The following is a 144,179-nucleotide window of genomic DNA, read 5'->3' as shown; positions in this document are numbered from 1 at the left end:
TCTCCTTACTTCTATGCTAATTTCGTGTAGCTCACTACATCTAATAAATTCTCTACTTCTGTTTTTTTACATCTCGGTGAATTCTTTCACTGCTCAAGTGTCACTGACCTGTCACCACTTTTCCAGCAAACAATGGATGAATTCACTTCTGAGCCAAACATGAATTTATTAATTCTATAATAACTAAGCTGTTTAAATATGGGTTTAGTATATCACATTTGCTGGAGAACTGTGTAACAGCTGATAAGTTTGTAGCCCAATTAAGCTCCCAAATGATGACTTTAGGATTTGCAGGTGATGAAAGAATGGCATTCTGTACACTTGTAAACCTCACCATATAGGTCTCATCACCTTAGTAGAGAAAAGTAATACATGGGGAACCAGGGTTCTAAATACTGTGGTAATAGTCTCCTATAATCCAGGAGCCTCATTTGTTTCCATAACAAAGTAAATGTGCAAGTAGAAAAAAAAACTAACTACCACTGTTAGCAGGATGCTATGGAAATAAAGGTCCTATTTATCAACACACACACACACACACACACACACACACACACACACACACACACACACCGAGTTCATTAAGGACACAGTATGAGTTTCAGTGGCTTATTGATACAGGAACTCTAGAAATTTGGACTCAATATGGGAGGGGACCAGTGTCTGAGAAGAAGCAGGCAAATCATTGTCATAAGAAAGGACAGCTGCCACAACCCTGGGAGAATAGGGAGAAATGGGTGTGACATCTGATCATCTACTTCCTGTGTTGTTAACACCTTTCATACCATCTTAGTGATAAATATAGAAGCATTCTAGATACAACCTGAAAAGAGGGTTACATGCAGCCTCTCAGTGACAGTTCAATGCCAAGTCTAAAGGCCTAACCCTGCAGCAAATAGGAGCTGCTGGGAAGTGTGGGCTTGATTGGCCTTTGGTGAAACTGCATCCCTGACTGCTATTTCCCTGCCACATCTTATTTTTCCTCCCTCCCCCTTTCCTTCCCTTCCCTTCCCTTCCCTTCCCTTCCCTTCCCTTCCCTGCCCTGCCCTGCCCTGCCCTGCCCTGCCCTGCCCTGCCCACCCTTTCCACAGATATTAGTATTAAAAAAAAAAAAAAAACCTTTGACTTATAACTTCACCCATGCTTCTTGGGAACCCAATACCATGAATCAATTAATGAATTCGTTAATGTCTGTATCTAAATGATACAGTATTCCTTTAAATGATAAACACTGTCGGTGCCAATTTCTAATTCAAAAATAGAATTGCCTTTGAGGGAAGATAGAGAGATATGTAACCTAATAATCGCCTCTAGCAGTGCAGTATTCTGGAAACAGCAGAGTGTAGTGCCTTCCCTAGAGGAAGAAGGAAACCTCTGGAGCAGCACCGTGGGTTCCTGGCCTGTGGTGTGTGGCAGCTGTTGAGGATTGGACCTCAGCTGGGAGCTCATTAGGCTGTCAGCTTCCCAGATGTGTGGAATCAGTTTGTTTATGCTTATAAGACCCTGAGATGGCTCTCCACTGATTAACATCAACAGTTCCCAATCCTAATGGCAGGGCAGAATCACCTACGGATTTGTAAAGAACCTATTCCAAGGAAACTCTTGGAATCCGCGGGAAATACTTCTGGGATGCTATAGTTTCAGGCAGATCCCATAGCCTTCTCCCATGGACAATGTGAATGAAGCCCTCACATCTCCCCTGGCAGGCCTGGGTCAACTGGAAACATCTATGAAATTTTCCGAATTCACACTTGTCTACATTTTCTTTGATTAGATTATTATTTATGCCCTTTCTTTTTTTCAAAATCAGGAAGTGGAAATATGAGGCCGTACACTGATAAATGTGTTTATTATCTGACCCTGGCCTCTGGGAATTGACTTGCTATCCCCTCTTGTACAGGGGCAAAGAATCAGGTGAAACTGACAAATGACCACAGAGTTCAGTTTCCAGGTACAAAATCAATACACATATTCACGTCTTTCCAAAGTCTCTTTCTGTTTGTTTACAACGATTTTCAATTTCCATGTATTTTTTGAGGTCAATCAATAAGGTTTGGGCTCAAGACAAATCATTCAACCCTTTGTTCATCCCCATTGCTTTAAGCAACAGAAACAAGCAAGAAATGGAAGTGTGTAAACAGCCTCATTGGTAACCAATTCCCAGGACAAACAAACACTCACAAAACAGAGGAAGAACAAGCCCACCACTCCCTTCTATGTCAAATGGGAGTTATTCCTGAGCTGAAATACTCTCAGTCAAATAATGCTACTTAATATTAAAGCTCGCATAATATTTCATAGCATTTTGAGTGCTTGGAATATGAGATCTTTGCTTTGCAAATTATGGGAAACTTTCTACTGACTAAAACAAATAGCACAATATGGGAAAATAACATGATACTTTAATATTTAAAACTCACTCACTTGAAGTATAAGTTAAGCATGTGTATTACATGCCCCAGATGAAGTTTATCTGCCTGGATATTTCTTGTAGGCTACAACCTGTGTCAGACTCAGAATGCAGTTCAATTGGTAGCTTGTTTTCTGAGCATGCATCAACATTCCATGGACTAGACAAGGCACATCTGCAATCTTAGCACTGTGGAGGTAGAGGCAGAGATCTGAAGCTCAAGGGCACCATCAGCAACTTTCAGGATAACCTGGATCATAGTATGAGACCTTGACTTATATATAAGCAAACAGGTGTCTAGGGAGATGGCTAAGTTTCCAAAGTGCTTGCTACCAGCTATGAGGACCTGGCATCATTCCTAGCACCCACATAAAACTCAGCCATGGCTATGTGCCCTTGTAATCCTTGACAGAGGCAAAAGGGTCCTTGGAGTTTTCTGACTTCCAAATCTAGGCAAATTAGTGAACTCCAGGTTTAGTGAGATCTTGTCTCCAAAATATCAGATAAAGAGAAATTGAGAAAGACATCTGCCATTAACTTGCGGCCTCCATACTCATGTACCCACGTGTCCATACACTATGCAAATAAAGCAAAGTGTTGTTAAATTTTAGAATGTGTAGCTTAATAGCCATTACTATAATCATTTGCTGAGGGACATAGAAACCGATACTACAGGAAGAGTACCATGCAGAAAAAGAAATAACCAACAGGGAACCTAAAGAAAATCCTTCAGAGATGTCATTGGATGGTGGCCCACTTAGCTACTACAGGTGGCTGAACACTCAGGTTCAAATGCTGCTAGCATTGAAGGGACAGATGTACAAGTGGATGACAAATTGCAGGGTTTTGCATGATGAAAGGAAGACCTATGTGAATGATGGCTTTACTTCTGTGCAGATTACTGTGTTTCTAAGGATCATGAAGCCTCAAGATGTCAACGTGATTTGTTTTGTGGTCACTGCTTATTTATATTCCTCTGTAGTAGGCCCCTAACTGGCTGAAGATTACTTGCATGCTTACCTTATTTGTAGAATTTCTATTTGCATCTATATTTCTTCAAACTTCATTTTTATGTATGTGTGTGCATTCACTTACACACATGAATGATAGGTTACAGGTTTCCTCGGGTGTCATATTTCTTCAAACTGTAGTTCCAAGGGTTGTGGAGACACCTGCTATGTGTCTTGAAAACCGAACTCCACTGACCTTGCCAAGCCAGTTCTCCATGCTTCAACTTTTAATCTGTTTACCTAGAGTCAAGTTTCCTTATGGTATTTTTATACATATTTTGGGTATATCTTCTTATATACCCTCCCATTCCCCATTTTCCTAGTGATTATTCCTGCTAAAACCATTTCATCTCAGGTATTCCATTGTGTGTGTGTGTGTGTGCATTTGTGTGTGTGTGTGTGTGTGTGCATTTGTGTGTGTGTTTATAGTTGAGGGTAGGTGTAATATGCTGCCCTCTCAGGACGCCAGGTAATCCTCTCTACCATTCTTCATCTAATCCTATTGAGACAGGGTCTCTCAGAAAATGCAGATCCTATTATATTTATTTATGTATTTGTTCACTTATTAATTTGCTGATTTAGGCTTTCTGGTCAGAAATATCTAGTATCTTTTCTCTCTCTACCAACCATCCTTTCTACTATACATGGGATTGTAAGTGTGTTTTTGCTACAGCTCCATACCCCAGCTTTTATGTGGGTGCTAGAAACTGAACTCTGATCCACACAGATTTTTGTTTCAGAATGTGTTCTAATCCATTCAGACATCTCTCCAGTGATCTATATTTCATTTTTATATTTTCTCTCATGCCTCCTCACTAGTTGTGATGATTTCTTATCATGGTTTCAGCTATCTAATAGCCCTCATAACTATAGACAAATATCAGACATTCTGCAAGCATGATTATATCCTCAGGACATTTCATTATGTTAGTTTTGTAACAGAATCTCACATCATAGCCCAGACTGTCCTGGATTTCACTAAGTAGCTCAGGCTGTCCTTGAACTCCTTACACCCAAGGCAATCTGTTGCAGGAGCTCCTTCTGCTCCTTCAGCCAATAGCGGCTGAGATACCAGCCCATTGAGGTGTGGTCTCTCTCCCTTTAAAAAAGCAGCCACTTCTCTCTCCTCTCTCTCTTGCTTCCTGCTCCACTTCTGGCGACTAGGCTCCCTTCCTGATTGCGCCGAGGGCTGTTGTCTGGGACAGTGATCTCGAAGTTTTTTTTCCCTTTAAATAAATAACCATTCTATTAATCATAATTCCAAACTGGTGTGGGATTGTTTGTGATTTATGCCTTCAGCAATCCACTTGCTTTAGTCTTTTAACTGTTAAAATTAAAAACATGACCCACCATACCAAGCTTGTTTTCTCATATTTTACATGTGCTAGACCTAAAGACATAAGGTATCTAAAAATTATTTTTAATGTTTCATCGATATTATAAAATAATTTGGACCTGTAATAATGTATTTACTATTTTAAATTCTGTCAGTAATGATGTTATTTTTTATTAAGTAGACATGTCTAAAGAATGTCAAGCTTGTTGTAAAGGTTAATGTGCCTTTTTAGAAGCACACACACATACACATACACACACATTGTTAGCTGATATGATTAAAGAATGGAAGCTTTAGTGTTCTAAGAAATAATGCTGTTATTTCACCATGCACACATATGGTGAAATGGGGTGGATATGGGAGGAATTAGAAAATAGTGGAAGGTATAATACAAGTCAAACACATTGTGTGAATTCGTGAAATATTTAAAATAATTAATAAAAACATTACCCTAAAAATAATATTTACATACTACTTATACAAGGAGAAAGAATCTTATAATGACTTTCTTAAAACTAAAGCTAAATATTTATTACTTTGCGGAATGAAGTTTCTCTCAGTGTTATTTTATAAAATATACTTCCTTAAGAAAATGAGTATGAAGGAAATTTATTTGAAGCTAAGTGATATGACTGACAGGATGTGAGACTTCAAGCTTGATAGGCACATTATTTAATTATTACAGCCTTTTAAGAACCTTGTCAAAGCTTCAGATACGGCTGCTTCCTGTGAATGTCACAAAATTTAAAATTTCTGGCAGCATGTTCTTTGTTCACAGGTGGTTAATGGTATTGTTTGTGGAGTCTTAAAGGCTTTTTCTTGCCCCAGAATCTCAAAATCTACTGGTAGAGACCAAATAGGCTATTGCCATAGCCTGTTCTCCAACAGCAGAAATTAGTGGAAATGGTGGTCTATATGGATCCTCTAATTAAAATACAGAGCCCTGAAAACCGGTTCCCCTGCTGTCTTACTCTGCTCCTCTCTACAATCCTCTTCCACTTCCACTGTGCCAACACACCCCGAATCACTGTAGGAGCTGGGAACATTGGCCTCCTGGTGCTCATCAAATTTCTCACATGCAGTTATCCTCAACCTAGTGATTGCCACAAAGATGTTTTCTGCTATATGCTTAATTAACTCAGTTGATAAGTCTTTGATGCATAGACAAATGAGCCTTTTCACTGAACATATTGTCAACAGCCTAGGAAAACATTTTGGTGCAGTAAGTGTCAGAGATAATTCCTTGTCATTTGTTAACTCATTTTGAAATATAAACATTAGAATCCAACCCTTTTCAATATGCTCTGAAGGCCATAATTCTTAGAGTGATATTAAAAGCAGAATTTTTTATTGTTTTCATAACTAGGAATTACCTTCTGGAAGGAAGACAAAAAATGTTGATATTCATCAAAATCTCTAAATCCCGTTTCTGTTTATAAACCATATTTTTAATCATGTACTATTTAAAATGGACAGCCCTGTCTGAGATTATGCTATTTCAAACACCATAATGAAAACTGATTAACTCTGTAAATAAACCTGCCATCATTCACATCATGGCTTTTTGGAGATATCTTGAATAATTGAAATGTGTCATGACTAATGATTACTTGTTTGGGATTCAGTCCCACATACAAAGAAGTTCTAAAAGGCATACACAAAGGGGCCAAAATGGCACTAAGGATTGCTGAAAACTGAGAAGTCTTCAAGTCTTCTGTGAACATGGAAAAGGTCTACATACCTGAATGTACTAAAAATGAAAGAAGTTTGTTCCTGATTGTATGTCTTTAAAATATTCTCTATGTTACCTATTTGAAAAAGGAATAAAGACTTTGACACACATGTATTCAGGAGCTCACATTTCTCCAGTGCAGTGGAGGCTTTTATAGCTCAGGGATTTTCAGAATTTCAGGGGCTTTGAACATGGACAAATGTGAAGTGCTTCAACAAATGTCATTGGATTATGTTTATCTTAAGTAACAAACTTAGCAAGTGTCAAAGTTGTAAGGAAATTGAGAGTTTAATTTCAAAACTGTCATCTAATTTTAATTGTAAAGTTTAAAGATTTTTAGCTTTTCATCAGTTATATAAATATTTCTGCAACAATAGGTTTAAGTGGAAAAACATTTCAACTTAATGCCTTCTTTATATAATTAAGCATGAAATGAAAAAAATAATGTCCCCAGCTCTGCTCATAGCAGCATTATTCATAATAGCCAGAACCTGGAAACAACCTAGATGCCCCTCAACCAAAAAATGGATAAAGAAAATGTGGTACTTTTACCCAATGGAGACTGCACAGAGGAAAAAGTAATAATACTTTGAAATCTGCAGGCAAATGGATGGGTCTAGGAAAAAAAAAAACATTTTGAGTGAGGTAACCCAGACCCAGAAAGACAAATATAATATCTACTAACTCAAAGTGGCTTTTAGAGATAAAGCAAAGATAAACTAGCCTACAGTCCATAACTCCAGAGAACCTAGGTAACAAAGAGGACCCTAAGAGAGACATACATGGATCTACATAGCAAGGAGAAAAAGACATGATCTGGTAAATTGGGAGCGTTAACATCATGGGAAATGGTAGAAGGGGAGAAAGGGAGGAAAAGAGGGGAGTGGAGAAAAACTTATAGCACAATAAAAACAATTAAAAATACCTTAGGAGGAAACTCAAATAAATACATATATCTTCTTAGACAACTCCAATAATCATGGTTTGGCTTATTTTTACATTTGTGTCTAACTTGTTAAGGTCTCATTGGCTTTTCTTTTAGAAAACAAAATATAAAACATGTTAAGTGTAATTGAGAAGTGCTATTAAGTGAGGAAAAGCCCACATCACATCTAAAGAAAGAGAAGAACTAAATATACCTTTAGCTGGAGCAATCACCAGGTACTTCAGTGCCCCCTCTTCTCTGAAGTCCTTGGTCTGGAACTTGAGGAGGGTGTCATGCCATACGATACAGCAGGAATCAGCTTTGTTGATCTCTTCCTATCACTCACTAACACTCTATTACAGGAGCTACTTAGATAATATCCAAAGAACTTGACCCAAATCCAAATTTTAATTGTATGTGTCTCTTCTGATGAGATAATTCTAAACAAATATTAAAAATATATTCAGGTGTTCCCAAAACAATTAAAGGCTGAGGTCAACTATTTACCGAGTATCTTTGAGTCAAGTCCTTCAGTAAATGGTTTGTATAAAATGTAAACCCTTCCCCAGGGTTACTGATGCTCACCACTTGTATCCTTCACTTATATTCTAGCTTTCTAGCACAGTTACACTTCATTTTCCAAAGGAAAAAATATTCTTTACAGTTCTCAAAAAAATGCATGAGTGACTACAGCCACGTATATTCATCTGTATCAGAATTGCAAGACTATAATTTTTGTCAGTATGAGATGGTATTTTGTTGTTTTTGTTGTTAAGACAGATGAGTGTCCACTTCTCATTCAATTATCTTTTTCCTCTATACTTATGGACTGGGTATGGGTTGGGAGGGAAAATGAAAGGTTGTTGTGAGCATCAATGTTTTTGGTTTGAGAAATGGAGCACTGATTGCTTTAGAAGAAAATGGAGAAGGTTTCAGGAACAGTAAATCTTGAGTTGTAAGATTGAAGGAGGTATATCTCTAAAATGTCAAGGATGCCTGTTACCTGTCCAAGCTGGAAGAATATATTGGTAGTTGGATGTGTACATAGAAGTCAACTGAAGAGTCTAAGTTAGAGACACAAACGTGAAGGACACCAGAATTCCGTGTCCCAAGACTGACTGAAATGAGACAGGAGTTCAAAGTGAATAGCAAAAGAGAAGTTAATAGCTCAAATACTTGTGATTTGTGGCTCATTAATATTTGAAGGGGTGGCTATGATTATCCCCAGCATAAGAGGAGCTCAAGGAGGATCAGCAAGAAACATAATAGAGAAAGTTGTTAAGTATAGTGACCTAGATACAAGATGGTGGAAGACTACCTTTGAAAAGAAATGCTTGATGAAGTCTTTATCAAATAATTATTAAAACTTTTAGGACTTAGTAAATTGAACGTCATAAAAACTTTGACAAAAAACTGTGGTAGAGAGGTAGGAAAGTGGAGTGATGAGCTGTTGAGTATATTTAAAGTGATAAACATGCCCAATTTTATGTAAACTTTCTTAGGCTAATAGGGCAGAGACAAAAGATCACGTAAAGCTAAAATGAGCCTTTTTTTTTCATGCCAGAGCTCATTGAAGATACACAAGCACACCAAGCCAAGGTCAACCAAGCCTGCCAGAATGTATCTAGCCCAAATTTTCAAGCTGCTGAACTGTGAAAAAAGATGAAATGGACAATAGTAACAAACCAATGCAATATGAGCACAGCCAAATTCAGAGTATCCTGATTTAGTTTACTAAATGTAAATGCAAGGTAAAAATGATTGGAATATAGCATTAAGAAAAAAGTAGTAAGTGGAAGAAAACAGATTTGAATTAAATTTAGTAGATGGATAGAGTCTTGTGTATGTATACATGGCATCATGTCATCAGAGCTAAGAAACCCTGGAAGTTCTCATTTAGTTTTATGCACCATGTGCTAACTGGAGAACAGGGATTTTAGGACATCTTGTTGTATAGGGAACACTTGCAGAGTCTGTATGAAGGCCTGAGACAGGCCTTATTTTAGGATGTTGCATGCACAGCATATTCTGCCTTTATTCCAGGAACTAGAAGCAAGATTGATGACAGCTGAGTTAGCCGAGGCTGTCTGGGAACATGTTGCTGTACACACACAGTCACATTTGCTTGCAGAAGTCCTCTGGAGAGACTAGCTTCAGAAATCTGTGGGATGTAGCCAAGAAGCTATGTTGAGTGTGTGTTATGTGGTTGAGTTAAAGGACACATTCATGATACTGCAATATTTTCCCATGTGTCTTTAAACTTCTGCCAGCTGTCATAGTGTAAGAATGGCATCGAATAATTGCCCAACACCGTGCAAATTTTCCTTGATTAGCAGTATTAGAAATGGTAGGTAGAGATTTATCATATTAAGAGAACACCCTTATGTGGCTGACACCAAAGGATCTGGTTTGGAAAAATGAAAGCAGGTAAAATTACAGGCACCAGAATAGCTGGAGTGTAATAGAATGAGTGCTGATTGTGGTCAGTGCACTTACTTCTTTGTAAATTCTAGGAGAAGAAAAAAAAAACCTGGATAGAGGTGGGCGGTCCTTGTGCTTCCCACAGGTCAGGGAACCCTGATTGCTCTTCGAGCAGATGAGGGAGGGTGACTTGATCGGGGGAGGGGGAGGGAAATGGGAGGCGGTTGCGGGGAGGAGGCAGAAATCCTTAATAAATAAATAAATAAATAAATAAATAGAAAAAAAAACAGCCAGGAGTATACTTGATAATGCTAATTATCTGGAGAAAGCGCTAAAGGCATATGAGAAGTTGTTGGCAACTGAGATCCAAGTAGAGAAGAATAAAACAGCTACACCTTGCTACAAATATGAGATAACTGCCTTCTCGGATTTTTTTTCATACCTTAATAAGCCTAAAACGTAACTGAAAAGACAGCGCGAATTTCAATACACGTTCATGTGTAGACCTTGTATGCTCTCTATTCTGTTGCCCTTTCTAGAATATTACAAATATGCACATATTATACACTGCATATAATTCTGGTGATCTTATCTTTTCAGGACAAAGGATAGTTGATTGACTGAAAATTTTCTCTTCTCAGAAAAAAAAAAAACCTTTTATCCTTGCTAAACTAAATAAAGTTAGCTATAAAGCAGCCTCCTTGAATAGCACTGCTTGAAACCGATCATTTTTTTAAAAGAAAGAAGAATTTAAATATTTATGAAGTCGAATTCTATTTACTGTTTTGAAACAGAAATTATTAAAATTTCATGAACTTTGTAGGGTTATTTTCCCTTTTTATAAATGGTAGGAAACGAATGAAGTTTATGTTATTAAAACAAAATGCATGGTAAACTAATTAAGAAAAATTAAATTATGTACAACATATAAAGGGAAAACAATACATAGCATTTTCTTGGGTTTAATTATGATATAAACTAGAATGAAGCTGAAAGTATGTGTAGCTTCTGAAAGTGGGTGCCTCGCATTCATTCAGATTTTGCTATGGAAGAAGCATTGATTTTATTCTTACATCTATATTTCACAAAGAGAGTATCAGAGGGAGAAAGCTTGCCTCACAGGCAAGGTTGAAAGTTCCGTTTCATTTTATTTCTTATCTTAATAGCAAACTGAAAAAATATATGCTTTGGGAAGATTGAACTTGCTCACTTTCACAGGAGTCTTCATCTCTTTCTAAAGGACAGTTATCAACTAAGCAAAAAAGAAGGAAATTAAGCATCTGCTTGGCTTATGATAGCATAAATCCATGACTATGTGGCTAGAAAACTCCAAGCACAAGAATTGAGTTTTTAAAATTTAAGAACGAGATTTTAAAGTGTTGCTGAGAACATAGTTTCTGAGTGGTAGGTTCTCTCTACATTCCTTTGCCCTCTCCCACCTCCCTATCTAGAATTTCCTGGAATCCCCAATCTTTGGATATAATCAGGCATTTTACGTAATCAATAAAATGTGCCAACTATAATTGGGTGTGGCTTGAGAGTTTGGTCATCAGTTTATAATGTTGCAATAAGCCTTGAACAAACTTTGTCAGTTCCTGGCCAAGGAACTTGGCACTCCCCTACAGCTTGCTGAAACCCCCACCCTACATGAAACTCCATCCTCTTCTCGCTTGCTGCCATTGCTTTTTCAATTGCCACTGTCACCTGTATTCTGATAACTTTAGGCAGGCAGTTTCTAAAGATAAAACAACTTTCTCTGGACAAACAGCTCTGGGAAGGAGAGACTGCAAATAGCCCATGAGGGTGAATTTAGCTTCCCATTCCCCAATCCCCATTTCTATCTCCTCCCCCTTCACAGCCTTTCCTTTCCACATGGGAAAATATCTGTTCCTTGCTGTTATAAACAGTCTCATCTGCTGAGTTCAGACTGACCTTTTTTCTGCCTTCTGTCTTTAAGCTGCCTCGAAAATCTAACTATATATATGCCTCATATAGACATATATGTATAGATTAGCTTATATGACTGTACATATATACTATTAAAAAAGAACACTTATTCTTACTATCAATTTAATTTCTTGTGAAATCTTTGGGAATCAAATTATTTACTCTTCCAATATGAGCCTGAATGATATGTCTCTTATTTTAAAAATCTACTGCATAAATTGACTTTAATATTTTTTCCAGGCTACTGTCCAGCCCACCACCCTGCTTTTCTTTTTCTCAGCCATCAGTTACTTTTCATGGACACAAACTCAAATCTCTTCAACTACGAAACCAATTCTCACCAAAGCAGGCCATTTATGTCCATTTCAAACTGTCTTTAGCCAACTGACTTAGAATCAATATTAGAGTTCTGATTTCAGGACAAGAGCAGTTTAAGGCTTAAAGAATACTCTTAAGTAGTTGCACTATTTCTTTATCTCTTCGGTCTCGTTCTTGGATTCTGATGTCCCAGACTTGAACACCATGTTGATGTACTGCACTTGCGGTGCTATAATCGTGACTGATTACCTGACCAGCGTTCTTTCTGGCTCATCCCCATATGCCATAATTCCACATTATGTTTTTATCCTTGGGTGCTAAGGAGCTGTCAATGGTGCTTGTTGATTAACCCCTCTGTTTATTGAAAAGAATCATCATAAGTCTCTGATGGGGAAAGTAATGTTTCATCATTTCATCTGTGATCATCTCCTGACCAACTTACTTCCCTCCACATCTCCCATTTATCAGCACTGTGCTTGTTATGCCTTGTTCAACTTCTATCACAGTAAGATTGAAACACTCCATCTTTAGAAAGGCAGCAATTCACTACAATTTTATATGTGAGACACTGTGTAGACAATACATTGTCTATAGAATTTATCCCTACCCCCACAAAAAATGGATTTCTGGTAATTCTCATTCAAATTTGAGCACTAAAATCAGGATACTGTAAAGTTTATGAGAATAATTTTATTTATAGACATTGATGCAGAGTTTATATAAACTGTTTATATAAACTGTTACCTTTATAAAGATTCTCATGATTTTTAGAATGCACAATAATTTCCTTATGAGGTTAACTAAGAAGAAAACCTTATTTTTTTTTTTTTTAGTCCTTCAAGATTAAGAGACCAAGGCTATAATCGAGCAGATTGGAAGTACAGTAGCAGGAACGAAATTCTAGCTATGTAGAATTTAGTAGCGGAGCAACTAGGGAAATGGAAATTGTTCAAACAATCACAATTATGGTCAAACATTTCAAGAAGTCAATCATTCTTTAAGCTGGATTGATGAACTAGCAACTGCTAAATTAATTTATTTCAGTAAATATCTTGACCTAAGAGACCTAGCCCCATATCAGGAATTATGTGTCAATCTTGAACTTGAGCTCATAGCAGCTGTGACTTCCCACACTAGACTGGTGCATGATCAAGTCAATTGACGTTCTAGCATGAAAAATTTATTTAAAAACTTGAAATCTCTTTCAATGATTAATATTTAAAGTTCCCACGAGTTATATGGAAGATTATATTCATCTCATCGTTTAGAGTGTTCATTTCTTATAATTATTTTCTTTTCTTCTTTGTTGCTTAGTCAATAAACACTGTTGAGGAAATATGTTTACTACTAACTCTAGCGTGAATTCTAATTGGTCTTAATAATAAAAACCTGGAGTCTGATATGATGGTAAATGCTGACCATTCAGGGAGAAAAGGATCCAGTCACTAGAGAGACTTTTTACCTCTACCAAATCCTCAGACCAAAGGGGAAAAGATCTGGTCTCCATTAATCCTCAGACTGAATGTAATGAGCTCCTGTGTCTCTTTATATTCCTTTCTCCCCCAGCCATATCCTTTCCTGTATCCACCTCTCTAGTTCTGGGGTTAAAGGTCTGTCACCACTTCCTGGCCTCTATGGCTAACTAGTGGCTAGCTCAGCACTCTGATCTTCAGGCAAGCTTTGTTAGATTACAAACAAAACTTTCTCTCGCTTATCTAGACACACACCAGATGTATAGAGTGGAGATCCATATTCCCAAGCAAAGATACTGTTATAGCTTCTCTGTACAGGTAATCTAGAGTCTGCTGAAATAGTACGTAATATCTATAAATCCTTCTTCATATATAACAATCATCTTAAGAATTGCATATATTCCAAAAACAATTATTTGCACTGCAACTTTTCATTAATTTTTCTTTTTAGATTTATTTTATTCACATGTTCAAGTGTCCTGTCTGAGTGTGTGCATGTGCACCTCATAGAGGGATGGAGTCTGTGAAGAGCAGAAGAGGAGACCAGATCCTCAGAAACCAGAGCTGGTTGTAAAGCACAATGAGAGGGCTGGAAATCTAACCCAGGTCCTCTGCCATGTTCATGATCAGTAGAGTTAACCTAGTAAAAATGCCCAACCTACCAAAAGCAATCTACAAATTCAATGTGATTCTCATCCAAATACCAACATAATTCTTTATAGAACTTGAAAGTTTAAGTGTCAATTTAATAAAAAGGAACAAATTTCTATGATAACTGAAACAATCCTCAACAACAGAGGAACTTCAGGAGGTCCCACCATACTCAATTTCAGGTTGAACTGCAGAGAAATCATAACAACAACTGCATAGAATTGTCATAAGAACGGACACATTGATCAATCCAATTGAGTCAAAGACCCAGGCATAAATCCACACACCAATAAACAATGGATAAAGAAAATGTGGTACATTTATACAATGGTGTATTACTCAGCTTTTAAATATATGATATAATGAACTTTGCAGGGAGATGGATGGAAGTAGAGGAAAAACCATACTGTTTGGGGTAACCCAGACCCAGAAGAACAAATGTGTTTTATATTATAAATAGACAAAGAGACATTAAGTAAATAATAAGCAAGCTGCAATCCATAGACCCAGAAAGGTTAGTTAAAAGGAAATGTTTGGGGGAGTGTTATATGAATCTCGCTGTGAGGGGAAAACAGAATAGCTTTTAAATGCATACTTGTACAGGTAGGGACAAAACATTAGAATAAAGTGGGGGGTGGGTGGGGTAGAAGAAGAGAATGTGGAGGAATAAATTGTAATGGAGGAACATTTCAAGGGGTGGTGTGCAAACTTAGTGCTATGTGAACTTCCTGGTGACTATGAAGGAAATCCTAATGAAGATTCCTAGTAACATGCAAATAAGTAAATGTGTAAAAATCAGAAATGATTTTAGAAAAGCGAGCAGTCCATTTGTAGTAACTACAAAAATTCATATGGCGTTGTGGTGGCAGCACATGCCTTTAATCCCAGCACTCAGAAAGCAGAGGCAGGAGTATCTATCTCTGTGAGTCTGACGTCAGCCTGGTCTACAAAGCAAGTTCTAGGACAACCAAAGATGTTACTAGGAGAAAGAAAAACAGAACAAACAGCAAACGAAGAAACAAACAAAACACATCCTGGAAGTAAGTTAAACCAAAGTGGAAGACCTTTAGGACAAGAACTGTAAAACATTAATGAAAGAAATTGAAGATGACTCCAATAATTTTGTGAGTTTGGATAATAACATCCTGGAAGAACTATGTCATTAAATTTACATAACACACAAAATGACCTACAGATTCAATGTGATCCCGCTGGAAACAACAATAACAACAACACAGCGTTCCCAGAACTGGAAAAACAGTTCTAATATTGAAAAAAAGTGGGGTTCAGTCAGTCCTGTGCAGTCTCCTGAGTTGTTGGTTTGTTGTAATAGGAGCGGCGGGGCTGCTTCCCCGGCACCCCAGCCGCCTGGCTAGCTTATGCCCTGAAATAACAACACACAAACTGTATTCTTTTCAACACTGCTTGGCCCATATCTATCTAGCCTCTTCTAGGATAATTCTCACATATTAATTTAGCCCATTTCTAATCTTCTGTGTAGTACAGCTAGGTGCGCTTACCGGGAAGATTCTAGCCTACGTCCATCCTGGGTCGGAGCTTCATCATGCGTCTGCCCAGGAGAGGGGAGGATGGTGTCTCTGCTCTAGAGAGCAGAGCTGTCGATTCTGAGCTCACTTCCTCTTCCTCCCAGCATTCTGTTCTGTTTACTCCTCCCACCTATGTTTTAACCTATGAGGCCAAGCAGTTTCTTTATTGCTTAACCAATGAAATCAACAGATTGATATATGACACTCCCACATCATTGGTTAGTCCTACCTCAACTTGATATGCCATATTTTGCTGACACCACAGGAGGCCTGCCCATTGCTAACAGAAACAGAGGAGGAGGAGCAAATGTGGCTGGGGTTGGGGAGGAGGTGAGACTGGGCGGAAATGGCAGGCAAGGAAGGAGGGAAACTGCCATTAGGATGTAAAATAAATAAAAAAATTAAATAATAAAAAAAGAAAGAAAAGGAGTGAGGTCACAGATGAGTTGATAGACTGCTCACCTAACAGGCAGGGAGCGCCTCATTAGCTTCTCAGAAACACATTAACCTGAACCAGGTGTTGTTGAACATGCCTGGAATCTCATTACTAGGAAGGCATTGGAGTATCAGAAGTTCAAAGACATTCTTGGCTGTATAGTAAGCCTGGGATACAAGACACTCTACTTCTGACAAACAACAAAGTAAAGCAAAATAAGTGGGAAAAAAAAACATGAATTATTGGCTGTTTGAGAAGGTAAGTATATTTAAACTAAACTAAGCATAGCAAATCAAGTACAAATAAATTTGAAAGTTAGTAAAGATATTACTCAAGGCTGTGACTTTTTCATTCAATAGGTGTATCTGGCCTAGATCTGCAAGCAAATTCTAACAAATGCCATGAGGTTATCTACCACATGAATGATGGAAATTTGACTCCATACTTTTAAGTACTGCATATTCTTAAGTGAACATGAGCTAGAACACAAAGAATCGTGTAAAATCTTAATAATTGAGCAAGTTATATGAAGCTTAAACTATCCAAATTCTTCAGCCTAACACCATTTTCATTAAATCTTTACCAAAAGGATCTGAAGCCCTTGGAAAACTTAACTCTAATTTAATACAAACTAATCCAGTTTCAGATTCTGGCACTGGGCCTTGATGTTGAAAGTGAATATTCAATTGAAGGTGACTTTCAATTCACCTTCTGAAGTTGGAAAAGAAAGAAAATGAGCTGGCTTTTCTCTAATGTTTGGTGATTTCTCTGTCTCCCTCTGAGACATCTAAAGGCAATCTTTATAAGTTTAAAAAAAATGATTCTAAGTAATCTTGAAAAATAGGATAATTTCAAGAAGGGAGCAGAAGGGAAAAGCTCCCATCTAAAGCTGCAAAAATCAATTTTGATGTATTTTTCAAGTGAGAGGAGAAAACGCTTTTCTCATCCTTTCATGCCCATCCTTTCCTGGTGTAGTTATCCCAGCCAAGCTCAGGGATGCATTTTTCTGCATAGCACCAGTAGACTGCCTGTGCATTCCTTCTCTGCAAGAGAACACAGATTATCATCTGCTCAGCCTCCCTGCTCTTCAGCGTTGCCTCTTTCCCCTAGACAGCTTCCCCATTTGCTCTCATCTAATATTTCATATTTTTACATCGATGCTATGCTCTTGCTGCAGTTCTGGCACATCTCACCCAGAAACATGTTACTGTGCTTGGTGAAACTAAACAGCATCAATTTGTTGCAGTTGTGAGTCCCAGGTTTGTCCTCTGCAAAATTGCTATTTCTGTACTCTGTGCTAGTAACTGCATGGCAGGAGGTGCTTTGGCACTCTTCATGTAACTGGTAAAGCATCGTTTCTCAAAATTTGCGTAAGTACAGTATAATATCTTAAACTTGAGAATAACTTCTGTGCTGTTAGAATAGAAAATTTTCATTTAAATATTTTCTTTTTTCTTCGATCATGCAGAACTCTCCCTTCTTGTACTTTTTTTTAGTTTTCATGCATGTCTGTTGAACACAGGGATAGCATTACTATTCCCTGTACTATGGTCTAGTGCCACATGTTTAAAATTTACTCCTTGCATTACACTAGACATATTACCGCTCTTTCGCTTTTTGCTCTGGTTGTTCTGGTCAGGTCAATGGAGCTCCTTCAGTTCCCTGTTACCTCCTCGAGCATCATCAGCTGTCTAAAAGCGTTTTTTTTACCTTCTAGAAACAAAAGATGGCTAAATCATCTTGTAGTGTTCCTTTTCTCAGCCTGGAATCAAAGTCTTCAAAGAACTTAATATGCTTTAACTAAAGATTTAACCATAGATGCCTATCCTCCTCCCAGTTCTTCCCCTTAAACCTTCCTTTCTTCCAAATCCCCATCCATTCCTCCTCCAGTTTTGTTTAGAAAAGGGCAGGTCTTCCATGAATATCAACAAAACATGGTATATCAAGAAACAGTAAGTCTAAACACTTCCCCATGTATTAAGGCTGAGCAAAGCAACACTCTGTTGGGGTGTAGGGTTCCCAAACCTAGTAAAAGGGTCAGAGACAGCCCCTGTTCCCACTGTTAGGAGTCCCACAAGAGGACCAAGCTACATGCAATGGTAAGATATATGCAGAACACCTAGGTCAATCCATTGAAAGCTCCCTGTTAGTAGGTTCAGTCTCTGTGAGCTCTTATAAGCCCAGGTTAGTTGATTCTGTTAGTTTTCTCGTGGTGTCCTTGACCCCTCTGATTTCTACAATGCTTCCTCTCTCTCTTTTCAGCAGTATTTCCCGAATCATCACCTAATTTGGTCTGTAACGATGACTCAGTCACTAAAGCTAGGCTCACAACCAAAAATATAAATTGTTTAAAACTTAATCTGTGTTTAAGAAATTAAAATGTTATTTCCTTTTGAAAAATATGGATGAAATAATTTGATAGTGAATCTATTATCACAGACGCTAAGGAATACTACTTTCCAAATCGCTGGAAAAGATAGTAACTTAACTAACTCATTTAAAAGCTAATCACAAATAGCTTTCAAATCTTTTAATATTATACTATATCATCTGCCCTTCTTCTAAGAATCATTACCCTTAATAATTGACACATATATGCCACAGTATGTTTGTGGATAGAGAAATGTTCATATAAAAATATGGCATATATAAAACTGTGACTTGAAAGAGCATGGTAAAACTAGGAAAACATGCTTCCACTTAAGTGAAGCTAAGCCCATGTGTGGACGAGTGTGTATAAAGTGTGCACACAGGAGCTTTCTAGCAAATGACATAGAGTGCATTTTCTCTATTCATTACAGGAGTAGAAACAGGATGGCTGAAAGAGAAAGATATGTCCTTTTTCCTCCGGCATATGTCCAATTTTAACATTAAAATTTTATTGCAAGAATATCTTAAACTATAATCATAATTTATAACACACAAATCATTTTATATCTACTACATTATTAGAAATACATTATAGAGAGTATTGGATGTTGTATGTATGGATTTACATGTAAATATACACATATGTGTGTGTGCGAGTGTTTGTGTTAGTCTATAAGCATACATCCACATGCTATATAGGCATATGTGTAAATATATTACAAAGATTAAAAGCAATTGTTTCAAAGGATACCTATTATATTTAGTGCTTATACAAACATATGTAATATATGCATATGTATATATATATACAGCTTGTAAAATAAAAAAATAACACATAAATACTAAAAAGGAAAAGAAAATCCAGCCATGCAAACCAATTTTCTATTAAATTTAATTTTATAATAAAATGTCTCAAAGGAGCTTTAACTTGACTATGTTTATTTTGATGGTAAAAATAGAATCAGATTTGGGGATAGACTATAAATGCTACAATTGTGCTATTTCATATTTATCTCACTAAATAAATTTATATTTTAAATAAGGTGATTCATACATTCATTCATCCATTATTCTTTTTCAGCTTTGTTGCAACATAAATTTTACATTCACTATTTTTCTTAAAGTTTTTTCACTTATAATGTTCATCCCTCTTAAAACATTTTTATTTTCAAAACTTGTATTCGTCATCATTCTTTCAGATCATTTTTCTTGCACTGGTGTAAAATTTTAAGGCATTTTTTTTCTTTAGGTCTTCCTTGTTCTCTTTCCTAAAGTTCTAAAGTCAGCAAGATGTTTGCATTTTCTAAAACTTTTATCATTTCTGATTTCCCAGTGAGTTTTTGCTACCACTGGATTTTATTGACAGTATTGTAGATTATTACACTGAAAATGTTCAAGAGTGCTATATTTTTTGAGTGTCCTCTAGAAATATATAAAAGAAAGCACAGCCAATACATAGTACAGATTTACTTATATGGAAATTGCATGAGAGATTTCAACTGACTAAGAGATTATTAAAGAAAGCTAAGATGAATTTTATAAAAATAAATGAAAAAAGTTTTATGAATATTTATTAGTAAACTTAAGAATGTCAACCCTAAGTTATAAATAATTTAGTACTACTGAGCCTGCTTTTTTCAGGAATATATATACATGCATGTGTGAGACCAAACATCCATACACGTAAAAATAATCATTTTTTAAGAGAATAGAGGCATAAATTTAAATATTTAGGGAAATATCATCGGGAAGAAACCGTGGTAAAGGAATCATAATGAGAGATCGATTGTTTTAAAGGCATCATGGTGCAAAACATGATCAGGCTATTGAGCTCCAGGTATCACGGCGAACACGTTGTGGTGAGGACATCATAATAAAGGCATTCTGGCCATGGTATTTAGGGTTAGGGCATCTGGTAAGTTAATTAGGGCCAAATGTCTTTGTGAGTAAATCATTGTGAGGAAACCATGTTTAGAGTCATGGTGAAGGCATCAATATTAGGAAATCATGATCAGAGAGCATTGTGGTTAAGGCATCATGGTCATGGCTGTGGCCTTGATTTTCATTCATGTAGGCAGGATTTAGGAGACAAGAAGAATAAATGACCTCTATTCAGGGGGTACACACAAGAAAAGATTAAAGCACACTATTTCCTTGGGGCACAGAATCTTTAAAGTGAACCTGTTTGACAAAACAGGACAAATGACTTGATGAGATCACACTGTGAATTAAATAATAGAAATCAGGGTCATCACTTTCCATTGGTTTTTGAGACATGTATTTTTCTATATATCTTCTTGAGGGACTACTGAAAACTGATTAAATGAGCCATGCTATTAACATATTATGTACCTAATTGAGCGAATTAATTTTTCAATGCTCAGTATGACGCCTTTAGTAAGTTGCACATAAATTATTCTTTGACTACTTCTAAATTAACCTAAATCATAGTTGTATGCTTTCTTTAAACTAAATTCTATTGTTATATGTCTACTGACAAAACATATCAGCTAATTAGAAAGTGTGTTTATAATGTATCTTGCCTGGTATGTGTGATATGCAATTTAGTGTGCTACTTGCAAAATAAAACATTCAAATTATGGATCAAGACATTAATGACTTTGGAGTAGAGATGAGCTTTCCTTAACTAGACAAGTGTACTATTGCCACAAGGGTAGGACTGTGCTCCCAGGAAGTGCCTTTAATATTCAGAACTAAACAAACCTGAACTTCTCAAATTCTAATTAGCTTTTGCTTCTTAATTTCCTCATCTTCAATGTGAGAATAAAACATATGGTTCTTTGTTTTCTTTGGGATACTGAAAACCAAAATATGTCTTTTCAACCTTTACTTAGATAATTCCTTTATCTGATTTCTGTGATATTAAACATTATTTTATGATAATATTGAAGTTCAATTTTATAAATAGTTGTTCATACTTGAAATCAGGATGTCCTCCATTCCACTTAGCTCTTATACTCTTTCTGCCTCCTCTTCCGTGGGGTTGCCTGAGCTCTGAGAGGAGGGATTTTATAGAGCCATCCCACTTAAAGTTGTGTATGAGAAGGATATTCTCTCTGCATAATGTCTGGCTGTGGATCTTTCTATGTGTTACCATCTACTGCAGGATTGTTGAGTAAGGTACTCACTTACTTATGACTATAGCAGACTATCATTAAGAGCCATTTTTATCACTATCACTAATTTTTTTGTTTAAGGCCAATCACTGGGTCATCTCTCTGGGTCTGCCTTTAGCTTTTCACAGAAAACTACATTTAATATAGCCATTATGTCTAGAATAATGATCACAGTCATGAATTACAACTATGACTGAATGAACTTTGCTTAGTTCTATGAGGATGGAGAAAGGAACTGAAAATTTTACTGTACTATGGAAAATGTTGATATTTATCTTTTCTAATACAGAAATGATTGACTTCTTTATTTCATATTGCAATAAAAGATATGGGGATTCATTACTGGTATATTACATTATTCAAGTAATCAAGCACCCAGCTAGGCTTATAATTTATAAGGAAACATTGATTAAAACCTAAGTGTCTTGACTTAAACTTGGACCTGGACTTAACTTGAATTATATAGATTTATTGAAGTCAAGATTGGTTTTCTTCTGTCAATAATAAAATAACAAAAGGCTGATTTGATACGTACCTTCAATAAAAAAATTCAATTAAAATAATGGCTTTAAAATTAATGCTGTAATAATTACAATTATTATAAATATTCTGTAGTGACTGAACTTTATAGCATTATAATCATATTATAAATGACTGATTATGAAATTAGAAATCATAGTTACAACTAATTTTCTTTTTGCCAATGTTACTAAGTCACTAACATTGTCATTAAACCCTTAACATGACTAATAAATGTAATGATATTCATAATGGAAAAATAGTGTGTACCCTTAACTATTCAGTGTTAAACTTTACAGATAGTTTTAAAATGTTTTAGAGTAAATACCATACAGAACACCCTAAATCCAGTTACTGCACATACAACTAATGGAGACACATCACTCCAATACTTTTTTTATTTTTTGATGTTATAATATGATTATATAATTTCTTCCACCCTTTTACCCCCTCCTCCAGCCCATGTTACCCTCCTTGTTTTTTTTTCAAATACTTCTACTTAGTGCAGGTGAGAAGTTACAGACCACAATCCAATGAGTTCAAATAAGATTCCTTTAAGCAAGTAATTGAGTTCAGGCTCTTTTTCCCCAAAGAAGGCTTATTTCCAAAACTCAAGGATATAGCATTTGTAAAGGCAAAAGCCATAGAAACCACAATGGCATCACTTCCAGTTACAGGTCAGAGGAAACTTGAAACATAGTTTTGGATAAACACATCAGTTGTCTTGGTTATTCATCTAGACTATGGTTGAGATCATGGAAAGTCCTGAACATGTCGCCAAGGCACACATGACGGTTCAGAAGGCTTTGGTGCCTTCTCACCAAACTCAGACTTAAACCTATACTTTTAGCTCTAAATCCTAATATGATCTGCCCCTCCCCAATCACTTTTAAACTTTTTCTCTTCCTTCCTTTCTTTCCCTTCCCCTCCCCTCCTTTCTCTTTCCTTCACCTTGCCTCCCTTCTGTTCCCCTCTATTCCCTTCCCTCCCATCCCATTACCCTTCACTTGCCTCCTCTCTCTTCCCCTCTTCTTCTCTGCTTCATTGAGAAACAAGCTGATCTCTCTTTTGTTCCATGATGATCCTTCTTGTTTCTTCTGGGAGGCTAGTAGCATTCTATCTTGTCAGAGTTTTGTTTACCTGGCTTTGTATTCATGTTTAGGTCCAACACAAACATTCCCTTTTCCAAAACTCAATGATAAGTCATTAACATGTTGTCTGTATTTGAGTTTATTTTGAATATATCCTTACCTGATTGTATAAGTTACTTTTATGCTGCTGTGATAAAATATCCTGATAAAAGAAACTTAGGGAAGAAAAATATTGATTTATTCATTGACTTTATCAGAGAGATGAGTTTCATCATGACAGGCAAGACGCCGTGGAGCAAGAGGGTAGCATCCATGCGAAGGAAGCAGAGGCCAATGAATGCACATTGCCTCACAGTTACGCTTCTCCACTTACTGTCCAGGATCTCAGACAGCAAATGGTACCACACACAGTGGGTAGTCTCCCCACTTCAGTTAGCTTAATTGAGATAATAACTCACAGGCATACTTACAGGGTCTAGGTGATTCTAGATTCAGATGTGTTGACAATGAGCACAAACCATAACACTGGGACTACATAATTCAATCACTTATCTAGCTGATCTTTTTAAACAAGGGTGTGGATTTTACAACTATCTATCCTATCTTGCCACCACTCTATTCACCACACCTACCAAGGATGAATTAAAGATTCGTGATTAAGAATGTGAAACAGTAAGTGGATAACTTTCAAGTTCTATAATGTTTCTTGCACTTGGGTTTTAAGGATCATACAACTAGACTCACTGCTTTGATTAGTAATCTATGTTGTGAGATTAAAGTTTTACTCACTTTTAATGCAGTTTTTACTAAGTTTATTTGATAGTTCAACAGCAACCAAATGAGATGCATGCATTTTTCCTAGGTTCCCAATGCAACTGTCCTTAAGACAGGCTGGTGTCGTCTGGGTAGCACATGTATATGAGTACATTCTTGGATACTCTATGGGATATATTACTTTTCTTCCATCTTGCTGCTTTTCTCTGAACTGTATTTTCCTCAAAGGATCATCACAACTCTTCCTGCTTGGGCTAAAGCTTTTGTCACTGTTGCTGCCAAGTCATTGGCTGGAACACCACAGGCGCAGGTTAGTCTGTGCCAAGTCACAGTGGTGCATGGCTAATGGATCTCTACCATGTCCTCTGTCACATAATGTGGGCCAAAGCACACAGCATTCCAGGAGAAGACAAAAATGATCTACCAACTACTAAGGCTGTTCATGTGCTACCTATTTCCAAAGCACAGCTTTTTTGGCTCTTACTCTTTTACAGAATTTTTTCATTGTTTAGTTTGGTTTTCATGTCATAATAGCATGAATTTTTAAATTGATTAACTCTTTTGGTTTTGTTCATTGATTTTCTCTTTGAGTCATTAATATTCCCCAAATCCTGTCTACTTTCTGCCCTTAATATATTGTTTGAGTATTTGACCAAATTTGTTTGCCAATTGTTTCTTTTCCAATCAACCTCACTCAGTTAGTCTCCAAGTGTTTCTACCCATCCTCTAACTCAGATATCCTTAGCTCCTTAGGCATAGGATATTTATGAATCACAGGATGAAGAGTATGTTATTTTCCGTTAGATAGATTTCATGATATATTGAAATGGATAATTTCTTTTTTTTTTTATTTTCGAGACAGGGTTTCTCCGTAGCTTTTAGTTCCTGTCCTGGAACTAGCTCTTGTAGACCAGGCTGGCCTCGAACTCAGAGATCCGCCTGCCTCTGCCTCCCGAGTGCTGGGATTAAAGGCAGGCGCCTCCACCGCCTGGCGATAATTTTTTTAAAGCAGAAAGTTTCAGTATTTTGACTTACTAAAATCCACTTACTACATGCTAGATAGAAAATTATCGATATTCATCACAGTAAGTCCCTGCCTTCAACAATTTTTGCAGATAAACATCCAATCAATAAACAAATGCTAAAATAATCAAGATATAGTTAACATAATAAAGAAACTACACAGAATATGTCAAAGTTTCCTTCTGCCAAAATTGGATCCTCTTTCTGAGAAGTTCTTTTGAAGAATGAACATACTCTGTTTTATAGATGTCAGAGGACAACTAGCAAGACTAAATTCTTTCCTTCTATGATGTGAATTCCAGGTTCAAACTCAGGCTCAGCTTTAGTGGCAAGTGCCTTTAACCCCTGAGCTATCTTACAAATAAACATATTGGGTATTATATAATTTCTTTTTGGCACCTGAAATTATAAAGATTTACCTTTTTTGTAGATGAATGGCACATATTTTTTTAGAGTGATCTTGTGAGAATTATAAGAACGAATCAGAGGGGAAAAGGCATCATTACTGATTACTATTGACTGACAGTAACATAAAAGAAGCAAGGAGAGGGGTCCTGACAGCTCTGACAAGATGATGAAATAGAATACACCGTTCACAAGACAAAACAGATTCCTTGCCATCAAAGATTTCAGTCTGTAGCGCTAATTGAAGTAACTGAAGTTCTTGTTATGTACTGCCATCATCATTCCAAGAATAGGCAAGGGGTTTACAAGGATATGAAAATAAAGGAGACTGTCAGCAATGTAAACATTCAGGAATCTATTGTCTCTGTGGTTTGAATAAGAATGGCCCACATAGACTCACAGTTTTGAATCTTGATCACCAGAGAGTGGCACTATTAGGGTGTGGCCTTATTGGAGGGAGTGTACCACTAGAGGGAAGCTTTAAGATTTCAAAAGCCAAATGTAGGCCCATTGACACTCTCTCCTCCTGCTGCATATGGATTCAGATACAGAACTCTCAGCTGCTCTCCAGGATTCTGTTTACCTGCTTGCCCCCATGCTTCCTCCATACTGATAATGGACTAAACCTCTGAAAATGTAAGCAAGCCCCAATTAAATGCTTCTGTTTATAAGAGTTGCTATGGTTATAGTGTCTCTTAGCAGTAATAGAATACTGATCAAAACAGTCTCCAAACAGAAGTTCTTGTTATACTCCAGTTCAAGTCATAGTCTACTTCAAATTCTATTTCTCAAAGTGTATTCATTGTTGCAGTCCTAATACTAATCCAGATTGCAAGTATAAGGAAATTACTTCAAATTAGAACTCAGTGACATTATCTGTGTGTGTCAATAAGGAAAGCAGACAGCCCTTTTCCTAATGCACCCTTTAAAATATAAAACAATAGTTTCCAAGGAAGAACTGAAGATAATTTTGTTTTTGTATGTTAGGCAAAAGCTTGGGACAGGTCATACTGTTTTAATGGAAGGTTGAAAAGATAAGCTATTCAAATCTAGTAGCCATACGTCAGGGATGCCGCTGAGCACTGAAGAACACAGAGCAGTATCTCAGAACTGAACTCCAGTGAGATGAAGGCATCCAACTCCAGAAGTCCACTCATAACAAAGAGCCAAGATCATTATCATTATGTTGACATCTCTCTTCCATGTCCTGATTTCTAGATAGTAGAAAACCACAAAAGGAAGTCATTTATGCCAGACTGACTACAGATAAACGACATTTTTGTATTCAGAATATTAGAAGACTGGTCAAGGCAAAATTATTTCTTTAAAACTACCTCCAAGTCTATTTTGCTCTTCAGTCTCAGTCTCAGAGTATCAGGTCTTTGTGTGACAATGAATATGACTTCAACAGATGCAGAGTTCATTAAAGGACAGGGGTACATTATTTTCCTTTCACAAACTCTGAAAATGGTCTTGACTCTTAATTCCATTGCTAAGTTTAAATGATAGAAAACCCAAGTATATTCTAATTTCTGAAGTCTTGACCTTGGCCTTTCCTTAAGTTATTCTCTGTGTGTTATGGTTCTATACTTATCTGCAAGTCAAACTCAGTGACCTCTCACTCTTGCATGATTAGAAGTGAAAGTGATAAAAGCTTATATGAATATTATTCCACTCAAATTCCACACTATAATTAAAATGTAATGAAACATTTATATTTTTTCAAATCGCTATAATATCTTACCTCAGGATAGCATTCTATGACATTTATATCCCAAGTGAGAATAAAAAGTCTTTTTTACTGGGAACCAAATAAATATGACAATATCAGAGTTTATAAATTTGTTAATTGTTGTATATAACTGAAGTAATGTAAAAATATTTGCCATAAAATGTGAATTACTATATAATTGATCTTTTAAGTTTAATTTCTTTTAAATAAGCCAAGTAAAAAATAATTTTCTTTTTTCTTTATCTCTTTTTCTTCTTTTTATAAAATTTCAACTTCATTGTATTATGCAAGATATTATATTAATGATCCTTATTCAGAAAGATAAAAATAGTGACAAGTTGAATGCCTTTAATCTGACCCTCATTGTTATTATTATTCCCCACTTAAAATAAATTATGTATAGGATAAATATTGGATACTTTTCTTCCAGTAAATAAAACATTGGTTTACATTATATACATACATATTGAACATTTGAACACTGGTATTTTGAAGATTCTGACAGATTTTTTTAGTATAGACTTATAGTAACTAAAATTTTTTTCAGGACATTCATGCTGTTTTGATGATTGAGACTGCCAGAGAATCTGAGAAACTATACAGATTTCATGAATTTTATATAGAGAGATATTCATTCAAGGATAATATAGTCCATGCTGATAAATACAACTATTGTGAGCTAGATAAAATGACTGGTTAGGAAAACTTGTGGTCTTCTACCCATTGTCAATGATGGTCTTGACAAACTTTCTGCCATATTAGTAGCAACTGTCCTCTAGTGACAAATAATATTTTTTTCTTCTCTTTAATTTTTCACTGGTAGCCTCTTTTGTGTTTAGATCTATGAAGAATTCATGACTGCTTATTAATATCTTCAAACTCTGCTGCTTTGTCTCAAAGTCACACCTATATTGTGTTCTTTGTTAGGTTAACTCTGATTTTGTTACCCAAAGTTAATAGTTATTTTTTTTACAAGTTAAATATTATTGATTTAGGGTCTATAAAAAACTGTACTGGGATGTTGCTCAGGAGAGCATCAAATCTGTAAATTGTGGTCCAAAGAGCAATCATGAAAGCAGACATGCTACTTGTAATCCTCAGGCTTGAAGTAGGGCCAATCAATTTCTTTTCTACTTAACAGCATTGCTCTCAGTATTAGTTATATTAGTTTTATATCCTTGAAGATTTCTGGCAGACATTTCATGACATTTATAAAATGGTACAATTTTACATCTTCCATACAATCTTATTACTTTTTTTCTTTTATTTTTCCCTGATTTCAGTCGTTAGACGTTTCATATTCATTAAATAGAATTTAATTCAAATATTATACGTGTGAGATTAATATTTAGTATTCCATCTGCTAATCATGATATTAGATATATTATTTTCATAAATGGTTTTTATACTATGGAGGCACTTCATTTATATTTTACTGGTAGGTGATATTATAAATTTGTGACAAAATTTAGCAAGTAATTTTATTTCTCTAGTAAATAGATGGTGTGATTGTTCAATATTCCTTGAATTATATTACAGTATTTACCTGTGATCAATTATTTATTGTGATTTTTAAATGCTTTGTATTTTAAATGCTTGTATTTCTACCATCACAAAAGCCATCTTCTTTTTTTGCTTACTTACTCTACTAAAGTACTTACAACTTTTTAATCTTTGTTGTTTTAAGCCTTATGTACCTATTTTCTGTACATTTTTAAGTGAATTCATACCTATTGTCACAGAAGGTATAATTTTGTATTTTTTTATATTTTTTTCTACTTCTTTGTCTGCTTACAACCCCTGGTTTGTTTTTCCTTTGGTATTTTGTTTTCCATACAGGATTTTCTTTAGCTGAGGATGGTTTTAAACTCATATTATTAAGGATGATCCTGAACTTCAGACGTTCTTGTTTCTACCTCCAAAATACCTAGAAGCATATCTTATTTAGGGACAATAGCACTAATTTTTGTCTCTACTCATAATCTGATTATGAAACCTAGATTGAGTGGGAAGTTATAAATTTAGCATTCAGGAAGCAGAAAATGAGGGGGCTTCTTCTTAAATTGAGCCTTGTTTATATAGTGAGTCCCAGGTCATCTAGGGTTTACTCATGTAAAGACTGAATAAAAACTGCACCCTTGAGCTCCCTGCACAGTATGAAGGCAGCTCAACAGGTTTGAGAGTCTCTTCCAGGCAGCTGAGCTGGTCACAGGGACTTCTGTAGGCACCTCTGTCTCCTGTCTTCTTTCCCACAACCATTTAGTCCTATAGCCTTGGGGAGGAGCCTTGCTAATCTTTAAGATACGGTTCTCCATGAGTTGTAAAATCTATTGTGTTTTCATTAGCCATCTTCCTCCATCCTGCCGACAATGTTTTAATTCAGGGAAAAGCATTACATCACCCCATTGCAATGATGCCATCAGATTAAGGTCATTACAATCTCAGTTTTATAAATGAAGATGTGAATAGTTATACAACTTCACCAATAATCTCATGAAAATTGGTAGTAAGCAGGAATTTAAGGCCCATTTTGAGCCTTAAGTATTTTAACATGTTATAATTCTGAGGTTTGACTCAACAACTTCTGATTATTCTTCATAAAACATTTGAAAATATTTTTATTATTAGGATTATGCTAGACTGACCTACCATCGCTCACTACTAATCCATACCAGTCTAGATAAATAATAATACTAGAAATAGCTAAAATAAAATGTTAGATATATTTCAGTTTTAAGAGACATTTCTCTGTATTTTTCTGGAAATATTGCTCAATAAAAATAGCATTTTATTTGTGTTAACTCAAATGCAAAGTCTGTGTGCCAGGTGTTGGCCCCTGTTAAATTGTTGGTGAAAACATGTTTCTGTCAGCTGCTGGAGGGAATTTCCAAGGTGGCACCTCTGGCTTGACAACTATTTTTAGCAGTGTAAATTGATGTGTAGAAGGAAAAAACAGCATGCAAAGGGAAGCAAACTTTTGAACAATATCCGACTTGAAATAACTGAGCAACTGGGCTTATTAAGAAGAAGAGTGAATCCGGTTTTATCCCAGGCTTTTTCAGCCCCAGGCCAGCTGGCCTTGGTGAGTTCCCAATAGAGCATCCCCATTGTCTCAGTGTGTGGGTGCACCCCTTGCTGTCCTGAGTTCCTTGCTCATGCTCTCTCTCCTTCTGCTCCTGATTTGGACCTTGAGAGCTCAAGAACAATGGCAATGGGTTTCTGATCCTACTGCACATACTGGCTTTGTGGGAGCCTAGGCAGTTTGGATGCTCAACTTACTAGACCTGGATGGAGGTGGGGGTTCCTTGGACTTCCCACAGGGCAGGGAACCCTGATTGCTCTTTGGGCTGATGGGGGGGGCTAATTGGGGGAGGGGAAGGGAAATGGGAGGCGGTGGGGGGGAAGAGACAGAAATCTTTAATAAATAAATAAATTTTAAAAAAAAGAAGAAGAAGAGTGAATTGATGCTATGAGTTAATTGCTACAATCTGCTTTGAAAATGCACATTATTTGGGCTTGGGCAGTGGTTGAGAGGTTGAGAGCAATTACAGACCCTGCAGGGGATTTAAGTGCAGATCTCAGCACCCATGTGAGATGGCTCACAACTTCTGGTAACTCCAACTCCATGGGATCCTGAAGCCGTCTTCAGGCCTCTGCACTCATATTTACATACTCATTAGACACACAAAGAGATATAATATATTATTGTAATCTTTAAAAATCCAAAAATCCACATTATTTTAAGAAAGAAATATTAAAAAAAGAAAAATGATGGTAAAAGCACCTCTGATATTAAGCACAAGGTTTCAAATATGCTTTGTTCTTTTGCTATGTTCGAGTTAAAGTTTGACGAGCAGCTCTGTGGTCTCTGAACTTATCCCTGTGTGATTTCCGTTTCTGTGTTTTTCTGAGTTGTATATTAACTTTGTTTGTTTTTCCTTCTAGCATAAATGTGTATCCACTGCCACGAAAAACATCTTCAGATGAATTAAAGAAATATTACTTTTTTTAAAAGAAATGTCTTTTGCATTGCTGTCATTGATGGCAACTGTTCTCACTGCAATTATCCCCCCCCTTTCTTTGATCAGAGATTCATAATGGCAGGGTGTATTTCAGGCACCAAGTGCTCTCAGAATATGACACTTAGGGTACTGTAACAATTCTAAGGTCTCCCTTGAAAGAACAAAAACAACCAAAATTAATGCTCTAAGAAGCCCGAGGCTATCTCAGCATTGTAGAAAGCTATGAATTTTTATTTATGCCTCTCTATGTCATTCATATACTAACTCAGAAGGGTTATTACAAACTTCTTAATAAAGAGCATGCTTCATGCAATGGGATTTTAATATTGTATTGGTAATAAAATATTTGGAACAAAGGCAGACTCTCAGACACAAAAAAACAATAAACTCATAGATTGAAATGTCATTTTTGTCTATTATTAGTGACATAGGTAATGAATTTGGAGATGTGGAGGTGAAATGCTCACAGCTTTTGTGCCCACAGAGAAGTGTGAACCCATGGTTTGATATACCTAAGTGACAAGAATAATACTTCCTGAAGGAGAGCTTGAGATAGTGTTTCTTCAGACACAATTCAAGTGCAAGAAAAGGAAAAAAAAAACAATTGTGGGTGAAGAGGGAAAGAAAATGAATGACTGGTTACAGCTGTGGTCAACTCTTCTGTTTCTGAAGCCATACTGCGTATCTTTCCATTTCAGAATCCCCACCTGAAGTCTGTAAAATGGGTCTGATATTAATGATTGCGCCATAGGATAATTGTGGGGTTAAAGAAGAGAGTTCACACAAAGCATTTAGAACATCACCGCAGTTATTTGTAAGCAGTTAGCAAACAAATTGCTGTTATTGAAAACTACATACAACTGCCATATGTTTACCCTTAAGATTTTCGTATGAACTCCCCAAATATGCAGAGGAATCATATCTATTCCCTTAATTCCCAACCAGTGCTTTCTCTCAGAAATTCTATCTTTCATTAGAGAAGGAAATTTTAACAGTAGGAATACAACTCCAGACAACTTCTGCCTGTTTCAGAAAATTGGGTTATAGGTCATAACTAATCAACTCCAGGAAATTCAATCTTACTTCTTAAATCGTAGTCTTCAACTTACAATAGCTAGAAAGGGTAGATATGAGAACAACGTAAAATTTCTATGTAGTCATATTAAATATCCCTGCTTGAATCTGCCTTATTGTGACTGAAGGCAACGTTCACTCTAAATGAAACGATGGAGGAGCCTTGGTTCCTTTAACCCAGCAATTGTGAGGCAAAGCCTGGTGGATCTCTGTAATTACACAGTGAGTTCCAGGCCAGGCAGAATTGCAAAGTGAATGAATGAATGAATGAATGAATGAATGAAACAGAGGGGCAATTTTGCTCTCAGTTCAGGATTTATGTTAAATTATTATTTCTTTCTGTTTACTTTTATTTTATGTGCATGAGTGTTTTTTAGCATGTCTTTGCAGCATTTGTAGGCTGTGCCGGAGGAGGCCATATGAGGGTGTCAGATCCCCTGAGACTAGATACCCAAGTGGTTTTGACACACAGGTTCTCGAACTCAAACTTGGGTCCTCTGAAAGAGCAGAAAGTGTTCTCATGCCTCTAGTGTTAAATTGTTGCAAGACAGAAATATGTATCACAAGATATATCAATGGACAGAAAGTATTTTCCCATAGGGAAAAAATCTCGTAAGTATTAAGTTAGATGGTGTATACCACAGTGATTGATTGGCATATCTTAAACATTCAAAGATAGATATTAAGACCTTATCACTCCTTGCTATGTAGGAATTTTTTTTTACTCTGGGCTTTTTATACTGTTTTATCTAGACTAATTTACCTATATAATTTTTTGCATTTGCTAATTCCTCTGTATGTCAACAAATGGTTGATAGCACTGGTGCATAAGCCCCAACATGGAAACTTTTGGTTCTTGCTGAAATTCTACTCATGTTTTCCGAAGAGTTTCTTTCAAGCTCTAGGATCATGTAGAAAACCATCACCGGGGCATTTCTATAAAGACAATCCACTCTAAATTCATCTTTAATATGTTTCTTATCTAATCAAAACATTGATATCACCCATGCTTTCTATCATTTCTTTAACAATATAAAAATTTTTAGAATTACACGTTGTATTGTTGCTTTTCTGTTGCTATGACAAAATACCATAACCAAAAAAAGTACGTTTTTTGTAGGAGGGAGAGTTTTTCTTGGACTTATGATTCCAGAGGGAGCCTTCACTATGGAGGGAGAAGCAACACAGCTGTGACGTGAGTGAGAAGCTGAGACATTGTGTCTTTAATCACAAACACAAAGCACAGAAAGAGAACTGGGGATGTGGTGAGGCTATCGGCTCTCAAATCCTGCCTGAAGTGGTAGGCTTCCTCCAGGAAAGTTTCACCTGTTAAAGGCTGCATAGCATCTCCCAAAGAATGACATCATCAGTCTACCAAGTATTCCAATACATGAGCATATGGGCTCATTCAAATCACCACATCTGTGATGCTTCCTTTGCTATAGTGTCAAAATCGAAGCTAGATAATGATGTAATAAATTAATAATATGTAATAATTTGACATCTTCTCTAATATTTGCTTTTTTCCTGCCAATAGCAAAGACAAACTCTCACAATCTATGGGCTAGCACTAAGCAATTAGCTGCTTTCCTGTGAGACACATTTTAATTTTCAAAATATTTTTGTCAATACCCACACAAACAATTCATCTATTGGGATCACACCCACCATGTCCAATTCCATCCCCTCCAGTTTCTCCTTTATACTTCAGGACACTTTCCATTAACAACTGCATGTGTTCTCTCTCTCTCTCTCTCTCTCTCTCTCTCTCTCTCTCTCTCTCTCTCTCTGTCTGTCTCTGTCTCTCTCTCTCTGTCTGTCTCTGTCTCTCTGTCTCTGTCTCTCTCTCCCTGTCTCTCTCTCCCCCTTTCTTTCTTTCTTTCTTTCTTTAGTAATCACTGAGTCCATATAGCACTTTGTGTACACACATAAGTGTGACACCATTTACTGGGGCAGGGTAGCCTCTCAAGACCTCAGAAAACTGACTATGTCCCCATCTGTAAGTCTCCACATTATACTGTAAGTATTGCTGCAACCGATCTACATTAAGCATTCTTTCATGAGGTAACCATCATGACAAAAGGAAGTATGGACAAGCCCAGTTTCTTACATCACTGAAGGATTAAAATCTCTCCAAGCAAGCCTGAAACTTTCCTCTCTGAAACATTCTGCTTCAGGTAAATATGTCTGCTTGCAATTCTAAAACACCACAATCTCCATATATTCTTTCCAGGTTGACTTAACTAAGTTGTATCATTTCAAGAGCTATCTAAAATTCTACAGTTCAGCAGAACATTCTAGGCTGCATCGTTTGTTCTTTACATCCTTAGAGTAGCTTTTATCTAGTGAATTTATATGTAACAACATAAAATTGATATAACGTAGTTGACGTTATGTTCTGTGGGTTTCTTATTTTACTTAACATTTCCAAGCAAAAAAGCACAAACACAAACAGAAACCTTAGAGAATGCTACATGCGCATATTATAGATTAGACACTCAAGCTTTGAGATATTTGAAATATAGTTAAGCTCTTTGTGTGACAATTTCAGGATTTGAAGGATGGCTGTGGGTTTTGAAATCCTTTTCTTCTTGCTATCTCCTGTTGAGATACATGGGAGCTCAAAATTAATGAGGACAAAGAATTTGTTTTCACGAGTCAGATCCTTTCCATGTAATATTAGAACCTGGAGGCTGACTGAATATCTCAGGGATAATTGGGTACTACTGAAATGAGATAATGAATCTATTTAACAGTTCTATTTATTTAATATTACTTTTTTTGCTTTCAAAGAATTAAAACAATCAAAATGGGTCCCATGGAGCTGCTTCATGATCTAAGGGAAAAATAATGAAAGAAATTGGAAATGAAAAATTAATAAAATATTCTTAAACAATATCATGCTGAAACCTTTGAATTTCTATTCTCACAAAGGACAGTATACCAATGTGGTGTGTTCTTGTTGAGGTGATAACACGCAGCAGCTGCCACAGAGGCTGAGGTTAAATTAGTGCAGAAATTTGCAAGCTATGTGCATGCTCCCCTCCTATGACCTCTGTCTTACACTGTCTTGTGCTTCCTATAGAATTATTAATAAGTGTGGGTGAAAGGGGATTGAAATTCACACAAGTGTGCCTACATTGTTTTTAGAAAGTCAAAATGCTCTGCAGCCATTAAGGTTTAAAATTAATATGTGCACTTTTCCTATTAATAATTATACCCACTGAAGACAACCATTACACCCATAATGTGATTTTAATGAGGAAAATACATGAGAATGCTATGAATTTTTTTTCCTGTTAAATTAGCAAGCCCTTTTGCTACAGGTAGAGAAGGTGTCATTAATAGGGGAAATCAATTAAAGTCACACAACACTGATGAGAACTAAAGGGTATCTTTAGTTCACATGTAGTGTGTTGCCACGAGAATATTAGGAAATGGCATACAGTTGTGCACAAGTGCAGTGTGTCATAAATTCTTAAAGTGGTGTCTCATAACACTCCCTCCTATAAGGCTCACATTTCAGTTCACACTTCCTCCTGTGTTGCCAGTGTAACTCTGTGAAACCAGTGTCAGAAAGTACTTGAATTTTTATAAATTGAAATAATATCATAACAAAAATTTCTGAAATAATAATACACACAGTCCTGTATACCCTTATCCAGATTTCCCAACAATTACATTTAATTCATTTGCTTTTTCATTCCGTCTCTGTGTCTGTCTGACTCTCTCTTTCTCTCTTACACACACACACACACACACACACACACACACACACACACACACAAACAAACAATATTTTCCGAACTGTTCAAGCAGGCACTGCTACCTTTTAATCCAAGTATACTTGCATTTGTTCTCTAGTAATACGGGTATTCTTATAAATATTCATTACTGTATTTATTCATATCCAAAATACACACCTTATTGAGGTTTCCCTTAGCAATATTTTTAGAAAAGCATTATATTTAACTTTATATATTTATGTTTCTGAGAAATCTTAAGACTTCAAAAATTATTATTTTCATTTTTCTCTTATTTTCTTTTCTTGCCTAAGGAATTCTTAGAGTATAGTGGCTTAGACATATTTAATTTTATCTTTTCCCTGACTCAGTGTCTTGATTTATATAATTTATAACCCTGATTCATATATAAGTCTTTCATTTGCTTTCTTTTCCTGAGCATCCACCTGCTGACACCTAAAAGCAAACAGGAATAAATAATTCATACATGCCAAGCATGTTTAATTTACAGAGTTATACATGCATTTGTAAGGTTGTGTGCCTGCTGACATTGCCTTTGCTAATTTTTAATAAGATGGTGAGAAGCCTGGAAACTGTATCAGATTCCTAAGGACAAAAGTACAGAAGCAACATTGAGTGCTCTATTTAGAGTGCTGTGTATTCACAGAAGGCTCACCCCGGGTGCTGCAGGGCTGCAACGCAAGGGCACATGTGAACCACGCCTCACCCAGTGGATTTGTGGGGCATTTTAGAGGAAGCTTTGTATTGGTGATGTTTTAACATTTGTGGTATATACTGCACAGAGCATGTGTGTGCAGTAACTCAGACTTTATTTCTTAAATAAAAATAAATTTAGAGAGTCTGTGTGAAGAGAATAGCATTATTTTACTGTTCTTCTCCAGTCTGGTAGTAGCTTTCTAGCAAAGCTTAGCCTAAGGGCTATGAGGCCCTTCAAATGCCAAGTATTAAAAAGAGTTCTGAAATCTTTTCTACATTGAGCCTTGAAAAATAACCTGCATATTTCCACCTGAGGTAAGCTTTTCTCAAAATATTTCAGTAATGTACTTTCATTAATGTGAACAGAAGTGTGTGTATTTCATGAAAAGGACATGTAATTTTCACATTTAATTTTTTACTGCTAAACTATTCATAGATGGTACACATAAGTTATAGAGTTTATTTATTTTTGCAATTGCATTGTCTATCACCATATTTACAAAACCAGGCTCCTAAGTGGTCAGATCATTTTTTCCTTTGAAAATAGATTTTTCTCTCATTTGCTATGTTCTGACCACAGTTTCCCCTACCTCCACTCTTTTCAGTACTCCCAACTCCCCTCACCCCCAAACTCACAGAACAATTTTTAGCAAAGAAAATGATGTATTTCAAATGTTGCATAGATCTACTGCCATCATTAAGAAGTAACTTGAAATTATTTAAGTTAAAATATGTGTATTATCACAAGATTCAATTTAGAATACTTTTGACATTCAAAATTATCTTCTACCTACTCCAAAGAAATTCATTTTTAGTCTTGGTGCTGCTTTGAAACTCTTAAAAGTTTTAAATAAGTAAAAAAGAAATGCTTTGTGCTGATAGTCTCAGAGCCAAAGTCAAACAGGAGTTACTGATTTTTCTTCTCAAAACTGGAAGCAGGTGTTTTGTTGACTTCGCACACTGCATGAAGCAGAGCCAGATCCTCAGCTCTTCCACCTTCCCGTAGAGGGGCTCCAGTTGCTGGGTCAGGTATGCCTAAGAGAATGCGGATGGGTAGTACCTTCATGTTTTCTGGGCTGAAAGGAGACAACTCCGTGGATTCTGGATCATGGCTGTGGTTACGTTTGTCTTTGCTTTGCTCATTTTATGTTTATCTTTAGTTCTCAAATGCCATCATGTGGCCCTTAAGCCCTACGATGGAAGTGAAGACACCAGTCACATAGTACTTCAGTGGCATTTAATGTACCCTAGAGATGATCCAGGTATCTCGAGTAAATTTTGTATAAGAAAAACAACGTTAAAATGAAATCTAATATACCAACAAAAGGATAATTAAAATATTTCAAAGGCCTCACATTTGTAGAAATTTTTATTACTTGATATTCTCATTTAAAGATTTCAGCTAACTAAAATGTGCCCATAGTTAAGCTATTTTTCCCAAGCTGCAAAGCCACAGTCAGTTACTCCTCAGTCAGTTACCAAATCATTGCATCAAGGAGATCAAGGGATCGGAACATTAGGGGTGGACAATCACTGCTATTGCTTGTTCATCTGTAGTCTCCTTCTTAGGTTGGGTAAGATGCTGAAAAGTAAACAAATTTTATCCTGAAAATGCTAAGCAAGCAGCTTTCATGGGGAGTCCTATGGTTCCATCTGCTTCCAGCCCAAGTGTTTTATTTCTTTTGTCAGCCCTAGGAATTGTGTCTATGTTTATATGATCATCCCTCCCCCACCACAGTATTTCAAGCAACGTGCAATCAATTTCCTGTATTAAATTATCTCCTTAGACAATCAGCATAATGCACACATCTGAAATCTCTGCAGGGGTGAGGGAAATCAGGAGGCTCTTGAGTTCCAGGGAATCCTGTGCTACCGTGGTGAGATCTCGGTCTATAAAACAAAACAAACATAGCTGTGCACCAGCAAACATATTCGACAAAAGTCCTTTGCTGAGAAATCACAAGATACAATGTTGGTAGGGATGAAGTAGAAAGGGTAATTTTTGTCATATTGTATATGTCTGTGACTATATAATATGATATGGAGGGTTTTTTTTGTTCTTAGGCTTAAAAATATTTTTTTTTGTTTTTGAATTTATTTTAAAATTTTACATATGTAGTCTATATTGACATCATTTTGTACCTCCCCTTCTTCCCATCAGCCCTTCCCAAGTTCCCTTTCCCTAGTTTCTCTCAAATTCATGGCCTCTTTTACTTTAATTATTATTGTTACCTATATAAGAATCAATGCATAAGAACAGCCTGGTGATTCAATTTAGAGCTGAGTCAAGGAAGAAAGGGGAAAATCTTATAAGAGTTAGAGGACCAGGACGTTTGCTAAGAGATTGTGTCTATACAATCTCTGTACCCATGAACTCTCAAACATTGGCTGCCTAAACAAGACCTGACCAATGCTACTATTGACATGCCAGTGTGGATGAGGAAAATCTCAGAAGGCCCTGCACTTAGATATAGAACAATAACTAATTAATATCAAGTGGTAAGCCCTAAAAGCATATGCATAAAAACAATTTCAGATTTGAGTGTTGGGTTACTCTACAGATTCCCTTGTAGGAAGCAATATATGTCATCCTTTGCTTTTGCTATATGGTCCATATTTTTTTATATGCTGACAAAACAGTCACATTGATTACTTTTACTTAATAGTCTAGGCTGTTTACAGCCCTCAGCAATTCCAGAGCAATTTTGGTGCACTTGGGAAACTGGGAATCTTTATAGAGCTGTTAGGGAAAGGAGCCTTGTAGGTAAAGTTCTTGCATACCTCAAATAATGTGACAGGATCTCTTCAAACTAATCAAACTAATCTCATGGGTTTGGTTCTGCACCCACGGACCTGCCATTCCTTGCTTTTATTATTCCTCTTGTCAGTGCATATTGTATTTAATGTATGATCATCAAAGGTATAAAATTTAAATACATGGCATCACGCCCCTCACAACTACCATAGCTTCTTGTTTATTTCTCTGTTTGTTTTCCTCCAAACCCATTGTGGTTTTTGTGGTAAAATTCTGCTTTCACTCCACAGGAACTTTTTTGGTTTCATGAAACAGTACACAGTTTGTTGCAAACTTCTGTTGCCAGAAATATGCTATTTCATCTTTAACATAACTGATAATCATTCAATTACAAACTTTTTCTTTGAACTCATTCTTATGTCTAAAGAGATAAATTATCCCATAATATATAAATAGGAATTTAGACTACAATAGCATTTTAATTAATTTTGTATTAAAAGCATCATTCAAAAGCACAGAAAACTTCCAACACACTTTTCAGTTGTATGCTGGGTGATTGTTTACCTTGTCTGAACCAGCAGCTATATCTGCACTTGGTATTTGCAGATATTTCACACAAGTAGGCTGTGTTTTAACACCTTTTCAAGGCATTGGTTTGTGAAGAATTGCTTCCGAACTCTCAGTAATCTCTTGAGATTCCTACCTGTAATGTGCTATCATACTTTTAAATAACTTTGTAGCTGAAATAAATGTATCATCTTCTAAATGTCTATGGCTTTTTCGTTGAATATTTACTTTGATAGGAGAAGAGCTGGAGTTTACTTCAGGGTAGAAAGAAAAAATGGAGAGAAGTATAGAGGGAGGAAAGAGAGATAAAAAGAAACAGAAAGGTAAAAGAAAATTATGGCATTCAGAAAGACAGAGAAATGTTAATTTACCTAGACCTTTGAGAAGTTATTTTTTAAAAGTTCAAGTACACCTGCTTTAGAAAGCGATGGTCTTTAAATGTTTCAGCATGATATACAGATAATTAATTCTGGTTTTCTCTTGATTAAACTTAAGGTTTGAGTTCATAAATGGTCTGAAAGTTTCTAAATCAAATAGAACTATGACTTGCTTCGTGGATACAAGAATATCTAAGGTACTGCAAAAATTATCTCAAAAAAAAAAAGAAAAGAAAGGCATGAGGACAGAAGAAGAAGAAAAGTCAGTTTGAAAGCAGCCTCTTTTTTTTTTTCCTTTTTCTTTTTCTGGTTTTTCACAACAGGGTTTTTCTGTAGCTTTGGAGCCTGTCCTGGAACTAGCTCTTGTAAACCTTGCGGGCCTCCAACTCACAGAGATCCACCTGCCTCTGCCTCCTGAGTGCTGGGACTGAAGGTATGATGTGCCACCACCACCCTACTTGAAAGCACCCTTCTGAATCTGTTTGGATGTTCACCTTACTAGACCTGGAAGGAGGTGGGAGGTCCTTGGACTCCCTACAGGGCAGGGAACCCTGACTGCTCTTAGGGCTGATGAGAGAGGGGGAGTTGATTGGGGGAGGGGGAGGGAAATGGGAAGCGGTGGCAGGGAGGAGACAGAAATCTTTAATAAATAAATAAATAATAATAAAAAGAAAATCAAAGTGATTCTCAGGGAACTCAGAAAGAAGTGCAGTGTGTGAGGTCAGTTCTCCGAATGTTTATTTATCCCTGATTTCTCAGATTCTCCGGTCTTGTTTCTCTTCTCTCATGTTTGCATGGATGCAGGAAGGACAGAGTATCTGCATCCAACACTGTATGCTCTTTGTCATCTATGATTCTATAGTAAGAAAAGGGCTGGCACCATTAAATTTTATATATCAACTTTTATTACAAGATTGTGATTGGTTCTGTTCAAATCAAGAGAATTTTCTCTTGAGCCTGTCACTATAAACTACAAAACAAGTATTTTTTTTAAATTTCCCTTTTTTGAGGATCTGTACATGAATACTGTATTCTACTGTTTCTAAAACTACCATTGAGTTAGGTTTGTGTTGACTTTCTATTGCTGGGTATGGGGTCTGCTCTTAGGTGGTTTGTATACCCAGTGAGAATCTGTTAGAAAAAACTAATTTTTCTTTTCAAGTGGGTGTCTCTTGGAGATAGCTTCTTGATTAGGCATGGGAGTTTTGGATTGTACCTGTGTCAATCCTCTGAATGTTTCCATGGTCACCAGGCAGGAAAATTCTAAAGTTTATCACTGAGACAGAATATTTGGTTCATAGTCTTCAGACACAGCACTTTCACTTTGGTCTCTCACGCCTTATATTTAAATGAACTCAGCTTCAAAATTCCTTTCAACTGGAAGATTTCGGCTTTGGAAATACTGTGGATGGAGGTCTTTGCATTTCCAAACATCAAAGAGAATTGCTGCATGCATCTGAACTTTCAAAAGTGAACTGGTTCTTTTTTGTTGTTGTTGCTGTTGTTTTTATCATGTTAAGTATCTCTTTTCCAAATTAAATACTGCATTTTACAGATTCTGCAGCTACAAAATTCAGTGAAATTTGTCATTTGAGATTTGCCTTTGTGATAGTTTACTGAAATGAGTCATTTTGTTGAATATTCAGTATACTCATATATAAGCATATTGGAAATTTTACTCCAAAAAGAACGAACATAAGCTACAAATGTACAAATGTACTAAGTACTATAAAATTTCCTAATCTGTGATACTTAAGTTTCAAACACAAAATGTTCAATATAGTAAGTAGAACAGTAATTCAAAGTGTATTCTCACAAGGGAATAATGGCATTGCATTCTAAAGCTGCATTTTACTTCTTCTGAAGTTCCTATGTCCATCAAATGGTGTCATACACAAGGAGATGAATAGCATGATACAGCCTCTAATGTTCTGCAAAAGACAATCAGCTACTCAAAATTGGTCATGGGTCACATGCCTTTCAGCATTGCAAAGAAAAGGGTCCCCAATCTGACTTCTGGTTCAATTGCCAGCAATTGACTCAAATTAGCAAGAAACAAGGATCTTTCCCTTTGCAAATGTTAAGGCCCCACTTCCTTTTGAATCCAACATGCCACAGCTTTTCCTGTCTCATTATCAATAGCCTAGTTGTGAAAGCAAACAGCTGTCTCTCCTTCACTTTTTTTCCATTATGTGCTGCTGACTGTCACTAGCTCTTATAAATTCAGATTGAACAGGCTAAAGAAGTTCAGTTCAGGGTCAGACTCCCTGAAATAGCATGAAATTGTACATTGCTGGAAGTAGGGGTTTTAATCTTCATGGCGACAGTTGTAAAACAGGATCATCTGGTCTTTTTGAACCATTTTTCTTCTGCCATAGATAGTCAAGAGACCATTTGTAACTTTTCCTGGCTGAAAGTGGAAGCCATCAGTTGGTTAAGAGGATGCGGAAGGTGTTATAACCCACCCACAGGCCTAGATTTGATTTACTGAAGTTTTGCCTCGCTGACATTTTCAATAAACTGCAATTAGTCCTTGTAGTCAAAGGCTCATGGTTACTAGAGTGTGGCATGAAGGAGTCAGTCAGTGCAACATATTGATGCACATGCGATACATACTTCAGTGATTTCTCTACACAGAGCAATAGTTTACAATCGAAAAAACCTCTTTATAACATAAGAATTCTTTCTTAACAATATCATTTAGGAAAGGAACAAAATTTATTCATACAGAACTCAGAAGACATCATGGAACTAAATTATATTACAATAGCTTTTTAAAGCCTCTCATAGATAGTGACAATTACATAATTATGCACATTACAAACATATTTGAAGTACTTGTTGTAGCATTTGCATTAAAAGAAAATGTGCCTAATTGATTTTATTTTCTGAGATAATGAGGAGATTATAATATGCATTACACACAAAATTGCTCATGATACTGATAACATTTTTGAAATCCTACTATGTCATTTGACACTATTAGAATCCCTCATGTGTTAAAAGAATACTGAAAGTCATGTATTTCCTGACTTGGGGCACTTCAATGTCTATCTTTTAAAACCCGGTTATTCAGAGTCTTACATTTTATTTTAATGATTAAAGTTATGTTGACATATCTCTTTATATATACAGATTGTGTAATATATCTGTATGCATACACAGAGGTAGGGTTGACATGATTAACCATTTGGTATCCGTCTACTTATTCATTTGCAACTCTATTTTCATTTCTTGAAACCCAAAAGACAAGGAGCATTTATGGCTGTCTGTGTCTTAGGTTCTATCTTGAATTTTTTTCAGGTTTCTTATTTATCTTTAATTCACTACTTTATCTTAATTATACATAGAAAATAAAATTATCCAGGCAAACTTAGCCTTCACTATAAATACTAATATTATATTCTATGTTTCAAAATTATTTCCAAAAAATCCTCTGGCACAGTCTGAATCCTTTGCCTTCTCCTCAAACATGAATCCTCAAAGTCACCAAAAACTTTGCCCCCAACCAAAAGAATGTTTGTGGCTTTTTTCTAACGGTGTGACCCAATGCCATCTATATTATTTTTGAGTTCATATGACATTTATAATTTGTACTTTAATTAGGAATATATACATTTATAATTTTAAGAAAACTTTCTTGTTTGTAATTTAAAGTCAGTTCTATTCTTCGAAATATTCAAAAACTGTAATCTGTGAGGAAAAGTATAAGGTAAATGTAAGAGAACAGAGTGAAATAAAAAAAATATCATTTTAAAGTGAAAGTAAGTTGAGTGCATTTAAGTGAGAACATTATCTAGTGCATGACACTTATTTTAATGTTATTGACTTTACTTAAAATTACCATCATTTTTGCCACTCTGTTTTCTTTATAGATTCTTAGTCTCATACAAACAACGTATGATTGGCAGTTCTTAATGCATTTATCTTTAATAATAAGTTTAACTTTTAAAAATGTTTATAAAAGAGTTTAGGAGCATAGTTTTCAGTATCTAGGGTGGCAGGAGCATCCTCTTTTCTTCTTGAAATCATTGTCTTTTCTAGTATGTTAGTGGGTTTAGTCCTTTTCGGAGAAACAACATGTTGTGTATTTCCAAACTCCTAGACTCATTTTGTTTACATTTTTGAAGGATTTTTTTTTTTTTTTGGTTTTTCGAGACAGGGTTTCTCTGTGGTTTTGGAGCATATCCTGGAACTAGCTCTTGTAGACCAGGCTGGTCTCGAACTCACAGAGATCCTCCTGCCTCTGCCTCCTAAGTGCTGGGATTAAAGGCGTGCGCCACCACTGCTCGGCTTTTGAAGGATTTTTTTGAGTTTTATTAAGCTCTACATTTTTCTCTGCTCTCCTCCCTGCCTCTCTCCTCCTCTTAAACCCTCCCACAAGGTCCCCATGCCACCAACTTACTCAGAAGATCTTGTCTTTTTCTACTTACCATGGAGATTAGCTCCATGTATGTCTCTCTTAGTGTCCTCATGGTTGTCTAAATTCTCTGGGATTGTGATTTGCTGGCTGGTTTTCTTTACTTTATATTTAAAAACCTCTTATGAGTGAGTACATGTGATAATTGTCTTTCTGGGTCTGGGTTACCTCACTCAAAATGATTATTTTGTTTACATTTTAAGCATGACTTTATCTCAAGTTTATGTCACAAGTTTATTATTTTGAAGAATTGATTTATTAGTTGAGTGCTATCACTTGCCAGCAAGAAGTGAGGGATTTTGTCATATGTTCCTCAATAAAGTTTCTTTTAATGAAAACTATCCAGTTCCAATGAAGCAAACAGAATAGTGGTGTCTTCTAAAACTGTACTGCCAATTCACTATAATGAGAACATCACTGTGACAGATGCATACTTATTTTCCACATTATGCTCTACCAACCAAAAGCCCAGCTTCCCATAACTACTATAAGAAATGAAACAGTAAGGCACAGTGTCACCTGAAGATAGATTTGTAGGCTGGAGACAGGGCTTACTGTCATGACATACACTTTTGTGCAGATGCGATAAACAGCCTCATTTCTTTCATAGGTATGGAAGCAAAAATAAAAGAAGATGTTTGGAACTAAAGGTATGTGTCAAACTAAGTCCTTGAGCTAATTCCTTACCACAAAGCCTAGAAAACCCACAAGTGGATGTTGAGAATAGTGTTCTCTACCCTGCCCACTTCTACCATGATCATATTAGTCTCTCATAGCTTTCGCTTTTTCCGTTTGATGTTGGTTTTATTATATTAGAAAACATCAGACCTACAGAAAATATGTAATAATGATGATAATGATAATAATAATAAACATCTACTTTCTCTTCATTAGATTGAATTTTAGTATTTAATTCATGTGTTATCTAGCCCTCTGTTTTTCTTTCTTTGCTCAATTATTTTTGGTTTAGCTGCAGACTTAGCATTAATAATTTCTTAAATAACTCATCAAGTTTAATTTTTTTATTCATTCATGTGGTTAATTAATGTGTAAACATATATACCTGTATATGTACACATGCGTGTTTGTATGTACCGTGTTCTACAGCAGCCCATGGACTTTATAAGAAGGAATTGGATCCTCTGTAACTAGAATTATAAATGGAGTCACCATGTAGTTACTGGGAATTGAACCTAAGGTACTCTCAAGAGCAATTAGGAAATTAGCATCTCCAGCCCTTATGATTTTTTAAAAAATAGGACATTTCTTTGTATAACTGCAATTTGGTTTTTACACCCTTAGGATATAATACGAATAGAGGACAATGCACATTTTTATTTCCCTTGTGTTCAGAGTTTAGTAGCAGTATATTCTTCTAGCCTCAAAAAAAAGAAAATAAATTTAAAAACCCTTCATACATTTTTTAATATTTCAACATTTTTTTCTACAGCCAGCATAGAAAAATTAGAATCCTAGATTCATCTCTCCATTTCTTAAATAGTTAATAAATAGTTAATTACTCTTAAAAATACAAGATTATTCTTTGGTCTCTAATCCCATGCAATTTACTTCAAACTACCTTTTGGAAGTATTATGTTAAACTACTTTCCCAGAAATCATGATACCCTCACATATCTGTCTTTGTGCATCACAGAAATGCTCTTGACCCTCAACTCTTCCCTTTACTTGGCTAATCCATCCTTGTCCTATGGGTCATAAATAATATATCAGTGTAGATGAAAAATTTTACATGCCAGCAGCAGGTAATAATTCCTCCACTGGCTATTACTGTGTTGTATAACACTGATTTCTGTGAACCTGCTTCCTTGCCAGATTCCCCATTTAGACCAAGTTTCTGAAGTCCAGAAATCATTTTTTTTTTACTCACCTTCATATTCCTTTGGTTATTGAGTACTTTCCCCCTGTTTAGTTCATGAATGTGGAAAATGATAGATAATATACAGTAAGTCTTAACTGAATAAAACTGAGATTGAGTGATGTATGTGGGACTGAGTTATTATTTCGAAGACAACGTGGGTAGACAAATTGCTAGTGCTATCTGGGTTTTGAAGTAATCTGTACAATTTACTTGTTCAGTCTTTTAAACAATTAGTTTTATGTTGAACTTATTGTAATCCTGGACTATGAGGAGGTCAGGGAGGCGTGGACCAAGAGCCATAATGTAACATCTAAAAAAAAAAATGGAACAAACTCTGGTGTTCTGAGGCACACTAGAGGGACTGGAGTAAAATCAATGTGTATTTCAAAACAGGCAAAAGAAATTATTTTTAATACTCCTATCACAAAGAAATAATAAATATTTTCAGTTTCAGAATGATAATTGCTCTAATTTTTACATAATACATTTAATAGTCAAAACTTCACATGAATGCCAAACTATGTATAACAGTCTTTCAACAGATAAACTATGAATCACAAGTATAGTTGATTGTTGTATAAGAGATCACACTGATTGCTTGTACATTTTTCTATGCTACTTAGCAATAAACAAAAAAAGATAAGTTCTAAAGTTTGGGATTTGAAAGTTTCTCCTTCCATGAATTTGATTGATCATGGATCAAAATACTAAGAAAAATATCTTTCAGTACCCAATGCCTATAAACACTTCCCCATCTTCATTCCCAACCCTAAACAACATATTATATTAAAGCTATTTATATGTCATGTCACTCTTCTTGATTTCCTTGCACGTGTTTAAAGCTTGAACAACAGAAAGTAGAAAAATCAATAAATAATTTTAAAGGAATGAATCAACACATTTTTAATCAACAAAATTATTTCACAAATGAATAACATATCTTTACTTTTATCATTCTGAAATGACTGGTGTTGGTTCACAAAAGTAAACTTTAAATACATTTTTTGTAACTGCAAGGAGCTGGCAGTTCTCTTGTGTTATAAGTAAAGAAATAATGATTGAAAGCATAAAGATGGGGTACGACTTAAACAGAGAACCCTCAACAGACTAATCTCAACATGACTGCAAGACACTCAAGGACATGCTCAGCATTCTTAGCCACCAGAAAAATGCAAATCCAAATGACTCTGAGATCCACCTTATACCGATGGTCATCAGAATGACCGAGATCAAAAACACCGATGACAGCTTGTGCTGTAAAGGATGTGGGGTAAGGGGAACAGTCCTCTATTGCTGGTGGGAGTGTAAACTTTAAGACACTTTGAAAATCAATATTGTGATTTCTCAGAAAATTAGGAAACAATCTACCTCAAGATGCGGTAGTACTGTTGTTGGGTACATACCCAAAGGATGTTCTATCTGACCACAAGGACATGTGCTCAACTATGTTCACATCAGCATTATTTGTAATAGCCAGAACCTGGAAATAACCTAGTTGCCCCTCAAATGAAGAATGGATAAAGAGAATGTGGTACATTTACACTATAAAATACTACACAGTAGTAAAAAAAAATAATGACATCTTAAAATTCGCTTACAAATGAATAGATCTAGAAAAAAAGCATATTGAGTGAGGTAACACAGACCCAGAAAGACAAATATAATATGTACTCACTCATAAGTAGCTTCTAAGCATAAAAGCAAAAAAAAAGCCAGCCTAGAATACACAACCCAGTCGATCTAGAAAACAAAGAGACCATAAGAGAGACATACCTGGGCTTACATAAAAAGTAGAAAAAGCCAAGCTCTCCTGAGTAAATTGGATGTGTGGGCATCATGAGAGAAGTAAGGGTAGGGAACAGTTGGAGAAAAATGTATAGCTCAATAAAAACAATAAAAAATGGCCAAAAAGAGCTTGCCCGGTAGGCAAAATAGTGCGTTGGCTGGAGAACCTACAGATGAGTAGCACAGGCTGATTGTGTTAAGTGGAGGTGAGAAATCACATTTAAGAATGGCTGGCTTTGTGAGAGCCTAGCCAGTATGGATGTTCACCTTCCTAGACCTGGATGGAGAGGGGAGGACCTTGGACTTTCCACAGGGCAGGGAACCCTGACTGCTCTTTGGACTGGAGAGGGAGGGGGAGAGGAGTGGGGGGAGGAGGAGAACAGTGGGAGGAGGGAGAGGGAAATGGGAGGCTGGGAAGAGGCGGGAATTTCTTTTCTTTTTTTCTTTCAATTAAAAAAATAAGAATAGATGGCAAATATAAAATCAAAAAAAAAAGGAATGGCTATGTTGTAGCATCTTTCCAAGTGCAAATTTTAAACTTTCTTCATCGCCAGAACTCTAGATGCCACTTACATTGGTTAAATAAGCAGATGAACATGGTCATTTCTCGATTCCATGACACGACATGACAGTGGAGATGCTACTCCTACAGGCAGAGAGAGCAAAAAAAATTTAACTGCTTGCAATGCCCCGTCTACTCACAAGGGACACATTCAAATCTGGTTACAATGACACATTTGCTTCTTTATCAGTTTTTTGATGTATTGTGACAACAAAGTTTTTTTTTTTCAGTTCATTACCTCAGTGTGTCAGACAGATAAACTAAAATTAGCTTCAAAGAGTATAGTGCATGATAGACTTTGTGGATTTATAAAGAATAAAAAGCAAAATAGACATGCACTAACAATATCCAAATAGTTATCAATGGGGAAACATTGAATGATTCACTGTACAAAATGTGCTTCTAGTGTAAAACTGCTGATGTAGCTGTGCTACAGGACAAGACTTTCCTCACATAACATAGCATTCTAGAAAGAGCAAAGCAGAGTGTTTGATAATGTCTTTTAAGAAAAAGGAAAAGATAATGGTCTAGTATTTTGCTGCAGGGTGAGGAGTATGACCAGAGCAAACACACTTTCATATGTGTGGTCTTTATGTATACATACGTATCTATGAATGTATACATTAGCATCCTGCTTATTCCAAAGAGAGGACCCACAGTCTATTGTTAGTTTTCTTAGCTATGAGTAAGAATGGATGAAAAGAAAACTGTTTTTAGCAAGAAGTAATCATAGGAAATAACAGCTCTCAAGCCCCACCACAAATACCAAGTTAATGACAAATATGTGGAATACGTCTTTGAGCTTCCTGAGAATCCAAGGAAAAAGCAGAGGAGCTGCAAGGAATCACAAAGACACACAGGGAAGGGGGGAAGGAAAGGAATGTGGCTTTATGCTCATTAGTGCTTCTTCCAGTCTGCACAACTTGGTCTAAGCAAAGAGCAATCAAGATCAATAGTCTCAATTCCATGAGTTTGTAGACTTTCCGAGGTTAGAATTGTTGTTGAATTCTAACTTCATTCCATGGTAATCCAATAGTACACAGGTGGTTACTATAATTTCTTTGTATCTATGAATGTTGCTTTGTTACCGATTATATGATCAATTTTTGAGAACGTTCCATGAGATGCTGAGAAGAAGGTATATTCTTTTCTGTTTGGGTGGAATGTTCTATAGCTGTCTGTTAAGTCCATTTGGTTCATTACATCTGTTAGTTCTCCTATTTCTCTGTTAAGTTTCTGTCTGGTTGACCTGTCCATTGGTGAGAGAAGTGTTCTAATCACCCACTATTAGAGTATGGGGTTTGATGTATGCTTTGAGTTCTAGTAATGTTTTTTTTTTTTTTTTACATATGTGGGTGCTTTTATATTAGGGGCATAGATATTCAGGATTGAGACTTCATCCTGATAAATTGTTCCCGTTATGAGTATAAAGTGTCCATCTCCATCTCTTCTGATTGATTTTAGTTTGAAATCAATTTTGTTAGATATTAGTATAGCCACACCCGCTTGTTTCTTTGGTCCATTTGGTTGGAAAACCTTTTCCCAATCCTTTACTCTGAGGTAGTGTCTGTCTTTGAGTTTGAGGTGTGTTTCTTGTAAACAGCCGAATGTTGGATCCTGATCTCATATCCATTCTCTTAACCTGTGCCTTTTTATAGGTGAATTGAGTCCATTGATATTAAGTGATATTAATAACCAGTGCTCGTTAACTCCGATTTTTTTCTGGTGGTAGTGTTTGTGTGCTTCCCTTCTTTGAGTTGTGCTGGTGGAGGCTTGTTAGATGCTTGTGTTATTATGGGTGTTGTTGGCTTCCTTGGTTTGTGATTTTCCTTCTACTATTTTCTGTAAGGCAGAAACATACATATGATTAAGAGCTGCACTCTAAAATGTATTGGCATCTCCCCTAGTAAACAACCAAACAAACTTTTAGCAACTTAAAACAAGTGAGTAAAGGACTTTTGGGACATTTCTCCAAGGAAGACATAGAAGAGCAGATAGGTGTGTGTAAAAAATTATTCTTTGTCATTAATCATAAAGGAAATGCCTATTAAAATGACAACAAGGTGTCTACCTCTGTGTGCTAAAATATTTGTAACTATTAGAAATTAGAAAATAGTAACAAAAAAATTCAGGAGTGTGAGCATGAAGAAATTGGTACCTGCTTTGGTCTGAAGATGATGTGATTCCCCAAAGTCTTAACTGCCAGATAATGGTCATTTTGATCATGGGTGCTTTCACCTAATCATTTCATAATTGATAATTTTATGGACATTTCAACAGTGTTAGACACGTCCAGAAATAGTGGTCTTTTGATCATGAGGGCTTTGATCTAATCATTTAAATGACCTAAGCATTTTAAATTTATAATTTTATGGCAGTTTTGAAGAGGGGCAGGAACTTCCAGAAATAGTGTACAGTTAGAACCAGTAGATTTCTGGGGATGTGTCTTTGAGGAATATAAGTTATCCAGGACTTCACTCACCCTATCTTTTTCATCTTCATCATCATCGCCCTCTTTTCTGTCATTGTCCTTGACCTCTTACTTCTCCTCCCAACTCCATGATGATATGAGTACCTGGGTCTCTCCAACAACTTCTGTCATGATGTTTAGCCCAAATAACTTAACTTCCTGTGAACTTGAGCCCAAATAACTCTGTCTCCTTTAAAATTACTTGTGAGGGTAGATCTCAGGTTATGTTTCATTACACAATGAAACTGACACCTTTATTTTAGCAAAAAGCACACATAAAGTCATATATCACTTAAAGTCATGGTTATGTTCTGAGAAATGGGCCATTAGGTGATCTTGCTTTTGTGCAAATACCAAAAAGTACACTTATATAGACATATTGATCACTTCACTGGGCAGCACATCGTATATCATTGTATATGTTTCCTATATTAGCTCAAGCATTGTCAGCTAGCATATCTCTATTTACAGAAATCATGTTCAAATTTTAAATCAAAGAAAGCCCTTTTAAAAAGAGGAATGAGATAAATGATGGACCTTGAAATCTGTTCTTATTCAAACATCAAATACTGACTGATTTTTGATTACCTGCTTTGCTTGAGGTTGGAAGGAATTTCAAACCATGTCTCTGATAGGCTGCCACAGGATCTCTCAGCAAGGCATCCCTCTCACTACCATAAAAACCCATGTTCGTTTCTCAAGCCATTTTCTAACCAATATGGGATTCTGCCTTGCTCCCAATGGGAGATGCTATTACATGAATAATAAACCTTTTATCCACTCTCGGGTGTGTTGTATCATCAATTTCAACATTGAAGTGAGAAACTTCAGTGGAATCTATAACGTTTGGACTCTGTACTTTACTATTTGCCCTTTCTCTGACAGTTCTAACTCCTTTTTCAATTTGGAGCCATTATATAGACTACTGTATAATAATCCTGTGATTCTTTTCTCTTAGGAAAAGTCTGCAGCTCTGAGTTAAAATTTTTGTGTTGCTGGTGCATCTTTTTTTATTAAATTTAGAAACAGAAATGATCACAACTAAGAAATTCTATTAACAAAGTCATGATACTTTGCTAAAACTTGCCCCATGGGAAATTACTTTTTTTGAAGAATACTTATTAAAGATCTGACATTTTATGTTTTTATTAATCAGTGTCATTACACACTAGATCACCACCACACCAATTTCCAACTCATACTTCCATATAATAAATTCTCAGTAATGAAACATATGTGTGTTAAATGAATACTTATCAGAAGCTTTTGCAATCCTATTTACATTACCTATCATTTGCTATTGTCTCATAATTTATGTTGATTTCTATGAAATTATTTGAATATCCAGGTTACTTTTTTACTGAAAATCTATTCCATACTTGGTTTATAAAATGTAGAGTGTCTCAATTTTTCATGCTCATTAAATATTATAAAATAGATTACAGACTTTCAATGAATATGTACCAATTAATTTATTATAGTATTACTTTATATATAATTATTTCTAATAATCCCTCATTACCTAGTACTAAATGTCTGTTTATTGATTTGTTATATGAAATGATCTGAACATAAAATAAAATGGAACTCAAACAGGAAAGGAACCTGGAGGAAGGAAGTGAAACAGAAGCCATTCAGAAAATGCCCTTAATGACTTGCTTTCGTGGCTTGCTCAACCTGCTTTCTTATACAACCCAGGATCGTTTGCCCAGGGTTGACGTTTCCCACAAGTAAGTGGGTCTTCCCACACCAATCAAGAAAACATACCACAGGCTTGTGAATAGTCTCATCTGGAAGGGATGCTTCTCAAATGAGATTCCCTCTTCCAAAACGATGCTAGCATTTGCCAACTTGACATAACATTAGCCATCACATGTAGAGCATTATGAATATTAAATGGCATGGAATACATGTCTGCTGCTAACCTTAAACATGGTAAATTGATGTGGGAGTTGATGTATGCTGTGAATATGTGTTATTGCTATTGGCTAATAAAAAAGCATCTTTTGGCCAATGACTTAACAGAGTAAAGCCAGGCTGAAAGAGATATAGAGAGAAAGTAGGCAGAGTCAGGGAGAAGCCATGTAGCTGCTGCTGGAGACAGACTCCTCTGCTGGAGCCTGCCAAAACTTTGCCGGTAGGCTAGGACCTTCTGGTGATGCACAGGTTACGGAGATGGGTTAGTTTAGAATACAAGAGCTTGCTAGAAATACGCTTAAGCTGTTGGCCAAACATTATTGCACATAATATAGTTTCTGAGTGATTATTTCAGGTCTAAGTGGCCGGGAACAAACTAACAGCCTCTGCCAACAGTAAATCTTTTTAATAATATATTTATTATTCTCCAGAGAAACTTGGATTGCACACTCATTAGGAATGTTTACTCTGACTTCTGTTTGAGTTTAGAGATTACTCTTAAACACATCAATCCCTCGTTTCTTCACCCTGTTTGTCTTTTACAAGACAGGTTATCCCACCTATTAAACAGTGTATAGTTTCTTAAAGCATGGCAATATATCATATAAACATTTGATATGATGGTGGATAATTTTTAGTATAAAAACTTCTGTAAGACAACAAGAGATAGAGATCTTTTTCAGTTTGAAGAGGGAGAGAGATAGAGAGAGAGATTGAAATAGGAAATAGCCATAGGAGTTCAGACTTGCATTAATTTTCAACAGAGGAAGCTCCCCAGTACATAAAACTGTTATCTGCTAGTGGCTGGGAAGGTCATTTGTTCCAAATACTTGTTGTCAATGTGAAGAATGCCACGAGGTGTAGGTAATAATGAGTGGCTGAGTGGCCAGATTCTAATGGAGATATATACTTAGATTTTCCCAGATCATTTGTTAGTGGGCAAAGCCCAGACTTAAGAGAAAAGCCTTGTCTGTATATACTAGTTTTCTATCATTACTACAATAAAATACAGCACACACAGCTTAAAGCAGAACTTGTTTATTAATTCATAGTTTCTGTAAGTCAGGAGACTAGTAAAGCTCAGCAGGACTCTGCTGTTCCTGGTTTCACAGGCTGATGTCAATGTGATAGAGGTCAGGGCAGCTCTACGCAGGATACATTTCCGAATTCATCAAATTTTTGGCAAAATCTACCAATCTGTGGTCCCTGGTGCCATATCTTGAAGTGCCCTTGCTGTGCTTTTCTCTGGTATTTTCAGGCTTTGGTCTTACCAGGAAGCTTTGGTCTGCTTGAGTTGATGTGTGTGCAGAATGAAATAAGGGTGTAACTTCAGTATTCTCTACGATATGCAATTATCCATCAACATTTTTAAGAGATTCAGCCTTTTCCATAATGTGTTCTTTTCAAAACCTTGTTTAAAACCAGATGACTACAGATAACATATCTCATCCTAAAGAGAGTATAAAATAATTTAATAGTATAAGCTATATAATGAAAAAACACATAAAGATGTAATAATAATTTAGTATAGGGAAAAGAGATGGATAAAGTGGATTATGAGTGAAATTCATAGGTATAATGCATTAATTTAAATGAATCTCATAATATTTCCTAATATTGGGTCACAAATATGGTTCTAATTTTCCTGACATCAAAGTATCCACTTAAGGACTGCTTAGAAGTTCTGTTGGTTAAGGGAAGATGTCACACTGTCTCAAGTAGAAGGTAACTATCTAATACAATGTTTTGTGAAAACACTAAAACTAAATTAGTTCAAAAAATAAAATTAATTAATATTACTTAAAATCAATTTTAGCATTGTAAGTGATTTTATGTACTATCATTTAAGATTTCTGGTATCATAAAATATAAAAAACAGACTATAAAAGCTTTGTGTACATTAAGTTTTGCACATTAATTAAAGTTTGTATGAATTATATTAATAAAGGTTTTTCTGTTTTTGTTTTTTTGAGACAGGGTTTCTCTGTGGTTTTGGAGCCTGTCCTGGAACTAGCTCTTGTAGACCAGGCTGGTCTCGAACTCACAGGGATCCGCCTGCCTCCCAAGTGCTGGGATTAAAGGTGGTGTTTGAAGGCAGAAGAAATGGGATATGTTCAATAATATCTAGTTTGCTGCTGATGGGAATTGCAAAATGCCTGCAGTTGACGGAAAGTCATGGTAGAAACAATCCTAACCTTGTCTCCACATCTCGGCATGCTGCTTTTCTCTGTAAAATTGATCTAAAGGACAAATGAGTCTTGAGAGAGGATGCTAATGCTTGTCCATTTTAAAACCTGACCCTCCTACAGTTCTTCCTGTAATATCGATTCAGTCCACAGTGCTGCAAAAAGGATGTGGTTTGCTCTCTGGGAGTTTCAGATAGATAGTGCAAGAAACGTGCATACACATGCTATGTGTCTGGGATATAGACATTGTAGACAGTATCATTCAGGAGTTAGCTCTTTGCAATTAAAAACAAAGAGGAACTCTGAGGGAAAAAAGACTTTAATGCTCTGAATGTAAAGAAAGCACAGAACATATAAAATGCTTGATTATAGTAAGGCAGATGAATTATAGCTGACTATCAAAGATGTCACTGTAACCTTATTTTCATATGTTAGAGAGCAAAGCACAGCAAGTAAAGTATTAGCTGAATATGTAAAGTGACATTTTAAAAAGTAATAAAATTAACTTTCAGTGTTCACTATAAACCCACACTGTTTGGGATATAACAGACATAAAAATTTCTCTTCATTTTTTAAAATCTCCTATTTCATGATTCTATATTGCAGTATTCATAAATTTTACAACAGTGCTCTTTTCTCTAAATACAAAATCACATTAAATGTTCATTTTTAATTAAATATAGCTGTTTGATTGCTAGTGGATATACCTAAAAAATGAGTTTAGAGGTAACTTTTGTGTTAAGCTACCTCTGTTTATCTAATAATTATTAAAGTGGTTTTAAAAATGAAATATGTAACTTTAAATGCTAGGAATAAAAAAGCTGATAAACCATTTAAATATTTTTGGAAGTTTGTATTAGTGGACTTTAAAAACCCGCTGTTGTGAAAATTAAAGTCTTCCATGATAATGCATTCTGTACAATCAGAACATGGACTACCTTACTCTGAGTTCCTGGATGATTCAAACTTGTCTTTATAAAAATTTTAAGAAACTATTTAGATTTATAGTTGTCTTCTAGTCTAGATGCTTATAAACAAGAGCCTGGGAGATAATACCAGCATAGGAAGGACATTTGATGATTTTAGATATGGATGTTCATTTTCCATGAAGATGTAGAGCTACCAGGAGGAGGAAGTCATGTGAGAACTAAGTTTAATGATGAGGTTGAAGCAATGATTACTACTACACAAATTGAAGGACCAACATCTTTAAATCAAACTCTTAAGGCTACAGTAGTTCACGGGAGAACCAGTAAAGACGCGGAGACTAGAAAAAAAAGTTCATGACAGCAGCCAGTGCTATTTAGTGAAGACCAAGGAAGCCCTAGACTAGATAGTGCATTAGATGGGTCACCTGTGCTTTTGAGCCTCAATCTGCTCATCTTAAAATAATCAAATGATATGGCAATTAAACACACTTTATAAAATCGTACTTCAGGATTTTTCCAGATTCATATTTGGCAGTTGGTAGTTACAAGAATCATTAACTACTATTCTGAAATACTAACCCAAAAGAAAATTGGTCAAATAAATTTGAGCTGAGAGAAATGAAATCAAAAAACAAAACCAATACCAAAAAAAACCTGATTATTTTTAATGTAGTGGCTTACAAGTAAGAATTTATTGGAAAGACCTGTTTTGAGTGTTTATGTATGAGATTGCACATCTTGATATTTTAAAGTTTTAGCCAATTTTCTGCTATATCTTATGCACAGGTTTGTAAACTTCATTTCCTATCCCTTGAAGTTCTTTTAATATAGGATTTTCTACAACTCAAACTGTCAGTAATCTTCGTCTTAGCAACTGTCAGGGGACGGTGGTGAGCATAGAGTTATGTCACAGAGGCACACATCAGACTATCCTACATATCTGTATTTCTTGGCACAGGAAGTTCTTTTAAAGAACTAGCCATTGTTCTTCCTATTTAAAATTCTTTTGAAGCTGAATTTACATGTACTATAAATATTATAAAATTAGTCAATAAAATGTACAGTTAGGATTGGTAATATAAAATTTCCAGAATTCTCAGCAACTTAACACTCCTTGAACTCTGGAGGAGAAAATTTAACAAGCAAATTCCAGTAGATATATAACAAGGATGTCTTACTTGTCTTGCTAGTCACTAAAGAATTCACAAAAACATTTTCATAAAATTACATGCTAATAAATACTTTAATATCACAGTATAAAAGGTGTATTAGACATTTTCAATTTAAAACTATCGTATTTTTTGTATTTGAGTCAATTAGAAAATATAATCCCTGCTCCCAGAGGAGTAAATTGAGGCTCAGAGATATTTGGTAGCTTGACTAATGTATTAAAGTGGTAAGAAAGACACAAGATAAAAATTTTAATTCCAAATTCATCTCACTCCCAGTCTGCCAAACTCTTTCACCCTATAAATCTTTAACTCAGCTATTAATTATATGGTCGAGTCAGAAGAAATGCCTTAAATCACTGCATGACGACTGTTAAATACTGAGGACGATAATGTTTTGGCAAGTAGTAAGAATATTGAGTCAGACATCAGTAAGACATCTTAAATGATGTTTCCTGCTTAATATAAGAAGACATTTGTGAATTTAGAAATTGAATTTTAGTTTTATTTAGGATAACTTTGCAATAAGAAGCACCACTTTAGAAAATCATTGGTAAAATTAAAAACTTTTAAATAAAATCTGCTTTTAGTTTAGCTGAAAACCTTCTATTAGAATGAGTCCCAGAAACATAAACATTAACCTTAGGAGTGAGGTAGTGGATTTAAACAAACAAAAATCACAATGAAAAGAAGGAAACAAACGTCATTTTCAAACACAAACTCCAGGGATTGCCTGCTGGCTATTGTTCTACAGAGCTGCCTTTTCCTGGCTACTAATTGATGCTCGTCACATCATACATTCACTCTTATTCTTTCCTCATCCTCTCCTATTAACTACCGTGCCCTAGTAGCATTTTCTTCAATTGGAAAGTTCGTTTATGTCACTAATAAGCCAAGCATATGGGGTTAGTTTATTAAATCAAGGGTTTCAGACTCTTCACCTATAAGTCAAATTCAGCCTATGGACGTGGTGGGTTTGATCCACCTAATACATCAAATGGTTTGGAACAATCTTACCAACATTTGAATTTCTGCATTTCTCTTTATAAATCAGTGGATTTTCAATGCTGGACCAGAATGACACATGGCTAGGATCTGCTGGGACAAGATATTTGGAAGCCTCATTGGTCTGTTGCTTATGCTTAACTAGTTTTCCTACCGGCTTTTTCTAGACATGAATATGTGGCCCTCAAATTAAATTGATCTGAATGATAGTAGTAAAACTGGTGTACATATGATTATAAATTAAAGATTCAACATGACCTATAAAGAAGTAAACAAACACACGTATCTATTTTGTGGCACAGGAATGTTCATGAAAACACAGATTCAAGTACTTGCAAAGAAGGACTAGTAAGTAGGGGAATTCTAATTGTTTAACATTTTAGACTGGAGGAAAGTTGAAGGTAACAAGCTTAGCAATGGTTGGAGCAGCCAGAGTGCACGAAAATATGGCAGAGAGGATGGGAGGCACAGATGTCACAGGATTGTTCAATTGTGAGAAACACAGAAGCCAGTGGTCAAACATTTCTGGAAAGAACACAGAGGGAGCAAGCCACATGCCACGAATATAAACTGTGCTTCATTGTACAATGGTCCCAAAGCAGCAGGAACTCTAAGCAGCCTAACTAAAAATTAAGGCATCAAACTGAGGTTTTTCTCTCATATTCAGGAATAATAGCTTACAAATTGAGTTCAACCAGATCATTTGCTTAACAAAACAAAAATGCCTATCAGATTTTGTCAAAACTAAACGTCTATGGTGTCACAAATACAACTACAATTACCCAAACTAATGGGCCCTGAGTGAACTGATTGTGTATTTGCCAGAGAAAATACTATCAGGAAGAACAGCTGTAATCAAGGTGAGAAAAATTATGCATATAAGTAATCATATATACATATATATAATCATTACATATATGAATATATATACATGCATATATATGATGAAAAGTGACAATGAAGCAAACGAAATCAGGATTGTGACTGGCACTTTAATGGCATTTGATGGACTAGTAGAAAGAATATAGAGTCAAATGCAGAGATCCAAAACCGAATGTACAAATGAAGGAATCAAGTAAAAGACGATTCAACAAAGAACCAAAAGAAGCTTTTAGTGAAAATTCCTCAAGCATAAAATTTGATACAAAATTATTGTTTAAGTTACTATCAATCTGGAAAGATAACCGGTTAAAATTTATTCACAATTCATTAATGTGAAAAAGAATATTTTTTTTAATTTTTGAGATAATAATATATCATTTCCCTCTTCACCTTCTCTTCAAACCATCTCATATGACCTTCCTCACTCAAGAAAAAGAATATTTCTAAAGGCTTATAACAAGAGAAATGAAAAGACACTTTTGGGAAACATTACAATGGCTTCAATATCCAAGAAAACATGTCCAAGCATTTTAAAAAGTATATTTTACTTCATTAAAATGTATTTGCATCTTATATCCTCTTCATCCACTCCCCCTAGAACCCTATACTTGCAATCCCTCCCAGCTGGGTCTACTCAGTCCCGCAAGTGTGTACGTAAGCCCTTTTAGTGTTGCTTGTATGCAGTTTTAGGACTGTCCACTTGACTTTAGATAACCAGTTAGGAGTTCATCGCTGGGAAAGACTAATTCTCCCTTTCTTAACTGTGATTAATTCTCTAAACCTCTTTATTTAAGTTGGGGACCCATGAGATTTCCCCTATTCATATTGGTATTTGAGCTTTCATTGTCATTGTTTGTTGTAATAGGAGCGGCGGGGCTGCATCCCCAGCACCCGGCCACCCGCACGGCTAGTTTTACCCGAAATAATTACATGGAAACTATATTCTTTTAAGCACTGCTTGGCCCATTTCTATCTAGCCTCTTCTAGGCTAACTCTCGCACCTGAACTGGCCCATTTCTTATCATCTGTGTAGCACTGGTCTTACCAGGAAGATTCTAGCCTACGTTCATCCTGGGTCGGAGCTTCATCTCATGCATCTTCCCGGGAGCGGGGAGCATGGCGTCTCTCCTGAGGCATCTGCTTCCGAGAGGAGAGCTGTCGAGTCTGAGCTCACTTCCTCTTCCTCCCAACATTCTGTTCTGTTCTAACCAATAAAATGGGCCAAGGCAGTTCCTTTATTAGCCAATGACCTTCCTCCATCATTTCCCCTTTTTCTGTTTAAACAAAAAAAAGGAAGGCTTTAACTTTAACATAGCAAAATTACATATAACAAAACAGTTATCAAGTAAAAATTATAATAATCTTTATCATAACTAAGGAAAACTATAACTATAACTAACTATTCTTAACTCCATCAAAGACTCCAGAAAGATACAATATTACCTAAGCAAACAAGAAAAAAGCAACTTTTAAACTCTAGAAATGACAGAGACATCTCGCTGCCTGGACAGTCATCCAAAGTTTCTCTGTACCATTGGGGCATCCATCTTTGGCCTTTAGGCCCATAGTATCCAGCAGACATTTCCATGAAGCAGGAAAATTCAAAGTCAGTTCAGTCACTATCTGTTGTGTCCTGCAGAATGTCTTGCAGACTCCTTCATGAATTAGGAACCCCGAAAGATCATCTCACCTTTAAGCAAGTTCAGTAGTCCTCTCTCTGCGGGTTCTCTGTGTCCATTTTATGCAATAGTCCAGGCAAGAACAGTTTCTTGCCCAAATGGCAATCAAACTCCATAAGGATCCTCTTTGATGCCCATCTTCTTCTTGAAGTAGAATGGTGCTGCCAGGAGCAGAGTGTCTCACTGTCATGGAAAGTCCTAAGTTATTAAAACATTAAATGCCATATTCTGCAGTCTTCGAAAGATATGAAGAATGTCTATCTAACTGAAATGTATCTCTATATATCTAGAAAATCTAACATGACTACAAGCTTGACTATTACTGATGATTATCCATTAACCTATATTTCTTAATTATACATTACATTTTTTAATGAACTACACAATCACAATATCTTATTCAATAGCAGAAATATGCATATACATATAACAAAATTGACCTTAAATCTCTATCAATAAAGCAAAATCTATACTAATGCAAATTATTCATATCTATATCATATCCCCCTTTAAATGTTAAAGAACATTTATAAACCATATTTTGGAACATGGGCGCAGTTTTTCCTCTCCAAACTGCTTCCTGCTGAATGGGGGCGTTGTTAATTAGGTCTTTTATGGTATAACCTGTGTGCTAGTTTCATCTCAGTTGGCAGTTGAGCGAAGCAATCTTCTGAATGTGTTCACACCAACCCTTCAAGAGGGCATGGTCCATCATACCAAATCGGAATAGAAGAAATGAACAGGGTTTCATCCTCTGTGAAAACAAAATAAGAAACTCCTTTCCAAAGCATCATGTCCTTAGATCCAAATTTCAAAGTTAAGGCATTTTCAAAGTATCTATGTTGGATTAGTTCAGCAGCATTTATAAACAAATATCTTTTAGCAGCTGTTGCTCCTTCCTCAGCATTCGAACAATTCAAAGAGAGCATAATAGCATACAGTATCAAGATTCTCTGTGTATTTTCCATCTTTGTGCAGCTTTGTTTTAACCTCTATTTTGTTTATTTTTACTTTTAACTTTTTGCTTTTTGAGACAGGTTCTCTGTATCTTTGTCCTGGAATAACTCTGTAGACCAGGCTGTCTTTGAACTCTCAGAGATCCTCCTGTCTCTGCCCCCCAGGCATTGGGATTAAAGGTGTACACTATTACACCTTGAACTTACAGAGATCTGTTTGTCTCTGCCTTCTAGGCACTGGGATTAAAGGGGTGTGCTACCCACACCTTGAAATCACAGAGGTCAATCTCCCTCTGCCTCCCCAAGTGTTGGGATTAAAGGTGTGTACTACCACACCCAACTACTCTTTTTTTCCTTATTTTTGATTTTTACATTAAGAACTTTAATTTTTAGTCTGCATATATTTTTAACACACTGTAAATCATTTAAAAATTTTCTTTGTCTTTGAATCTCTCTTTTTACTGTATCTCTCTTTCTTTTTCTGATGACATGAGTCTTTAATTTACCAAGCAATCTCAGTAGGACTAAAGCCGTGGCTTTGACGGCTAGATCCAACCCATTCCTTAGCTTTCCAGCCTCATGGCTGAGGTACTGGTTGTAGCCATGTTTACTGCCACAACTCTATGGCATTTCAAGATCCCTGCCAGCAAGCAAGCTTCAGTAGCCTGTGCTTGCAAACCACACGAACCGCCTGCGTAAAAGAGTCAGACTTTGCCCTGGCAGGACAGCCCAGAAAGCCGGCGTTTTTAAACGGCGCAGCTTTTTTCCTGCTATGGCTGAAAACGGAAAAGCATGCGTCCATCTTTTCGTCAACACCATGTAAGTGTTTCGTGACAGGACCTCTTAATGAGTTGCAGGGTTTTGCAGCTAAAGCTGAATCAGGAAGCTTCTCTTATATGAGAGCGCTTGCTTGCCTCTAGCAAGCAGAGTGCCACAAATGCTTCAATGCCAGAGTTCACGCTGGCAGCACAGCCCCAAGAAGCTGTGCTTTAAAATGACACAGCGTTTTTTCTGCTGCTGTTGCCGAATCAGGAAATCTCTCTACACCACGCCACCAACAAACAGCAAAAATCTGTGTTAAACTCTCTCTCCCTTATTTTTAAGCCTTCTCGGGTTTTTTAAGTGGGTTTAGTCCATCATGTCGGGCACCATTCTGTTTCCGTGTAATTATTTCGGGTAAAGCTAGCCGTGTGGGCGGCCGGGTGCCGGGGACGCAGCCCCGCCGCTCCTATTACAACAATTGTTTAGGTTTTGCTTAGTAAACATATTCTTGCGATTTCATGGCTGTACTGTTCCTGTTAAATCTAGATTACAGAAGGTCTACAGTTTGGTAGCTTGGTCTTGTTCTGAGTTGCCTAACTATGGATCAGGGGCTGTCTCTGATTCTATTGCCTTCTTTTGGGACCCTTTCTTCCTATCACATTGCCTTGCCCAACCTTAATAGAGAGGTGGTGCCTCATCTCAATGCCACTTGATATACCTGGTTGATGGCCATGGCAGGCCTTCTGAAGAGAAACTGAGGAGGAGTCTCATCATCTGAGAAAAATAGAAATAGTACTTAGAGGTGTACCAGGCCCATTTATTACATTTAAAAATTCTGTTATAAGAACTAAAAAAGAAAGAATATTTCATACTACATGGTGGATGGGGGCAGCTAGGAGAGAAGGAGAAAACAGAAACTGTGGTTGGGATAAAAGAAAACAAACAAACAAAATTAAATAAATAGATTTATAAGTAAATAGAAAAAAAGGTGTTCATCTCTCAAAATAAACAAACACATCTAGAAGACATAATCTCAAAGAACACTTTCGGGAACATTGACTCTTACACTCTTTTGATTTTCCTTGAGCCTTAAGTCCAGGGGTTGTATTATAGAAATATTAATTGGGTTGGCACCCTATGGTCAATGTTCTCTCTATTTTGGTCAGCTGTGTGTTCTGTAATAGCCTCTGTTACAACAATAAACTTACCTGATAATGGATATGAGGAGTACTTATCTGTGGATATTAGAGTAAATGTTTAGAATTTAGTTAGGAATTATACTAATTCGAGTAAGGGACAGTAGGACATTCTCCTATAAGATCCATGATCACTCTAGCACGGGGTAGCTAGTTAGGTTTACAGTACCAAAAATAACTTCTATCCTGTTAAGTGGACTGTAAGTCTAATTCTACAGCTGTAGACTAGTGCCAAAATATAAATGCCACTATTGCTTTTCTCAGGGCATCTACGTTTATCATAGTTGTGATTCATAGGATATGTAGGACTGTTGATTGCTCTTTTCTCTTGGTGGCTACAGTATCATCTTCTGATACTAAGCAAACTAGTTTTCAGGAGGAGGCTTTCCAGTCAGATTCTGACCTCCTACAGTCCTAAATCCTAATCCTCTGAATCCAAAGTAAGAAATATGTGTGTGCTTGTGTGTCTTTAGCAATGCGGACTTTCTTTAACTTCTAGGAGGCAACCAAGGTCAATAGCAATTTTTCTACATCCTTTGGGGAATCTTTTGAGATCCCCTGGTCAACAACTCATAAGGTGGTTTCTCATCCATCCTACTGAGGATTATGTTAGAATGTGTATTGCTTTTGAGGGGAGCGTTGCTACCACACGTAGAATAACATAATTTAAATCTCTTTGTGTGTATGTATGTTTGTGTCTGTGTAAAAATATGTGTTATAACTTTTATTTCACCATCTGAAAAAAAAGCCATAGCAATTAAAGGCATACCAGATCCATTTCTTACATTTAACAATTCTGTTATAAAAATAATATACAGATATATTTCTGTACTACATATTTGAACATTTTGCAAACACAGATAAATATTTTCTGTCTCTATATTTCACTAAACACATTTTCATGAAGATAATTTTTAAATGAGGCTTGTAGTTTAATCGATATATGCATCTGAGGGTATCTTGTTGGTGAACAAGAAATGCTTAGAAGAAATTTAAAATACACAATTAATTTGTGATATTTATTGTATTAAATATTTTCCTATATTTATTTTAATAAAATCAATTTGATCTGTATTTAAGATATTGGATATTGTGGTCCATTGGTAACACTGAATAAAAAATTTTAAAATTAAATGCAAACGAAAATCTATGAAGTTAAATTATCCTCATCAAAATATAAGGCAATGCAATTTTTTAAAATGTTAACACCATACCTCAGTGTATTTTTCCAAAGGTATTCAAAATAGCACATTAAAAGAAGATTAAAATACAATTATAGCTAATCAATTTTAAACTTCAATGAAACATTTAAATACAGCCAAGTATTTATATATTTCTGAACATTTAAGAACAAATTGTTTGTAATTCTAGTATTTAACTCAGCGAAATTGCCAATGTACTAATGTCTCAGGATACACATATACAAGTGGAAGAATAATGTGTTTAGTATTATACACTCTCCAGGTGTAACTGCTGTGGTTGCATGGTAATTATACTAATTGTAATCAAATGTAGATCACTTTAGAAATCACAAAGCAGCAAGACAGTGACTGTTCAGGACTTCTGGGATGGGACAGTTCATTACACATGGGTCAGTTCCCTTCCTCTCTCTGCAGCAATACTTTTTTATTTATAAGACTTTTTATTTATTAGACTTTAAAAAAATACCAATCCAACTTCCCATTCCCTTCTTTCCTCCCATTCCTTCCATACACCCTCCCACCCGACCCCCATCCATTCCTCAGATAGGGTAAGGCACATTGCTGTGTGGAAGGTCTAAGGCCCTCCCTGCTATATCTAGGCTGAGCAAGGTATACATCCAAAAAGAATGGGTTTCCAAAAAGTCAGTACATGCAGTAGGGATAAATCCTGGTGCCACTGCCAGTGGCCCCTCAGTCTGCTCCAGCCATGCAACAGTCAACCACATTCAGAGGGTCTAGTTTGGTTCTATGATTGTTCCTTCCCAGTACAGCTAGAGTTGGTGAGCTCCCATTAGTTCAGGAAGACAGTTTCCGTGGGTGAACCCATCATCGTCTCTTTGCTCATATTCTCATTCTTCTCACTCTTCAGTTGGACTCTGGGAGCTCAGTGCGGTGCTCCAATGCGGGTCTCTGCCTTTGTTTCCATCATTTGTTGGATGAAAGTTCTATGATGATATTGAAGATATTCATCAGTCTGACAACAGGGCAAGTCAAGATCGGGCCCCCTCTCCTCTATTGCTTAGGGTCTTAGCTGAGGTCATCATTGTGGATTCCCGGAAATTTCTCTAGAACCAGGTTTCTTCTAACCCCATAATGGCTTCCTCAATCAAGATATCTTATTCCTTGTCTTCATCTCTGTCCCTCCTCCACTCGACCATCCCATTCCCTCATGTTCTCCTCACCCCTCTCCCTCTCCCCCTGTCTTCTCTTTCCACCCTCCCTTCTCCCACTCCCATGCTCCCAATTTTGTCAGGCGATCTTGTCTGTTTCCAATTTCCAAGTGTATCTGTATTTGTTTTCCTTTGTCGCTACAGAGTAACTATCTCTACCCATAAAGGAGCCTACCTCTCTGCTAGTCTAGTTTGTGAAGGACATAGGTACAAAGGCAATTTTATTGACGGTGAACTAAGATTGCTTAGAACCAGGCAAACAATATTTGAGGCATTAAAGTTGCCAACGAATTGTCTGGGGAGGCAGCTATCCAGAGCCAACAGATTGTAAGTCATGGGTCTGCCTGCCAATGCAACAACATCTTTCTCCCACCAGAAGCTGGACTCACGTACAGTCTTTCTGCTGTGGCTTGTTGCCTAACAGTGAACCTAAGTGGATTCAGTTTTAGATAATTTCTCCTATGACTCTTTTTCTAGTAAGGCATGTCTTATTCTCATCGTATATTTTACAGATCAGAAAGACTCCTTTAAGATATCTGAAGGTTTTCCAAGCTTTCAAAGAAAGAGAACTTTTGAGATAATAATTAACCATTAAAGACTAAGAAAGATTTATTTTCTTAAATATAACAGAAGATATGGAGACTGAACAATAGTTTTTCATAGGATCTGCTGTTTTGATAGGGAAAAATTGAATACTTTCAGGAAACAGAAAGAAATCATATCCACTTCTTTTTTTTGTTCGATGGTTATTCCCGAGTTAAGTATATCCTTCAAGAATAATCAGCAAGTGACCTTTACAATAATCATAGAATGTAGTAAACACATGTGACAAATAAATGTAGGCTTTGTGTAGTAAGGAAGATCTCAGATATTAAAATAGCATGCATACCTCTTACTCTTTATATATGTACATACGTATATAAGTGTATGTGTCACGCCACCTCCTGTGGAGTCTGTGGGATCTCTCACAGAGGCTGTGGCACAAACTTCAAGGAAGAGTGCCCGCAGAGAAGGTGTGTGTGTGCTGTGCTTCCTGCATGGGAGCCCTTGCACTTTTGGCATTACCTGCTTATGTTCTAAGGAACACAGTCTCGTTTCTTCTGAAAGGGAAGATAATATATCGAAGTTTCCAGAGTCTACTGATGAGACATTGCCATATACAGGGGTATATGATGCTAATGGAGGAAGATGGGTTAACATTAAAGGCAAAAAGGTTTCCAGGTTAATGTGATGCTTAGTAAATAAAGAACAAAAGGCAAACTTAATTAAGAAATTAAGACAGATTTAGTAAAGATGGGATAAGGACAGAAGAGAGAGATAAGTGCCTGTAACATCTTGAGATTGGTTTGGAGGAAGGTTTGAAAGGGAGTTAGAAATATGAAGAAGGAGAAGGAAAGAAGAAGTTCTGCATAGATTGCAGAAATATAAAAAGACTGTAGACAGTGTGACTGTTAACCACAACCGCTTGCCCTTAGCTCAAAATGCCATGAATTCATAGCCTAGATAAAGATTTATATCTAAACTAATGCCAAGCCATGTCTAGCATGACCAACCGCAGACTCACCCCAGGGACATTGTCTGATGAGATTCTATTCTGATGTATCTGATATAATAATTCTAAGAATAATCTGTATCACATGAAAAAATAATACATGCTTTTAAGCAATTTTTTCTGTATAAACGATGAGTCTCATGCCTAGTAAAGATGCATTCAGATACAATTCCTTTGAGTCTTGTGTCTGTTTGTCATTTGTCAGCTAGTTACCCACCTATTCCTGAGGCCCTGTCTCATCGGTCCCAGTACCCCAACTGAGCTGGTCTATCACATATATGTGTGTGTATGTATGTATATGTATATATATATATATATATATATATATATATATATATATATATATGAAGGCATGTATGATACAGGAAAACACCAACCAAAACTTTAACTAAAATTATTTTAAAGATTTGAATATATAAGTGCTGTTTATCTCTACTTATGAGTCTAAATATATTATTTTTTAAATTAAGATCTCTCTCTCTCTCTGTGTGTGTGTGTGTGTGTGTGTGTGTGTGTGTGTGTGTGTGTGTGTGTAAGGGAGAGAGAGAAAAGAGAGACCACAGAACTGAGAAAATGGCTCCATCAGAACAAATCAGGAAGCACCATTTCTCCATGGCTTCTGCTTTAGTTCCTTCCTCTAGGTTCCTGTTCTACTTGAGTTCCTGCCCAGACTTCCCTCATGTGATCTGACTGTGATCTGAACGTATCAGCCACATAAACACTTTCCTCCCTAAGTTACTTTTGGTCACAGTCTTTATTAGGGAAATAAGACGCAATCTAGGACATGGGCCTTGTCAGCCAGAAGAACTGAAAAACTTGTACATAAATATTATTGCCCAATGTAGTCACATAATGTCATTAAAGGGATTTCAAATCAGCACCATAGATGGCTAAGAAAGGAAGATAAACAAGACAGTCTCTGATCAATTCTGTTGAATAGCCTTCATACAACAAAATTGAGTAGATTTTTGAGTCTACAAATAATTACAAAGGCACAAAAATGATTTCAATAAATTTATAAAATTTATTAAAATTGCCATATAATAATTAGTATCATTTTATGAAATGTAAGTTTCTGTTTGTTTTTCAAATTTCCTTGCAATTATAGACCACTGTGTCTATGTCAAGCCTACTATCAAGCTAGTAAATATTCATTGAGAACATCTGCAAGGTAGTGCAAATTTCTGTTTTTAAGGACATAGTGGTGGTGTTTATTCAGGGCACATTTTTTAAATGTGCTACAGTCAATATCAAACATGTGGGCTATCAAATTTATTTAGACACATTTTGAGAAAAGAATTTCCTAATCCAATAAATTTAGCAAGCACATAATAATTTATTGCTTCTGGAAATTAAAATAAATATTTAAATGTGCTTTTCAAAAAGTTTTTTTAATTTTAAGTTTATATATGAGTTCCTTCATGGATGTATTACGTGCATATGTGTATGTATTCATGTGAATGTATGTATGTCAATGCATGTATGTGCACCACATGAGTAACTGGGAGCTAATATATGGCCCTCTGCAAGAGCGGCAAGCACTCTTAACCACTGAATCTTCTCCTCATCCCCTTACATGTGCTTTTTAAAAATCATGTCAGAGTTAACAAGATGGCTAAGTAGATAAGAAGATACCAGTAGATCTGATGAGCTGAATTTTATCCCTAGTACCCTCATGACAGAAAAAAGGAATTGACTTCTGCAAGCTGTCTTATGACCCACATGCACATACCCTGTCATGAACATACACACAACACACACACACACACAATAACATTTAAAAACTGAAATCAGATCAATGTCACATAAGATGGTTTAATTCCCAAAACATTATACCTTTGTATTTTGCATGCTTGGCTTTATTGTAGTGACAGATCTTAATACAATGAATGAGGATTCCCATTATCTATAGAATTACAGCAGTTGAGCTGGAAGAAATCTGCTTAAATCTTGCATAATACATTCAGAAATTCTAGAAAAGAGTTCATGGATGGCAGTGTATTTTGTATTCCAGAAGAAAACTGCCTCAAGTTGTTTTCCCCTTATGATTCGTGTTTATGCTTTGCCTCTGAATCATACATGCAAACAGGCAGCTGAGTGTACACTCTCAGCTACTAAGCACTTTTTAATGAAGCAGACCACACTTTGTTTGAACATGCATCAATGTTTATGGTTTTGTTTCATGACAGCATCGGAATAAGAATCATTTTGGCCTAGAAAAAAATTGAAACCTTCCTGTAATGAAGGCTTTAGAACAGGATCAAGCACCTCTACCGGTTCCATCACTCATTTTATCTGCTGGTCTATTTCTTCTCTCTGGAGTGTGTTACGGAGTAACATATTGCCCTTTCCATTATTGAATGTGCTCTTATACTGGCATTTAGGAATCTGAATTTGGGATCATTATAAATCTAGGTGTTGTTTCTTGCATTTGTCCTTGTTTGAAGGGTATTTTGTTCCTTTGTTTTATGTTTCTCCTCTTATCTTCTGACATAGGTGGCCCAGGGTTCTGGTGACTAGTGAGTGTTCAGGTCCAATGTGTTTGTGGGGCCATTGGTACCTAAATTCGACCTGACCTTCTGTAAAGCCAAAGTCTGTACCTATGGAGCCTTCTGTTCTTACTGTTGTGAGCTGTACTTGGGCCTATGGAGTCTGCCCCCAGGAAGGATGCTGAGATGGGGAGTGTCAGAGTAATTCCTGGATGAATAGAATCCAGTGATTGGCAGTGGTCCAGCTGGCAGAAGGATCACTCATTTGCTAAGGGTTGTATTTTTGATACTTATAGTCAACTTGTTCCAATTAATAAAAATAACTACAAAAAAAGAGATATGCCCTGAATAGAAGTTATGAGTTAGTATTGCTGTAAGATAAAGGAACCAGTCGGGCGTTGGTGGCACATGCCTTTAATCCCAGCACTCGGGAGGCAGAGGCAGGCGGATCTCTGGGAGTTAGAGACCAGCCTGGTCTACAAGAGCTAGTTCCAGGACAGGCACCAAAAGCTACAGAGAAACCCTGTCTTGAAAAACCAAAAAAAAAAAAAAAGAAAAAAAAAGATAAAGGAACCAATTAAAGCTACTACAGCTGAGGCTTATTCCAGAGATCCAGCCAGATACGAATAGGCACCTATAGTGTTAACATGTCTGTCTCTACATGGGTAAGTTAGTTTACTAAGAACCAAACTATCCTCATCAGTCACTGGTGTGAAAGGACTTGACACTTCAGAACCTCCTTGTCCAGGTTCCACTGGCAAACTCATCTCTGGTTTTTTGAAGTCCTACTAGTCACACAGGGTTAATGGAGGATGAAGCCAAGAGTTGAATAGAAAGAGGCCCATCTCCTTCAGCATCCACCTATGACCTTTCCCCTGGCTGGTCGTCTATAGGAGGGTCCATCAGCACTCTGTGAGCTCTTTCTGCAGCTGCTGCTCACTTCCACTTCATATAATCTTGAGTCCAGTCTTCTCATCATCACTTCTGTTGTTTGTAGATGGTGTCTTATCTCCTTTCCTGGAGACTAAACCAAAATCTTCACTATTAGAGTAGATACTGGGTCTGAAGAGACACTTATTTTTCCAACAGAAACCTTGTCATGAGTTGAATAAGGCTCAACTCATGAATGGTTAAATATCTTTTAAATGCCATTTTGACAGTAGTTTTCCCAATGTTTCAAAAAATTTTTTCTGTACATTCTTTGGATACATTACCAAATGCACTCAAGAGAGATTCATCATTATCTTCGTCGTCATTATCTTTTGGAGGAAAGGGGATCATGGATCTCTGAGATCCAGACTGTGGCAGGTGAGCTAAAGGATTGGCTTCCCTCCTCTCCTCTCCTCTCCTCTCCTCTCCTCTCCTCTCCTCTCCTCTCCTCTCCTCTCCTCTCCTCTCCTCTCCTCTCCTCTCCTCTCCTCCTTCCCTCCTCTCCCCTCCCCTCCCCTCCCCTCCCCTCCCCTCCCCTCCTCTCCTCTCCTCCTCTCTCTCTCTCTCTCTCTCTCTCTCTCTCTCTCTCTCTCTCTCTCTCTCTCTCTCTCTCTTTCTCTCTCTCTCTTACGTTCCAAACACACAACTTCATATAAACTGGTATCGTTATTCTTCCTCTCCTTTTGCTTTATCTGCTTCAGTTTCAGAAAGAGATTTTCAGTAGTGCTGCATTTGCTGAAGGGCCAGAACCACCTTTCCTTAGGTGAGCAAACTCGAACTTTCATCTCCAAGAGAAAACAAGCAGGCCCCTCTACTTCTGTTATCAACAAATCCAAGGCTGTTGTCACGAACAACACCTTATTTTTAGTAGTTTCTTCATTCACAACTTGAAAATGTGGGCATTTGGATTCCAGCTTCCAGTAAGAAGATATGATTTTCCATCTGAACTTTTGCCCATAGACTCCAAGTTCAAAAAGCGCTTATCACTATTTTGGACATCTTTTTATGGGCTAAGGAGAAGACCAAAGCACCTTTCAATGGCAAGTTATTTGTTAGCTGTTTGATGCACACAGATGACAATCTTCTTTTCAATTCTGTCGAAGTTTAAAACATTGTCTGTCCTTGTCATTGGGAACAGCACTAAAATAACATTTATCATCATCTTCTTTTATTTCTAAAGGCACAGAGAAGGAAAAGATGTCACTGTCTGGACTCTGTGGCATGGCAGTGGCTGAGAGTGGGGTCTGCTTGGCAGTTTGGCAGAAGGCAGTGGCAAAACTGTAAAGGATCCAGCTTATAGCTTCTTGTATTTCACAGCAAAAGACATGTATCCCCAAGAGCTCTGCTTTATAGTGACTTTCAGTGAATGCAAAACAGTCGCTTTCAGGAGTTCCCATCACATCCTCTGACACAGAAGAGGATCTTGTAGATATGGTAGTTTGCTATTTCAGTGTTGGTCTGACAGTTCCTTCAGATATATTCAGCACTGAGAGAGTCACATCCAGAGAAATCCGACACTGACTTCTCAAGATGGACATCACCCTAAAGGCTTCCACTTCACTCCAGGGAGCATTTACTGAGGCACAGCCTAAGAAAGTTGCTGCAGGAATTCCTTCAGCCAATAGCCTTTAAGTTACCCATCCACTTGATCATGGCCTCTTATATTATATATGCTAATAAAAGCACGTGTCCGACCTGTCTTCCAGCTACGGGATTCGGTTGCTGTTCCCAGTTTGACCAGAAGACTGTAATCGGTGAGTTTACCCCTAAATAAATAACCCTCTATTATACTCAGTTCTGAGCTAGTGTGGGATTTCTTTTAAGCATCCGTAAATTAGTTTATAATTCTTTTAATTTCCCAAGATTTTTTGTTTCCAAATGAATGTGAAAGTCTTCATATCAGTCCTCTGATGTCATAACTAACTACAAACTTCCATGCGTCTTGTGGTTTAAATAAACTGTAAGTTTATTTTCTCACACATCGGGAGTCTAGCTTGCTGAAATCCCATAGATCGTGCCACTAAGCTGGTTTGAAGATAGAAATCTATTTTTATTTATTTTTTCTTGAGGCCTAGTTCCAGCATCTGCTTTTTATCTCTGTGCCTTCTCCATTGTGTATCTCTAAAAATAAATAATTAGGTATATGTCTGTCTATCTCTATGTCTTTGTAGGCACCTTTTCATGTGTAAGGAAGGGCACAGATTCTCTGGTAACCTCCCATGTGAATATACGAGTTCAACCTTTGGTTGTTTGTCCTTGTGTGATACGGGGTCTTTCCATCTTGTATGAGGTCATCTCTGCCGATGCCGAAACCATGTTTGCTCCTGTGGAGTCTGCTGTCTCCACCTCCCATCTCCCCATAGGGATGTTCTGGGATCGAAACCTGGCACTACTGCTTCTAATTTGTCCTCAGCTTTGTTCCACAAAAGCTTTTAACTACTGAGTCAGCTACTCAACTCCTCCACCAAAAAAAATTGTTTACAAGAACAATTTTTAGTGGGTTTTGGGCTAAACAGCAGATATTATCTTTTCAATATTATAAATTTATTAAATTCTCAGGTACTTTTTTCCCCCAAGGAAGTACCATTTTCAGGCTCCATTAGAATAAGCTCATGTCTTTTGTGTACAGCTACCATTTCACTCATTCTGAAACTAGTTGGTGGAGTTCCCAGAAGGACATATTGTAGTTTTGGTTTGATTCTTTTTTGGCTCACCACCAAGTAGTCTAAAATCTCATGAAATTCTTTATTCATATTCAATATCAAAATCATGAATGCTTTCAGAAGCAAAATATTTAAAACATGCACAAGACACTTGCAAGGCAGCTCCCTGCCTTACCTTGTAGATCCTCTGGTTCCTGGAAAACAAAATTCTCAGCAGGATAAGGAACTTGTACTGTTATCTAAATCTTCATCCAGAAAGTCTCGCTAAATTGAAAATAACTGTTGGTCAAAATTAAAATTCTTACAAATACAAGCAATTTACTTTCTAGACCAAGTTCCCTTTGTTTTGGCAGACTGGCTATTATTCTCAAAGAACTTTCAATAAAAATAAAACACTTTGTATTGCTCGTCTGTAAACTGTTATTATAATACTCCCAAAACAACTTATCTGCTAACAATAATAAAAAAATTTCATGTAACAATGATTAAAGATTTAAGTCTTGTGGAGTCCTTTACCTTTTAAAGTTAACTTGCAAAAATTATCAGTGTCCTTTTTATTTTTTTGCTTCTTGAAAGTTTGTGAGACTGAAGAGCTGACTCAGTGATTACAAGAGCCTATTGTTTCTACAGAGTACCTGAGTCCTGTTTCCAGCATCCACCTCAGAGGGCCAGGAAAGGGTGGTAACTATAGCTCCAAGGTTTCTGAACCTCTTCTGGCCTCCTCAGGAACCTGCACCAACATGCACATACCCAAACATATTTACGTGATTAAAAATAAAAGAAATATTTTGCAAATAATAATAGGAATAAGATGAAGAAGAAGAAGAAGAAGAAGAAGAAGAAGAAGAAGAAGAAGAAGAAGAAGAAGAAGAAGAAGAAGAAGAAGAAGAAGAAGAAGAGAAGAAGAAGAAAATATCTATACTAATAATTTTTTGAGTTTTTACATTCTACTTACTTATTTAATAGCGTTTCTTGATAAAGGAATTGTGTTGTCCAGTGTGGCGCTGAAATGACTGTAAAAACAAATGAGCACAAGCTTCCTGACCATCCTACTTCTGCCATCCATGTGCCCAGACTGCAGCAATGAATCTCCCCAGTCAGCTCAAGGCTTTGGTTTTCTTATAAAATACGAGACATTCATTTACACTGGCATGTAAATTCAGTATTCCTTTCACTTATTGGATTCATTTGTCTCATGTCATCAGTTCCCCTTGTCTTTTTACTTATTCTCAAATTATAAGGAATTGAAAGTTTCATGTTCATCATTTCTCTGAAATTGCATAGCAATTTCAAAATCATGTTATCACTATTAAAGTGAATCAAATAATCTAAGACTACCTGGAAACAGTACTTTCAAACACTGGACATATTTTTCACTAATGGATTTCTTAGGAAATGGTAAATATTTTATGTATTACAAAAACTTCATTCACTAATTAAACCTCCATTTCTTGTAGATAGAATCTTATTTATTAGGTGTCTATAACACTGCTAATTGATATAAAGAAATACATACAGAGTTATAGTAATAAAATCTGACATGAGATTATTACAAACACTGAGATAACATAAAAGAGCCACCCAGTTCAAGGTGCCTTCATGTGGGAAGCGCTAAATTCCCCTTAGCCATTAGCCACCATTCCAAGGAATGAGAGCTCTGTTTAATTTTTTTACAGGTCATTTTGGCACTTAGACTCTTCTATATAATCTGGCATGACTCTTAAAACAAAAACATAGGAGCTTAGACACATCCAGGAGCTAGGAATGATTGCTACAAGGATGCAGAAAGAACATATTTAAGGGTAAGCTGAAGAATGGGTCGGTCAAGCTTCACCTGTACTTTCCTAAAGGACAGGAAACCCATTATCTCCATACTCTCCATGTATTCCTCACATTTTCTTTACTGTGGCAAAATTCCAGAGAAAACAAGTGAAGGAAGGAAGGGTTCATTTTGACTTATGGCTTCAAGGGTTCCACTCCAGGCTCACAGGGTTCCCTTGCTTTCAGATCTTTGGCATAGTCAAAACGTGGCAGAAGAGCATGAAAAAGAAAAGCTGGTCACCTACTAACAGTCAAGAAAGAGCCAAAGAGAAGACTGACCCATCACAATATGGTCCAGTAATATACTTCCTCTAAAGAGGAATAATTTCTAAGAGGCCACTAAGTATGGAAATGTCAATGAATGCGCCCATTGTAGAACTTAATGCTGTCTTGACCCAATCTCTGAAGTTACACCAGCTGTGGACCGAGCTTACAATACATGATACTTTGTGGAGACTCTTCATATTCAGACCATAGCACTGCATTTGAAATGTTTGCTTTTAATACCTTTAACTATGCCTTCTAGACTGAAATACATAGTTCATAAGCCAGGGAATAACCAAACTATTGTTAAATAGTTTTTTTCTTTGATAGAAGATAGGTTTGTTTTTTTTTTTTCTTGTCTTAGAGATCTGTTTCTGAGACACAAACTATTTCCTCATTATTAGCTTCAGCAGCAGATTTAGCTTTGTCATCTTAACAGGTTATGGTGCAGCTACTGGAAGAGAGTTAATTGGTGAATGAGCAATTGGCAATCATAAATTAGCATATTCATAAGCGTGGAGGCTTTATTCTCATTTAGAAAGATGGTGAAATGCTTTGACTACATAAAAGCCATTTTTTTTTTTTTTTAGCCTTTGGGTAGGAGACTTCTCCCAAGGATAAACTGTGAATATGCAAAGTATCTGTGAAAACTAACCTCAAAAAGCCAAATAACTGCTGTTGATGTTGTCGTTGGCACAATGATTTGCTGATTAAAAGGAGCTGATTGTTCAAGCAGCTGGATTGGCAACTCAGTATGGGGTTGGTCTGTAAACCTGTGAACACAGAAATTTTCTGTTCTGGGTAGGTAAAGATTTCATCTTCTCCTAATCATTAAAGATGTGTTTTCATTAGCATATCGAGTGAAATACAAAGGCTGGGTCTTAAAGAAATGAAACAATTTGTCACCGCATGCGACAAGTCTTCCTCCCTGTGATAATGAGCACTTGTTTGGGAGAGGAAACTGCAAAGAACTGGAAATTGAAATATGAAGAAGGAAGCTGACTCTCCCCTCATTGAAACCAAAGCTGTTGCTTTCAAGTGTAAATCCACCATTTATTATGTCCCCTGGTGAAAGAAAGGTAGTATTCTTTGTGTATTAACTATGACCTTGAAAAATCACAAAGGAATGTACTCTGCAAAGGGTAAAAATGAAGTAGGCTTAACAAGAGATTTTCTGTTGTTTAAATTATCTAAGGAAAAAAGAATTATCAAGCCTTTGTAAAAATGAACTTTGGTTTCTTTACTAATTATCAGCAGGACAATTCCATCACTGATTATTTGCTTCACAATGCAAAGTTTCCAAATCCATATTATACTTAAAATAAGGTTTATTAAATTGTATAATTATAGTACCAAATTGCATCTGATGTTTATGGAAACAGAACTGTTTACTGTTCCATAAATGAGCAGTATAAAATGGAACTATCTGTACTCTGAGGAAATCTGGTGAAATTACAAACAACATAATTGCTTCTCTTACCTTGGCAGCATCTTACAATGCGGAACTATATAAGATCCTGAGGTGTTCATCGCTGCTTATAAAACATCAGTAGAATTTGCAGAAGGAGGTTAACCAGGAGGATTGGGATGTGGAGTAACTATGAGATTGGGACATTGCACAATTGTGGATAAATGAGGAAAGAAGGATATGAAAAGTAGATTGGGCAGTCTAAGTAAAAGACAGTAGCCATTTCTACTGAGACACCAAAATGGTCCGATGGTAGGCTCTTGTGAGAGTTTCCGGGAAGCTCTTAATAGTTGCCATGTGAACATAGGACATTAGGGTTGGTCAGCAAAGGCAGAGTCCACATTGTGTAATTCTTACTTTAAGAGGTTTCCTGCCCAAACATGAGTTGATAGCTTCCTTGGTGCTTGTAAGCAGGAGTAGTGGTGAGAAGGAACTTAGAGTGGTAAGGAGAGGGAACCAACCTGTTCATCCCAGTACCTCATGCAACGACCATCAAAGAATCAGAGCAGACCCTCCAATTCTGCATTCCCAACATCCAGCAGATGCCAATTTGGGCCAATCCCAGGTGGAATCTTGAGAGTGTGGAATTCTGGGAAACATAATATAAAAGAAGGATGACACGCTGTAAACTGCCACTTTCAGTCTCACACAATATTGCCAGATTTTCAGTTGTTTGAGTCTGTTCTTAATATCACTGATATGGGTGTGTTATTTCATTACATTGGATTTGCAGGCTTTGCTACTGCTTCTTATTTTTCCTAAGCATTCTTTTTCATTTTGCTTTCCTGAAACATTACGAAATGTATAAAGGGTCATATTTTCTGTTTATTTATTTTCTAACATGTTTTCAGATTTATGCATAAAAGCTATTTTGTTTTATGCTAATGTTTCTAGAAAGTGTTTGCATGGAATAAATTCTATAATTAATTATCCTATGTTTTATAGGCAAACAGTTGGTATCTGTAGAAATATTTTTGTTTTTCTCCCACTGTTTTTAAAATTTAGAATAGGACTTACAATGTGTGTGTTGTCTTTCAGTCAGTATGATGAATTACATAAATGGATGTTCTAACAATAGATGATCTTTGTACCACTGCATTCCTAAAGAAAAATGTTAAATGGTCTTCTGCATGAAATTTTCATTCTGATAGTTATTTATACTGCTTTTGATCAGTGAGAATATTTAGCCATTTTTTTTGGGTTTTATGTTCTTAATAGTTTGTCAATGTAGGTATCAATGCCAAGTTTATTTCCATATAAACACTGCACAGACTTATGGATTTCCTGTATTTGTAAACAGTTATCTAATGCTGGAAATAACAATTGTTTGAATTTAGTAATATAAACATCTGGGCCTGATGAATTATGTATGTGTTTGTGATTCTGCTGATAAGTGAATTTTTCTCTTCCAGAAAATTTATCTCACTATAATGGTTTATCTATTAATATCTCATCTGTTATCTGTACTGATTAATTGTTGTATTAGTTATTTTTCCATTACTGTGATAGAACACCATAACCAAGACAACTTATAACGGAAGCATTTATTTGGCTTTACAGTTACAGAGGTTCACAATGGTTCGGGAGGTGCATCAGCCTGCAACAGGCATAGTAAGGGGGAGAAGGAAGCTGAGACATGACATCCTCAGCCACAAGTATGATGAGAACAGGAAGTGGAACAAGATTATATGCTACCAAATGTCAACCCAACAACATATTTCCTTCAGCAAGGCCATGTCTCCTTATCTACCAACCAGAAATCTCTCTGGGGGACATTTTTTTTTATCAAACCACATGATTTTATATTACATTTGTTAATAAACAAATGATTAGTATAATAGCAATGTTCATATTTTCTACGGTTGCTGTATAGTACATTCTGGAAAATTATATTTCTAGTCAGTCTTCCATTTTCCTCTTATTTGTGCTACAGTAGAATAGAAAAGGAGTATTAAGTTCTAAAAATGTTCTGCTTTACTTGGGATACTTTCATTCCACAGATTTGTTCAAATATCTGTCCTTTGGGCTACTGAGATGGCTCAGTAGGAAAAGGCAAAGGCTACCAAGCCCAAAGACCTGTATTAAATCCACAGAACCCGTAGAATGGAAAGGGAGAAGTGATTTCACAAAGATGTCCTCTGATTTACGCACAAACATCTTGGCATAAGTATGACTATACACACACACACAAAATGAATAAATGTGTTAATAAATAAGTATAAAACGTTATGCCTTAAAGTGAATTTAAGTTCACTCTAAACTCTAGCAGAATATTTTAGACAACTTCTCACATGTGTTGAAATCCCTGCACTCACCTCCTGGGCTGTGGAAACTGAGGGGACTTCAAGAGGGCACTGAGACCAATCACTGCAGAATAGAAGGAGTTTATTAGAAGAGTTCTTAATGACATAGACAGAAAGGCAACATCATGGGAATTCCAAGGAGAATTCAGGCCTCAGTTTCATAGACAGACAGCATGACATGGCCTCTAAAGAGAGAAATCAGAGCTCTTGTGGCAGAGTAAGCCTCTTCTGCGTGTTCTGTAACTAGGGACTTACCAACATTGTCTAGGTAGGTTGCGTGCCAGCCTCTCTTAAAACAGAAAGGCTGCTGCTTGAATAGCAACTGCATCCTAACTTTTTTTCTTTACAATGAGCTTGTTAAAACAGAAGTGCCTGGTCTGAGCTGAGGTCTCAAGGTTGCCCCAAATTTCAACACTGTGAAATTGGGAGTTTGCAAATGTCCTTTTTTTTTCCTCCCGGGTTAGCTATGTTAAAAATCATGCAAAATAAATCACATTAGAATATCTTAGTAAGAACATTACTTGTTCTGACTGACCATGAAAAATTTAAAATAAAGACTTTTAAACATAACATATTTCACTTAGATTAAATTATCAGTTACTTTGGAGTGCATTTCCCCTTAATTTGGTTGTAGTATTCATTATCCATGTTGATATTGATAATTTATCCCAGCATTCTCAGTTACATGTTCATATTGATAATTTATTTCTACATTTCTCAGTTGTAGGTTCACATTAATCCCTTTGATTAGTTAATATTAAGATGTTAAGGCTTTACATTTGAAAACACATTTTAGCCTAATGTGACTTTAACAACATAGACATTGACGTTTATTCAACCCCTTTCTAGAAGGCCAACAACCCTCACTACATTCTTTATTTATGTAACTTTTATATTAAATCTCCTTCATTTAGATAGGTTTCTGGTTACATTTTATCTTCTATTAAATATTATATGAATATTTTATCTCCATGGAAGATAATAAATTTTGCTGATATGATTTAAAATAGTAAAATTCTGTGCTTAAAAATGATTTTTTTCCTATCAGTTTCACTAGTATGAATGTTAAACAACTAACTCACTCATAGCTAGATCAATTCAAAATCGAGTATATATCCATAGCCAATAAAAACAAGACGTGGCCTTGGGAGCTCCGTCCAGTGCTCCAGTGTGGGTCTCTGTCTCTATCTCCATCCATCACCAGATGAAAGTTCTAAGATGATATGCAAGATATTCGTCAGTATTGCGCTAGGATGGGGTCATTTCAGGTTCCCTATCCTCAGCTGCCCAAGGAACTAACTGGGGACCTCAGCTTGGGCACCTGGGAGCCCCTCTAGGGTCAATTCTCCTGCCCACCCTAAAGTGGGTCCCTTAACTAAGAATTGTGGTTCCGTGCTCCCCTATCCAACCTTCCTTTATCCCGATCCTCCTATTTCCCCAAGTCCCCCCTCCTTCCCTTCTACCTCTTCTCTCCCCATCTCCCCTTACCCCCTTCCCACCCCACCCCCAAGATCCCACTTTTCTCCCCGGCAATTTTGTCTACTTCCCTTATCCAAGAGGATAACGATATGTTTTTCCTTGTGTTCACCTTCTTACTTAGCTTCTTTAGGTTCGCCAATTGTAGATTCTGTGACCCCTATTTATGGCTAGAAACCAATTATGAGTGAGTACATCCCATGTTCTTCTTTTTTGGTCTGGGATACCTCACTCAGGATAGTGTTTTCTATTTCCATCCATTTGCATGCAAAATTCGAGAAGTCATTGTTTTTTACCGCAGTGTAGTACTCTAGTGTGTATATATTCCATACTTTCTTCATCCATTCTTCCATTGAAGGGCAGAAGGAGGGAGAACATGAGCAAAGAAGTCGGGACCACGAGGGGTGCACCCACCCACTGAGACAGTGGAGCTGATCTACTGGGAGCTCACCAAGGCCAGCTGGACTATTACCAAAAAAAGCATGGGATAAAACTGAACTCTCTGATCATGACGAACAATGAGGGCTGATGAGACGCCAAGGACAATGGCACGCAGTTTTGATCCTACGCAATCTGCTGGCTTGGTGGGAGCCTAGCCAGTTTGGATGTTCACCTTCCTAGATATGGACGGAGGGGGGAGGACCTAGGACTTACCACAGGGCAGGGAACCCTGACAGCTCTTTGGACTGGAAAGGGAGGGGGAGAGGAGTGGGGGGAAGGGGAGAGGGGTGGGAGGAGGGGGAGAAGAGTGGGAGGAGGGGGAGGAGGCTGGGAGGAGGTGGAAATTTGTTTTTTTTTCCTTTATTCTTTTATCAATAAAAAAAAATAATCAAAAAAAAAAACAAGACGTGGACAAAAGGACCTCCGACTCCACTAATGTACCTACTTTCCTGCAGATACACATTTCAGTTGATTCTAGTTTTGATATGCCCTTACATAAACCTTATAAAAAAGTTTTGTCCAACTGTTTTGCGGGTATTTCAGTTCCTATCTTCTGGGTATTAGCTAGTCAGAAATCCACAATCTCTCCCCAAAACTGCTACATGATACAGAGAACTTTAGTAATGCATTGTGGTGTCTGCTTTTCCAGTGCCAATCAACCTTGAATATTGGCCATTTTCCAGTCTTTTTCATAGCTTATGTCATTTCATTGTGACCTTAGATTGTATTTCCCTAATTGGTAATGGTCTAATGATCAGACACAGATTTTTTTAGTTGGTGGGCCATTTGCTTATTTTTATTATTGATTGACCTTTGCATATTTTCCTTTATCAGACGTTTCTGCCAAACCTTTTTCATTTATACCAGATTGTTTTACTTTCCTTGTTGGTTGATAACATTTATCTTTTATCATGTACATCAAGCAAATATGTTCTCCCAAATCCAGGATTTAAATATTTGAACTATTCTATTACTGAAAACAAATTTTATCATTATTTATAATTTCTAGATGATTTTATTGTATATTTGTGTGATTATTGTTATTACCTTGTGTATATGTTTATGCACATCATGATGCACACGTGGAAGGCAGTAGACATTTTCCAGGAGTTGTTTCTCTCCTTCCAACTCTGTTTATCAGGTTTACATAGTAAATGCTCTTATGTATTGAACTATCTCACTGACAAACACTTAGTGATTTTTCTGTCAGTGGATGGGATAATTCAATTCTAATTCAATTTTCACAGACCAGAAATTGCAGACTATATAATTTAATTCTCTTAAAATGATTAGAATTATGTTATGTCCTTACCTTTCCCCAAGCCATTCAACTTCTTTGAACGACTGTTTGCATTGTACATCTTTGACAGACGTTTTTTCTAGCTCCTTCTCCTAATGCAGTCTCAAAATCTCTTCTGTCTATAGTTGAAATATTTAACTATAAATATTCTGAGTCTCCACTTCTCAAGTACTGAGATTATAGGTTAGCATCGATATCCCTAATCGAAAGATCAAGCCCATACTTATGCTTTCAATACAGATGCTGTTATCCTTGGATTGTTTCTAGTATTTATACATTTGCTTCATTTTAATTTTATATATGTATTTGCGTGTATCTCTGCAAGTGTCAGGAGCCCATGAGTGAAGCCAGAAGAGGGTGTGGATGCCTTAGAGCTGGAATTATAGGTAATTGTAAGCCATCTTACCAAGTGCTGGGGTTCCTTGGCAAGAGCACCAGGGGCTCTTCACTGCGGAGATATCTCCCCAGTCCCAATGTGCTTATTTTCCATCTTCCTCTGGTTTTGCAGTCATATTTCATTTATTCCCCCATGCTTTGAGTAAATAAAATATCTCATTAGAATTTTATTTGATTTTTATTTACATTTGAAAGCCTTTCCAGAGTTGTACCATGTAGTGCAGTCACCTCGAGCCCACATATACCTGTTTAAATCTGAATAAGCAATTTAATTTCATGTAAAATCAGTGCTTGGTCTTTTATAGCTGTCAACAAGGCAATTGAATTTTAAATTTAGGGGAAACCATAAAACTGTGATGAAGATGTATTCAAAGGCAATAGAACATAGAAGAAGAAAAAAACTAGAAGCAAGATTATCTAATACAGGTTTTTAACATTATCATTAAGCAGGGTAACGTGGTGAGAATCTGAACCATATACATCAATGAGTAGAGATTTCCAAGACATGTGAGGAACAGGAATAATAGAATTCACTAAAAAGTGTGAGTGGAGAACTTCTGAAAGAAAATGTAAAGGTTAAAGACTGTATTTGGCTCAAATTGAGTGTTCTAATATTACTGTTTAACAAGTCTCTGAGATGTCGGGAAATGAGACAAAGGCAAATTGGGAAGTAAGAAAATGAAATTAATTCTGAACATCTGCCTGGTCATGGTTTTTGGATACCCCCAATAGGAAGCATGAAATAGTAATTTCTTTTCACTTTGTACAGATATTAGCACAATACAAAAACCTCACCAAGATTCTAAAGAGCTTAGTTTAGAAATATCTGGCATCTTCATCATCGTGGAAAAGAGAATATGTGAGGGGAAACAGAGTTCTTGGATGGAGGTAGTGGACTGTAGAATGTCTGTCACAAAAAAGCAGAGTGAGTGGATAGGGATGAGGTGAGAGGAGGCTTAGCAGAGGGTGGGGTAATATAGGGGGCAAAAGAAAGACAGGCAAAAAGTGGGGCAGGTGGGGCAGCAAAGACGAATGACTGAAAAATGCTATAAGGAAACACTGTTCTCTATGCTAATTTTATGCTAATAAAATAAAATACCCATAGCAGAAACAAATTAACTGCCCAGACATAATGACATGGCGCCTCACAGACATAGCCTTTTTACTTACACATGTGTTTCCACACTGTCTAGTGATGAGTCCTCTGCGTTTTTCACTTGTGATTAGTTTTTCTATCTTGGGCAGCCTTTTGCTTGCCCTAACTCCCTAACGCATTCAGAAAAAGGACACTCATGTTAACCTGTCAAATTCAATTAGCTGTTGCAGGCTGTCCATGCTGACATTTGCTGTAATTAATTGAGAAAACCAGCATAACGTCATTCTTCAAAATGCTTTGTATATAGTACAAAGTCTAATGAGGTCTGCCCAACTCCAACTACATAAAGGTCTGAGATGAGATGTGAGATGGGCCATAGAAGCCATTGATAAACGAAGTATATGCTGTCCAAAATCTCACTACCAAGTTTTCCCTGAAGAATCCTGGTTGGGAAGCATTGATAGTAGTATGCGTAAGCAGGTAATTGGGTGGTCTTTTTTGGCTAACTTGCCTCAATATGTGTTTCTGATTTTGCCTGTCACCTTCTTCCCACCTATTTTTTCTTTTGTTTTGTTTTTGTATTTTCAAGACAGGTTTTCTCTGTAGCTTTGAAACCTGTCCTGAAACTACCTCTTGTAGATGAGACTGCCTTCAACCTCAGTGAGATCCGCCAATTTCTGCCTCCTGAGTGCTGGGATTAAAGGAGTGTGCCACCACTGCCCAGCTTTATTCCCACGTATTTTTAATGACTATTAGTCAACCTTCTGTCATACAATGACTTGAACAGTTTTATGCCATATAATAATCCAATAAAGTAATAAAAATAATACATTCTTTCACAAATGAGAAACAATATTGTTAATTTTTCTTGCTCACAATTTAAAAGTGTGGAAACAGACTATAGCATCATTTATTAGAGCCTCATGCTTTTCCCACTCAAGTATTCATCTGCACACATTTTGCTGCTGTTGCAGGATTCCTTAGCCTTCTTCCCTTGGGACTATAAATGGTCCTGGTTAACAGTCTAAAATTTAAACTAATCACCACTAGATGGTAGCCTTGCCAGGCATCATTGATTCACATAACCAGTTCCCAGGGCTGTAGTGATGAGACATACAGATCAGACTCACAACAATTTCAAGCACAGAGAAGTGAGTAATACCAGCAATTTGTGTGGAAATTAATAAATATTAATAACTTACTGCATACCTGTTATGATAGCACTCTAAAATTTAGTTTAATAGTCAGCAATATAAAAAGCTTTTCAGTTTTGCATTTTTAATGAACTTTAATATTTTTGGTGCTTAGTTGATTACACAGCAACATGTGTAATTTTATATATCATAAAATTGCTTTAGAATGATTTATAATTTCATATAAATCAGTTTATCAGATGTAAACTGTTAACCTAACTCAACTTCATGCTCAAATCTTAATTTTTTACCTCAACATTTTCATATCAATTTGTTTTAAGATCTTGTTTTTAATTTTTATTTTTTTAATTGTGTGTGTTTGCAAGAGGGTGTTGTGCTTATAAGTAGAGGCCAGGAATTTGGATCTCTGGAGCTGAAGATATAGTGTAGGTGGTTGTAAGTCAACTGATATGAGTGCTGGGAACCTAACTCGGGTATTTTTCAAGAGAACTACACACTCTTTCTTTTGCATTTTTCCTTTATAGAAGACAGATATTTTTCATACAATATTTTCTGATTACAGTTTCCCTTTGAAATCCTCAAAATCATCCCTGCCTCATCTCCCAACTAAATTCCCACCCTTTCATTTTCTCCTTAAACAACAAACAGGAGAACACCACAGTAGCAGGACAGAGCCAGCAACCCAGGCCAGAGCAGCCCTGAGGCAAGGAACTCCACAGGAGCAAGACTGGGCTAGAAACCTAGGCAAGAATAGGTCTGAGGCAGCAAATTCCATAGGAGCAGGACGGAGACAGTGACCTAGGCCAGAGCAGGCCCTAGGTAGTGAACTCCACAAAAGCAGGGCTAGCCAGCAACTTAGGCAGGAGTGGACCTGGGACGGTAAGTCTTACAGGAAGGACACCATTGTACAGCAAGAGGTTTATAACTGTAATGGTGTTTATATCTCTTTTGGTAGTGTGCAAGGTAGCTTCCTGTATGAAAGACGATGGTGCACAGCAGTAAAGTCTTTAGACAGGTGCCAGCTCGACTTCTCCTTTCTTAAAGACTTTTGTAGCTGGCTGTTTTTAATATGACCTAGCTATCAGTTTGTATAGAACAACCTATAGGCAAAAATATCAGTTGTTTGGGAATCCCCATGGGACCACACTGGCTAACAAATCACTTAGCTCTAACCTAATCCTTATAATGAAAATTTCATTTGGTGACAAGAGATGGCAAGTTGGTATTTTGGCTCTTTCGTTATTTGACCATCTCATTTAGACTGCTTTCGTAAATGTTTATATTATCAAAAGTTTTACTGTATTAGGTTCTCATACTACACTTCAACTGGTTATTAGTTTTAGGCATCTATCCCCATATTCCCTACCTCATTATCCTCTTTACATTTGGTCCTTTTGTGCAGTAGCTACCCCATGTCTACACATAAATATCTATTTTATTTCCCTTTCCTAGAAAAACATATCTTTCCTCTCCAAGTTTCTTATTCTATATTTAACATCTGTGGTTCTATGAATTATAGCTTGAGTATAATTAATAGCTAATATCCACAATAATGAAATACATACCAGACTTGTCTTCCTGGATTTGGGTTATCTCTTTTAGAAATTCATATACCCATGACTTTCGTCGTTCAGTTTTTTAACAGCTGACAATACCATTGTCTAAATGTATCACTTTTTTTATTAGTATTCTTCTGCTGAGGAACATATAGATTGTTTCCTATTTTTTACTATTATAAATAAAGCAGCAATAAGTATGGTTGAGCATGTGTCTCTGTGATAAAAATGAAAAATCCTTTGGGAATATGCCCAAGAGTTACAGTATAGCTAGATCTTGAGGTAGATAGATTCTACTCTCTGTGAGGAAATACCATATAGGTTTCCATAGTGACTATATAATTTTGCAGTTCCACCAACAACGGAAGAGTATTCACTTCCCTGCATCCTCACCAGCATGAGCTGTCTCATGTTTTCTTGACGGATGTAAGATAATATGTCAAAGTAGTTTTGAGTTTTATTTCCATAATGACAAAGAATGTTAGACATTTTAAGTGCAAAGTGTTTTTGACCATTTGAGTTTCATCTTTGCAGAATTCTGTTTACATCTGTTCTTCATTTCTTAATTTGGTTGTATTTTTTAATACACACACACACACGATGGATATTAGTCCTCTTTTGAATGTGTAGTTGATAAAAATCCTTCGCCATTCGGTAAGCTGCTTTATTGTCAGAATAACTTTCTTTGCCATGAAGAATGTCTCAGTTTCATGAGGTCCTACTTACTAATTAGTGATCTTAGTGCCTCCATTAATGATGGTTTGTTAATAAATTTTCTCCTGTGTTGATATGTTCAAGGTTATTTTCCACTTTCTCTTCTATCAGATTTTATGTGTCTGATGCTGAGATCCATTTGGTGTTGAGTTTTATGCAGGGTGATAAGTAGGGATCTATGTAGATTATTATACATATAGACATGCAGTTTGACCAATACCATTTATTGAAGATGTTTTATTGAGTATTTCTGACTTCTTTATAAAAAATACAGTGTCCATATGTATTAAGATTTATGTCTAAGTCAACATGTCAGTTTTTTGCCAACATAATATATAACTATATCTCTGTTGCACATTTGAGATTGGAGAGGATGATACCTCCAGTACTGCTTTTGAAAATATAGGAGTGCCTTAGCCATCCTGATTTTTGTTTTGTTCATGTTACCATATGAAGCTGAAAATTGGCCTTCTCAATGCTGTGAAGAATTGTGTTGGAATATAGATTCTGACTACACTGCATCTGTAGTTTGCATTTGGTAGAATGGTCATTTATACTATATTACTCATACTGAACTATGAACATGAAAAATATTTCCATCTTCAAGTTCCTAAATCTTTCACTTGCTTTATTAGAGATACCCCATGATATTTTATATTTCCTGAGGCGATTCTGAAAGGTGGTATTTCCCTGATTTCTTTTTTTTTAATTTTTTTATTTTTTTTAATTTATTTATTTATTAAGGATTTCTGCCTCCTCCCCGCAACCACCTCCCATTTCCCTCTCCCTCCCCCGATCAAGTCACCCTCCCTCATCTGCTCAAAGAGCAATCAGGGTTCCCTGACCTGTGGGAAGCCCAAGGACCGCCCACCTCTATCCAGGTCTCCTAAGGTGAGCATCCAAACTGCCTAGGCTCCCCCAAAGCCAGTACGTGCAGTAGGATCAAAAACCCACTGCGATTGTTCTTGAGTTCTCAGTATTCCTCATTGTCCTCTATGTTCAGCTAGTCCGGATTTATCCCATGCTTTTTCAGACCCAGGCCAGCTGGCCTTGGTGAGTTCCCGATAGAACATCCCCATTGTCTCAGTGTGTGGGTGCGCCCCTCGCGGTCCTGAGTTCCTTGCTCGTGCTCCGGCTCCTTCTGCTCCTGATTTGGACCTTGAGATTTCTGTCCCGTGCTCCTCTGTCTCTGTCTCCTTTCATCGCCTGATGAAGGTTAATATTCATGAGGATGCCTATGTGTTTGTCTTTGTCTTTGGGTTCACCTTCTTACTTAGCTTCTCTAGGAACATGCATTATAAGCCCAATGTCCTTTATTTATGGCTAGAAACCAAATATGAGTGAGTACATCCCATGTTCCTCTTTTTGGGTCTGGCTTACCTCACTCAGGATAGTGTTTTCTATTTCCATCCATTTGTATGCAAAATTCAAGAAGTCCTTGTTTTTTACTGCTGAGTAATACTCTTAGACTGTTTGCCATTTGTATATGAAAGGGCTACTGATTTTGTGTGTTAATTTTGTATCCAGCTAATTGCTGAAATGTTTATAAGTTGTAGGGATTTCTTTGTGGAATTTTCAAGTTCACTTATGCTTACTCTCACATCATCTGCTTTGACTTCTTGCTTTCTATTTGTATCTCCATCATCTGTTTCAGCTGTCTTATTGCTGAAATAGACTCCAATCACTATATTAAATATGTATGGAGAGAGTGAATAGCCTTGTCTTGTTCCTGACTTTGGTGCAATTGCTTTTCATTTTTGTCCATTTAATTTGATGTTGGTTATTGGCTTTCTGTAAACTGCTATTTTTTATGCTGAAGTGTGTTCTTTACATTTTTCGTTGCTCTGGGAATTTCATCGGGAAGGGCGTTCGATTTTGTCAAAGACTTTTTCTGCAGCTAATGAAATGATGATATCCTTTTAGCTTTCAGGTAGTTTATATGGTAGATTTTATTTGTTGATTTACAGATGTTGAACCATCCTTGCATTTGGGGGATGAAGGCTACTTTATTATGGTGGATGATCTTTTTTGATGTATTCTTGTACTAATTTTGTAAGTATTTTATTGAAAAATTTTGCATCTATGTTCATAGTTGAAGCTGGTCTGTAATTCTCTTTCTTTGTTGTGTGTTTATGTGATTTGGGTATAAGAATAAATGTGGCCTCATAAAATGAATTGGACAATGTTCTTCTTGTTTTCATTTTGTGGAGTAATTGAAGAGTGTTGGCATTAACTTCTTTGAAAGTCTGGTAGAATGCTGCACTAAGACCATCTGGCCCTGCGCAGTTTTTGGTTCAGACACTTTTAATTATTGCTTCCATTTCATGAGGGATTGTAGATCTGTTTTAATTGCTTGCCTGATCTTGATTTAACTTTGGTAGGTTGAATGTATGGTGAAAATTGTGCCTTTCTTTTAGATTTACCAATTTAATTAAATATAAGTTTTAAAAGTATATCTCTATGAATCTCAGGATTTCTTGGTGTCTTTTGTTGTTACATCCTACTTTTCCTGTCTAAATTTGTTAATTTCTTTGCAATGCTGAGTTTTAATCCATTGTGATCAGATAGGATGCAGGGTGTTATTTTAATTTTCTTTTATCTGTTGAGACTTGCTTTGTGTCTGAGTGTTTGATCAATTTTGAAGACTGTACCATGGTTCTTAAAAGAAGGTATATTCTTTTGTGTTTGAAAGAAATGTGCTGTAAATCTGATAGGTCCGTTTATCTACAATTTCTGTTAGCTCTGGCATTTCTCTGTTTAGTTTTTGTTTGGGTGACCTGTCTATTGACCAGAGTTGGGTATTGAAGTCTCCCACTACCAGTATATGTGAGGATCAATATGTGTGATTTAAACTGTAGTTGTGTTTCTTTTATTTACTTGGGTGCACCTATATTTGATGCATAGATGTTAATAATTGCAATGTCTTCTTGGTGGACTTTTTACTTTTATAAGTATGAATTGTCCTTGCCTATCTCTTTTGATTAGTTTACTTTGAAATCTATTTTGTCAGATATTAAAATGGTTCACCAGTTTGCATGTTAGGTCCATTTTTTGAAATATTTGATGCATAAATGTTAATAATTGCAATGTTGTCTTTGTGGATTTTTTTTTACTTTTATGAGTACGAATTGTCCTTGGCTATCTCTCCTGATTAGTTTACTTTGAAATCTATTTTGTCAGATATTAAAATGGCTTCACCAGTTTTCATCTTAGAATATTTCTTGGAATATTGTTTTCTACCCTTTCATCCTTAGGTGATGTCTATTTTTGATGTTAAAGTATGTTTCTTGGATGCAGAAGAAAGATGGATCCTGGTTCTGCATCCCTTCTCTTAGTCTGTGTTTTTTATATGGGAAATTGATACAATTTATGCTGCCAGTTATTAATGACAGTGTTTGTTTATTACTGTTATTTTATTCTAATATGGGTTCTGTGTGTGGTGCTTCCTCTGTTGATTTGTAGATCTAGAATCATTTATTCCTTGTGTTTTCTTAGATGTAGTTAACCATTTTAGGTTGAGGTTTTTCTAGTGCCTTCTATAGGACTGGATTTGTAGATAGTTATTGCTTAAATATGTTTTTTTTATCATAGAACGCCATTCTTTCTCTGTCTATTGTGATCGAAAATTTTTGGGAGTATAATAATTGAAGCTGGCATCATTGGTCGCTTAGAGTCTGTGCAGCATCTGCCTAGGCCTTTCTGTCTTTTAGATTCATGATTGAAAAGTCAGGTGTTATTCTAATAACTCTGTCTTCATATGTTAATTGATCTTTTTTCCTTGCAGCTTTTAATATTCTGTATTCCGCACATTTGTGTTGTGGTTATTATGTGCCAATGGAAATTTCTTTTCTCATCCAGTATTTTTGGTGTTCTGTATGCTTCTTATTCCTTGGTAGGCATCATATCTAGGTTAAGGAAATTTTCTTCTATGACTTTGTTGAAAATATTTTCTGTCCTTTTGACCTGTGTTTTTTTCCTTCCACTATTCCTCTCCTTCTTAGATTTTTGTTTTGTTTTGTTTTTCAAGACAGGGTTTCTCTGTGGCTTTGGAGCCTGTCCTGGAACTAGCTCTGTAGACCAGGCTGGTCTCGAACTCACAGAGATCCGCCTGCCTCTGCCTCCCAAGTGCTGGGATTAAAGGCATGTGCCACCATCGCCCGGCTTTCCTTCTTAGATTTTTATCTTCTCAGGATGTCCATATTTTTTGGATATTTTGTGTCTGAATTTTTTAGGTGTAACAGGCTCTTTGACTGAATGATTTCTTCTATTGTGTTTTCAATGCCACCTCTTGTATTGTGTTGGAGAGACTTGCCGCAACTTTCTCATTTGCATTCCTAAATTTTTATTTTCAGAATTCTCCTGTTTTGGGTTTTCTTTATTGATTTTATTTCCATTTTCAAATCTTGAATTGTGTTATTCATTTGCTTTCACTGTTTTTTGGACTTATTCACATATTCTTTAAAGACCACTATTATATTCTTGAATGCAATTTAAAATTCCTGTCTTTTGCTTCAAATATGCTACAATTCTCAGAATCTACTGTGGTAGGGCACAGGGTTCTAATAGAGGCATAGTGTTTTGGAAGTTACTGATTATGCTTTTGCTCTGGTGTCTAGACATGATTATTACTCCAGGTGTTGAGATATGATCTTGCTTTTGCTGGCTAGTGAATTTTTCCTTGGTTTCTGTTGCCCTATCTGGTTTTTAGGATAATGTGGTGGCTATGTGTTGCCCAGTAAAAAATTGCTGGTAGGTGTGGCCAATTGGACTTCCAAGTAAAATGTCTTTCTAGGTATTAGGAGTTGGCCTTAGGAATTGGAATGTCCTGTGGAAGGACACTTATTGGTTCCACATGGAGGAGAAAAGCAGGGTATTCACAAGTATCTGCTTAGTCTACGTGGAACTGAAGAAGAGAGTGAGGAGAGACCACAACAAATGGTCTGTCAAAGTGCCGCGTGCCGCGTGTCGCGTGTCGCGCACCGCGGCCAAGTTTGTGCTCTATGCGCTAGAACCCAGTTCGCGAGCTTCGGGCAAGGGGCTGGAGGTTGAGAATACACACACAGAGGCAGAGCGACATACAGACCTTCCAACACTGGTACCAAAAAGCCCCCCTTTAATAGCACCATGGAGGCTTAAATACCCTGTAGTCAATGGCCAATGGGTGAAAATCCCATCCTCTGATCCTCTAGGCTAGGCACAGCTTCTAGTAACTTCAATTAGAAGGCTCTAGACAAGGAAGAGCAGCTGAAGGCCAAGACTCAATTAGTCCCAACATCAAAGAGCTGGGAATGAGACTCCATGACTGGATTTGGAGGAGTGGAAGGAGATATAAAGATCGGGAGTTAACCTACCTGTTTTTCTGGTCAGAAAGGCTTGTTGGTTCCCAGGGACTGTCTGGTGTGTTTCAGACTAGTAAAAAGCAGTAATTGAGGGAAGGGAAATTTGGGACAGAAGATCTTTCTTATCCCCTGGAGATGAGGGAAGAATGGAAGGGGCCATAGTAGGTGGTTTGCTATAGAGAAAGGGGTGCAAATTGGAAAATGGATTTAGAGGAGTAGAGAGAAGCCTTCTGCTAACCTATCTGTTTCCTTGAAGAGTGTCTTTTAAAAACTAAAATTTTCTAGGTCATTTTTCTTAGTCTTTTTGAGAGTCATTTGCCTTACTAATTGTTATAAACATATATTGTATATAGTTTATTCTTACTGTTTTACAGCAGGAAATCATTATTTTAGTTAGAAAAAGGTTTACCCATTATTCATTTATTCCATAAACAATTATAATTTAAAATTATAAAATATTACAAGTTTTTACTATATTATACACACATATATGTATAGCCCTTCAATATTTTTATTTATTTTTTTGCAATTTTCTTACATATGTAATGGAGAGTTTTAATTCTATCAACCTTCTACTATCTCCTTCTGGCTTTCCCAGAATCCCCAAATTTCCCTCTTTACAGCATGTCCATTTCTATTTTTTTAGGCTTCAATAAGATTATTGAAAAAATGAGAAAACTTCACAAATTTTAAATTTAATGAAAAAAATGAAAGCATTTGTTTTCCTAATATGCTGTGCTTTCCTTTATGTAACTCTAGAGTCTATAAGATTCTTGATATGAAAAATTTCATTAGATACTTAGCTTTCATGCTTTCCCCGCAAACATATAATCAGATATCTAAACTCCAGTCAATAAAGAGCACATTTTCTCTGGTAACTTTAAAAGTCACATTTACTGAATACTAAGTTCACTTTGATTCTTTTCCATGTCCTGCTGATCCTATAGATTTATGCTAGCAAATTTAAATACATAGCTCTGCAATTTTTAAAATTTGGAAAATAATAAAACTTCTGAAATATAGAAAGTACGTCAGAAAAATTGATGACTTTGTGTTTTTAGCTATTTAAATAAATTTTTAAATTAAGTTAAAATTGTAGACATTGTTTTGTTTCTACTAACCTTTCTATTTCCTAGTGAGACAAGCTGAAACATTTTTATATATTTACAAGAGTTGACAGATCACAGACAATATTTTGAATTTTAATTTCACTTAAAAATAAATATAAAAAAACTCAAAAAAAACAAAGCCTTATAGGATACAGAATTATAAAACTTATTAAGCTACTATTTTTAAATTGTACTGATTGTTATTCTAAACAAGAAAATATCATTCTGTGATAAATTTAACAAGTGACAAGGAAGTAAAATTAAAGAGCACTATAGGTTAAAATAAATGGAAAATTCAAAAAAATAAACATTGATTTAAACCATAACCTCCTTCACTGTCAAACATTAATTTATAGATACCATATGTATAAGAATAATATGGCAATTAATAACATTCATCAAGCAAAGTACCTTTCATAGGCTTTAGAAAAAATAATGACTATACAGACTATACTCAGGAACTCTGGATTCGGAAGCTTTATTTTTTTTTGTTTGTTTGGTTTTTTGGGGGAGAGTTTGGTTATTTGTATTGGTTTTTTTTTTTGTTTTTAACCTGAATATAAAATACTTATCAAATTGAGTAAAATGCTTTAAAGATGAGCTACAGGAGAGTTTGGAGTGACGAATTCAAGGGACATAAAATTTAAACTTTAGGATGAGAAGTTGTTGCTTGATCACATTTCAAGATATAATTCAATGCATTATTTCTAGGAAAGTATTTTATAATCTTGTGATAAAATCTAAATATTCAATTTAGTCTCCATTGTAAATATATCTAACTGTAAACACTGCGTGGCTTGAGGTTCATGGAGTCCCTTCATTTTTGGTGATAAAAACCAAGAAATCCCTAAGTGACAATTTATTGGTTACAGAAGTCGTCTTATTTTACCTTTGATTTTCTGTGATTCATGAGCCTATTTAATCATCTTTTTTTCTAGGTAATAATTCAAAGAGGAAAAACAGCTAGTTAGCTGGCAAAACAGATATCTCAAGCGTGTAATGAAAATAAGGCCATATATGAATAAAACTTTATCCTTCAAAAAAACAAAAGAAAAAATTAATAGTAAAATACATAGTATTGCAATTTCCATGATTCTTACATGTCTTTCTAATGGATGGTTTTGACTTGGTGAGGGGCTTCATGGGGGTACTGTAGTTGAATGTGTTTTCTTACAGGTAGGGAGCAAAATAAAGTCAGTGAGTCAGACATGCAGGGGCATCAATCATTATTGATATTTCAGTCAACACCTGCCCCCAACTATGTTCAAGCTCACCATGAGATACCTTATCAGTTTTAACATTCATTTATCTCAAATACACATAAGCCGTCCAATTTTAATATAGCTTGTCTTACCTTGCTGTCGGGTATTTTGCTAGAGAGTAGAGGATAATGAAAAGTCTATGGGCTTCACATCTGAGCTAAAATTGAGACCACAGTTTTAGAGTGCAAACACAATTAGCTTGCTAGTATATGTATACAGAAATTTTAATTAGTTATCTTAATGTTTCAATGTCAAAGAAAATGAGATTGGAGATTTGAGCCAAGAGAATCCTATCTGCCTGTTTTAAATCAGGTGCTTTCTTTATTTTCAATTAATAATTCTATCAAAAGTGACCTCAGATGACTTATAATTTCTTTTCCATAATCATTCTTTACATGATCATTATTTTCATGTCAAAATAAAAATTATAATTAGAGATTAGCTAGTGTGATAATTTTCTTAAATATACATCAGATATTACTAGGCTTTTAGGAAATATGTCTGTTTCGATGAAGAACAAGATAAGCTTGCTGACTTAGTCACAATTAATATGTCAGTCAAAGCATATAGGTTAATCATGGCCAAGCCTTGCTAATATCTTAAATGGAAATGGAGAGAAAACACATTTATATATACATCTCACAGTAAACACACCAACACAACAATAAGCAGTCGTAAGTGTTTCTTAATTCAACTTCCAGACTTATGCCCAATTCTTAGGTTTTCAAATGATTTGGGGTTTTAGAGAACAATCATATAATAAATATCATTTGTAAGTTCTTTATTTCTTCACAGCATTCACTGAAGACATTTTGGAAAGAATAAGCTTAGGATAGGGGCTTATGGGATGTAGAAAGTCATTCAGTCTTGCTGATCCTGTAGAACAGGCTGAACAGAATCACTGCCTACAGCCTATTTTTCTTTGTGTATGCTTTTACCAGTTAAAAATTTTATAGAAAAACAGGACTATTCTTGACAAGGTCAGTTGTGGCTGCATTTTAGAAAATTAGGAACATTTTTTTAAATGAGACTAGATCAATACAAAAATGCTGTGGTGAGGATATAAAGTAGAAGAGGAAAGTAAATTTTGGAATCAGTCTGTCTTACAATGCATTAACAATACATACTTATGAAGCCAGAATGATAGTAATTACTTTGAGGGGGAAATAACCTCTATTTCTGGAGGTGAAACTCATTATGGATTTACATATTAGTATAGTCTAAGCTCCAAAAATCTGCATTTCCACAGCTCAGTATTTAAATTCACTTGAGTTTATGAATCCTTCACTTACTGTATGGTCATAATTATACTTAAATGGGAGGTAATTAGAGCCCCAGGGTCAATTCTGGGTCAGCTGAGAACTGTGTTAATGAAGGTTATTGTTGTGTAGAGGTAGGTGTTAGTCTGCTTACTTTCTCCCACTCAGGAGGTACTGTTGTTGGTTTACAGTCAGCATAACTGTGTAATAAGAATCCCTTCCTCCTATCTTTCTAATGTCTGAAATATGACGTAAACATATCCAGGCTATTTTCTTAGAAAGCAATTTCTACCAGCAAGAAAACAGTATGAAACCAAACATTAGCTTTTTGGTTGTTTGCCTCATCATTAGCAAAAAGTCCCCCTAGAGACTGTGAGCCTGCTGCAGTAGAGATATAGCAGATTGCGTTGTCTATTCCTGATTAATTAATTATAATTCTTGGACTACATAATCAAAGTAGCAAAATAACATGCAAGCAGAAGAGGAAAAAATAATGATCTCCAGTGATATTCATGTTTTCTTTGTTTGACTACTTACAGTTTACAAAGCAGAAAGTTTCCATATGACCTCTTTTATACCACCTTAGTTTTGAGTAATCCCTCTCTATCCCCTTTCCCCAGTTCCCTGTTTCCCATCCCTGCTTACACGTTTCTGCCCCAGCATTCCCTCTCTCTACTGTTATATCATACATCTTGTGTAGCTGTGCAGCAGGCGTTTTGGGACTTCCACACAAAGTTGGGTGGTTAGAGAAGGAAAGTGGATTTTGTAGGGGTTGGGTAAGAGAATGAATATGATCAAAGTGCATTGTATATAATTCTCAATAAATATGAGAATAAAAGATGACACTAACACAAATGTTTTAAATGGGATTTTAAATAATAACTTTTATGGATGCCAGCAATAATAAGATATGATAAAAGAAGATCCAGCATAATCCCTATATAAAATATAAAATACCAGAAAATCATACAGGGCTGGAATGTAGATAATAAAATTCATTGATATAAGAGCCTCGAGTCAATGAAGAGACCAATTGTGTTTGTGAAGGAGAATGCCTAAATGGCTGAAGATTTTGTCCTGCCAATATTTACTTTACTGACATTGTTATAATCTCAAATGACATTTTTTCTTATTCAAAATCTCAGGTAATCCTAAAAATTGTTCTCATAGAGTAAAGAGGGAAATGACAATATATAGTCTATAATATAAATGGAAAAATGAAATTGCTTTACTACATTTTTTTAACTTTTATTGATTCTTTGCAGATTTCACATTAAGCAACCCAATCCTGTTCATCTTTCCACTCCTTCCCTGATTGGTTTTCTCATGCCTTTTATATAAATTGCTTCATCTCTGAATAAGAATTGCTCTTCTGGGAACGTGAAGTTATGAGCATTGATCCAATTACTGCTCATTTAATATTCCTTCTAACCAAAATATTTAGTGCAATTTAAATCACCATGTAGTTTGTTGTAATACTCAATCTTTTAAAATCAATCATAGAATCACAAAAGTAATATAATTTTATTTGCGCAATTTTGTGGCTTAGTTTTTGATTATTACATTAAAAGCCATACATATTTTTATATAATGTGACACTATTCATGAAATGATCAAAATAAATTTTGGGGTAACACACTTGAAGTTTGGGTAGCCTCATTTCCCATCATATACAATCATCTTTAAAGTATGTAACCATATTTGTTTGATTATATCTCAGTTTACTATGCTTTGCCATGGTTAATATCTACAAAGGATACATAATTTTCTCTAAAGTTGTGAAAAGAAATCCACATTCACCAGCAAGTCTAACCTGCCCATGCAATAGCATTGCCTCATGGCATTAGACTCCTCCTCTTCAATGTCCTTTGTTTATGGCTAGAAACCAAATATGAGTGAGTATATCCCATGTTCCTCTTTTTGGGTCTGGCTTACCTCACTCAGGATAGTGTTTTCTATTTCCATCCATTTGCATGCAAAATTCAAGAAGTGCTTGTTTTTTACTGCTGAGTAGTACTCTAATATGTATATATTCCATACTTTCTTCATCCATTCTTCCATGAAGGGCATCTAGGTTGTTTCCAGGTTCTGGCTATTACAAACAGTGATGCATTGAGCCTATAATTAGTGATCCTAGAGAAGCTAAATAAGGAGAACCCAAAGAAAAACATATAAGCATCCTCCTGAACATTAATTAACCTTCATCAGGCGATGAAAGGAGACAGAGACAGAGACCCACATTGGAGCACCGGAAAGAAATCTCAAGGTCCAAATCAGGAGCAGAAGGAGACGAAGCACGAGCAAGGAACTCAGGACCGCGAGGGGTGCACCCACACACTGAGACAATGGGGATGTTCTATTGGGAACTCACCAAGGCCAGCTGGCCTGGGTCTGAAAAACCATGGGATAAAACCGGACTTGCTGAACATAGCGGACAATGAGGACTGCTGAGAAGTCAAGAACAATGGCAATGGGTTTTTGATCCTACTGCACGTACTGGCTTTGTGGGAACCTAGGCAGTTTGGATGTTCACTTTACTAGACCTGGATGGAGGTGGGGGTTCCTTGGACTTCCCACAGGGCAGGGAACCCTGATTGCTCTTTGGGCTGACGAGGGAAGGGGACTTGATTGGGGGAGGGGGAGGGAAATGGGAGGCGGTGGCGGGGAAGAGACAGAAATCTTTAATAAATAAATCAATTTTAAAAAAAGACTCCTCTTCAAGCCCATGTGTTTGCTCAGTAGAACTGAATAGAACGTTTATCAGGCAATATTACATGAGCTGAATACAAATTAGAAATGGAGATACTAGATTTATCAAACTCGTTAGTCAATATTGCAGGGCATAAATCTGGGTTTTCTATAATAAAAGTCAGGGCCACATGGTGTGAAGCATAGGTCCAGTGTCAACCCTTTCTAAGAAACATTCCAAGACAGCATCCAAATGTGGCCCTTATTTCTGTAGACACATATGTACCTGTTTTAATACACAGATGCTTAAGTTATAATCATTTGCCATTTCAATAAGATTGACTATTTTGTGAAAAAAGTGATAATATTTCTCTTTGCATCCTCCTCACCTAAATGCTCAAAAACACAGTGCCAGCTTGACAAGAGAGACTTCAAAAAGAAAAACAAAACACAGGACACAACGGAGATTACAAGCGATAAAACTTACATATATTTTCTGCAAGTTATGAGATAAAAGTTAGAGTACAAAGAGTCACATCATACAGAAATGTGTGTGTCAGAGTACTGCTGGTGTCTTCTCTACTGTTCTATGTAAATGCAAATCGCATAATCAGCCAGCTTGCATCAGCATCCAAAAAAAAAATACTACCTACTTGATGGGAAAGACAATAGTGTGGTATTTGTAGCTTGTGGGAAGAAAAAGAATATGCTAATTAATTGTAGCTTTGACTAGATGAATGACATACTCTAATCTTTGTAAGTGATTGTTCCAAAATAATCACTATGCTATAGAGTCCTGAAGTATTTGTCCGATACTAATTGTGACTCATCTGCACTCAATGAGCTGCCTATGAATTATTAAAAGACTAGGCCAGGGGAAATGGTTTAGTTAGCAAATTAATCTATAATGCATAAAATATGAAGCATCTGAAAACACAACCTTTTGGCTAAAGCTTTAGGTCACCAAATTCCATATTTTGATCTTTCTGACATTCAAATAACTGCTAAAAATTCAGTCAATGCTGAAGCTGTTTATACTTATCTCGTGCCAGACATCTAGTTTGACATTTTGGACTGAGTTGCCAGAATTGATCCTTTGTCTTAACATCAAGAAGATACATTGATATAATTCATACACACACACACACACACACACACACACACACACACACACATTTAAATCGTAGCATTCTTTTCTGCTGTGTAACTTTGAAGCAAATTCAAGTAACTCAGAATATAACTGTCTTCAAGCAAAAAATGATTTCCTTAGGTTCCAGGCCAAAGGGACTTTTTGAACTTTTTGTTAACGTCACTTTAAGAACAGATTTCATGCTTGAAATGTGAATTTTAGTAATTAAAAACTCTGTAGGTTCCTATTAGTTGTAGGAAGAGTTTCATTTCAGTCGTTAAACCCCACACAGTTACTGACAATTCCCAATCTCTGACTTTCTTAAGGAGCCCCTCAGCCTGAATAACGTAGGGAAAGCCTGGACCGTGCCCAGCATTAGTGTGCTACTGGGGAGTGGACAGCATTAGTGTGCTACTGGACAGTGGGCAGCAGGTCATAAGGCCTAGGAAGGCCAGCTACCATGTCACTCTGATTTCTCTTTGCTAAGCTGCCTCTGTTTCTGACAGGAAGAGACTTAGTTTAGAACAAACGTTAAAAAATACATTAAAAAGTAACTAGTTAGTTGTGTCAGTTTCCATTTGAGATCTGGCTTCTGTGTAAGAGATGATCAATTCCCAGCTCCTTTTTTTTCCTGACAGAGTCTGCAGTGATGTGTCTGATGTAGGCCAGCTTCAGGGTAGTGCAGCTCATTCCTGTCTCCTTTAGCTGGGCTCCATCCCCTATCTTTCCTTTAATACCTAGAAATCCCTGTGGCTGATATTTTTTACAAGGTGACTTGAGACCCTTTTAATGAGGTTCACATTTGGACCTTGGGGAACATGGGCTGCTGCCTGCCTACACACGTCTACAGCTGCACTTTGCTTTCCTTCCTTGTTAGACTCATGACAGACACATATCACATGCATAACCTTGCTTCCTGGCCTCTGCAATGTGAGCCTGATCACAGTCCCTGAATTCTCATAACTTATCACTTTTCAGAATCCCTAAAGAAGTGAAGTGAAGCTCCTATCTTGAGGAAACAAAAGCCTGGCTTGGTGTGCAGAACATATCGACAGATTTTAGAGTAGTTCCAAAGCACAAGTCTACTTCCTTAGAGATATTTCCCTAGTAGGCTAGATCACAAAGAACTCCATTTAGACTCCACCCATTGCAAACACGACTTTTAAAAGGTGCAAGATGCATAATCAGCTATTGTTCTTGATGGCCTCTACTAGACTTTTAAAATGATAAGTAAAGAGTATCCCTCAGTTTTAATCCTAGATTTTATAAAGAATAGTATCAGCAAAATGTTGCTGATTGTCTTTACTTTATCCCCTTGAAAACAAACAACAAAAAAGAGATTGAGTATTTTAGTTAAATCTGTAAAGGTCAGTAATCTGTTTCTCAGACACCAACCCAATAAGCCTTTAAAATAGTTTAAATCTGTTTTGGGTGAATGTTTAATGACATGAAACAATGCTTCTCCTTACATTCTACCAACAACGCTCAGTATGGTATGGGCAGCTTGTTCCACACACCTTCTGGATTCTCCTCACTGTCTCCATTCATCTTACAATATGTGCTTAGCTGCAGTATGTTCAGGACTGTAGGATCTCTCTCAGATTAGAGTTCACAGTATTTCCTACCCTTGACCTGGATCTGCATTTCAGCTGATTGCACTTCAGTGTAAGAAAGATGTTTCCATGGTCCTGAGATTTGGGGTCATTTCAAATCTGTTTCTATTTCTAGATAATTATAGTTATGTTGTTATTTCTTATTTTTTGATAATTTTTAATTATTTCTTCTGTTTTTTTGAGTGATACTATATCTCCCCTTCACTTGTTTTCTCCAAACAAGCTATACCTCTTCTTGCTCTCTTTCAAATTCACACCCTCTTTCTCTCTTAAGAAATTCCAGCTTGACAAGTTGGCTTGTGCCTGTAATCACAGCACACAGGAGCTTGAAGCAGATGACAGCATGTAGGAGGCTGAAGCAAGAAGATTTCAACCAATTCAAGGGCAGCTGGATCTATAGATGAGTTCCATGCTAGCACATGCTGCAGAGTAAAGACCTGTCAGAAAAAAAATCCAAACTTAAACAATATTAAAACAGAACAAAGAGCAATCCCATCTATCCTTACTTCCCAGTCACTGCTATTTCTTACACGTCTTACAAGCAAGGATACATTGGTATTGTGAACTATCAGTCTTTGTGGTTAAGAGCATTAGTAACAATATGATAAAAACTAATTGATAAAAAACTAATTGGTAAAAATTAAATGTAGCATTTTTTTGTTTGCTTTTTAGGAAAAATAATAAACTTAGAGCCCTGGGACAGAAACATATTGCTCTGTGATAGAGGACTTGCCTCTTATAAACATGTGTGATTCCCCTCTGTATGGTGTGATTACCACTAATGAATATAGAAAACTGACTTGGCCTCACAGGATAGAACAGATCTAGGCAGGGAAAGCTAATTTGAATGCTGGGAGAAGGAAGGCAAAGTTTAGAGAGAAGCCATGTAGCCCCACCAGAGCCAGGTGGAACTTTACCTGGTAAGCCACTGTCAAGTCACATGGCTGATGGGGGAGTGTCATATATCAATCTGTTGATTTCATTGGTTAAGCAATAAAGAAACTGCTAGGCCCATTTAATAGGCCCACCCTTAGGTGGGTGGAGGAAACAGAACGGAAGGCTGGGAGAAAGAAGCTGAGTCAGGGAGTTGCCATGATTTTCTCACTCCAGGCAGATGCAGGTTAAGATCATTCCTGGTAAGCCAGCTCGTGGGCTACAGCAGATTATTAGAAATGGGCTAGTCCAGGTGCAAGAGCTAGCCTAGAAGAGGCTAGATAGAAATGGGCCAAGTGGTGTTTAAAAGAATACAGTTTCCGTGTAATTATTTCAGGGCATAAGCCATGTGGGCGGCTGGGGTGCTGGGGACGCAGCCCCACCGCTCGTATTACAACACATGGCAATACACAGATTAATGGAGATGGGTTAAATTAATATGTAAGAGTCAGCCAATAAGAAGCTACACCTAATGGGCCAAGAAGTGATTTAAATAATATAGTTTCTGTGTGATTATTTTGGGAGTCTAGGTGGCCGAGAAACAAACACGTAGTCCTTCTTACAACAAATTGACACACCAATGCGGCCAACTAAAATCCACTTAAAAGCTGAGAAAGCTTGAAAAGGAATTCTAGACACTGAAAAACAAAGTTTAGTTGCATTTATTTTCCTGAATGGGCTTTTCTTGCTGGCAGCATGCTGTGCCTCCTTTAAGAGAGTTTTTTTTTTTTTTTTTGATTCAGTGGTAGCAGAAAAAAGCCACTCTTTTGAAATACTAGCTTTCTAGGCCATACTGTTAGCTCGAACTCTGACTCTTTCTGGAGATCTAGGTAGGGGGCATTTAAATGGGGTTTGTGAACAGAGTGCTACAATTTGCTTAATGGCAACATAGACAGGCTATGTACCCAAAAATGGGGCTATGAGCATTGCTCTCAGAGGCAGCAAACAGCTCCACCATGCTGGACTGGGCAGGACAAGCAGGTAGCGCTGTATTTTCCCTAGCAATGGTACCACTTAAGTTCATAAGAAGGGCTTAGTATTTTAAGAAGCACTTCTGTTCAGAAAATAATTACAAATACACAATGAAGACAGATTCAGAAAAAGAAAAGCCCTCTAAATAAGACACAATGTGTTTTTAAAAAGTAAGTAGGCTTGGGAGAGAGAAGGAAAAGCATATGGAGAGTTATAAAAAGGTGTAAATGGTTTATAAAAAAATGAAACAAAGTCTTTAAAGAGACAGAGTACAGTCATAGATTAAAAGATTAACGATAATAAAATAAATATTAAAAAGTAATATATTTAAAACAGATAAGCCATGTAAAGATGGAGAATACACAGTGAGTCTAGATTATGTATATCATTGTGTTTTCTTTGAATTTTTTGACTGTCAAGGAACAAAGTAACTAAAATATATACTTTAAAGATATTTTGTCATCAAAATTTGAGTCTAAGGATATGTTGCTTTGGAAGATGGGTTCTGTGTTTGTTTTCACAGAGGATGAGAACCTGTGGATTCATTCCAGGCTAATGTGGTTTAATGCACCAAGAGCTTCTGAAAGGTCACCATGAACATCTCCATAAATTACTTCACTCAACAAAAAAAACAGGAAGCAGTGTGGAGAGAACTACCCCATTTTCCAGAATATTGTCTATAAATATGCTATAGAGATTTGCATTGGTATGGATTTTGGTTTATTGATACAAATTTAAGGTCAATTTTATTGTATGTGTATTTCTGCTCTTGATTAAGGTGTGTTTGTGGAACTTATTTAAAAATGTAATGTATAATTAAGAAATATAGAACAATAGAGAGTCATTTATAATAGTCAAGCTTGTAGCCATGTTAGTTAGATTTTCTAGATATACAGAGATGTATTTCAGATGTATAGGGATTTTTCAAATCTTTCAAAGACCTTTAGAATATAGCATTTAAAATATTTTAAGGACTTAGGACTTTTCATGACAGTGAGACACATGTGCTTCTGGAAGCACCAATCTGCTCCTAGAAGAAGTTGGGAATCAAAGAGTCTCCTTATGAAGTTGCTTAGCCATTTGGGCAAGAAACTGCTCTTGCTTGGACTATGTGATAAACTGGACATGCAGGACACATAGAGAAATGACTGCTGAACTTTCTAAAATGTAATATGTTCCTTTGGGTTTCCTGCTACATGAAAGACTCTGCCAGACATTCTGCAGGACACAGAATAAAGTGACTGAAGTTTGGTAGACACTATGGGCCTGTAGGCTGAAGATGGATGACCTGATGGTAGAAAAGAACTTTGTGTGACTGTCCAGGCAGTGAGATGTCTCTGTCATTTCTAGAGTTTTGGAAGTTGCTTACAATGCACTTCTTGTTTACTTGGGTAATATTATACTGGGAGAAGGAAGGCAGAGTTTAGAGAGAAGTCATGTAGCCCCACCGGAGCCAGATGGAACTTTACCTGGTAAGCCACTGCCATGAGGCAATACACAGATTAATGGAGATGAGTTAAATTGATATGTAACAGTTAGACAATAAGAAGCTAGAGTTAATGGGTCAAGCAGTGATTTAAATAATATAGTTTATGTGTAAGTATTATGGGAGTCTGGGTGGCCAGGAAATGAACAAGCAGCCCTTTTTACAACAGACCAGCATCTAGTTCTTCACAAAACAAAAATAAATGGAATGAAATTGTCCAGATTATCAAATGTGACTTTTCCATAGCTATTGGCAGACTGGAGGAACTGAAAATCTTTTAAGGGTGGGGGTTGAAAGTTAATAGATAAACTTAGTGTGAAGAGAATTATATATACTTAAGAATCAGGAATTGTAGGGGACTCAGTGGGTAAAAGAATGAGATATCAAGCCTTCTAAGCTGAGTTTCACTCCTGGTACCGAAGAGACAGAAGAAAAGAACTCACTTGCTCAAGTAATCCTCTGACTTTTGCATGAGTGTGTGCATGTAAACACTCAATTAAAGATTTTGTTTTATTTTTTAAAAAAAAAGAGGAAGGAGGAATGGAAAGTTTGAAAGCATAGGTAACTAACAGCCATAAAAGGGAGTGGTAGAGGCACTGAAAACAGCATTAGACATAAAAGCAAAAGCAGAAATAAGCGAATTGCCATAATTGGGGCTGTAGATGCCCACTATGGGGTAAGGCTACGATTACTAGGTAGCTGCACCTGAATGCAACCTGAGCAAAGGAATTATACAACTTCATTATACAGGAAATTGTGCAGCCATTGAGATGCTGTCATTCCTTAGTACCTCACAGTGGGGGACTCTGAGCCAATCCTCCATATAGTGAAGTCCTACGAACACACTTCCTTTACTCAAAGATCAACTAATTCTCACAAAAGTCACCAAAGTGCTTTGGAGTCCTCACTTTTCACTTCCAGAGAAAGCTTTTTTATTATGTTCTTTTATTCTTTATTACGAAGTCAGAACACTTGTGCTGTTTGGGATCATGTTTTTATTAACCTATAAATTTTGGTTTAGAAATAAGATAATAAAAGTATAAAGGGGTACAAATCCTCCCAAAATTTTCATGGCAAGTAGGTTTACAGACAAGACCTTGAATTTTCTTTAGGTCCCCATAAGATTATCAGTGGCTCCAACCAACAGGAAGTAGCCTAGAATACTATGCCCACATTCCCCAAAAAATTGGACTATGGATATTTTCCTTTGTTAAAAAAAAAAGAGGAGAAAATGGTGTGGACAATTCTGTATTCTGTCAATTATGTTTTAAATAAATGCTGATTGGCCAGTAGTCAGGCAGGAAGTATAGGTGGGACAACCAGACAAGAAGCAGAGGCAGAACAATGAGAACAGGAGAATTCTGGGAAGGAGGAAGCCCATTCCTCCTCAGTCCTGTCCAGACACTGGAGAAACAGAATGTGACCTGCCCCGCTGAAAAAGGTAATGAGCCATGTGGCTAACATATACTAGAATAATGGGCTAATATAAGTTATAAAAGCTAATAAGAAGCCTATGGGCCAATCAGTTTTATAACTTATGTAGACCTTCTGTGTGATTCTTTGGGACTTGCTGGCTGTGGAAACTGGGCAGGACAGAAACCCCAATAAGCAGGACCTCATGTTACAATTGATGTTCTGGTTTTTCACTTCTAGAAATAAAGAGACATCTAGGTAGACATTTCTCAGTACCTGACACAGATCTGAAAATGAAGAGGCAGGTCGCACAGCACAGAAAACATTACAAACTGGGAGTCAGTTGTCATCTTAAAGTCATTTAGTGGTGTTCCAGTTATGTAAGAGGAGGGAGGGTAATATTGTCACTATAAGCTTCCTCGTGGGTAACAGTGGGAAATTATTCTCTCATTTCCAGGATGCATGGGGAATAAACTCAAATGAACAAATGACTGAATTTGAATTTTTCAATGTTCTGGTCCTCAGGCCTCTTCTTACCAGCATTTTCCCCTTATAAACCACAGCAGCAGGAAGACTTCTCCTGCATACACAGCTGTATACAGTTTACAGATATATTAGCCTGTATAACAGAACTGCATACAGTTTACAGCTATATTAGCCTGTGTAACACAACTGCATACCATTTACAATGCTGAATTTAATGGAAGACAACGGCAATTTAAAGGAAATTAAGGACAAGAAAGGACCCCTCCCCTCAAATAAATGTCCAATAGGATAGCAATATTTTTTATGTCCTTCATCAGTCTTGGTACACCACTTTGCTCCATTATCAGAATAGAAAAATATATAGGCTTAAAGCAAAAGATCATGCCCCTTAAAAGAGATCCTGTCTCTCCCACCATAGCAGTCTTCAAGGCATAGATGATCTAAATCTGGCCTGGGGATATTGTCATTCACACTTACCATCCCACTGGCAATAACTCTAACCTCTGGGTATAAACAAACAAACAAACATGGAGCTGCAGAAATGGCTCAGCAAACAAGAGCTATTCCAGAGGACTGCAGTTCGGCTTCCAGTACACACACTGGATTGCTCACAATTACCTATGCTCCAGGGGGCTCTAACACCTCTGGGCTGCATGGGCACCTACACTTATAAACATGAACACACATTCATATATCATATAATTAAAAATAAAATATTTTTAAGAACCTAAAATGGAGGTTAAAGAGATACTTGTTCTTGGAGAGGGGTAGGGTTTGATTCCCAGCACCCGCATGACAGTTCACAACTGTCTGTAACTCCAGTTCCAGGGCATCTGACACCCTCTTTTTTTCTCCAGACACCAGGCATACACTTGCTGCACAGACATGCAAAAGACCTATGTGTGCTATTCTTGGTGTCTTTCACATTTGTTTTGATGTTCCTAGTTTTCATTGACACTGAAAGAGGGCTATAGGCATGGGGAGACAATTCCTCTTATACCTTATTTTATTCTTACTGTTTGACTCGCAGTTTTGGGCCCAGGTCTTATATTTACCATTAAGGCTTTACCAGTAAACTGTGCTATTGATGGACTCTTTCCAAGGTCTGTCTTTGGAGGCTGCCCCATCTGACACAGCATTCACAAAGAAAACTGCTTCGTCAGCACAAGAATCACAGCATTGTGTTTCATTGCCTTTTTCTTGATCATGATCCCAAATTCGGAATTTTTTAAATTCTTTTATTGATTTTATTGAGCTATACATTTTTCTCTGCTTTCCTTCCTGCCTCTTCCCTCCCACTCAGCCCTCTCCCATGGTCCCTATGCTCCCAATTTATCTGGGATATCTTTTCCTTTACTACTTCCCATGTAGATTAGATTCACGTACTCAAGTTCAGAATTTTGCTTCCATTTTGAACACATCCTCACCCTCAAGTGCAAATATGAATATTAATTTTCTATACTGATTTTAACCAACCTTATGTTAGCTATAGCTTCAGGTTAGATCCAAATCTTATTAAAGTTTTCTCAGTATTTCACTCCCAAGTCACAGGATATTTGTGTACTATTTTTCATATGTCGAGGCTGTTGAGGGTATGTGCCTATGTCACCAATTCCCTCTGTTGTGGATATGTTACCAAGCTTCCCTGCTTAGGACCCAGCCTTGTCCCCACATTGCCTGCTTCTTGTTTATGTAATCTTGGTATAATATACACCTCTACATACACCCACTAAGAAGACCCTGTTATGCGCTGTCCCTACCAATTAGCACACAGTAACCCTGAGTCAGTTATGGAAAAGGGTGGAAAGAGCAGCATGTGCTCACAGCAGCCAGACTCAGGAGTACTCAGCTGGGGTTCCCAGGGTGGTGGTTCAGGGTTACAGTTAAATCCCATTTGCAGTTTACATTGTCGCCATTTAACTCATATTTTGGAAAAGGAATATTTAAAATTGCTTCACAGAATCCTTTTCATTAGCCCATAATTTTTCATTAAAAATCTTGTAGTGTATGGTATACAATTATTAACTGAATCATCACTATTAATATCATATTTTCTGGCATCTAGATCAGGGGGTAGAGAGCAGTCATTTCTGCAGTTGGAGCACTAATGTCTGACTGCAGGACGTTTAGTATATGTAGGCATCAAGGATAAAGTATCTTTTCCTCCTTAGTGGTGGTAAATAACAATTGGTCTTCACAGTTCTAGAAGCTGGTAATTCATTGCCTTGTGAGAGCTCACTCTGTGGCTCACAGAGAATGATTCCAGCTTTAACCTTAAGTCAATAGAAAGGGGCTAATTAGCCCTTATAGAATCTGTCAAGTTGGTTTTATAAGGAGTATAAAATCCCTCTCATGACTATGCCACCTTTACTTCTATGAGTCCCATCTCCTTCCTAATGTTATCACATTGTTAAGTGGGGTTCATTGTATGAATTTTGAGGGGCACATGCTACCCCACAGTTTATTAGTGGCTTATACAGTTGCTTCATGGATGCTCTCCCAAGGCTGAATCTTAGCGTTATGGGACAAAGGGGAAGGTAGAGTCCAAGGATTTAGGATTACTCCAGTGGGACTGTTATGCTTCCTCTATTTTCTTACTAATGTAAACTCTATTTGATTCCAAATAATAACCCCCATAAAATCTCAGTCCATTTGAAGGGTGACATAGTCTGACACCATTATATGTTTTTTATGCTACTTAGATCTTTATGTTTTAAATGAGAAGTCTTAATTCAGTATGCTAGTTTACAAATGAACATTAGGAAGGCACAGCATATGTATTGTGGAAAATACATAGTTTTGAGCTATTTATAGTAGAATCCGTAATAGCTATCCTAATGCATCTATAAAATTTACAATTTCACCCAGTACTGACATTGTAAAATATTGTAAAATCATACAGTTTAAGCATTTAAACAATACAATTCAGTAAGCTCTAGCATATTCAGAATCGTGCATCCATTATAACAATAAATTTTAGAAATAAATAAATAAATCTTGTACCCATCAGCTGTCATTCTCCATTTCATGCTAACACCCCAGAACTAGGCAATCACTAATCTATATCGTGTTCCTATGCCAGTTCATAATAGTTATGTAAGACAAACGGACCCATAAAAATGCATTGTCTGTGCAATGTTCTTCTTCTGCTTTGTACAATATTTTCATGGTTTGTTTTTGGCACAGACAAGCCAACATTTCATCATTATTAAAAAACACCATTCTAATGCATGTGCACCTTGTGTTTTATTGATTCTTACATATTATCTGTATTTTCATTTATCCTGTAATTTATTATTGTTTAAAAATTCATTTACAATATGTATTTTCTCTTTGAGTCATGAATTATTTCAGAATATTCTATTTAAATTATCCATACATATTATTCTCCAAATTTCAAATTGAATTCTCATTTTTTAAATCTTTTTCTCCAAATATCCATAAAGCATAGCTTTTTGTGTGTTCAAAGCCAGTTAAATTTTTCCTGCACTGCCATAGTAATCTTTGAGTTCATTTATTAGGATTCCCTCGTGAGCCCAAGGATAAATTTTAGCAATTTTACCCCATGGTAAGTGGGTACAGCAGCAGCCACTTAGCTCAGTGCTGTCACAGAGTCCCCAGCATCCTTTCCTCGATTTCCACCCAGCTCCCATTGTATCTGAGAATTCCCTAAGCCTAGAAATTCCCCACATTCTGTTTCTATTAAAACCAACTTGAGCATCTTTGCCATTATCACATCTTTCCCTGTAGCCAACATGTCAAATCCTGGGATTCAGAGCTACAGCTTGATGGTGGCCATCTTCTTTCTGAGGGGCTTCTTTGCTTTATGTATAGAGCACAGAGCAGGAACAGTGTCCTAAGCACACACTTTCCGATAAAGTTGTGCCAAGGGATATTAAGACATTGAGGTCCTAGAATTCTTGGTCTTTGATGCCTGGCTAGAGCCTCCATGTCACAAGTAGATAGCAAAAGAGCTTGAGCATGTTGGTCCAACTGACCTGAAATCTATCCTTTGCCATGCATAGCTTAAGGAAGCGGCTAATAGTGACACCTTGATGATATCAGAGATGCAATGTTTACTGGCAAAGATCTGATAGTAAAAGGAGCCCTGCCCTGTTGTCCCTGCCTGCTTGTGGTGGAGATCTCCAGTCTATGTTCAGGAAGCAAATTTATACCTGGACTCAAGTGTGACAGGCCAGCCATTCTTACAGAGTCAGTACACTTTCATGATTAGTTTGGTCTGTTAATCATTTGTTTAATTTTATTTGAACAATTTTCAAGGTTTTGGAATAATTTTGTTTGAATTCTAAGTAATTTTCTTCAGTTAACAATATTTTACTTAGAAACAGGTCCATAGACTTATTCATAGTATCGATTCTGAAAATTTTACCTTTAGTAATATTTTCAGGTTAAAAACGAGAAAACACACACACACACACAAGTGATTTGCCCCGCTCCTAATAGCTAAAACACTATCTTTGATTTACAGTTTGTTGTGGCTGCATGGAAACATAGTAAATTTCGTCCCCAAACATAAAAAATATTCCTTGTTCTCATGCTGTACTTAATTTGGTAAAATTATTGCCTCCTAATTTATAATTGTTTTCTACTTCTAGTCTACCAGTGTTATTAAAAGCCTTTACAAAGACACCTAACAAATCTGAAGTCTCGCTTTCTGTGGAAGGCCATTGTGTATGAAAGAGCTTTGTTTCTATAACAAGTAGCAAATGCACATCTTTCTGTGATTTTGGTTTTATTTCTCAATTTAGATGCTTGGTTTATGTGAATGGCTTTGCAAAATACATTATCACACAGGCTGGCACAATGGCTCAGTGGCTAGAGGTGCTTCCTTCCAAGCCTGCCAATCAAACTTCAACCTCTAGAGTCCATATGGTTGTAGGAGGGAGCCAATGATTCCAAGTTGCCCTCTGTCCTACAGATGAACTGGCATACCAACATGGATGCTCATGGGCACACATTGCATAAAATATTATTTAAAATTTTAAGACATATCATATCATGCCATTCTAATGATGAAGAGAAGCCACATTTTACACAGCTCAAAGACTCTGAGCATAAATGTTCATTGGGTCCATCTCTTTTTCTGTTAAATTACGCAATGTTTTCAAAGACTAAATTAAAATGCAAAATATTTTAAAAGAATCTGTGGCTCACACTGCTCACTCAGTAAATATTGATGGTGGCTGCTGAATTTTATTTTTGCTGTTATATTTGTGGTGGTGATTCGTGTGAACTCGGGTATCCTGGCATTGAAGACAAGTTTAGCGACAGAGCAGTTCTGTCTACATGGATTTTGATTTTAAAATATAAGAAGAGTTTCATTTTCTTTTCACTCTAGTCATTATATGTTTCCTGGGAGAGCAAGATATAAAATTAGCATTGGCTCATATTCAGTCCTTCACAAAGGACTGCTTTTGATACCCTCACCCTCTGATTTAAAGGCTCACTTAAATTCAAAGGAATGCAGTCATGTCTTTGATTCCAGCTCCCATCACGAAGCCATCTTTTTAGAGATGCCATTGCTTAGCTTCGGAGCTGAATGGAGTCTCTGTCTGGAAGCACTCCATCCACGTTTCTAATCTGTTTTCTATACTGATCTCTTTGAGATTAAGCAATCTTAAATCAAAAGCATTATTTGTTTGAGGTTATAGAATGGGCTGCAATTATTTTAGCATCACAGATATCTTCTGTATTCAGCCTCTGGAACAAGTTTCCTATAAAGGAATCTATGAGTACAAAGGAATAGCAGAAGCATTAAATATCATAATAAACTTGGCTTCTATTCAACTTTGATGCTGATTTTCCAATAGTTTGCATCCATAAGGTATGATGCTGGTGTTTTGTTTCTGCAAGCTTTACTAGATATAAGACCAAGATAGTTGACTCAAATTGTGAGAATCATAATATTTTAATTATTATTTACAGGTATTAAAATAAGTAAAATCTTTTTTAAGTAATAGAATGAAATTTGGGGAAGAAACTTCCCACTCTACTAAGGTCTGGAACTAATATGACTAAATTATTCCTATTTATTCAGAAGCTGTGTTGGGAATTGCCTTCATAAAATATTTAAAATAGTTTATTTAGTTTTTGTTCTTCTTTCCCAGAAATTAGTTATTCCATTTTTTCCTCTCTCTGATGTCTTCAAGCTTCCCCAACCCAGAGTTACTCACAGATCTGTCCAACTGCAGATAACTCTTACAATTTTGTTCTCTGACTTTATTTTCTGTATCTTGTGTTTCATGTGTAGCAGAATTAGTTTTCATTAGACTTTTCAGACGTTGTCATTGTTTCAACCCTTGTTCAAATTCTTACTCTTTACCCCATCATTTTTCTTCATTGTGGAACAAAAAATATGATTGTTCTCAGAGACTGGTGGTCACGCCTCAGGGTCGCTAGGATTTGTAAGCACTTGTTTATTTTCAGGTGGTATTTATTTCATAAATAATTGTGGACTTTCTTTCCCCCAAAATAAAAATGCGCATTGACCTCAAAGATATTTTTCTAAGGAAATCCAGTCTAACTTCAGACATTGCTGGGAGACCACCTTCAGGAGCTATACTTATAAAACAGCACTGGGTAAATACGAGCTGAACAAGAACAGAAATCAAGTTTCAAAGTGGACAAGGAAAAAGCCCTGGAGTCTCAACATCTACAACTTTAGCCAACTAAGGAGTGCTGATAGTTGGAAATATAGTCTTCCTTGTAGGAAAGCACACTAAGTGGTTATCCAATAACAAATGCTCAGCCTTGAAAACATTCATACAAGTAACTGCCTGAACAAGTTGTGTGTGTGTGTGTGTATGTGTGTGTGTGTGCGTGTGTGTGTGTGTACAAATACACAAGTAATAATCCACAGAGAAAGAGGGAACAAATTTGAAAGACAGAAAGGATGCATATATGGGAGAGTTGGGAGGGAGGAAAGGCAAGGGGTATATGGTACTCTGTATTTGTAAGAATTACCCTAATTTTTTTTCTGTAATTCTTTTTTCTATGGTAGGCCTATTTATTATTTCATAGCATATTATTAATAATCTTATAATAATGAGCTTATGACATATGCAAATAACTATTTGTTTAAATGAATTTTCTCTGAAGGGAGGTGTTGTGCATTCATTTTCATCTAGAAAAAAATTTCTTTCTCTTTTCCACACCCCTCTCTCTCACTCCTCCTCCTCCTTCTTCAAAGACTGCAAAATGTCTGTAGCCTGACCCTAGTCAATCCACAGACTTCATTTTGACTAGCGTTACTACAGGGAGTTTCAGGTTTAATTGCATTTGAATCCACATCACTGAGAAATGTGTTAGATGGATATCCCCAACAAAGAGAAAATAGACTTAATCACTTTTGCCTAAGAGGAAAGAATGCTTATACTGCTGGGAAGATAAAGCTGCAGCATTTTGTTTGCATGCTGACAAAACCTCTTCTTCTATGGGCATTTTGGCATCTTGAACTTACAAAAGATGTTGATTTTCTCAGCTGAAAATGTTGTGGATGCAAACACTGTCTTTTTCTCTCCTAGAAGTAAACATGTCATTATGTTTTAGAAATTTTATCAATCAAGGTACAGGTAAGAAACAGAAATAAGCACTGTGTTTCCAACATGGTGAAATCTAAACAGACAATCACTACACAACATTAGGAAGCTGGGTGTAGCAAAGGCACCTGCAGAACAGCAGAGGGAGGTGTACCTGACAGTCTTCCAGTAATACGGGAATAATGTTCATGAGCTTGCATCTCCTGCTAGGCTACTGGAGGTTAGCACTGCAAGACTCCAAACTGCTAGAGAATTGCTATGGACAGCAGGACTGAGAACAAGCAGCGAAATTCAGACACCGATAGGAGCCAGACAATTCTCAGTCACCTTGTTTCATCTCGACCCTAGCAGTAGAAGCAATTGCCAACAGCAAGCAGCAACAACCACTATAGCCAAAGCTAAAAGCATCTCTGTTCTCCTAGCCTTCAAATTACCTGCTGAGGATCTACATTAGCTGAACACATATATCACAAAGCAAGCCAGGATGGAAATCTGGAAAATGTAGCTGGCAGATTTCTATCTATAACTTCAGAGTAGAGATCACAGGTGGTAAGGAAATATACATAACACAATTATCCCCCATTCGGCTACTTGAAACATTACAAGTTTTACTGAGATTTTTTTTTCTACTTAAGATAAACAGTATGACTCACAGCAGATAACCCAGTTCCTAGAAAATAACAGAACTCAGGAACTCAAGGATCAAAATGATGGTTTTGGTTAAAACAATATCAACTAGGAAGGGATGGCTATCTAGTACCCAAAGGCAGAAGTCATGATATGTCCCACAGAAAGATCATAATTTTCATGTATAAAATCTTAAAGGATTGGCAAATTATTTCAGATTAACATAGAATATAGCTTTACTTTTACTAATTAGTCCTCTGGCCTTAGGGAGACATTCCTTCCAGGGACTTATGCCTTTTCTACAATATACTGATATTGAATTAACATGTCTCTAATGTCAGTATAGAACCTCAATGTGTTCATGGAATATGTGTGTAATCTAAGATCTTGAGTTGAACTTTGTACTAAAATATGAGTCACACGTATACATTCTCCCACTAAGTTATTTTAATCTAAGAAACACCCACCACCTGCATGGGCTCAGGTATTGCAACACTTTGCCCCCAGTCAGTGGCACTGTTTGGAGAGGTTATGGAATCAGGAGAGAGCTACGCTTTGCTGAAGGAAGTATATGTCTTTAGACAGGCTTTGGGATCTTAGAGCTTTGTCCCATTTCCTGTTCTTTCTTTTTGGTTACTGTGCATGGATAAAATAGGATCCTTCTGCTTCCTTGCTGCCAGGCCAGGCTCATACTTCTGTAGCCATGTCTTTTCTACCATGACTAACAGTATCCAGTATCCTCTCAAGAACTGCAACCTAGCATAGCCCCCTTTCTCCTCTAAGCTGCATTTGATCATGGCATTGCATTGCAATGGCAGGAAGGCAACCAACAATCCCTTTTACTGTACTTTTGAAAATACAATAACTTTTAAAAGGGAATTCTTTCTTTTTTTCTTTATTTTTTCAACTTATTTTTTTCTGTAGTCTTTACAGGTAATCTTTAAGTATCAGTCAGCTTTTCTGCCTTGAAGAATACTCATCAGCATTGTTTTCTTGCCTTTTGGTCAGCATCTATATGAGTCCCTAATACTGTTTATACCAGAAGAATATTCCTATAATGCCCTCTTAGATTTCCTTGTAAGTGACCTTCTATTTTTATTTTCTTTATCTTCAATACAATTTATTTCAAATATATTGAACAGCTTTTCCAGAAAATGGGGTTTATTTTTTATTTGTAACTTTGCTGTCTTGTTTTACATTAGATTAGCGCCTGTTACAAACTCTGTTAGATAGAGTAGCAGCTACAGAGCAATGCCTTGAGGTGATTTCTTGACAATTCAATTTTTTTTTATTATCTCTAAAAGTTGAAAGACCTAGTTTTCAAACACACCGGTATCTGATACCTATAGTGGGAAGACAATATAGAATTGCTATAGACAGCATTTAATTGTGAGGCTTTGCCTAGAGAGGTGGTGCCCACTCACTAGCAAGCAGCATTGGCATCTATGGCCCATAAATATATTATATTTGAGGATCCCAGACTCCATCTAAAACAAAGAGCTTCACAAGTGAAGTACACTATGCCTTCCCAGATTATATCCGGTAAATTATTTTATAACCAATTAATTAGTTGAGTTCCTCATAGAAAAAGAAAAGCAAACAACAGATTACAAAGTTCTGACAAAAGGTTCCTTGACCTTACAGTTCAGAAATGACCTGCTTCTATATGGTGGCATCTGTGTTTGAAAATTACAACTAAATGTCTAGGTTTGAATGAAAAATTCTGGTGCTCTTTTCTGCATTGTATCCAGGATAAGAACAAAGAACTAAATACTGTGTTCTGTGCACTGGGGTGTGTACACGTGAATGGCCATGTAGGCTAGACCAGGACTCCAGGTGTCTTCATTTGTTCTCCATGTTACTACCTTGAGAAAGCGTCTCTCACTGAGCTGAGAGGAAATCATGTTGGAGTGGGCTATTTGGTCAGTGAACTCTTCGGATCCACCTTTGTCTTTCCACTAATGTCAACCATGCCCAACTTAAAAATATATTTATTTTATTTTAAAGTATGCATATGTAGGTGGTAATATGGTATTGGGTGCTAGTGCCCATGGAGACAGAAGAGGCTATCAAACCCCCTGAAGCTGGAGCTACAGGTGGTTGTAAACTATCCAACAAGTATGCTAAGAACCAAACTTGGAACAGCAAGTGCTCCTAACTACTGAGCCATCTCTTCATGCCCCATGTCCAGCTTTTCATGTAAGTGTTGAAGATTTGAACTTAGGTCCTCATGCTTACAGAACAAGAACCCTTACTCACTGTACCATTTGCACAGTCCCTGAGGTTATATGTCTTCTAATTAACACATATGACTTGGAACTGGGTATTGCCAAAGGAAACCTAACACCCAGTCTATAGTAAGTCTTAATAAAATTTCTTTATAAGGGAAAAATATCAATCCTTATCATTTTAGTATCTCAACTGGATCTGTGACCTAGATGGGTATGTGACAGAATGCCTGGATAAAGCATGCAAATCCCTTCATATGTGTTTTGTAGAACAATTACCCTCAGAATGCAGAAGGCTCCAAATCAAAACATTATATACAACTTATTATATACTACTTTAGACAAAGAGTTGTAAGTTGTTTATGTGAAGAGGTACACATGGGCATGGACTGGGCTTTTGTTTACACAAAGAAGTAAATAACAAGATGAGTGTTGATGCAACAGTGTTTGTTTTCCCCTCTTTGTTACAAGAGCACATCTTTCTTCCTAATGCATGGGAGGCACCGGATGTTTGGGACATTCATTTTGTCATTCAAGACATAACACGAAGCTGAGCATGACCTTGTATCCTTGCTGCTTGTCAAATGCTTTCAACTTAACCAGCTAACCTGTCAGAAGAGGATAGCTCAGACGGAATAATCTTCAAATCCTTGATAAAATACATTAGGAATATGTCTTCTTTGGTGAAGACTCTTGTTTCACTAATGCACACAGGATGATTCTTGTTCCAATAGTAGCTGCTAAAAAGAACACTTTGCTTCTGAATGTTAGTCTGTATTTATATTCATAATTATATCTATGTCAATAGATATAAAAGCTATGATTCAATTTCAAAATATTTGAAACTGGTATTTATAAAGAGATGAGAACTGAACTGGAATTCAGATGCTTCAAATCTCGGCTGTGCTAAGACAAGGTGTATTAATTTGGATACATCACTTCATTTTGTTGTGCTCAGTTTCAGGCCCAGTAAAATGAGTGATTTGAACGAAAAAAATCTAATAAGATATCTTAGCAAATTCTCTACTTCATATTGATTTTTAAGAAATAACAGCAACATAATATGTAAAGCATATTAAGAAAGCAAAGTGTAAAAAATGCAAAGAATTCTATAGTGGATAAATGGAATTAAGTTGTAAGATTTTAGTAATTTCAAGGGATGGTGAAAAACTATAGAAAATGAAGCATGTGTAGTTATAGTCTGTAAGATAACTATTGATGAATGATATTCTACATCGCTACGATTTTAATGGAGGAGATAGAATAATTTAAAAAGTGATAAGAAAAACAAAACAATGGACAACAAATCACCAAGATATTATACCGATGTATAATACATGTATGAACACACACACACACACACACACACACACACACACCATTATGATTAACAAAGCTTTTATAGTCTGGAGAAGAAAATAATAAATGTAATATTGTTTATTTACAGAAAACATATGTTAACTAGTTAGAAAAAAAGAAATTGAAAATAGCAGCTTGACAACATGGCTGAGTAATTGACAGCACTTGCCACTCTTGCAGAGTTCTTGATTTCAGTTCCCTGAACCCACAGTTTACAAACACCTGTAACTCCAGCTCCAGGGCTTCTAACACCCACTTCCAGAATCCACAGGCACCCACATTTATGTTTCCTACATAATTACAAATATAAATCGTTAACAAATCTTTAAAAAGAGACTGGAAATAAAAACACAAAAGAGAAAAGTACATGAATCATGCAAGAAAGAGAAATAAATTTTAAGAAAAGAAATCTAAGCAAAATTGGGGCATTCCATAAACATGAGAATATTTATTTCAATGGAAAATTCAACAATAATTCTCTGTTTGTATACACCTACAATCTCAGGACCAAAATATGAAAAAATCAGAGGCAGAAGGAAGCAATCTCCGGTTGCGGTGGTGGTTTTTACACAGATTCACTATCTCTGGCAGGATGGGCGGATCAAGGGAATGAGGTCTACATGCTGTGTTTCCTACAGATGTAATTGTCATGTGCAGCACAGGATCAAAAGTCAGCAGAGCTACTGAACATTTCAACTATCAGAAAGATTTATTAAGATCTACCATGTGCTAAAATACAATAAAGCCTAAAACTCTTTTCTCATTGCAATTAAATTAGAAATCAATCTTAGAAATGATAGTTGGACAAACCTAAAGAATTAGAAATGAAAGAACATTGTCCTGGGGTCAAATAGAAAAGCATAATGTAATTGGTAGCGTGCACTGGCCTGGATGATAAAGGGCACAGACCTTCGGAAGTAATTTCTGTTAAGTAGGGTGTATTGGTAAAGAAGATTCAAAAGATGATAAAGGACAATGCATGGAGATCTAGCTTCTATTTTTAGGAGAAGAGTTAAAAATAACCACTAAGTAAGAATAACCATGGCAACAGAAGGTCTAGAGAGGCTTGGCCTTGTCTTCTGAATGAGGAGCAATCTCCCAGAACACATTGGAATCAGAAAGCCCCAGATACACTCCAGATCATAGCTTCTTGTAACTTCTGGTCCTGTGGGTATTTTCATGCCACACCGTGATCCTCTGTGACAGTTCAAAAGGAAATTTAGTGCTAGAGATGTATCTTTTGATCACCCCACTTTTAAATCCTTTAGAGGTACTTTTGAAGAAAGCAAGAATGTAAAAACCAGAAGCAGTGGAAGGCTATAAGAAAACAGTATCTTGAGGGAAGTTGTATGTGTGAAGTCACAGCAGTTACGATAAGGTGCATAAGACATGTGAAAGGTCAGAACAGAACAAATCCCAGAGGGAGATGACAGTGTGGTAAAGTCTCACCCTAGATAAGGAGCCATTGGCAATGGTAGCTGCTAGGAGGGGAAAGGATAAGTTCTGTAAGAGTGAATCCCTAACATATCCAGTAAGCAGACAGAAATCCAGGAGTATTTAGAGAGCATAAATTGTCCTTGATGTGTGTGTGGGGGACATTACACTGGGTGGGTATGGAAAAGAGAGCGAATCTGTCAAAAGTTGTAGAAGAGGAAGGTGAGCCTTATCAAAACATGTTCAAAATTGTGGTTGTGTGAATAAGAATGGTCCCTATAGTCTCATACATTGGAAAGCTTAGTGACTATTTAGGGGAACTCTTTTAAAGTATTAGAAGGGTTGGGGGTATGGCCTCATTGGAGAAAGTATGTCACTAGAGGAGGACTTTGACATTTTAAAAGTCCATGCCTGACCCAGTCTCTTTCAGTCTGTGGATCAAGATGTAGCTCTCAATTACTGCTCCAGTGCCAGATATTCCTGCCACTAAATTCCCCACCATGATGATCATGGACTAAACCTCTGAAACTGTAAGCAAAACCCTAAGTAAATGTTTTCTAAGACTTACTTGGTAATAGTTTTTCTTCATAACAATAGAACAAAAATTCTAAGTCAAAAATTCTAAAGGAACTAATAAATTTACAGGGATATATTTTCAAAATTAAACAACAAAAGATTGCAGGATGAAAATTAAATTAAAATTTATTAAATTTAAATTTAATTTCCAATGCAAGGTAGAGCAAAAATTGATGAAGACACTTCACGTTTTACATGTATATATGATAATGAGAAATGAGCCTCAAACCAACCTAGAACTCTACTCCTACTGGCTTGATTTTATATTGCCAGAACATGCTATCCAGGTTGCTAATGGAGAATAAACATCAGTGGTCTTACTGAACTCTGAGCCATGAATGCTATAGTATAGACCTGGCAGACAAGATATGCCTTCTGGTGCAACACAAAATACTAAACACATTCTGAATGGAGGGAATTTCATTACTGGTACTATAATACAGGTAAAAAATCTCATGGCCCAGGCGGGCATAGGTCCGAGGGTAGATCCTTTATTGTTATTTTGCTAAATGATCAGGCTGCAAAATTTCCTTCAGAGTATTTATATTTATACCCATAATCTTAGACTGATTAAAACCTTGGAGCAGCTTCTTTTTGGAGTAGACAACAGTCAATAAAGAAATATCTAATATACATGAGAAGTAGGAAAAGACAGGATCTCCTGAGTAAATTTGGAGCATGTAGATATTGGGGGAGGGTTGAAGTGAGGAGGGAAGAGGCAAAGAGGGGAGCAGAAAAAAAAGGAGAGCTCAATAAAAATCAATAAAAAATAAAAAGAAATGCATCGCTGGTCAAAGTGCTAGGAATGAGCTTTTGAGTGCTTGGCCGAAATCGGTACCTATCTTAATCCCCTCTCCCTATCATCAAGGTTTAGGTACTGTCCTAGATGAGGAGGCAAAATGAATGTAAGAGCTAAAGATGGGAAGAGGTATTATGAAATACTGTCTTCTGGACAAGAAATTCACGCCTCTCGCACTCAAGAACTCATGATAGCTGTGTTTACCTGCACAAGATCAAGCCAGCCAAAATCCCCAATCCCAGGCCCAACACTGATTGAGTAGTTATTGGCAATTGACAACTGCTGGGGGAGGAGAAATCATTCTGTTTGGAGGAGGTAGTAGCTACCCATAGGCTTCCCTTGCTTGAATGAATGGTTTCACACACGTGCAAATGGGCACCACTAACCAGACTGATTGGTGAGCTAAAAATAAAAAAGACATGAAGTTGGGTGAGAGGTATATTATAAGCAAATGGAGAGATTTTTGAGGGGAGAAATATGTGGCTATAGATGTAATCTCATTTTGTTGTATACATGCATGATATTCTTAAAAACAAAGAAATCTTTTAAAAGAAAATAAGACTGAGAGAGTAAAAAATGTAGAAAATCAGTTGTAGAACTTTAAGTCAAAGTTAAATACATGTTCAAAATAATGAACAAACATGAAATAGTTTATTTGAAATACTTTCAAAGTAGCCAGAAGAATAAAAACATAAATCATCAAGATGGCTATCACTATAAAATCATATCTAAAAATAGCTTTTGCCAAAAATATTATAGTTAAAACTAGAACATTATTATTAATGTTCTTCTAGCATATGCATGTCAGAAGAAGGAACCAAATCTCATTATAGATGGTTATGAGCTACCATGTGACTGCTGGGAATTGAACTTAGCCCCTATGGAAGAGCAGCCAATGCTCTTAACCTCTGAGCCATAGGATTGATATGTAAAATGAGAAAATAATTTTTAAAAAATGAATAAAAAAAGATCTCAAAAAATTAATAAATAAAAAAATAAAATGAAGGAAAGAAAATGAAACACTATTTAATAAATAATAAGTTCTGTAACTAATACAAGAAAAAAACTCACTCAAATGATCTCTTGTTAAGGAAGTATAGAGGGTATAGCTCAGAAGATTATATTAGACTGTAATAAAAAAATGGGAAAGTTCAAGCCTAGATAACTGTATTGGTGAAGAAGTACAAATAAAAGGGAAATGATACAAATCTTCAAATCCTCTTTCATTGACTCTGTTCCCAAAGAGGAAACATTATTAACATTTTTATAAGACTACATTTTTCACTGACACCTAATAAGGACATTGATAACTAAGGAAAATTACTGGTTACTATTCAGTAGTACAGACCCTGGGTCTGAGAGGTACTCTGTAGCAAAACACAGTCTCTGGCACCCATGAAAGGTTCCTGAAGGTTTTACAGCAGGCAGGTAAATGATCTCAGAGGAAATAAGATGGGACTCGGTGTAGCCTGATTTTAATACTGGACTTCTAGTCTGACATCAGCATGCATATTTTTGCATTTTTATCCATAGCAGAATTTTGGAAAAAATATTTTAGATAGCAATTAGTTTAATCCCGTGAATTCAACAAAGCAAAGTCCATATGGCTTCACCTGTAAGATGGATGCTTGTAAACTTAGAAACAATGCTAAAGGTAAGGGTTTAGGGAGAATGACTTAGGTAAACACAATTCCTGTCCATAAGATAACATCAAAGTCACTTAGGCAGTATAAAGTACAGATGACATCTCTCAAAAGAATGAGTATTATAGTCTAGAAGTCATGCTCAAGGTTTTAGGGGGGAAGGATCTGGAATAAATAAAACAGAAATTCTGGAAGCTATGGGTGAAACCTGGCTCATCAGACCTTAAGGATTCATGAGATTGTAAACTACATTGATTCCCAGCATTCCAAAAGGAGGACAAGATAAACACCTTCCTTTGAAGGATACTTGCAGGTTTAACTTTCCTGACTTCTCTAGTGTTTGTCTGAACAAAAGCACATTTTGCGCTCTACAAGGAGCAACATAAAGATGAAAGAATTGACTCTACAAAGTTGTTCAATGTCTTCAACATGTGCAGCTTGGTGCACTTTCACCCATATACAACATACACAGACATAATAATAATAACTAACATGAACAGCTCAAAGGCATAGGATAGAAAAAAGCCAATAAAATGATTCCTAATGTTATTCTGCTATACACATAGATTGATGCCTAGCCCCATTGTCATCAGAGAGGCTTTCTCTAGCAGCTGATGGGAGCAGATACTGAGAATCACAGCCAAACATTAGGTAGAGAAAACCCAAATTGGAGAACTCCATTGCATTCTTCCCCTCAGAGTTCAGGGAATTCTGGGAGGGTGGATTACAGAGTAAAAACTGTAGGAGTCAAAGGGGTTAAGGATACCAGAACATAGCTCATAGAACCAACTAAGTAGGACTCATAGGTGTCACAGAGACTTCAGTGGCATTTACAGAGCCTGCGTGGGTCTGAGTTAGTCCTCTACATATATGTTATGGTTGTATATCTTGGTATTCTTGTGGTGCTCCTAACTAGGTGTGGGAGTGTCTCTGATTCTTTTGCCTGCTCTCTGGACCCATTTCCTTTTATTAGGTTGCCTCACCCAGCCATGATTTGAGGGTTTGTGCCTAGTCTTACTGTAACTTGTCATGCCATGTTTGGTTGCTATCAGTGAGAGGCCTGCTCCTCTCTGAAACAGAGGATGAGTGGATCTGAGAGACAGTAGGTATGGAGGGAGGCTGGAAGGAATGGAGAACCTGCCAATGAGATGTAGTGTATGAGAAAATTAAAAAAAAGAAATGAAAAAAAATTAAAAGAACACAGGCTCTTGTCAACAAGTGAGGTAGGTCCATTCTAGGAATTATTATAAATTGTGGGTCATTATTAAAGAGTCACGGTTCATCACATTAATAGATTGATGCAATAAAGCCAAATTATGATCTCAATAGATTCAGAAAAGCATTTATAAAAATCAACAACCATTCCTAATGAAAACTTTTATCAAATTAAAAAGGTATGATAAATTCTACATTCTGAAGGATGACACTGTATTCAGTATGATTCAGCCAGAGAAGCAGACCAAGGGAGACATATACCGATATATGTGAGAGTTTTTTACAAGAAGTTCAATCAAATAATTGTGGGACTAGCTTAGAAGCTCAAGATCTCACTGGGAAACTTAAAAATCTCATTAGCAAGTACAGTCTATAATTCAAGGATGAGAACTGAAATTCCAGTTCTCTCTCACACACACAAATATTGTATCCACAATGCATACTGAACTACTCCAAATAATTAAGGAAAGTTAATAAAATCTACTGTAGATATTACACAGAAGTAAATATACAAATAACCAATAAACATGCTCAACTCTACTAGTCATCAGAGAAATGAATATTAAAACTGCAATATTGTACACAGCCTCCAGAGTACGAAGATTAAAAGGGGGGAAATGCCCAGCATGGGGGAGAATGTGAAGACAGAAAAGTCACCCTGCTTCTGTGAGGATCCTGATCTATGCGCTAAGAAAATGATAAAATCTGAGGCAGCCAAATGGCTCAGGACATCAAAGTCATTGCTACAAAGCCTGGTGACCTGAGTTTGATCCCTAGGACCAACATGGAGGAAGGGGAGAAGTGACCCCTGCAAGTTTTCCTCTGACATTCACACAAATGCTTTGGCACAAACACATGAATGGTCACACAAAAATCAACAAACTAACTAATAAATAAATGCATGTAACTTTTAAAAGGAAGACAATGACAGCGCTTACTAACGGATTAAGTCATTGGCCCTGTGATTTCTTATCGTTCAGCAATTCTACTCCTAGGCCAACATACAATGGAACTGCATTTGAATGGCCAAGGCATTCATATAAATGTTCCAACAATATCGTTGTTCAGGAGCATGAAACTATATCAGTTCAAACACTGATCAACAGGATGGTCTTTTCAATATACATGATGATATAATTTTAATAAAATGCTTCACATGAATGTGGCAGAATGACTCTTTTTATGCAGAAGCTGGTGACTTTTACAACTGATATTATGAAACAAAGTACACTTGGTAAGCTTCTGTAATGTTCAAGGACCAGTAAATATAGTAGAGTACAATATATTGGGGAGGAGTGGGGATAAGAAGGGGCTGGTACAGGCAGGATTCAGCAATGTTCACTCTTACACTAGTTTCTGAATAGATAGCCAAGTATCCTCTGGTTTGATACATGGTTCATTTTTCTTTGTCTCTCATGTTCCCTGCATTGATTTTTAAAATATTTTCCTTATGATGAGAACAGGAGATAGACACTGACCAAGAAGATTAGGGTAGGGACCTAAAAAGTACCCAGAAATGTATTTGTTTTGGTCCAGACCCGAGGCCAGGACAGCTGAAATGGAGCAGTGGTCCCTGTGTTCAGGCTTCTTATATTTCTTCTCCACTCAGACCACCTGGATGAAAATCACTTCCCAAAATCTGTTCAAGTGAACTTGACTGAAACTGGACGCCTGGTGGGTGGGCCACCTGGACTGGCCAACTCTCATATTGATGCTTCATCTCAGTTTCCGGCGTGAATCCTATAAAAGGCCCCTGACTTTGTAGCTCCTTGCCTTTTCCTGAAAAGCACTCAGTACACAGGAGTTCTGTGTGCTGTCTTTTAGGCTCTCACCTATGAACTTATAATAAATTCTTTTTTAAAATTCATCCTTCTGTAGTTTCTGAATTTCTTTTTTCTTTTTTTATGAAAGATTTCTGTCTCTTCCTCGCCACTGCCTCCCATTTCCCTCCCCCTTCCCCAATCAAGTCCCCCTCTTTCGTCAGCCCAAAGAGCAATCAGGGTTCCCTGCCCTGTGGGGAGTCCAAGGACCACCCACCTCCATCCAGGTCTAGTAAGGTGAGCATCCAAACTGCCTAGGCTCCCACAAAGCCAGTACATGCAGTAGGACCAAAAACCCATTGCCATTGTTCCTGAGTTCTCAGTAGTCTTCATTGTCCGGTTCATTCTTCAAATCCAGCAGGGAAAGGTCCCAGAAGCCTTTGACTTGAAACGGTTCTGGAGGTTGTTGAGTTGTCCAGTACTCAGGTCTCTGTACTATGCACATCTGAGTTGAGACACCTCAATTGCTCCTAAGAACCTCCTTTTACCAGTGATCATTATTTAATGATTTGGAAAAATGTTTCTTCCTGATGATGAGATTCTGTGGCTAAAGACAAAACACACCTGACTCACAGAGCATAGAGAAACCGAGCAGGCCCTAACCTGAAAGCTTCTTCACCATTATCTAGATCTTGTGTTGCTGGAAGATCTTAAGCATGCAACCAGGGGAGACCCAGCTGTGAATACTAGGAGCTATAATAACTACTGGTCTGGTGAGTTACACCAGTTCCTGCAATGTTAGCATGCATGCTATCAGAGTAACTAACCACATCCCGATTAAATTGAAAGTCAACAGTACAAGATGAAACCTGTGGTTGGTACCATGAACTGGATCAAAACACTCTTGGCTGACTAGGTCATAGGACCTCAAAATCTAGTACTATCATTCTGCTAATAGGACATATATCCTTATAAGCATAGGTGTGTATATCTCACGACCCTAAATCAAAAGTTTCTTTTTGAAAAACATGGTGATGAATATAGAGATGCACAATGGGCCATAATGCAAAGAAGAAAGACTATGGAGTGCTCAACTCTAAACGAGACATCTATATGTCAGGCTCAGATCATCACAGAGTAGAGGTAAGGAATGTTTTATGAGCTAGAGAGAGTTGATGCCTCTAACACAACAGTATTTCCTTGGTACAACTGTGTAGCTGAACAGAGGATCTTACAGTGGCTGGTACTATATAAACAAGATCAAGTAAGTCAGAATCCCAACATGATCTGGGGAAGAGCTGATGAAGTTTCAACCCCTATCTGAGGAGGTATTTGATAGCTGTTGGGAAAGAGAATCAGAATCAGTTTTTATTAAATGATAAAAGAGCAAATGAAAAATAGTGAAGATGTAGAAAAGGAATTGGAGGAGAGAAAATGGATTGCACATTTGAGTCAAATATATTAAATGCATATCTGAATATGAGGTTAAAATTTTTTTCGAAGAGCAAAGCTTCTAGGAGTCAAATGGATTCTTAATTTTAGCTCTGAAATATGTGATATTTGGCAAGACACCTCTCTTCTTTCAATTTTCTATACTAAGAATGTGAAAAATCCTACCACTTACATACAGCAATGGAGGGCTACACACATATAAAACATTAAAAGTGAGTGAACATGTACATTTTCATGTTGTTTCTATATAATCATACACACTATATACTATGAGCATATTTATGTTTTAGATGGACATGTGCACATATGCACAGCATTTCCTCCTTTTCCTTCATCCTAATAACTCAAAATCTTATATTCTATTACCTTATTTCACTCTTGGAGTTATGTACATAAAAATATGGTACTAAAATGTAGTTTATGGCAGTGCTCTGAGGAACAGACAGCAATAGTGCCCTTTATTTCCTTTTTCAAGAAGAACACTAAATTCTGTGTAACAGCCTAAAGGATAATGTTGTATCATTTTTAATTCATATAACTGGAGGATTAAGCTATATCATCATTGCAAAATCCATCTTTACTGCTTCTAAACAATTGACTGACTTGTTGTCCTAAGGCAAAACCAGGTTGTGTTACCATATTAAGTATTATTTATGTCTCTTGCAGAAGTTGTTTCATTGAAATGATGTTAGAAGAAAATAAAACTCCAACATCAAGCTTCTGAAGAATGAATTGTTCCTTGAAACTTGGGAACACAACAAGAAAAAGCAAGACCATTCCATCACAGTCCTCCCTCCGTTCTTGGAGAATAAATAATGGGCAGAAGCACGATATAATTTGGATATTGACCACATCAGAACATTCTTTAAGGTGAAATGAAAAGCTATTGATAATTATTAAGGACTAGTCCTGATGCTGTGGTAGGGGATGCAGGTGAGGCATGTGTGAGAGCAGAAGAGCTAATGTTGTCCCTGTTGTCTGCCATGCAGTAGCATAGATGAGGGAAAGACGTCCTCCCCACTCCGTCCCTTGCCACCTGCAGCAGAGAAGAGAGCTGGCCCTGGGATTAGGAGAGTGAGAGAATTAGCCCTGCCCCTCACTGACTACAGCACACAGGAGAGCGGGCCCTACACCCTGATTGGACAGCAAACAAGAGCTGGCTCTGTTGTCAGGTGCACAGGAGAGCTGGATCTGAAGGCAGGAAAGCAAGGGAGCTGATCCTGCCACCCTGTTTGTGTGTGCCTGACAGCGATCCGAAGAAAGGGCCCTGTACCTCCCTGTCAAACAGTACAGCTGGTACTGGTGTTGTGAGTGTGAATGAGCCCCATATAAAGACCTGAGAACAGAACTGGCCAGGCTCCTTGCTGCACGTAGCACTGGGTGAGCAACTGAGGCAGTGCTAGAGAAATTACCTGAGTAGTGACAAGCGAGGGAGAGCTGGTGGGCTGACCAAGACAGCTACCACCCAGGCCAAGAACCAAGGCTGAGCTGGCCAACCCCAACATCCATGTTTTCTATGAACTGCTGGAGCATGAGAACAGGAACAACCTACAGGTACAAAACAATAGAATCTCCAAGACACAGAACAATAGGGCATCCAAGAGGGGCCGCAGTGAGAGCCCATTATCAGTGGTGTAGCAGAAGCCACGGGCCTTGAGCCAGACCAATGATCCCAAAGACTCGCGGCAATGAACACTAGCAAGTAAAGATGAATGGACTAATGAATGGGTAAACTGTGTGGCACACTAAAGATTCATGGTGAGATCTTCTACTTCTTTTTCTTTTTTGTTAATGTTCGATTCTTGGTTTTTCTTTTAAATTTTGCTTTGTTTTCTGGGGAGGTTGCTTGGGCAGAGGGAGGATACAAGGGTTCAGGGAGACATGTGGGATCAGAATGCATGATGTCAGATCCACAAAGAATCAATTAAACAAAATAATTTCTAAAAATAATTTCAATAAAAGATAAATAGAAAAAATAACCCAAGCTAATGAATAGCTGTAGCCTTATTATGTAACTGCCCCTGAACCACCAGTAATGTAGGTGTGTTGTACATGTTTTATGGAAATCATTTGCTGGAAACAGAAAATAGGCTGGAAGTGGCCTTATAAGATGAATATCCACCATGAATATTGAATGCAGCATTTGCGTATTGCTTGATAAAAAATGATATTTGCAATACTGTTTGTTATTTGGGTCTACTGGGGTCAGTTGTAGTCAGTGACTATCACTTTTAGAACTCTTAACGATTTCTATAAAGTATCCCTCTTCATCCCCTATGTGATGATTTCTGTGTAGTTCAGTAAAAGAAAGAGCAAAGCCTTTGTTAGGGACAGACATGCAGGGGCATGATCATCTAGACACAGAGTCAGGGACAGACAGGTTTACATAACAACATTTAGGCAAACACAGATTCAGACTCATGCAGTGGATGAAGGATGAAAGACAAGGGGAGAAAGAAGTAGACAATTCACATTTGGGCTAGCTCTTGGTAAAATATCAAGGGAAGTACTTCATTAACTTCCTAATGTGACACTGATATATTTGGGTGCTCCGAGCTTGTTAGTAAGGCATTCAAAATGACACATTTTAGAACCCAGCATGAGGAATTTCCAAGGCACTCAGCTATACACATACCAACTGTCATGATCTTTGGAGGGACACCAAATTGTCTCACTGTTGAGTCTGACCAGTGTGGCTGTTCAGGAAAGAAATCTCAGATGTTTGGTGACTGAGGAAGAAGGCCTGCAAGTCTGTGGTCTACTTGTGTGTGTAGCAGATAGGACCAGTCAGGGCAGCTGTCTGACACTGACTCTGTCTGAAAATAAAAATGAAAAATAAATGAGTAAACAGCACGTGGCTAGTGATACACTGCTTACTGTGATCCCAGATTTAATCAAAACAGCAACAGTATTTTTGCATTTTAACAAATACCTTAACAATCACCTATTTTTTATATCAAAAGATTATCAGATTGAACATTCAGTAAATATTTCTATTGATATTTTGGTCATCTATTAATGATTCAAAAGCTGTGCTGAGCTTCAATGTCACCACCACCACCACTAACCCTATCTAAAATAAAAGTTTAATAGGTTGATTTATTATCTTGAATAATGTTTGCTTGGAAGATCTAGAGGAAAAACAGCTCCCCCAGTGTAATAGTAATCCACCAACACTAACTGATAGACTGTTCACATCCCAAGAACTTTGCAAAATAACAGGGACAGAACACCGGCTCCATCTCCAGCCCTGTTGCCCCTGGTGTGTCATACACCACCTCCCAGCTCATTACAGATACTTCCAATTTCATTGCTGGCCATTGATAGACCCATCTATCATTGTGGGAGACCGTGCAAGAACTTCCATGTATTGTCTTATTTAACTTGCTCAGGCCAACTTTCTCATAAGGAAGTCTCTCTCTCTCTCTCTCTCTCTCTCTCTCTCTCTCTCTCTCTCTCTCTCTCTCTGTGTGTGTGTGTGTGTGTGTGTGTGTCTGTGTCTGTGTCTGTGTCTGTGTCTGTGTCTGTGTGTCTGTGTATGCATGTAAAAGACAGAGAGTGAGAGTGAAGGGGGAGCCTCACCATATAGCCCTGAAGCCCTGAGTGACTATATGCAGAGTCATCTACACTGGCCTTAAACTCACAGAGATTTGCCTCTGTCTGCTTCTGACTATTGGAATTAAAAGCCTGGGTCACTATGCCTAAAAATTTGGCATATTTTATTTTTAATTATGTATATCTCTGTGTGTGTGCATACATGTGCACATGAATGTGTGTCAGATGTCAAAAAAAGATGTCAAATTTCCTATAAGTGAAAAGGGGTGACCTACTGTTGTAGGTGCTGAGAACCAAGATCATCTCCCTTTCAAAAGTTGTATACATTATTTGACACCAAGCCATTTCTCAGCCCAGGGTAGCGATGCCTTAATGTGTCAGTTTTTGCCTTCAGAATATCACCTCCTCTGTGAATCTTCATTGAGAAAGATCTTTGAAAATTTCATGTTTATTATTATGTATAGAGTTCCAATTAACCAATTCAATGATGATTAGATATAGATATTTTTACTAGCTTACCCTAAGATATAAGATTATATCTACAAATATGATTAATATAAAAATACAATCCAGGTGCACATTTAAAATTAATGCTTGAAATCTAAACCATTAATGTATGATTTTTCCAAATGTTGAAGATAATCTTTAAATATCCATTGGTTTAGGTAATAAAATTATAGAGGAGGACAAAATTAATGCATGAAATAACCTTTAATGTGACCATTGGTTCGCATGTTTTAACTGCCACAATTTTATATCAATGAATATGAGCACCACTAGCTTTCTTAGTCTACCTGTTACAATCATCTCTCTGGGGCATCTTTCTGGGGAGAGGAAGGGGACCAATGGGAAGAAGTCTGGGTAGGAAATGAAGGATAGCTATGAGCAGGGTACATGCTATATAGATGACAATATCATAATGAACCTTATATTTTTATATAATGAATACATGTTAATAAAACGTTGAAAAATAACTAAAAACAAATGTTTACAATCTTTCCAGTATTTTATCATATGTAATTATGCAGAATACTCTTGGGATCTGTTCTTTGTCACCTTTATATCTAGTTATCATGTTGTTGTTGTTGTTTAGTATTTTTGTTTGTTTCCTTATTTATGTTCCATATTAAAAACCTAGCTTCAGAAAAAAAATGTTGCTTAGTGTTGATGTATACCTTATGCAATTATGTGAGAAGAACTTAGCTGCATAATGCATACATTTTGAAAAACCTTCATTTGATTGGATTTTTATTTTAATGTTCATATAATTAAATCATAATTGGATATAATTTAATTTTCATAGCTCATTAACTTTCCCTGTGATGTATCATTTTCACCCTATTTAAAAGAAACTATTTATAAGTAATGCAGAATAGCATTAAAGATAACTTCATACAAGGTCTGAATACAGTTCAGTGGTACGTCTTTTGCCTAGAACGCAGGAAGTTCTAGACTTGATTTCCAACACTGTCCCTGGAAAAATATATAATATTAGAAAGAAGTTGTGCTATCTTATTAGCCCCAATCTTCATAAGAAATCATTCCAGTTACAAAGAAGAGAGCTTTTATTAAAGTGATGGTGGTTGTGCATGTTCCCCTTTTCTACCTCCCAAAGATCCAGCAAAATTGAGAAGTGATTCAAAACAGTCTCTGTCCAGACTACCCGTGACTTGAGATTTGGTTGGGCTATTCATTTCATAATAACATAAAAGGAACTGTTATAGCATCAAAGTTATATTTTTCTCCTTTAGTATTATTAATATATCCTAACATACAATATATGGTTCATAACAATTTAGTGTGTAGTGAAATATTGATATATCCAATTTGAACACAGTTCAGAACTTAGACATGTTTAACAAAACTTCTCTCTGTAAATAGAGTTAAGCAAATTCCCAAAGATGGATAGCACATTAAGCTAATTCTTAAGTTAATTAACATTAATTCGTGGCTCAATAATGTCTAGTTGAAGAAGACCTCAACTTTTTTAAGATTTTAGTGAGATAATTTCTTATTTGTGTTGGTGGGGAAATTCCTTCATATTGTAGGGTGTTTGGGGTCTCTGAGTTCTGCATACAAAATGCCTTCAAATGTCTCTAAGGTAGTTTAAATGTAATTGACCCCCATAAGCTCTATTTAGGCCATTATTAGGGAGTGCCACTATCAGAAGGTGTGGCTCTGTTGATAGTAAGTACGGCCTTGTTAAAGAAAGTATGCTGCTTGTTTGTCATAGCTAAAACCTGGAAACAACCTAAATTCCCCTCAACTGAAGAATGAATAAGAAAAATGTGTTACATTGACACAATGGAGTACCACACAGTAGAAAAAATAATGACATTTTGAAATTTACAGGCAAATGGATGGAGCTAGAAAATATCATATTGACTGAAGTAACCCAGACCCAGAAAGATAATTATCATATGTACTCACTCCTAAGTGGTTTTTAAACACAAAACAAAGAAAGCCAGCCTACAAATCACAATCCCAGAGAACCCAGATAACAATGAGGACCCTAAGAGAGACATACATGGATCTAATCTACATGGGAAGTAGAAAAAGACAAGATTTCCTGAGTAAATTGGGAGCATAGGGACCATGGGAGAGGGTTGAATGGGAGGAGAGAGGCAGCAAGAGGAGCAGAGAAAGATGTAGAGTTCAATAGAATCATTTTTTTTAAAAAAAGAAAGTATGCCACTGTGAAGAAAGGCTTTGAGATCAAACATACATTTAAGTCATACGCAGTGTCTCAGTTCACTTCCTATTGCCTGCTGATCAAGATGTAAAACTCTCAGCTTCTTCTCCCCACCATGTCTACCTGAATGCCACCACATTCCTACTGTGATGATAACTGAACCTCTGAAAGTGTAAGCCACCCATTAAATATTTTTCTATAAGAGTTTCTAAGTCCATGGTGTCTCCTCACAGCCAGTGAACCCCTAACTAAGACAGTCCCTACCCAGTCGTGACAATTATAATACAAGTGAGGGCTAGCTTTCCCCCAGTGGCACAACACCGGGCTAACACTAAAACTACTGAGACAAACACCAACACACCCAATGCAGTGAATATAAGTGGAGATAGTGCCCCCTAGAGTATTCCTGGGCAGGAAAAAATGATTTTTGAGTCTTATCTCTCCTTCACAGTTTTCAGACAACTGGACTGAAGGAGACGTGGTGAGAGTTTGTAAAGACTTTTTAATTTTACCCTTCATACTCCAGCTAAGCCGTGGAAAGGGTAAAAGACTATAGAAGAGAAGTTCACTTCCTCCAAATCTTGCTTCTGAAATAATATATACAACATCACCATACTTAATATTGGTAAGAATAAACTGAGTGACCAAATCTGAACAGGAAGAGTGCTAGAAGAATATTACGATTCTAAGAAACAAATTTTAGTCACTAGTTATGATATATGGTTTTAGTTCCTCAGATGAAAATGATTCAGGAGAGTTTATGAAGATCTGTGAGGTGGGTGATATATTTGCTGAATAAAGTTACCATTTTTCTCCCATATTTCAAATCTGAATCTTAGCTCACTTTTAAGATATTTTTTTCTTGTAACCCTTTAGAAAAGCTCATGAGAAGAAATCAAAACTACAGTGTAATTGGTATTATAATTCAGACATTTTGTTAGTGTTTGTGTGTAGGATATGTCATGATTTGTTTTAGGTGGTGATGTACTGGGAACAGCCTGCCTTCAGCTTCATGGCATTTAAACACACAGAAGTAATCTGACTGTCAGGCATCGTAGTTACCAAGACAAATCAGCTCTTATCTTGGTGATCTCATATAACTCCTTTCTGAGAATGTGCAAGGCTCCAAAGATTGATCTCATGACTGCTATTTGTTAAGACATTTTGTTGCTCCCAGGTTAAGCATTTTGTTATTTTTTAAATTGAGTTCTTACATTGAAGGCTATGGCAGCATTTCACAATGGATTGGCAGGCTTCACAAGTAGGAAATAAGATGTCAGTTGTCTGTGCAGCTCTTTTCTTCCATCCTTACCATTCATGTCTATTTTCAACATGACAGTTATCCCTATCTGAGAGCAATCCCCATGACTTCCTACTTACCAGCTGCCCATTTTCATTCTTCACCAAGCACACAATGCACTCACATCTGTTGTCAAGGAAAACAGTGTAAATCCATCTCCATCTATTTCAGAACGAAATCCCATGATCCCAAGGTCAAATAAATTTTTCTTGCAATGACGTGTGTCTTGACATTCACCAATAATTTAGGCACTAAAACAAAAATTATCAGCCTTTAATACACCTATAAACTTTCAATATATAAGTTATTCTCACATCTGAAAGGTTTTTGGCAACAAGGACATATTCCAGCTCTAAAGGCTGGTCACTAACCACATCAAACTACAATTCAGCCTAAACCAAGAACAAGAAGGGATTTGGTTTTGATGAAGAGGTAGCCAAGCTATAATCTTCTATAATAATCTAATCTAAGGAATGATATGTCACAGTGGAAAATCAAAGTCCCAGATAATATTGAATATCAAGTGTGATTACAAAATTTCTAAAATGACCAGTATGTCTGCAAGAATTTCTTTTCCATGATGGGAAGCAGACAAATCAGAGACTTCATCGGAAGGCTGGCTATCATCTCCAGAATTCACAAAAAAATGAAATAAAAGCTAGAACAAATACAAAGTGAATGAAATGTCCCTTGTTTAAGAGGAATTTAGTAGATTTGAAAAGTAAATCTTCAGATTTTAGGGTTTCTGAGCTTGCAGAAATATTCTGTGTTTTGTTCACACTGCAGTTAGAATAATTCTAAATCAGCATTTAGCACCCACCAGGTGAGGAGAAACAGTATATAAATCTGTGAAGACTAATCTGATAAAATTAAATGATCTCAAAGTACATTAAAGCTAAAAAGCTGGGAGTACTAGATAGCCAGCATTTGCTGCTCTTTATATTTCATTTTTTTGTTACATTTTTTCACTCTTCTGAGTATATAGAGCTTTATTTTCATGTGTATGTATGTATGCATGTATATATACATGCTTGCATATATATATATATATATATATATATATATATATATATAATTGCACAAGTGTGCATAGGTATGCATGTGTGTATGTGTGTATCTTGTATTTGCAAATTCCTTCTTGGCACTGTTGGGATATAACTCTAATAATATTTTTTACAGTTTTAGAATCCAGTAATATCTTTTTTCAAGGATGTACAAACCATTCCTTTGAGATCCACTCATTATGTAGTCATTAGAGGGGATATAACCATATTGCCCTAACAACATTGACCACCCACCATTCAACATTCTTCTATAGGTTCATATCATCTCCTATTTAAACAGAGCTGCTGCATTAACCTTTTTTCTATTGTAGCAGTCTTGAGCAAAGTCTTCTTTAGTATGTATTTTAATCAGTGCGATGTTTCTTTAACGACACATTTGAAAAGAATACCATCCAATGCTCAATTGTGCCACAAGGACATGTACTCACATTCATAGCAGCTTTGTTTGTCATAGCCAGAACCTGGAAAAACCTAAATGCCCCTTGACCAAAGAATGGATAAGAAAAATGTGGTACATTTACACAATGGAGTACTACACAGCAGAAAAAAAATAATGACATCTTGAATTTTGCAGGAAATTGGATGGAGCTAGAAAACATTATTTTAACAGAGGTAACCCAGACACAGAAAGACAATTATCACATGTACTCACTCATAGGTGGTTTTTAAACATAAAGCAAAGAAGACTAGTGTACAAACCACAATCCCAGAGAACTTAGACAACAATGAGGACACAAGAGAGACTTATATAGATCTAATCTATATGGGAAGTAGAAAAAGACAAGCTCTCCTGAATAAACTGGGAGCATGGGGACCTTGGGGGATGGTTGAATGGAAGGGGGGAGAGGCAGGGAGGGGAGCAGAGAGAAATGTAAAGCTCAATAAAATTCAATTAAAAAATAAGAACATTAAAGCAGGAAGAAAAAAGTAAACAGATCAAGGTTAAAATTCACTTAAGACAGGAGATGAGAATTTCAGCCTGTGATCTTAGCTATTATATACTGCCTTTGGCTATTAAACAAAATAAAAAAGAATAAAGGTACAAAAAAAGAATACCACCCAAAAGAATGCCAAACAATAAAGAAGACACCTCTAGAACCTACTCATGAGAAGCAGAACCTAACTCTTCTACTGCACTTTCCATGCATGGTATAGGCAGTTGGCAGCATGTTTTAAGGCACACATGTTTCAGGATTATGCAGTCTGAAGTCTATTAGCTACCTGAAAAGGCATATAAACAAATCTATTTAAATGTCACAAATTCATCTTCTGATTAAAATGTCAAAGATAAGAAATCTTTGGTTCTACAGTTTGTCTCTGTGTTTTTTCATACTTATTTCTTTGAATTCTTTTGATTTTATGTAGTTTTAATTTTATTACCCATTTTTGTGATAAAATACTCTGGTGAACACAGGGAGGAAGCGTTTGTTTGGGCTTATAGTTCCTTAGGGCTATAGTCCATTATATCTGGGAAGGCATAGTGATGAGAAGGAAGTTAGGCACACTTCATCTACATTCAAGAAGTGGAAATTAACAGGACTTGAGGTCAGACTCTAAAGCTTCCAGGCTCACCCCCAGTGACACACTCCCTCAAGTGAGGCACCACTAACTAGCATGTAGGTTTCATGTTTGTCTCAACATGTTTTCTGAGTTTCATCTGCTTTTCTCCATTTTAATTCTTCTATGTTCCTCTTGCTTGTTGTGTTATTTCTTAATTGTCAATTCCTCCATCATCTCTTAAAGAGTAGGTCAAGACTTTTTATTTTTGGCCAGAATGGAATGATTCATTTTCTTAATGCAAGGTTGCAAGGTATTTTTTTATCTTGTTTTATTATTCCAAGGTCAAACCCTTTGGTTTCTGGATACAGAAGTATGTTTCATATTTCTCCTTTATCTCATAAGGGGTCTTAATCTACAGGTCCTTGTAAGATAATTGACTTCATATATGATTATTTTGTAGCATTTATATCTCTCTTGAGTACTTTGAAAGCCTCATTCCATTCTTTGGCAACGCTAGTGTCCTTGGCTTTGTTCAGTGCCCTTGGTAGTCCTCAATGGACCTATTTCTTTTCTTTTAGAAGTAGGTAATAATATTCTATTGAAATAATGACCTTTGTTTTAATTTCTTTGAAAATTGAAGTACATTTTGATCATGAAATTCTTTTAGTTAATACTATACTAAAGAATTTTTTAAGGGGCATTTCTTATTTTATATATATATATATATATATATATATATATATATATATATATGTAATAATGAAGCATTTCAAAACTTTTTAATGACTATTTAATTTGGTTCTTTTTTAATTCTGGTGAATCAAAAGAATAAATTTATAGTTCATGATGCCTAAGATTCATAAACAAGTTAAGTATGAAATAGAAAATTAGCCATGCTTTGATCCTTTTACAATATTAGAATTATTTGAATATTTTTACACAGTGAATTCTAATAATTTTTAGAAAAAAAATTTCCTGTCATTAATTATATGAATAATGTCCATGACTATATTCTTTAACTTTTTTTCTTATAAATTGCAAGATTTCACCAGGGACATAATAATTAGTTATAAGGCTATTAAATTAGAGACTAAAGATATAGTTTGTTTTAAGCATGGAAACCACACGTTGTTTAATTGTAGTAAGTTAAAAAATTGTTTCAACTGGAGGCAGAACTGCGCAGCAGGCAGTGATAGGACCAGGTTCATGGTTCGACGGCCCATCCAGTAAAGACTGTAGCCCAGCAGGCCGAAGAAGGCAGCCTTCACAGCCACCCGGGACACTCTGCCAGAGATGGACGGAGGGGGAACTGTCATGATCTCCTGGATGTTGAGGTCGGTACTCCAGTTCTTCTCAATGCCAGGCACATGACCCATGCCAACGACACCCACAACCACAGATGGGACACGCTTCCTGGGCTCAGCATCAGAGGCGCGGGGAAGCTCAAGGCGCCTTGCAGCCTGCCACAGCATATACGTCAAATAGATACCTCGCTCTGAGATATCTGCATGTACTGGCTTTGTGGCTGACGAGGGAGGGGGATTTGATTGGGGGAGGGGGAGGGAAATGGGAGGCGGTGGCGGGGAAGAGAGAGAAATCTTTAATAAATAAATAAATTAAAAAATAACAAAAATTAAAATAAATAAATAAATAAAAATAAAAATAAATTGTTTCAAAATAGTCTGCAGGTTTATACTTTCTAATGAAACAGTGATATCTGCGAGTTATAGCACGAGAAGTTACACTGTTAGGACACTGTCATATGTATTTGTATTTTACACACATGAGTATTTTAACAGTTAGGTGATGTAAAATCATAACAAGAACTATGTTAGGGGAGTCAGGAGCCAACAGGAAAGAGTAAAGTGTAAGAGGAGGAGTGAATATAAGCCAAGCATAATCAGAAAGGTGGAGTCCATGTTATGCCTCAAGTATGTCCTTTGACCCAGATTAATAATCTCTGCCCTCATATCTTTCTCTCTCTCTTTCTTTCTTTGTGTATTTGTATGTACTTGTCTGTCTGTATCTGTGTTTATTTGTCTTATGGTTTTATATAGGTTACAACTATGGGCCTTCCTTTTAAAAATTATTTTTATTTTCTTCTTTTTTATGTGCATATATATGTGTCATGTGAATATTTGGCACAGATATGCAGGTGCCTACAAAGACAACAAAAAGGTATAAAATCCACTGGAATTGGGGTTACAGGTGATTGTGAACTGCCTGAACCAACTCAGGTCCTCTGAAAGAGTAGCAAGTTCTCTTAACAGTCAAGTGATCTCTCCAATCCCCCCCCCCCCATTAGGCATTCTGGTTTATTAAATGATTGTTTTCTACCATGTGTAGATTGCATTTGAGATAAGTCTTGGTCATATGTGAATTCTTGGTAAGAACAGAATTTCAGCACAGCATCTCCAGGAAAAGAAAAAGCAGAATGTGGCTCTGGAATGAGGACCAACAAAAACATGCAATTCTTCAATAACAATGCCCTCTGTGTTTCTGTATGTACACTTGGCTGAGGTTCTTACTCAGGTAGCTAGAAGTTCATTCATTTCTCTAATCAGAACTCAAGTGGCTTATTGATTATTAAACTGTGTTAGATATTGAATATATAAGTGAAGAAAGCCTGACAGATCTGTAGCTACAAATATTCTCCTTTCCACTAGTCTCCCTGGACTGGGTTCTTTCTGCATATCTGTTCCCAAAGTTACTTATGAAATAACCACTTTGCGGCTTAATATTAATCATATACTATTTGGCCCATTAGCTCAAGTTTCTTATTAACTAACTCTTACATCTTAAATTAACCAATTTCTACTATTTTATATTTTCCCATGAGGCTCATGGTTTGTTACCTCTTGCTTCTTGGGCGGCTACATGAAGTATGCCTGACTCCACTTTCTTTCTCCCTGCATTCAGTTTAGTTCTCTTGCCTAACTATATTCTGCCCTGTCATAGGCCAAAGCAGTTTCTTTATTAATTAATAGTAATAAAACATGTTCACAACATACAGAGGAAGATCCCACATCACATATCTGTAGTGAGGAGGCCACTTGTTCGTTCTCAGCTGCCCAGACGCAAAATGATCACACAGAAACTCTATTAATTAAATCACTGCTTGGCCTATTAGTTCCAGCTTCTTATTGGCTAGCTCTTACATCTTAATTTAACCCATTTTTATTAATTTGTGTATTGCCGTGTGGTTGTGGCTTGCCAGGAAGGTTCTAGCTCATCTGTCCCTGGTGGAGGCTACATAATGTCTCACTGACTCCACCTTCTTTCTTCCAGAATTCAGTTTAGTTTTCCCTGCCTAGCTCTGTTCTGCCATGCTATAGACAAAGCAGTTTCTTTATCAATTAATGGTAATCACAGCATATCAAGAGGAATCCCACATCACAGATCTTGAGTGGAAAATAGTTAAATTAAAAGTAATTATTAACACAAGCTTATATTTATTCAGCATTTACATGACAAAAGACTTCACACAAATCATTCCAAAACTCTGGCTGATTACTATATAGTTGCTAGAGAAAGATAAAGAGCAATAACAGAAAATTAGTGCTTAATTTTATATACATTATACTAATAATAAGGAGAACATTACTTGGATCAAAATATCATGAAAGTTGATGTCTAATAAGAGACATGACTGGAAGGTTTTTGAGAGCTTAGTTTTAAAGAGGGAAGCAGAAGCAGCGTTAGAAAGTGGAAAAGATACATGTTTGAGAAAACAATAGGGGGAGGGGAAAGGCAACGAGGGGAGCAGAGAAAAATGTAGAGCTAAATAAAAATCAATAAAAAACAATAGTATAAATATGTAAACTTGATAAAAAACTTACAGATTCAAAAAATCTAATAAAAAATCAAGCAAACACAACAAAATGAAGAAAAATTCCTTTGAAGTTCTAATAAAACTACTAAAAATGGCATATAAGGAATATTAAAGCAACTCATTACAATTGTGAATATTTTAGGATCATCAATAAAGAACCAGACTAGTTAGACTACAATAAAACAAGAAAGAAAAGGAATGACTTCCTTAAAGAAATATTACACAGTTATTCAAATACAAATGGGGTTGGGGAAAAGGACTTTTTCTTCAGCATCATCTCTCCTCTCAGACTGTAGGAATAAGAGGGGAGATTCCTCTATAGAGCTGAAGCTCAGGCATGTCTCAGAACAGAACACTCCACTTAGGAAGCCTGTTGTGATTAGAACATATGTTTTGATTCACAGATTTGTAATGAAAGGAATGAATAGCTCAACACTACACATAAACTAGTTTAAAAATTATTTAGAAGTCTATTTTTAAAATCCTTCCAATATCATATCATGGAATATTTCTTCACACATATCCCACAGACTATGCGGGGGGACCTATTGTTAATAGGTCCTGTTGAACTAATGATATAACTGCAATGTTACATATGTTTTGATCTTTAACTTTTGTCTTAATTGTTTTTAATTACAATATAAAATAAATCTTTTTCTGCAGTGTTGCAGTGGATGTGCCTAGATACATCATTCTTAGAGAGTATAATTAATGTATGCAGGGCAGCAATGGAATAAAAGCATACCCATGAGCTACTGTTTTAAATATATTTATTTTATTCCACATGTATGTGTTTGCTGACATATATCTATGCTAACTGCATGCATTCCAGAGCCCCCAGAGGTAGAATACAGCACCATCTCCTCTGGAGTTGGAGTTGCGGGCAGTTATTAGCCACCACAGAGGTTCTGGGAACTGAAACGGGTGTTCTGCACGAACAGAGATGTTCTTCCCTGCTGAGCCATCCCTGCGTTTTAAAAATAGCTTATTTGGAGTGTTGAGTCATTTCTTTTATTTCCATTCTGTGAGCCTGAAATAAACTATTTCATGTCCGTAGCTCGCTATGAGAAGAAAAACACGCATAACATGGTGTAAGAATACTGTGTTGTTCAATGAGGACCCTAAGAGAGACATACATGGATCTATCTACATGGGAAGTAGAAAAAGACAAGATCTCCTGAGTAAATTGGAAGCATGGGGACCATGGGAGAGGAGAGGAAGGGAGGAGAGGAGAGAAAAATGTAGAGCTTATTAAAAATCAATAATACAAAAAAAAGAATAGTGCGTTGTCAAAGGGTGTGAGAGCTGATTTGGGTATGCATTTGTGCACTGATCAAATAGGGAACCAAGAGGACTTTGGGGAAGACAAAGTGAGGATAAGTGCTACAAAGGTGTGAAAGAGAATGTGAATTAGCCCATGTATGGGATTTTCTCCCAGGAGCAGAGCTGACTGAGTGACAGGCAGAACACTCCATAATTGTGCTGCCATTACTCAATTCCTTTTCAAGTGTAAGCAGAATGGACAATTAAAGTGTCTTGGCATTTGTTTTATGTCAAAGTAAACTACACTTGAATATTCAGACTGTCAGAAAA

At 36.6% G+C, this 144,179-nt stretch overlaps 1 pseudogene; it reads right to left on the bottom strand.

Moving 5' to 3' along the window:
- Positions 1–71,850: 71,850 nt before the first annotated feature.
- LOC142834727 (rab GTPase-activating protein 1-like) lies at positions 71,851–140,226 on the bottom strand (annotated as a pseudogene).
- Between the last annotated feature and the right edge of the window lie 3,953 nt (positions 140,227–144,179).

Source organism: Microtus pennsylvanicus, chromosome 14 (genome assembly GCF_037038515.1).
Source record: "Microtus pennsylvanicus isolate mMicPen1 chromosome 14, mMicPen1.hap1, whole genome shotgun sequence".
Lineage (NCBI taxonomy): Eukaryota > Metazoa > Chordata > Mammalia > Rodentia > Cricetidae > Microtus > Microtus pennsylvanicus.
Note: the sequence above shows the minus strand (reverse complement) of the source record. Positions and strands in the feature narration are given on the sequence as shown.